General features: G+C 38.6%; 1 protein-coding gene across 1 annotated transcript; it reads left to right on the top strand.

Moving 5' to 3' along the window:
• Window positions 1–27,557: 27,557 nt before the first annotated feature.
• Window positions 27,558–100,903, top strand: DNAJC15 (DnaJ heat shock protein family (Hsp40) member C15). Its single transcript, XM_059377506.1, has 6 exons — window positions 27,558–27,726; window positions 55,480–55,531; window positions 58,512–58,585; window positions 66,667–66,743; window positions 76,349–76,419; window positions 100,677–100,903. The coding sequence occupies exons 1-6, from the start codon at window positions 27,622–27,624 to the stop codon at window positions 100,745–100,747; spliced, it is 450 nt and encodes a 149-aa protein (XP_059233489.1). The 5' UTR covers window positions 27,558–27,621; the 3' UTR covers window positions 100,748–100,903.
• The last annotated feature ends 25,845 nt before the right edge of the window (window positions 100,904–126,748 follow it).

Raw genomic sequence — 126,748 nt, 5'->3', positions numbered from 1 at the left:
TTCTTGAATGTCTGATCGATTACTTAGCAAGGCTGCCTGGAGAATCTTTTCTGCCTATCCCTTAGCTTGCCCAAGGATTTGCATATCTAACAAGTTGCCTGGAGATAACCAATGCTGCTGGTCTTGGGACCACCCTTTGAACTTTGAGAGGGACCCTGTGGGCAATGTGGAAGGCACAGAAGGTTTTTCAATGAGGCAGTTATGTAATAAGATGTTTGAGAATCTTCTGCCAGCAATGTGAAAAGGAGACTGAAAAATGAAGGGACTGAAATCCCAGGGAGAAATTAAGAGCCTGGTTGTTATAATCTAGGAAGGAAATACAAATCTGAATGAAGGGGATAGCAAGTGAAACAGGAAGCAGGGAGCAAAATCAAGGCATTCCGAATGAAAGGTTAACATGGTTAGATAAAAAACTAGATACACAGGTGCCTGGCTGGCTCAGTCAGAGGAACAGGCAACTCTTGATCTTGGGGTTGTGAGTTCGAGCCTCACATTGGGTGTAGAGATTACTTTAAAAAAATAATAATAATAATCTTGGGGCTCCTGGGTGGCTCAGTGGGTTAAGCCTCTGCCTCATGATCTCAGGGTCCTAGAATCAAGTCCCGCATCAGGCTCTATGCTCAGCAGAGAGCCTGCTTCCTTCTCTCTCTCTCTGCCTGCCTCTCTGCCTACTTGTGATCTCTCTCTGTCAAATAAATAAATAAAATCTTTAAATAAAAGAATAATAATAATAATAATAATCTTTAAAAAAAATACTTAACTAAAAACAACTACATGCAAAAAGGAACCGAGCTCCAGAGGTAACAAAGACAGATGGGAGACAGCTTTTACAGTATCCTTAAACTCAGTTCTGCCACATACCTGCCCCATGACCAAGGACAAGTTAATGATTTTCCCAAAGGTTCATTTTCCTGATCTACACCATGTGGAATGAAGCTACAATACTTAGCTTATGGGATACTGCAAAGAATAAAGAGATAGTCCACACCAGTGCTTCTCAAATGGAGTTGGAGTTGATTTTGCTTCCAGCAGACTTTTGGCAGTGCCTGGAAACACCTTTTATTGTGAAGCCCAAGGTCAGGATGTGTCTCATGGTGTCTAGAGGGTAGAGGCCAGGAATGCTGCTAAATACCCTGTGATGGACAGGACAGCCTCCCAGAGGAGAGAATCATCCTGCCCAAGATGTCAATAGCACTGAGGTTGAAAAATCCTAATTTCCATAATTTGCTTAGCTTAGAGTCCCAGTAATTTAATGGTACTGATTGATGGTAACTATAAGGTCTTAGCTTTGTGTGGTTGGAAGGCAGAAGTGTTGATCTTAGCCAGGAGGAGAGACAGGTTTTTGGCAAAAGTGAAAGACTTTGATTTGGAAACTGTTGGGTTGCAGGTGCCTGCAGGGTAAGAAAGGGTAAGAAAGGCAGTTGGCCAGCCCACCAAAAAGTGGATCTAGCTAGTTTCTCTGGAGGCCAGAATGCATCAGAATGTCATCTGGGGAAAATACCACTGGAACTTTTGTTTCAGAGGAAAAAAACAATTGTCTTGGTGATTGGATTCAATAGAGAGTTTGAATAAGGGAAATCCAGTTCTTCTAAAGGAGCTAGTAATAGTAATGCTGACCTCTGGAATACACTTAGTTGACTGTTACTTATTTTGCAACCCAACCATGGAGCACACCAAAGTTTCAAACATGAGATAGAAATAGAGGATAATAGGCCAAATCTAAACTGCTTGATCTGTTCATTTCATTTTGCTACCCTCTCAGAGTGTTAAAAAAAAATGTGACTATGGTTTATTACTACAACGGACGTCTGTAGGCTCCTTTAGGATACTTGAGAGTGGGTCATCTACTTGTGTATCACGTATGCTTTTATGTGTGTGTGTGTGTTTGTGTGAACATATGGACTGACCTTTTACTCGGGCTGCTCAGAGTCACGTGCCTCTGCAGCAATGGCTGGGGGAGTGAAGCATGGTGAGTGGAGAAGGTTCTGAATCTACCACTGCCTCAGCCAGAGTACTTGAGCCCTTATCTTTTCCATGTACCAGATTGCTGCCTGATTTTGTTTGCACAAGAGTTCCGTGGCTTAAAGTTTGACAAACCATTGTACTAGACAATTACCTGTATGTTTCCCTTTTTGGCGGGAGGCGGGGGTTGGATCATTCTTGGTTGTAGCCTGTCCAAAGCATCCTGGGATGTCCAGCAGCATCCTTAGCCTTACTGGATGTCAGCATTACCTGTATGTCTCAAGGGCTATGGGGGAATCTCTGAAATCCAGTGAGACTGCTAAATTGCCTGAAGTTTGGCTGATTAGAGATTCCTTTAGGAAATGGTTTTCTTTTAAAATGTAACTGCCTCCAGGAAATAATCATTTATTTATTCCTTCCTTTAGGTAAAGAAGTTTAATCTAAGCAAAAGACATTTTGGTTGGAGGAAAGGAAACCTGAGTGGAAAGAAAAGGAGGATTCAAAAGGCTGTACACAGGAAAATGTTGTAAAATGAGATATTGATAGGAAATAGCAATTTGGGACTACAATGAGCCCAACACACTAGGATAAGATTAAAGATAAGATGAAATGAAAAAGAAACGCCACCAGTTTCGGCTAATGCTAACATATCCAAGTACGTCCTTTATCTTCCAAGGAAATAAGTGAAAACAGGGCGCCTGGTGGCTCAGTGGGTTAAGCCTCTGCCTTCAGTTCAGGTCATGGTCTCAGGGTCCTGGGACTGAGCCCCACATCAGGCTCTTTGCTCAGCAGGGAGCCTGCTTCCCCGTCTTTCTCTGCCTGCCTCTCTGCCTCCCTGCGATTTTTCTCAAATTTATTTTATCAAATAAATAAATAAATCTTTAAAAAAATGAAAACATATATCTGATTTTAAGATTAGTTGCCTTCTATTACTCTTACATTATTGTGAATAAATATATAGAGACGTAGCATCTCAGCTGTTTCTTGATATAAAGTGTCTCAATGAAAATATTAGTTTCTGAAAATTCGAAAAATGTCATGCTTCCTTAAGTATGAGTCTGCAGTGTAAGGTTAAATTAATCCAAGACATTGAGGAGAGCAGTTATTTTAAAGCTTTGATTTCTCTCTTCATCAAAGGAACTATGTAAACCCCACCTGCTACTAAGCATCTCCTCATTTTAAGCATATGTGGGGTGGTGGCTGACTTGTGTTATGACAATTTCATATTCTTTAGAAATTCTTTAAACTTATGCCATAAAATCATGGAATGGTACAATTATAAGTCACCTTAAGTTCGTGTAATAGATGTTAATTGAATGATAAGCATAGACTGCTCACTCTGTCAGACCCAGGAGCTACAGTGGGGGACAGAACCTTGTTATGCTAACTCCATGTTTAAGGTCATTTAGCCACCTCATTTTAGATGGGAGGAAATGGAGACTTAGAGAAGTCAAGTGCTTGCTAGTATTGTGGGACAATTTAGTGGGAGAACTCAGAATTTGAATTTAGGTCTTCTGAGTCTATGTCTAGCTTTCCACATTTTGGAAGATGATTGTAACAATATATATCTTTTGACAAAATTCAGAATTGGGAATGCTTTTCATTTGTTATAATCTTCCCCATGAGCAGCTATGTATTCTTTTCCAAAAACAGATATGTCAAAGTCTCTAAACCTATTAGAATCAACATTAATAAAAACCATTGTGCTCCAACATTCATCCCTATAATTACATGGTCAGATAATCCTTACAGTGACAGTGCTTTACCCAATTTGTCAAATTTTCACAAGTAGCAAACCTACTAAATTTGGGTTAGAATTCCTTTTTCTTCAACAGTGTTAAAATAGTGAGCTTTGTAGTGTAGCATGAAGAATTCTACTTAGGAATGGAAAGAGGTACATTTGTTTGCTCTCTTTTTCTGATGATAATGAGTCCTGTCACTTGGGGAAAAAAGGGGGAAAGTGCTTTCAATAATATTTACTATCTTCTGAAAGGTGGTTGCATTGCTTTGTTTGTAAACTCTGATCTGAGGCAAGGGTAGCGGCTTCCATCCCTGGGTTCTGACACTATATAGTGACTGTCACAAGACCTCTGCCGGCTGCAGGGATGAAAGGAATTTCCCTTGACTGGGGAAAGTCCTGAAGACCCTGTCAGTGGCGTGGGAGAGAAATTCCCCTGAAGGGTTTCTTTAGTTGTGATGACTGAATCAAACAGAAACTTTGCATAGCCCTGCTCATTTTTAAACCCCACCACTATGCTTTTTCCAAAAAGAGTTCCCCACTCCTAGGGAACTCCTAATTGTCCTGATGTTTAAACTCTAAGCCAACTCCTGTAAGTATTCACATCCTTTATAAATATGGCCAGGTATATATAAAAGAAAGTGCAGTGAGGGACAGAAGACCTGAACTTGATACTTGGCCGAGCCATTTAAGAATTTTGTGACCTCAGACAAATACTGAAACTCTCTGAGCTTTGGCTGCTGCATTTGTAAAATGGAAATATTAATCATAATAAGACCAGCTGTCCAATCTACCTTCAGGGATTTGTGATGGCCAAATTAGATAACATATGTGAAAGTGGTTCCTAAATTGTACCTTGATGCCATATAAATGGAAGGTTGTATTGTGGGGTTTTTTTGAGCTGTCAGTGCAAGTGCTTTATATATGTTTTCTAGTAATACTTAAATTTGTCCTCAAAGAGTTCTTAACTTCAGTTCCAGCCGCTCTTGACTTTCAATTGCTAAAACACTACAGAGCTATATCCTCAGTGTGCTTTATCTTGAAATCCCTTTCAGAATAGAAATAAAGCAGTATGCAGTTTTACCTACCAATATATAAATGCCTGGTATAAGTGTACAGTCCCCACTGAAGTGGAACTCGGTTGGCATAACAGGAAGGTACTGAGTACTCCCTAGACATTTCATGACACTGTTCCATCCCTAATATCTTCAGGAAGCCAACAAGCGTTCCATTTCTGTAGATAAAACCTAGGGTTCTTCTGTTTGACTTGACTTGTAAAAAGGAGTCATATTAGAAATTCCCATGGTCTTGTAGGCTTCCAGGAGGGAGATTTGGGCTTGGGACTCCCCACAGGCACATGACAGAGGTTAGAGTTCAAGACTCTCTTGAATAGTCTTCAGGAGCCAGCCAACTATATGGCTCTTCTCCCTGGGGTTCCAGTAAAACAATCTCTGACAAAGGGAGGGTGATGAAAATGATTACAGTAATGAAGTTACACGCAGTCTGAAGAAAGGCAATGATTCCCATGATATCCCCCACAGGTTTGTCATGCAAGCTTCAGGCTTTGTCAGATCGGCCTGGGTTTAGATCTTGACTCTACCACTTAAAACTGAGAGACTTTGGGTAAACTACTGAACATTCCAGGGCTTCGGTTTCTTCAACTATAAAATGCAAATGAGTTATAGACCTACTGAACATTGTTGTTGTATATATAAAGTAAGCATAAAGTGCTTAGTACCATGTATCCAACATAGTATACTCAATAAATATACTGATCAATACTATTTAAATTTTTTTTATTTGTTCAGGATTTTATTTGAGAGAGTAAGAGAGAGAATGAGAGGGGAGAGGGTCAGAAGGAGAAGCAGACACCCCGCTAAGAAGGGATCGCGATGCAGGACTTGATCTTGGGACTCTAGGATCATGACCTGAGCCAAAAGCTGTCACTCAATCAACTGAGCCACCCAGGTGCCCAATACTATTTAAATTCTCAAAAAATAAAGTGAGCTGAGTGAAATACTTGAACAAACACTTTGCATTAAAAAAAAAAAGAAGAAGAAGAAGAAGAAAAGATATCCAAGTGGTTAGTAAATATATGGAAAGGAGTTCCACTTCATCTGTCATTGGAGAAATGCAAATTAAAATAATGCTGAGATACCTTCATACACTCAACAGAATTACTAAAATGAAAGAAAAAAAGTACCATGAGTAAGGATGTGAAACCAAAATTTTCATGCCCCACTAGTGGACTTGTGAATCAGTATCTTTTTGGAAAATTGGCAAAATCTTCTGAGGCTGAATATTTTCTTATCTAGCCATCACCATTGGTGAACATGTGTTCACCAAGTCCTGTATAAGAATTTCATGGGCACCTGGGTGGCTCGGTTGGTTGGGCGACCGCCTTTGGCTCGGGTCATGGTCCCGGAGTCCCGGGGTCGAGTCCCACATCGGGCTCCCGGCTCCATGGGGAGTCTGCTTCTCCCTCTGACCTTCTCGCCTCTCATGCTCTCTCTCACTGTCTCTCAAATAAATAAATAAAAATATAAAAAAAAAAGAATTTCATATAAGCATGATTCATAAGAGTATAAAACTAGAAACAAATTAATATACCTATCAGAAACAAATGGATTGTAAATCAAACCATCATGTTATGCACTTTAAACTGATCCATTGATGGGGCACCTGAATGGCCCAGTTGGTTAAGCATCTGCCTTCGGCTTAGGGCATGATCCCAGCATCCTGGGATCGAGTCTTGAATCAGGCTCCTTGCTCAGTGGAGAGTATGCTTCTCCTCTGCCCCTCTCCCCAACTCATGCTCTCTCTCTCTCTCTTTCTGTTCTCTCTCTCTCTCTCAATTAAATAAAATCTTTAAAAAAATTGATCCAGTGTTGAATGCCAAGTACATCTTAAAACTAGGGGAAAAAACAAGGAAAAGAAATAATAATAGATGGTAGAGTATTCTAACAATGTAATCCTACATATGAGGAGTTCTGTATTTGTCATTCTCTAAGTGCTAAATGGCTATTTATCTTCCTTCCTCAGGCTCTTTTCAGGCTTGTATTTCTATCTAGCCCCTCTCATGTAACGTATTAAACTATAGGTTCAGCTGCAATAGTAGAGACTCAAAATAACTGTGGTTTAAACAGCTTAGAAATTTGCTATTAGGTACAAATCCTAGCATATTCAGGCCAGGGCTAGTGTAGTGATGGTGTTACTCTATTCCAGTATCAAGGGTACAGGCTTCTACTGTGTTGCTCTGCCTTCTCTAGCATGTTTCTCTTATCTGCAACTAAAGCATAAATAATCCAGCCAGTGAGGAGAGAGTAAAAAAAACTGCAGGATAAGTTTACCTTTAAGTACACAACCTAGAGATCACACTCATGACTTCTGCTCACATTTTGCTGGCCAAATTTAGTTGCATAGCCACCCCTAGTTACAATAAAGGCCAAGAAACATAGCCCTACTTCAGTCATTTAACACACACATATTGAGTACATACTATAAGCCAGGCACTAAGGATATAGTAGTGAATAAACTCATCAAAAATCCCTCTGCCACACACTTTCATTCTGGATGGACAACTAAGAAAACAAATAAGTAAGATACGTAGTTTATTATTGTTAATTACAGAAGTAGTCAGATTTCAAGACAGCCTCCAGTGATTCTTGCTTCCTACCCCAAATCTGGGATGAAGTGTACTACAGAAGTTAACAAGTAATATAAATGATAGTACCTGGAAGTGTGGCATAGTCTAACAAAAACTGTATATATGGGCTTGGCTTTAAAACTGGTCAGAGGGCAGAAGCAGGAAGGACTCTGGGGAGAATGTCAGCGCAAGCTGAGGAGCACTGTGAGGGATCTTTATAGTGTGGTGGTAGACAGCAACCCTGTGATCTGTGGTAATGCAGGAAGTAGGAAATGTGCTTAAAGAAGTGAGTGAGCCAGCTGAGAAGATGTCCAGGCAGAATGTGGAAGATCCTGCCTCTTTCGTTCTTGCTGCTTATAGTAAAGTGTGGGAAGAGGGTTACGAACCTAAAAGGAGCTAGGGATTGCTGGTTTTGGAAGTTCCCAACCTCTCTAAATGTCAAATTATGCTAATTTGGCTTAGTTTGGCTTGCTAAGAAATGGCTCCAGGAAGAGTTCCAATCAGGGCACCAACCTGAAAGCCTGATCTAAAATGGAACATAAGAGAGTGCCTATTAATTTGTTTGTTAAGACATTAGAATGATCTAAGGAAACAAATATCTCCAGGAACCATTCAATCAAAGAATAAAACTTTCAGAAGCTTAGGAATGTTGGCCTTCAATAGTCTAGCAGAAGCCCAAAGTAGACAGAAGCCAAGATGTGTTTTTTGTCCAATGGGATAAACCAAAATGAAATTTGTAAAGAACACTCGGACTTTATTTATTTATTTATTTAGAAGTAATCTCTGTACCCAAAGTGGGCCTTGATCTTACCACCCTGAGATCAAGAGTCACAGGCTCTACTGACTGAGCCAGCCAGGCACTCCTCTTCCCTTAAGACTTTTGGAGAGAATTGTACTTTCAGAAGTGCCACCAGTTTGGAATGAAAGAAATAGATACATGATGAAATGAAGTCTCACACTGACAGGGACCAGGCTGGGAAAACTACCAACTGCACACTTGGGCTACCTTTCATGGAAAAGAGAAGATCACATAAAGAGAACTGAAAGCCCACAGTGTGTAACCAAATGCCAAATTATTCCCATGCCTTGAGTCCTAATCAAGGAAGTACAAGCCTATACCTTGCTGAATTTCAGAATCATTATAGCCCAGTGACACCTATGTTCTTCCCATTTCCTCCTTTGAACAAACCTATACTGGTTTTGAACAAATCATATACTTTGGACAAACCTATACTATCCTATGCGCATCCTATAATTTTATGTGGGCGATATTGGTGGTCAGTAACTTGACCCTTTACTTCATAAGTCTTCAGGTCAAGAGAACCATACTGGAGGAGCTATGCCTAAGTAACTACATGTGTGGACTTGACTGCCCCAGACTTGATTTAGATAACAAGATTCTAGATTTTGAGCTGATGCTGTAATGAACAGAGTTTGCATGTGAATCCCGTGGGGGCCAGTGGGCATACTGTCTAAGGCAGCCTCCAGTGGTTCTTGTGTTCTGCAATTCTTGCCCTTAAGTAGTTCCCTCCAACTCTGAATAGGATGGTGTGGTGTAAGCTCCAGCTTCTGTCAAGATGACTATAACTCCAGCTGACATCTTGGTGCAACCTGAGCAAGAATCATGTAGCTAAGCTGTTCCTGCATTTCTGCCTCACAGAAACTGCTCAAGAAAATAAATATTTAATATTGTTTTAAGCCACTATATTTTGGGGTAATATGTGATGCAGCAAAGAATAACTAATACAAGTATGAGGAGAAAAATTAAAGTGGAAAGAGAATGGAAAGTAAAATAGGTATGAAATTTTAAATAGGGTGGCCAGAGAATGTCTTCTTGTGACCTCTTAGTAGGGATCTCAGGGATGAGAGGGCACAGGAAGAACATTTCAGGTAGAAGCATGTTGATACTCAGAATATTTAACAATCAGTATAACACAGGCAGTGACCAGTCACAGCATATGCCCAAACCAATAAAATCTAATGCAAGTCATAAACATCCCCTAGGGCCCCATGTTGAAACCCAGCTGAATTTCAGCCTTGAGCAATTGGGATGGAGTCAAATGCCCTGAGGTAAGAAAATGTCGGTTGGATAAACAACAAGAAGGTTGATGTGAGCAGAAGGAGAGAGTAGTAGGAAATGAGGACAGAAGCATAACTTGGGGGCCAGACCATACAGGGTTCTTTAAGTCATAGTAAAGCTTTTGGCTTTTACTCTGCACAAAATAGGAAGCATTTGGAGGATTTGGTGCAGGGAAGTAACGTGATGTAACATATTTTAACAAGATCACTGGGACTGGTATTTTGAGAATAGACTGAAGAAAAGCAAGAGTAGAAGCAGGAAGGAAAGGTGAGAGGCAATTGCAATAATCCAGATGAGAAATGATGGTGGCGTGAACCATATATATGTGCGTGTGCGCACACACACACACACACACACACACACACGAGGTGATGAGAAATGCCCATATTCTTGATATATTTTAAAAGTCTAATGAACAGGGGCACCTGGGTGGCTCAGTGGGTTAAGCCGCTGCCTTCGGCTCAGGTCATGATCTCAGGGTCCTGGGATTGAGTCCCGCATCGGGCTCTCTGCTCAGCAGGGAGCCTGCTTCCTCCTCTCTCTCTCTCTGCCTGCCTCTCTGCCTACTTGTGATCTCTCTCTGTCAAATAAATAATAAAATATTTTTTAAAAAAAGTCTAATGAACAGGATTTAAAGTGAAGAATGAACAGAAACAAATTGGATGTAACTTGCAGAGAAAGAGTCAAGGATGATTTGAAGGTTTTACACTTAGTTGCTGGAAGATGGAGTTACCATCAACCAAGTTGGGGAAGGCTGTGATGGGAGTGTTTCTGGTATTGGTGGTGAGGAAGGGTATTGTCATGAGCTCACTTTGGGACATGTTGAGTTTTTAAGAGCCTACTAGACATCCAAGTAGAGTAAGTTGTTAAAGTAGAACTGTGGGCTCAAGGATGATGTCCAAAATGAATATATAAATTTGGAACTCATTGGCTTATAGAGTATATTTAAAGCCAAGTGGTTGAATGAGATTACCTAGGAAGGGAGTTTAAACAGAAAAGAAAATTTGGATGTCCTTTTCCTAGCTTTAAATGATAGAAGCAATTTTATCACTACAGAAGAAGAGAAGCAATAATATTGAAGGAGAACTAGAATTCTCTCCCTGCTTACTCCAGGTCCAGGCTGGTTAGTTAGTTGGAATGCATAGGTGTTCAGGGATGGATATTAGTGAGCCAGGCCAATATTCCAATGGTGTGGGGTCAACACTGAGAGTACAGGAACAAACAGACACATCTGAACATACAAAACTCAAGTCCAATCAGGAACACAGCCACAGACAAGGTAGAATAGCTATTGACTAACTAGCAGCTGGTGAAGCAGCTCTTTATATTCTAGCTCAGTGGTTCTCAATGTCAGCTATCTTTGGAACCACTTGGGCAGCTTTAGAATCACTGAGGCTTGGGTCACACCCCAGAATTCTGATTTACTCAATCTAGGGTACAACAGGACATGGGAAGTTTTACATGCTTGCCAGGGATTCCAGTGTACAGCCAAGGTTGAGAATCAACATTGTAGATGAAGCACTACAGTTCATAAGCCAGCATTACCAGCTCTTTTAAGAGAGCTCTTAGTTTCCTTTTTGTCCAGACAGACATTAGAGAGAAGATACTAAAGTATAACAAAATGATAGCTTAGAAGGCTGAAAAGCAAAGTATAAAAGAAAGTCTTGAACTTATATTTTACATTGCTTCTAGTAGGTCATTTCTCAGAACATTAGGTCTAGACCAAATAAATGCTGGCTGCAAGCAGAACAACAATTTCGGTTTCTTTTTTCATAGTTTGTGATAGAGTTGGTGTTGTATAGCATAGAGCAGAATCATCAGCTGGATAGGATAATGAAATATGTACACAGAATGTACTGAAACAGAGGCTGTGGCAGTTGATACAATACCTGACACTTTTTAGGAGAATGAGGAAAAAGTAAGGATATAAAAATTGTTTATTGATGTAAGAAATTTCTAAATGTTTAGACAGTGCTTTCAAAATTCCTTCTGAACACACATCCAGTAAATCTGTTTGTCAGAGTATGGTTCTACTGGACCCCATGCAGGTGACCCTGAAGAGGTCACACTGCTCTTGGGTCTGGAGTACAGGAACATCACCTCAATGAGATGAGTTTTGTAGCACAGTGTTGTGAAAAATTAAAGTATTTTGAAGAGCAAGCCCACATCCCACTTAGTCCCTTTTGCTTTCAATAAATTTTCATGGTTATAAAGTAGGAAGAACAAGTAAAATTCAAGGAAAGTAGTACAATTTGCACTCTGTCAGTATTAGATAGAGGTTCTTTGCTACTCGGTGTGGGTTAAAACAATCCAGTAGAGGTTGTCTCAAAACCTCGCAAATTTACATAGAATCTGCCACAAAAACAAAGTTGAGGGGTGCCTGGGTGGCTCAGAGGGTTAAACCTCTGCCTTCTGCTCAGGTCATGATCCCAGGGTCCTAGGATCAAACCCCACATTGGGCTCTCTGCTTGGCAGGGAGCGTGTTTCCCCTCTCTCGCTGCCTGCCTCTCTGCCTACTTGTGATCTCTCTCTCTCTGTGTCGAATAAATATATAAAATCTTTAAAAACAAAAAGCAAAGTTGAGACCCAAACAAACAAACAAACAAAAAAAACAACAATGTTTTCTATTTCCTTGTTGTGTTTGTCAGCAATGCTTTTTCTGACACAAATGGCCTCGGATCATCATGCTGTTAGTCCCTTGTGGGGTGTATTTAATCCAAGATAAAACATACTCCCGGGCTACGGAATGCCAAGATGAATTTTCAACCCACTGGGAAAATAAATGAAGCAATCAAACGTATTCTGTTATAAATAGTAATAAGTGGATTAGTTCTCAGGTACCATCAACAATCTATGCTTCAAACCAGATGTTTACTTCTGGCTAAGCTGTGTTCTAGACAGATGACTGACAGAGGTATTTTAGGGATTTTAAATAAGAAGGTTGCCCATGTTGTCTCTTCTTCTTAAAAGCTACATGACCTTGAGAGAATTACACAACTCCTCTGAACCAGTTTCCCTCTCTGGAAAATCTTTCCTATCCCATTTGCTTTTATATGGTTTCAGGGCCAAATGTGATCATGCCCCACTGGAAATGATAAAGGTGGTTTATCGGATTTGTTTTCCTAGTTGTTATTTCACAAGTTAACAATGGCAAACCCGATCATCCGGGTCTGCAAATAGAAATCGTAAGCATGTATTAGTGGGATAGTAACATTTTTATAGATAATATAGGTATTCTCTGCAGGAGGGTTTAGAAGTTAAAAAGAAATTTTACATTTATTATCTCATTATTTATCCTGACATAACCTGTGAAGAATGTTAGTTTCTCGATCTTAAATTTAAAGCAAGCAACTCAGAATTATTGCATAATAATTCACACACACACACACACACACACACACACACATTTACACTTACTGGAGGTGTACTACTGTGTGTCAGACGTTGATAGGCATTTTCACCTGTGTTGGGTCAATTCCAAAAGCAGGCTTCAGATCTAATTCATCTAATTCTCTACGACTCTCTCCACTGCTCACTCTGCTTTTTTGTATTGGCCATTTTAAAAGAGATGCTATCCAATAAGGAAATAAAAATTAAAAGAGAGTATCATAGTCCATTTGGGCTGCTACAACAAACACCACAGACTGGGTCGGTGGCTTATAAACAGAAATGTATCGCTCCAGTTCTAGAGGCTGGAAGTCTAAGATCAGGGTGACAGTATGGTCAAGTGAGGCCCCCCCTCTTTGGGTAACAGACTTCTTGTTTTGTATTCTTACATGGCAAAAGATGCTAAGAAAACTCTATCTACCTCTTTTATAAAAGCACCAGTCCCATTCATGAAGCTTCTACCTACATGACCTACCTGCCTGCCAAAGGCCCTATCTAGTAATAGCGTCACCTTTGTGGTGAGGATTTCAACCCTAACACACATATTCTGACCATACCAGATATCATACGCAAGACTCCCATAGGTACGTGGATGAAAGCAATGTGCATAGAAAAATAACAAATATTTTTTATGTATACATAGAAATACATTATTATATTGCTCTTTCAGTTGCTCTTTTAAAATATCCAGAAAATCAGATGCATAAGATGCTGGTGTTAATAGCAAGCAAGCAATTTGGTTTGTCTTAGTTTCCTAGGGCTGTCATCTCAAAGTATCACAAACTGGGCGGCTTGAAGCAACAGAAAGTTAAGGTCTTACAGTTCCAGAGGCTGGAAGCTCAAAATTAAGGTGTCGACCAGAATTGGTTCCTGCTGGAGGTTCTGAGGGAGACTCTGTTGCACACTTGTCTCTTAGCTTCTGGTGTTTGTCAGAAATCCTCAGTCTATAACTGTATTACCCCAACCTCTGCCTCTGCCATCACATGGCCTTTTTTCTTGTGTCCCTGTACCTCCCAATCTCTCTCTCATCATACGGTCATCCGTCATTGTATTGAGGGACTACCCTAATCCGGCATGCCCTCATTTTAACTTTGATTCCATCTGCAAAAATCACACTTGCAAATGAGGACACATTCATAGGGATGGAGTTAAATCTTCAATACTATCTTTTTGGGGGGCACAATTCAACCTTCGACAGGGTTTTTAAAACTTATTTTTGCTGAAACATTTGAGGATAAGTTGTAGACACATAGCCCCATTATTCCTAAAAACTAAGGCATGCATTTCCTAAAAATGGAGACACTCTTCTACATAATCTTATTATCCCCATAAAAATCAAGATATTAACATCAATACCTGCTGCCATCTAGGCCACAAAATTCCATTCACATTTTGCCACTGTGTCAAAAAAAGTCCTTCCTAACAAAAACAAACAAAGAGAAAACTTCTTTCCTTTTCCCCCCTTTCTTCTTGATCCAGGATCTAGAACAATTTTGTTGTTGTGCCTCTGATCTCTTTCAAGCTGGAACTGGTCCCAATTTTGTCTCGTCTCTACCTTGACATTTTTTGAAGAGTATAGCCTAGTAATTCTGCAGTATTCTTTGCAAAGGTTTGTCTGGTATTTCCTCAAGATTCAAATAAAGCTATGCATGTCAGCAGAAATACCACCACAGGGATAGTCTGTTTTTCCCAGTACATCATATTGGGAAACATACAATGGCAGTCTGTCCCATTATTGGCCATGCTGTTATCACTTGGTGAAAATAGTACGGGCTGGATTTCTCCACTGTATAGTTAATGAATAATTAATAAGCAATTGATATGTAATTCATGGGAAGTTACTTTGAGGCTATGTAAATATACCATTCCTCATCAGACTTTTACACACTGGCTTTAGCATACACTGATATTTTTTGCCTGAATCATTTGTGATTGCAAGAGAATAATTTCTAACTCTATCATCTCTTCAACATTTATTAGCTAACATTCTGCTTTTAGGAAGAGATTTCCCCTTTTCCCTTATGTATCCAATTATATGAATAAGGACTCATGGATATCTATTTGATTCAGTAGGTTTTAATCCATTATTATCATTATTTAGATTGTCACATTTGGCTAATGAGAATCCCTTCATCCTGACCCCTGATCCTTTTGACATGGCCTATCATTTTTTGAGCACTCCTTACTTTCTGTTGCAAGGCCTCTTGTACTTTCCCTGCTTCAAACACAGAATTATCCAAGAAACCCTATTTACACTTAGTGGGGAATGATATTTAGAAACCATTTGAGTGCAAGGTATACTCATCGATACTGGGGTATCATCGTTTCTAGGCTCTTTCCAAAGACATGTGTAGGAAATACACACACACGTAAACATTTCTATATTTCCCACATAGATATTTACTAACCCATTGATGATATGGGGAAAAGAATTCTAAAGATAGCTTGCCTAAGATTATTGTCTCTCATTTATTCACTCAAACACCAACTGGGTACTGCTGTGAAGGGATTTTGCAGATATAATTAAAGTCCCAAATCATTTGGCCTTGAAAAAAGATGGTTTGGGTAGGTGAGTCCTTTAAAAGCAGAATTTTCTCCAGCTGGAAGCAGAAGGAAAGTCAAAGATGGGAAGCACAAGAAGGTTTGACATGCTTTTGCTGGCTTGAGATGAAGGGACAGTATATTGAAGAATACAGGTGGCCTCAGGTAGTGGAGGATGGCCCTGACAGCCAGAAAGAAACAGGGACCTCAGTCCTTGTGACCCCAAGAAACATAACTCTGTCAACAACCTGACTAAAACAGATGCTTTCCCAGAGATTCCAGATAAAATCCCAGCCTGACCAACACCTTGATTTTGGTTTTCTGAGACCTTGAGTAGAGAACCCAACTGAGCCCCCTTGGATTTCTGACCTACAGAACTCTGAGCTAATAAATGAGTATTGTTTTAATCCACTAAATTTGTGGTAATTTTATAGTAGCAATAGAAAACTTATACAGATGGGCAATGATATAAATATAAAACTGAATTTACACTGATTCTAACTGAATACCACTGGGTTTTTCTAATCTTTCCTTTTTCATATCTGAACCTTCAAAAATTAATAATCAATTCTTCTTATCTTCAAGATATTTAGTTATTTGCTTAATCATCTTGTATATAACCAACTTCTTTGCCTGTGGACCAACCATTTCACCTGTGAGTCATCTCCTGACCTTGACCCCACAGTACAGGGGTTGTACTGGTTGAATTCCCACCACCTGTGACCCCATTATACACACTAAATCCAGACTTTACCATCCATGGGAGCCATGCTAGCTAAGTTATGACACTTGGCCTGTGCTCTGCTCCTTCACTCTAGAGATTTCTGTTTAAGTATATTCATTTTTTAGGATCATTTTAGAGACAGTTCTTCTCTCTTAAAAAATGGTGGTTAGGGGGGCATGTGTGTGTCTCAGTGGGTTCAGCGTCTGACTTCAACTCAGGTCATGATCTCAGGGGTCCCTGTATCCAGCCCCACATAGGGTTCCCCACTCAGCGGGAAGTCTTCTTGTTCCTCTGCCCCTTCCCCCGCCTGTGCGTGCACATGCACTCTCTTTCTCTCTCAAATAAGTAGATGAAATATTTTTTTAAAATGGTGGTTATGTACCACTTCCTATTCTAACAACTTTATTGCTGCCATAAACATGAAACAGCACTTTACTGAGTATCACAGTACTCACTGCTGTGTTAGATGTTGTGATGCACTTCTAAATGAGAAATATGATGCCTGCTTCCAGACTACCATTTTATAATATAATAAGTGTGGAAGAATTACAACCCTGAATTGATTACTGAACTTTTACTTTGGCTAACATTGTTTTTCAAAAAAAAAAAAAAAATAGACTCTCTCATCCAATTTTGAGTTTTTGTTTTTAAACAGTCCATGTATTTATTAGTATAAAGGAAAAAACATGCCTGTGTTTCTCCTTTGCTACTCAAGCTGAACCCTTCAGACACTCCTGGTCACAAATGTGTGTGTGTGTGTGTGTGTGTTGGGGAGTGTGGGTTTCCCCACACCAGGCAATTCTGCAACACCAGTTGTGTGTTCTATTCAATTCAATTCTGACAGAACCTAAAGACAGCATTAGATCTCAGATGTTAAGGGCTCAGACCCACAGGACTATAACCTCAGTCTCACCTCCTATGCCAGTTGCAAGTCCAGGTTGTTATCCATGTTTCTGTCTGACTGACTAGAAATTGGGGGTTTCCAAGACTGTCTCCTCAGGTTTGATTAATTTATTAAGAATGACTCACAGAACTCAAAGAAACATTTAGCTTTTGTTTACCAGTTGACAATAAAGGATATTACAGAGGATGCAGATGAACCTCCAGAGTCCAGAAGGTCCAGAAGAGTGCCAGACACAGGAGTTTCTATACCTTTAAAACTGGGGTGAACCACCCTCTTGCTTTCACCAACCCAGAAGCTCATCAAATCTCACAGTTCCAGAGTTTTTATAGATTTTAGTGTGCAGCCCCCCAGCCCCTGTCATTCCCAGAGGTTGATGGGTGGGGTTGAAAGTTCCAACTTTCTAATTACTTGGTTTTTTGTGATTAGCTCCATCGTGAAGCTATCTAGGGACCCCACCCTAAGCCATTCATTAGCATAAACTTAGGCTGCTCAGAAGATGTCCCTTATGAATAATAAGGGACAATCCTATTGGTCAAGAAATTCCGAGGTATTCAGATTTGTGCCAGTAGCCAGAAACAAAGATCAACTATATTTCTTATTATACTACAATTAGGAACGCATCTTCCATACATTTCTTCTCTTTTGGAACAGAGAGAGAAAAGGGAAGGGCTAGATTTGGAAAAACATAAAACATCATAAATTTTAATTATAATAGGCAGGTAATAGAAAGAACTTGTTTTGCTATCTGGTAGAAAAAGCCCTCCTCTCTCAACTATAAATCTGGCTGAGAGACAAGGACAAAATAATTATATATGCACCTCAGTCTTTCAATAAAGGCAGAAAGAGCTTTCCATTTCAAATTTGTTTTGTTTTGTACCACATGTGGGTTAATTAGATAAAACCATGTCATGTGCCAGATTCAATCAGCCTGAAAATAATCAGAAAACTGGGTTTGGCATTGTTTATGCTGTTCTGGCTCAGATCGACAAAAGCACAAAATGTAAATTGGCTCCAGAAAATAACATATGTGCGCTGGTGCCAGGTTTTCTTTCATGGGATTTTCTCTAGCTGGCACCGGAACAGCAGATGCTGCTCTGGGTGACCATTAGACAAACCTACACCATGTAGATCCCCATTTTCTGTGAGTGGACACCTCCATGAAGGGCACTTGTCTTCCTGCCTTTGACATTGGCCCAAACCAGCTTTCCAGCTATTGGCAGACAGTCAACTGAAAATGCACATTGAAGTTTAAAAATGAAAATGCGTTTTTGTTTGGCCAGTAACTTCCTTTGGGTTTATTTCTTTGTTTCTAAAATCTCCTATAAGATTAGAAATACAGTCCTGACACCACTCCCCTATTTCTTTGCTGTAGATAGTTCAGTTAATATTACTAAGGGGAAAATGGCAGAACATTTTCTTGTCTTCCTACTTAAGTTCCAAGGGAGGGATAAACATTTTAGCAATTATCCAAGCAATCATGGAATTGAGGTGGTTTTGGAGTATAGGTGAGGTTTGGTGGGGTGAAGTCTGGAACCAACGACCAAGAAAGAATTCTTGACATGTCTTTGGTGCAAAATGGTGGTTTATTAAAGCACAGGGACAGGACCCACAGCAGAAAGACATGCTGCCCTGGGTTTTGAGGAGTGGCTGATTATATACTTGGGAGTTGGAGAAGTAAGGAAAAGGGAGGTTTCAAAAGAACTTTCATTTGCTAAGATACCTACAAGATACCCACATGATACCTACAAGTTACCAGAGGCCTTGCCATTGCCAAGTTAAGGTTGTTTTCACCTCTAGCAAAGTATTAACATTTGGGTAGTTGAGAGATTCCTGGAAGAATGTCATACATACGCCACCCAAGAGTAGGGGGTCCGGGGAGGTTACCGGTGTTAACTTATGTTTTGTCTTCAGCCAGCCTTCTGTTCCCTCATCAGAATGACATCCATTGGATGAAAGAATCCAAACTAGCTAGCTTTTCCTTCCCTTTGTGCTATGTAAACTATCTGATATCAATGCAGAGGGGAAAAGGAATTGCTCTCCTTACTTTTTAAAAAATAATATTTTTTAGAATATTCTAGAATATTTTTTTAGACTATTCTTGAATGTGTGATGGTGGTGATCATTTCTCCCAGTATGGATGAAACTACTTTGCTCGGGTCACCAGTGAGTACCTGGGATAGGGAAACTAAAGGGATTCCATGAAGAGTTGCTTTCTTGTTCCTTTTCCTGGTTCTATTTTTGCTGGGACCTGCACGCTTGCCCTACACATGCTTATAATATGTCCTTTTTTAAGGATCAAGGAGTTAATGATTTCTTTGGAATCTTCCAACACAGTAGATAACATCTAATGTGAGATCATCATGTATGTTTTCCAGACCACTAACTCCAGACACCTTGACCCCAAGACAACCCCCTAGCTCTGTTATGGAAAATAAAAATCGGACTGGTGAGAAACCAAGTGACACACGGAAAAGTAGGAGAACTTGGGTTTATTTTATGCAGGTGGACCCTGAGCAGCTCACATTGGAAATTCTGGGCCCCGGGTAGCAGGGTCACAGAACTTTTATAGGGAAGTGCTCAGGGGTCAAGCTACAAGGGCTGTGCTGACCCCTAGTAGGTGGGTTTAAGTTGAAGGTGGGGGTTGCTTTAGGTGGGAACAGTGGATAGTGCAGTGGCCTGAAGCTTGTTTACAGAAGCAGAAATGGCTGGTTATCTCTTGCTCAAGTAGGACTCCTGGTTATCTCTTGGTATTGCTAGTAACTTTCCATCTTCTGGGGCTTGAGGGCTCAGGTCTGTCTGTGTTATTTTCCTCTTCAGCTTCAGGGCATAAATGACTTATGGAGGATACGGGGACCCTTGTTTTTGTTTAAACCGGTTCTTGGATGCCTGAGAGGACATGTACACCAGACCACAATCCTCAATAAAAACCCAGACCCCAAGCAAAGGGGACATTCACCCTCCCCTTAGAGGCTTCCAGATGCTCGGTCCAAATCTGCATTCTCTGTGTCTTCAGTAAACTCTGCTCTCACTTCCTTCTGTTTCATGTTTGATTTCTATCCTGCGTGAAGCTGTTGGGTTGTCAATGTTGGGTCCCCCAATAATGGGTCCATGGTCAAAGGAGCAAGACCGATACAAAGCAAAGGTCAAGCAAAGCTTTATTTCGCACCAAGCATCAAGAATCAAACCGACCATTAAACAGACCAGTCGGGGCCACCCCTTACAGAGAGGGTGACCCCTCCTGCCTCACAGACTAACTTTTATAGAGCAAAGGCCATGTGGTTGGGCCTGGCCACACACAGGTGGCGAATGAGATTGTAACACTCAGAGAAAGCTGCACAGTCATGCTAGGTCATACACGGGTGGCCAATTGAATTACAATTCATCCCATAGTAGCTATTTGAACTAGCCTATCACCTTAGTCAGAATTGGCGGCCAAAAGGCGGGGCCCACACTCCTTGGTAGCTAGGGAGACAGTATGCGCACTTTACTGACTGGACGACTCCACCTGACTGGACATCTCCACCTGACTGGACTTATCCCTGCATTCTGGCCATTATCTCCACCTGACCTGACCCACCCTTGTATTTGGGCTTTGTTACCTGGGACTAGTTTCCTGGACTTGCTTTTAAGTAAGTTCCTCTGTTGGGGGGGGCGGGGAGGGTAAGTTTAAGTTTTACTGCATAAACAACAAAATGGATGTTCAACCAAGGTGGGCAGCTCTGGCTAAATAGGCCGGTACAAAACCGAATACCCTTTTGTGGTCCTGCCAGCCCGCTTGTGGGTCTCCAGGCCTGTCTCGAGTATGGCATACTTACTTGTCAAATTCAATGGGCACATTTTATCCTCATCTTACTTGGTTGTTCTGTAGGTATCTGGCGTTTTTCTCTATTTCATCCTTTTTGAAATTTCTTTTTTTTCATGACCCCACTCTCTCCTGACTTCTACCACTTTTATCTCTGGCTTCTTATTTGTAGTTCCCTTTTATTTCCCCTTTCTTCTGTCCACTTTTGAGTCTCAGTGTGCAGAGGCTAATCTTCTTTCTTTTTTTTTTTTTTTTTTTGTTCTGTGTTTTTCTTAGTTCTGTAGTTACCAATGGCAGAAAGCTATGATTCTTGGATTCTTCCCTTTTCCTTAACCCTTCTATCTGCTCAACTCCATGTCTTCTTGACACTATCTCTTCACCCCTTAGATTTCTCCTCTTGAAATCGTAAGACTACTTTGGTTGCAAATACAGAAAATGCCACCAAACCTGGTTTAAAAATAGGGTGACAGTTTCTTCAACAAGTCACTGGGTGATGGACATTAAGGAGAGTTCATGATGTTGATGAGGGAACAGAAGGCTAGCTGAAGACAAAACATAAGCTGACGCCAGTAATCTCCCCTGACACCCTACTCTTGGGTGAGACATGAGTAACATTCTTTCAGGAATCTCCCAGCTATCTTAGTGTTAATACCTTCAGAGACGGGAAAACAACCTTAACTTGACAATGTCAAGGCCTCTGGTATTTTGTAGGTATCCTAGAGGTATCATATCTTGTAGGTTGGTCCTCTTTAGCATATGAAAGTTCTTTTGAAACCTCCCTTTTCCTTTCTTCCCCCAACTCCCAAGTATATAATCAGCCACTCTTCAAGACCCTGGGGCAGCATCTCTTTCTGCTGTAGGCCCTATGCCTGTGCTTTAATAAACCACCATTTTGCACCAAAAATATGCCAAGGCTCCCTGCTAGGCAGGAAGCCTGCTTCTCCTTCTCCCACTTTGCTTGTGTTCCCTCTCTCTCTCTTCCTGTCAAATAAAGAAATAAAAATCTTTAAAAAAAATCATTTTTTGGTTGTCAGCTCTGGACCTCACCCCAACAAACCTCACCAATATTCCAAAACCACATCAGTATAATGAGCACTGGGTATTATATAAGACTGATGAGTCATTCAGCTCTTCCTCTGAAACTAATCATACATTATGTTAATAAATTGAATTTAAATTTAAAAAAAAGTTTTTTTTGTAACAGAAATTTGCATAAGAACTGGATATTAGATGACACTGTAGGGACAAGAGTGGAGTGCCCTAAGATGGACCACTTTGGTATAAACATTATTTTGAGTTAAAAGTTATCAAAACCTGGCATGCTTCTCTGTTCATGCCCAGCTAACTAGAGAAAAAGTTCCTTCCCCAGAAGCACCCCAAATGTAACCCCAATTTTCTGTAACCCCAATGTCCAAGAAGGGCTATGTGCCCATCCATGAAATGAATCACCATGGTTAGAATGATGAGATACCTTGGTTCGCTTAGCTTAAGCAGAGCCCGTCCTTAGAGTAGGGGGCAGAGTTAATCCTTGGGTCCTCTTTGGGTAGGGCTATGAGGAATTGAATGTAGGGAGGAAACTACACTCCTCCTTGCCATGTCCCTGCCACTGTCCTAGTTTAGCACCCAACATTTCTTACTCAGACTACTGAAATAACTTTCTTGCTGATTTTCCTCCTTTAGTTTTGGCCCATCAAGCCCACATTACTAGCAGAATGATCCTAGCATGCAGATCTGATCATGTCACTGCTACATTCAACATTTTTTTTTTTTTTGATGTCTTGGCTTTACCTATAAGATCAATTCCAAATACCTTTTCTTATTAAGTAAAGCTCTTTAATATCCGGCCCTTTTCTGGTTATCTGTCCACTCTCATCTGTCTATATTCTCTTCTCTATACTTTAAACTTTAGCAAAACTGAATTACTTGTAGTACTGTTCATATGCAGTGCTTTCTCATACCTAGTTCCCTTAAGCCTGCCTCAATCTTATCAAGCCAGCCAATCTGTATTCATCCTTCCACAGTCAGCTTGAATGCTATCTTCTCTAACTCCTTTCCTTTCTTTTCAGACCCATCCTTTTTTATGCCCACTGCACTTGCCACACAGCAGAGCCCTCTTTTCTGATCATACCGGCATAGTGGTTGATGGGTTAACTGAAAAACTAATTAAATTGGGGATTATAACAATAATGATACATACTTTAAACATTTATAATCTTTTTTTAAAAGATTTTATTTATTTGACAGAGAGAGATACAGCAAGAGAGGGAACACAAGTAGAGAGAGTGGGAGGGAGAAGCAGGCCCCCTGCTGAGCAGGGAGCCTGATGCAGGGCTTGATCCCAGGATGCTGGGATCATGATCTGAGCTGAATGCAGATGCCTGACTGAGCCTCCCAGACTCCCCTAAACATTATATTTTTAAGGTTTTATTTATTTATTTAATTGAGAAAGAGAGAGAGAGAAGGGATGGGCAGAGGTGGAGGGAGAAAGAATCTGAAGCAGGATCTGCACTGAGAGCCCAATGTAGGGCTCAGTCCTACGACTGAGATCATGACCTGAGCAGAAACCAAGAGTCAGACGTTTAACTGACTGAGCCATCCAGGTGCCCCTAAACATTATTTTTTTAAGTATCACATACAAATCTATCACCATTTCTTTTTTTTTTTTAAATATTTTATTTATTTATTTGACAGACAGAGATCACAAGTAGGTGGAGAGGCAGGCGGAGAGAGAGGAAGAAGCAGGCTCCCTGCTGAGCAGAGAGCCTGATGCGGGGCTCGATCCCAGGACCCTGAGATCATGACCTGGGCCGAAGGCAGAGGCTTTAACCCACTGAGCCACCCAGGCTCTATCACTATTTCTTAGTAAGGAGTGTTGTTTGCTTGCTTGCTTGTTTATTTATATATTTATTAATTTAGCAAGATCTATACCCAATGAGAGGCTTGAACTCACAAACCTGAGGTCAAGAGTCATATGCTCTACCAAATGAGCCAGCCAAGCACCCATTACTATGGAGCTCTTTTAGACTTTTTCTAGTAGCATCCTTCCTCCCTCTCCCTGTGATTTTTAATACCACAACAAACATACACTATATCTATTCATGCACTCTATGTATGTCTACAGGATCAAGGCCTTTCATTTGAATGTGGGTCCTCTGCCTCAGATTTTTTCCACATCAATAATCTATCTTATATGATGCCTAATTTCAGTTTGTTTAAATTGGAGGGGAACAAAGCATTTTAAAAACAAACTGAATGTAATGACTCAATTGTTATTTTATTCCCATGCCTACCACTTGACAGCTTCTTATACTCTGTGTATGTGTGTGTGTGTGTGTATAAAACTTGCTGTTATTAAGTCTTTCCGAAGCTTTTAATTTAGTTTTCATAAAAATAACTTCTTCTCTCCCCCACAATTACACTTAATCACTAAATAATGTCTAATCACATTTTATCATTTCAAAGACAAGACAACCACTTGAGGAGCCAACACCACTGTTGGCAGGGAGCAGCAATAAGAGAATATACAGGGGATGCCTGGGTGGCTCCATTGGTTAAGCAGCTGCCTTTGGCTCAGGTCATGATCCCAAGCTCCTGGGATCAAGACCCACATTCAGCTCCTTGTTCGGCAGGGTGCCTGCTTCTCCTTCTCCCTCTCCCTCTGCTGTACTCTCTTATGCTTGCTCTCTCTCGTGCTCTCTCTCTCTAACAAATAAAATAAATAAATAAAATCTTAAAAATATATATATGTGTGTGTGTATATATATATATATATATATATATATATATATATATACAGGAAACAAGTGAAATAAGTAATATACAGAAAATAGTAATTAACACTATCAGAGAATTTATAAGGTATACAGCACTGTTTTAAGAGCTTTACAAAAGTCAACTTGTTTACTTCTCACAAACAGGGCTCCATCATTTTCCTGATGAGGAGACTGAGGCACATAGAGGCCAAAACAATTTTTTTTTCTTTTTGCCAAAAGTCTTTTTAAATAGCAGATGTTTAAAACATCTTTTACTGAGATGTTTCTAAGATATATTACCAACATCTGCCTCTCTTTCACGAAGTCTATTGAACATAATGTAACTTGTTTCTAAAATGGTGTAATTAATAAAAATAAGCTGATGAAAATTTAATGTGGCTTCCATTATGATTTCACTAAAGCGTTCCTCTTCATTCTCAGGGAAACCAAAGGAGTGAGTTTAGCTAAATCAGGATGAGCTCTGTGTGAGGAGAGGCAAGACTTAATTGCTCTTGTTTCCAACCTTTATTAGGAGGGGGGGGGTGACCTTAGCAAAGAACCAAAAGCTGAGAACTGACAGTCTTTATGGAAGGTTTTTCTTTAAAACTGACTCCTGCTGGGGCGCCTGGGTGGCTCAGTGGGTTAAGCCGCTGCCTTCGGCTCAGGTCATGATCTCAGGGTCCTGCGATCGAGTCCCGCATCGGGCTCTCTGCTCGGCAGGGAGCCTGCTTCCTTCTCTCTCTCTCTGCCTGCCTCTCAGTGTACTTGTAATTTCTCTCTGTCAAATAAATAAATAAATAATCTTAAAAAAAAAAAAAAAACCTGACTCCTGCTGTAGGAGCAGATGCTCCATGCTCCAGTCAGCAGTAGAGCTGGGGCAAGTCAGCAATCTGCTTTCACTAGATTGGGTTTTGAGCTGAGGCACAATCCTGCTGAGCCCACCTCCCCAGAATATTACCATTCTCTCTCCTGCCCCATTCTCCTTTCTCTTTTCCTGACTTGTGCTATGGAAACTTCCTTTTAGTTCTGGGGTGGGGGAGCAGCTTCCAGAAGAGGAGCTGGGGCTGACTTAGGTCTTGATCTAACTGCTTGTTTGCTCTAGGCTGGTAGCAGGTGACTGAGAGGACCCAGCTGCTAGGGCACACTAGAACCCTCCCATAGTGTGGAATGCAAAGAATCAGTAATCTTACTTACTTGACCCTGTAGGCCCAATGCATAGTATAGTGTGCAAGACCTAAGAGATGCTAAATAAATACTTACCTAACAAATAAATGGATGAATGAATGAATGAATGAATGACCTGTGAGCCCCAACCAATTCATTTGCTTAATTCATCAGCATTCTTGATAATTGTGGATCGGTCTAAGGAAAATTAATTTTTGTAGTAAGATTGAAGTGAGAGAGCTGGGTTCTTGTCTCATGGAGTCAAAGAATGAATCTCATGGACAAAGGAGAGTGAGTAAACCTGTAGAGTTTTATTGAGTGAGGACACAGAAAAAGTCTCAGGAGTGAGAGGGGTTCCATTAGGGTTGCCATTGAGGGCTTTTAGGTTGGTCTTTTATAAAAAGTTAACCAGGGAACTTAAACCTTTTTGACTTCTCTACTGGGAGCACCATTAATTAAGGACTAGTGATAACATCTTCAATAGCTTACTTCTTTTTAGGGTCTGCTTATTTTCTCTTGACCACAGGAGACTGTCAAAAATCAGATTTTCCTTTGGACATCTAGGGCAGGGTGGTGTGGTGTGTTCCCTTATTTCTGGTTTCCTCATACCTCCATATTTTTGGGATTTCTGTGAATCTGATCCCAGAGCCCCTTATCTATCTCTCCATTCCTAGCCCTGCCTGTCCCTTACTCAAGATCATGTCTCTGAAGATCTTGGCATGATTTTTTTTTTTAAGTCCAGTTTTACATACCACCTTTGTCATTTCTTTGCATTTGTTTCCAGCTGAAATTTTCAGCCCTCCTCCTCTTCCATCTAAAAATGTCTCACCCATTCCTTATTCACCATCTCAGCAGCTAAGCCTCCACTGACCCTTCTCTGAAACCTGGTTAAGAGTGAACATTCCCTCCCATAAATGCCAATAGGCCGGTGGTGGTAACTGAGTGTATGGTAATCGCATTGTACAAACTGCTTCCATATCCTTCTCTCCCCTCCGCTTTTGTTCATTTTATCCTTGTAACTTTCTGAGTCATTATGTTAGACAAATATTATTCCCCTTCCACAGATAAGGAGATTTGGAGAGGTAAATGGGTATTTCAGGGACACAAGCCTAGACAATTATAGAACATACGGTAGAACTCACATCTTTTACAATGGATACAAAGGGCAAAGGCACTGCCTTGTTGGCTCAGGAGTTGGAAAACACCTCACCAGCTTCATTTGTTGGTTAAGTTTTGCTCCAAAATGTTTTATTTAAAAATTAATTTTAAAATGGTTCTTTCTATGTCCAAGTCAACACAAAACCATTTGTGGGGAGTGAGGTTTATTTACTTGCTTGTAAGTTTCTTCTTTGTTTCATCTTAAATATAGCCATTCATGTGGAGAGAAGGGGTAGAATAAGGAAATTGCCACTACTATCGCTCTCGTGGGTGGGAGATTGCGGCATTAAAGAGAAGTATGATCAGTAGCTGGGGTGGGAGGAATGGTCTGGTGTGCGTCAGGGACCTTCAAGAACTGCAATTGGAGTCTCCGGGTCTCCCCTTGATAGCCCTTTGATGAGACCAAAATCTGACCATAGTGCTTAAATCCTGGTCCTTGGTTGGGAAGAGGGCTGGGGAGGAGACAGGCTCCACCACACAATGCACACCAGGCCCAATGTTGACTTTGGGCCTGCGGATCAGAAACAAACGAAAAACTCCTCCACGTCCCAGGGGTCTCAGCTCCGAGTCTGACCCTCGGCTTCGTGGGGACAAAGTGGCCCGAGCCTGGGGGAGAACGAGATCTCCTGGTGACATGCCCTCCGCCCGCGAGGCAGGGGCGGTGCCAGCGAAACCCGCGAGTGAACCGCCCTAACTAGTTTGTCCCTGCGGCCGTTCCGTAGCCGACGCCTCGGCGCCCCGAGTCTCCCTGCGTCGTATTGCCATGGCTGCCCGAGGCGGCGTCGCCCCTGCCGGCGAGGGTCTGCGCTACGCCGAGTACTCGCCGCCGGCGACCAAACGGCCGGAGACGGACGTGGACCAGGGACTGGTGAGTCCCGCCAGCTGCTCCCGCCTCTCCGCGGGCCTGCCTGCTGGCACCCCCGGATTCCCGAGGGCGCTGCCTCACTCCTCTGTACCCTCTCACCCCCGAACCGCGGTGGTCCCGGTATTCGCATTTTTGTCCCACCTCCTCCTTCGTCCCGCGGAGTCGTGCTCTGTGCCCGACGCACAGAGTCGCTGTTCCCTCCAGGAGCTCACAGTGTTGTCGGGGGTCCGAGCGGGAAGACAAACAGTTGCACCTGCTGTGTGATAAGTACTCCAGGGGGGATTCTCAGAGGAGGAGAGCCCAGTCCAGTGTTGCGGGGTAGGGAGTGAGGTCAGAGGAGGCGTCCTGGAGAAAGGGACGATTAAAAACGGAACTATGGAAAACGAGTGGCTGTGAAGTCAGCGCAAGGAAGAGGAAAACGTGTTTGACTTACCGGTAGTAGTAGTTACAGAGTCGTAGGCCAGAGGACCAGGGGCTAGTTGGAAATCGCCAGGTGGTTTTTTCAGGTTGAGCTGCTGAGTTGGGAAAAGCGTTCGACAGAAACATAATGAGAGCCTCATATATGTCTTTAAGTTTTCTGTAGTGATATTTGAAATCTAAAAAGGAGATGAATTTCATTTTAAGTGTATTTTTATTTAATCCAATGTATCCACAATAATATTTGACATGTAATCAATATAAAATTACTGAGATATTGTACATCCTCCCCCCCCCCTCCATTTTGCACCAAGTCTTTGAAATCCAGTATGTGTTTTATAATAACAGCACATCTCACTTGGGACTAGCCACATTTCAGGTGTTCAGCCACGTATAGCTAGTGGCTACATTATTAATCATTTTAGTTCCCAAAGATTAATGGGGATTAGAACATATGAAGCATCTGGTAAAGCACCTGGAGTTGGGATATCCTGAGGGCAGTGGTACCATTTTGATGAGTTTTAAGCGGAGAACTGATAGATTGGGTTGTTAAACCAAGCTCTCTCAGGCTTTGTATAAGAATGGATTAGTTGGAGAAAGTCTAGAGACAGGGCTGTTTTAATTCTTTTTCACACGGCATTCCATACTTTGCCTTTAGATGCATAGCACTTATTGTCCATACCAGTTGCTGACTACTCATACACTGTATTGTGACATCTTTTATGTTGACCTGTCATTTCCCAATATTTTTCTAATTTCCTAAGAGCGGGGACTGCAGATTTACTTCAAGGAAGCACCCAATTTATGAGCACTCAATTATCATTACTTGATTAATGGGTAGATTTCTGCAGCCATCAGAAGGGCTTATGTGGGCAGGTTTCAGAAAGCAATATGCTTTCATTCAACAGACATTTCTTGAATACTGCTAGGTGCCCTGTATTATCCTAAGACCTTGGAATAGATAAGAAAACAAAACAGATTGGGTTAAAGCCAATGCCTTCAGCTCAGGTCATGATCCCAGGGTCCTGGGATCCAGCCCTGCATCAGGCTCTCTGCTCAGCAGGGAGCCTGCTTCCCCCTGTCTCTGCCTGCCTCTCTGCCTACTTGTGATCTCTCTCTGTCAAATAAATAAATAAAATCTTAAAAAAAAAAAAACAGATAAAAGTTTGAAGTAGCAGGCTCTAAGCTTCTGCTTGTCTGATTCCTTCTTTACCACAACCTTGTGAGGCAAGTCCTTTTTAATTCTCTCTCTCTTTTTTTTAATTTAGTTTTTTCAGTGTTCCAAGATTCATTGTTTATGCACTACACCCAGTGTTCCATGCGATACGTGCCCTCCTTAATACCCACCTCACTTAAGAGATGAGGAGACTCAGGGATGCTTGGGTGGCTCAGGTTAAAAGTCTGCCTTCCATTCAAGTCACCCTCCCAGGGTCCTGGGATCCAGTCCAGTGTGGGGCTCCCTGCTCAGCCAGGAGCCTGCTTCTCTCTCTCTCCTCCCTACTCCTGTTCTCTTTCTCTCAAATAAATAAATAAAACTTTACAAAAAGAAAGAGACTTAAAGTGGTAAGTAACCTACCCAGAATCATTCTCCTATATACCATTTCCACTTACTGACTTAGAAATAAGGCTTTCTGAGTAGAGTGTTCAGTCTGTGATGTAGACTGGATAAATTATTAGGTTAGGTAGAAGGAATCTCTTTATGGGGAGTTGTAAAAATCTCCATACTGGACTGATTTGCAAGGCAGCTGGGAGCTTCTGTGGTATTTTGAAGATAGAAGTAATGTTGGTGATCTTTTACATCTGTAGGTACTTCATTTGGAAGAAGATACGTGTAGAATTTAAGATATCAGTTAGGAGACATCTTTAGTAGTCCAGTCACGTGAAGGCTAAGATGTAGGCCAGTGATTCTAGTGATTCCTGTCCAACCTAGTGTCCCCAGTGCCCCCTTTTTTATAACCCCATTCTTCAAAGTCTCCTGTAATATCCTAAAATGCTACTGACAGGCAATGAAATCTGTTCTTAAAATAACTTAAAAATCAGTGTAATGCTCTAATTGAGACATAAAGGTGAGGTATTTTATTAGAAAAAAAACATGTTTACTATTTAAGCATGTAAATGGTCAGACGTGATGATTACATTAGGAGACATAATGAAGTAATCAGTTGCTGGCATATTGCACCAGTGCAAAGAACCACTGTGAGTGTAACAGCTACAAATACAGACCACTTTTCCAATGTATTATACTGGCGTTTCAGATACCATAAGGGCCATTGTCATTGGCAAACTGATTTTTCCCAAATTGTTAACAATTTTTGGTAGAATTTTAAATTAAATAAAGTGGAATCTTCCCTCAATTTACATAAGATTTGTACTTAAGAAAAATTTAGTCTTTTTAAAACAGTGTGAAATGATACATTTTATATATACTGTATTACATAAAGTTCTAGACTAAGATGATAACAAATAAGCTTTTTACCTACTTCAGTGTACAGTAGAATCTTTTAAAACCCTGAGGGATGCAGGTAGTTCTTTGTTGTAAAGGTTGTTTCATACATTTTAGAACTTCTAGGATGAATAGTTCCCCATCCACCAAATACTTGCCCTCCTATCCAAATTATTATTGCAACCAAAAGGTCCTCACAAATTTTCAAAATGTCCCTAAGGGCCTATTCTGCTTCTGTTGGAATCATTGGTCCAGGTAATTATGAGTGATGAGTTAGAAGTTAAGAGAACTGGTAATAATAATTTGGGGGGAGCTCAGAAGTACTGAAAATGATGGAAGGCTGACAAAGGGTAAGTGTTAGGAAAAAATAAATGACCCAGGAGTGGGACATTTTGGCAATCTTACTGAAAATAGTAGAAAATAAAATGTCAAGGAGTTGAAGAAAAGATTTTTCTCATCATTTTTTTTAAGATGCAATTTATTTTGAAGTTTTTGAAATACAGCATCTGTAGTTGTAGATGTTAAATAACTCTTAGGTAAACTTTCTCTTAAGGACTAAATATTCATGTGCATTAACCAGTTTAGGAGATTAAAAAGATAAAAATGTAGATAAAAGTACTTGGGTAGTACCTTGAATAAAATAGTATCTTACAATTAATTGTGTAATAGTCAGAGGTCATGGTCAGATTTTGCTTTAGCAAATCTGATTCTCATGGAAAAGTAGAGAAGAAGCTTTAACTTTAGGAAGAGAATATTATCAATTTTTAAAGCATTTTGAAAAAAAAAAAACAGTTTGTATGAAATGATAACCTTTAGTTTTCAGTACTTTCCCCAAAAGTGTAACTCCTTGTGTTTGTAGGATAGTGTAAAATACAAGAAAATTTGCTATATATACATTTCAGTGATAGGCCAACTTGATAACATGAAAATTAAAAACCCACCAAACTTGTAAATTATTAAGTACTTATTTATTACTGAAACAAAAGAAAGCACTTCTATTTTTCATTTAAAATGTTTACCTTGAAGCTTCCTTTTAAGAAATCACATGGATTACAGATTGTATATCTTTTTTTTTTTTTTTTTAAGAGCGACAGGGGTGCTGGGTGGCTCAGCTGGTTGAGTTTCTGTCTTTAGCTCAGGTCATGATCCCAGGACCCTGGGATCAAGCCCCACATTTTCATGGTCATGGCTCCCTGCCCTGCTCAGTGGGGAGTCTGCTTCTCCCTCTGCCTGCCACTCTCCCTGCTTCTGCTCTCTTTCCCTCTCTCTCTGAATGAATGAATAAATAAATAAATAAATAAATAAATGAATAAATAAAATCCTCAAAAAAAAAAAAAAAGTGACAGCAGACATGAGCTGGGGGGAGAGTGGAAGAGGGGTTGGAGAGAATATTAAACAGGCTCCACAGCCCAAGGTAGGGCCATCTCAAGACCTGGAATCATGACCAGCCAAAACAGAGTTGAATGCTCAACTGACTGAGACACTCAGGTGCCCCGGACAAGAACTTTCATATGCTTCTGTCATTGGTACTGTATTTGACTCATGGGAGTCACTTAGTTATTCACTAAATGAACAGCTATTAGCTTCTGTTACTATTGAGTGACTTTGAATGTTTGATTCTAACATATTGATAAAGGTATTTTTTTTCTGTAGGACTTCTCCTTAATGTTAGCTTCTAAAGGAGAACAAGAGTCTTTCTTACTCACTATTCTATTCCTGGAACTTAGCACAAGTCTGGTGCATGCTCAATAAATATTTGTATATGTATATGGTAAATGCTAAATAAATATTTGGGGTATGAGTGAATATTCTCCATCTTTCCTTTCTCCATCACAACTATCTTCTTGAGGCAGAATAATGTTTTTCCTTATTAATTTCCCACTGGTACAACCATTGTCTATCTTGAACTTAAATATTATAGTCTTGAGATAGAAGTTTTGGCATTTTATAATGCTTTCAGCAATTTATATTCATTGAGATGATAATTACTGCTTATTTATTGTTTTGGAAGAATTAAATGCCTTAGGGAATTTGTAAACAACTTTGATTCTACCCCCCACCCTCCCACCTCCCCCCTCACCCACCCGCTACCAGCCGCCGAGCAATAGCTGTGATGGAATGGGCTGTTTTCCCAGTTTACAGAAATTCTTTGATTCGTAGTAGTGGAACATTTAATTTTTCTGGTTTGTTTTTTCTGGTGGATATATTTTTTAAAGATTTTATTTACTTATTTGTAGAGAGGGAGAGAGATTGAGTGTGTACAAGGGCTGGGGAGGAACAGAGGGAGAGGAAGAAGCAGCCTCCCCACTGAGCAGGGAGCCCAGCATGGGGCTGATTCCAGGACCCTGGGATCGTGACCTGAGCTGAAGGCAGACACTTAACCAACTGAGCCACCCAGGCGCCCTGGTTTTTTTCTGGTGGATATTTGAAACTAGATGGCAGTAACAAGAGATACCAGACTTGGCCCATTTGTTGATTTGCTGGTGTTATTTAAATAGTGCTTCTCCTTTTTGAAATATGTCTTTTATTTATTTTTAAAGATTTATAATTTATTTTAGAGAGAGAGAAAGAGAGAGCAAGCGGGAACAGGAGGGGCAGAGGGAGAGACAGAGTGAATCCAAAGCAGACTCTGTGCTGAGCTCAGTGCCCAGTGTGGGGCTCAGTCTCACAACCCTGAGATCACAACCTGAGAGGGTGCTTAAACCTTCCACCACCCAGGTACCATTGAAATATGTCTTTTAAATTAAAATTAGAGGGGCTCCTGGGTGGCTTAATGGGTTAAGCCTCTGCCTTCGCTCAGATCATGATCTCAGGGTCCTGGGATCGAGCCCCACATAGGGCTCTCTGCTCAGTAGGGAGCCTGCTTCCCTCTCTCTCTGCCTGCCTCTCTGCCTACTTGTGATCTCTATCCGTGAAATAAAAAATTTTTTTAAATCTTAAAAAAATTAAGATTAGATATTTGTTATAGGCAGAGATCATGTTTTAAGGATCCTCTTTCTCTCAGCTCTCAACATAGTACCAGTACCAGTCACATAGTTACTGCTCCATAAATTTTTGTTAAATGGTTAAATTAGTGGTTCAATGAAACAACTGGTTAGGAAAAAAAATAGAGGATTTGAGAAATGTTTTATAGAAGTATAAGATGATAGCCCTAAGGAATAAAAAGAGTAAGATAAATGAGACTGTCTCTCTCTCTTTTTTTTTTTTTTTACTTTTTTAGTAGTAAAGGCTAAAATATAAGCATCTAATACATTTTATATACCATCAGAGTACACACTGGACTTTTGATGGTTTTTGTCATTTTATTGCTTATTACCTCCAAAAACACAGTCTCTAAATCTCTTTTTAAAGTTTGTCAGTGCATTCAGTTTAATAAAAAAATTTTTGAATACCAAATACATGAAGGCTATATACTAGATGTCTCTGGGGCAGGTATGGATAAATCACAATTGCCCCTGACCCTCAAGGACAGAGGTAAACAAATTTTTTTGGTAGAGGGCTAAATAGTATTTTAGGCTTTGCAGGCCATGTGGTTGGTCTCTGCTAAACTAGGGAACTCTGCCATTGTCAAGCAAAAGCAGCCATAGATAATGCATAAATGTAGCTGTGTTTCAATAAAACTTTATTTACAAAAGTAGTTGGAGGGCCAGATTTGGGTGTGGCCTGTAAGTTTGCCAGGCACCACTCTAGAAGGTAAATTGGATCAAATTTAAATACCTAATTCAAGACCAGCTCTATTAAGCACTGTTGTTTATTTGTTCATTCATTCATTCAACACTTATTTATTGAGTTTCAGTTTAAAGCTCCTAGAAAAAAACATGGGCACTAATTGCTTTGATATTGGCCTTAGATATGTCTAAGATATGTCATTTTTTAGATATGTCTCTCGGGGAAAGGAGGCAAAAGCCAAACTTCCTAAATGTGAGATCTGGAGTCCTATTAGGTAAGGTACTGAGGCTAAGTGCTGTAGTTAAGTACAAAGACAAGTTAAACATGGGTTTTGTCCTCAAGGGACTTGAAAAATATTTGATTTTTTAAGAGAAGCTAGAGAGAGAGAAAAGTAAATGTAGTTTACTATCAAGAGGGAAAAAATAAGGAAAAATACATTGGGATTACAGTTGTGGATACACCTGAATGGCAGGTTTAGGAGCGAGGACCATGTCTATAGGCAGTTGAAGTTTTGTAGGAGCTGGGCTTCATGAATATTAAGCCTAAAGAAATGTTTAACACAGGGGTAGAGGATAGAGAAGCAGAAGAGGGCAGGATCAGTGAAGACTGTATTAGAATGGGCAGTCCTCTGGATTCTAGAGGCCATAATGGCAACAGTAATAGCAGTGGTAGCCAAATTTTTTTTTTTTTTACCAGGCATTAGGCTAATTCCTTAAATGCATGAACTCATTTAGTCCATGTAATAACCCTGTGAGATGTAGGTACTATTATAACCCCCCACTTATAGATCTAAATTGAGGCATAAAGCAATGAAATAATTTGCCCAGGGTCCCACAGTTGATGTGTGGATGAACCCCAAAGGTATTCTGCTTTCTGGCCTCTGCTTTTAGTCAAAATATAATTCTATCTTCTTTCCCCTTCAAACTTCCTAATTGTGTCAGGGAAGGTCTAACTAGGAAAACAGACACATCTAAATTATGTAAAACGAAGGAAATGTAGCACAGAGAGTTGGCTTTATAGGTGAAGGAGTTGCTGTGAAGCCAGGCCGGATTGCGAGGCAGTGCAGAGGTTGAGAACAGGAAAAAGCTGTTAGCCTTCTCAAGGCTGTGGGGTCAAAAGGAAAGAGGTAGTGTTTTCATAACCATCCTTGGTAACTGGACCACGGCGGTCTATCCAGTGGGGAGCTGCACCCATGGAGACACAGAGAGGAAAGAGGAGAGGTACCTTGGCCTTTCCCCTTTACCACCCTCCTGTCTCCCACGACTGCATCCCATGGGTGGGACCCCGCTGGAGCCAGGTGACACAGGAGCCTGCAGGACTTAGCTGTCCTGCCAGTGGAGCGGAGTAGGGGGAAGCTGGGGAATGGATCAGTGAATACAAACAGCTCTGGGATGAACACTCTCACGTTGGTTATTTTCAGCTGTGACGTGATTTGAATTCCACAGAGGTTGAGAAATTTGTAAGCATAGTCTCCTAAAAACACTGTTACAGAACACAATTTTATAAATGGTGTGTAGTCCCTTAGTCCACAGGAGTCTCATTCACTCATAGCGTAAGGCAGAGAGTATTCTTTGAGGAACTCCATTTTCACTGTCTTATGCTCTCTGAATATTATTTAAATGCTATTAGGAATCAAATAAGCATTATTCGCTCTCATGAAAATCTGATCACCATGGGTAACATTTTTTCCTTTTAAAATTGAATAGGCTTTTTTTCAAATACAGATTTAGATTTATAGAAAAGCGAAAAGATAGCACACAAAATCCCGGTGTACCTCACTCAGTTTCCCATGTTAACATCGTGTGTTAGTATGGTCTGTTATCATTAACAAACCGATATTGCTTAATAACATTACTAACCAAAGTCTGTACATTTTTCAGATTCTTCATTTTTTACCTATTGTCCTTTTAATGTCCCAGGATCCCATCCACGGTACCACATTACATTGAGCTTTTGTGTCCCTTTGGGTTCCTCTTGGCTATGAGAGTTTCTCAGACTCACCTTGTTTTTGATGACCCTGACAGATTTGAGGAATGCTGGTCAAATATTTTGTAGAATTTATCCATATGAAAGGCACATACTATAAACATGATCTCTCACTATATAAGTTAGCCTTGATCTAATCTGATGAAGTAGTATTTTTCTGGTTTCTCCATGGTAAAGTTAACTTCTTTTCCATTCTATATAGTACTTTTTGAAAGGAAGTCACTATGTGTGGTGCATATTTAAGGAGTGGGGAGTTAAGCTTCCCCTCCTTGAGGGTAGAGTTCTTTATGAAATCACTTGGAATTTTTCTGCACAAGAGATCTTTCTCTTCTCCCCCACTTATTTACTCAGTCATTTATTTACATCAATCAAGATTTGTGGATATTTATACTTTGGGGGGTTATAATCCAGTATTGTTTATCTTGTAGCTCAAATGGTTCCACCTTTGGCCTTGGTGGCTCTTTCAGTTGGCTCCTGTGCACTTTCGACATACCCCATTACTATGGGTTTTTTTTTGAGCACTTCCTTACTTTTGGCACTATAAGGTAAGGTGCTCTAGGCTCATCTTGTATATTTTTGTCCCTGTCCTAGAATCAACCATCTCTCTAAGAAGCGTTTTGTGTATGAAATCTTACCTCCCGGGAAACTTCATTCTGGGTCACAACTCTGGATCCTAATAGTTTCATTTTTTTCCTCTTACCCAACTTATCCCCATTTTCCTTATCTTCTCCTTATATCGCTGATGAAGTATGATAGTAAAAGAGTTCCTTGTCTGAGGTAGGTGGCTACCCTTTCAGTCCACCAGAAAATGTAGTATTTCTCCTGCAGCTTCAGCCATGCTCTTTTTTGTTTTGTTGGTTTGGCTTTATTTTTATTTTTCAACTTCTTCTATTAGGGACTGCTAATAGAGGATGCCAGTGCACTGTGAAATCAAAGAGAGAGATAGAGAGAGATTCATCAGTCTTTTTGTATTTATCATTATATTCCAGGCTTATAGAATTTTACTGAGTCAGTGAGCAGAAGTGCCTATCTCCAGGTATAAAGTAAAATATTGCATATTCTCTAAAAGATTTATTATGATCTTCCAGGGAATAATTTCCATTTCACTTTGGCATACCTGGAATTTAACAACAGTTGTCACCACTGCCTCAACGGAAAAAAATAATTTTGTATAGCAGATATACAGAACTGAAGGGATAAGAACTAAAACAGAGATGAAATCAGTTATGAATATACTATAAATAGCCCTTTTTCCCTTAAATACTTCCTATCTGCAATTACGCTAAAGTTTTACTCATCAAGTACTTTATAACTATATAGTACTTACTTTTTTTTAATTAACATATAATGTATTATTTGTTTCAGGGATACAGGTCTGTGATTCATCAGTCTTTTTTTTTTTAAAGATTTTATTTATTTATATGACAGAGAGAGAGATCACAAGTAGACACAGAGGCAGGCAGAGAGAGAAGGGGAAGCAGGCTCCCTGCTGAGCAGAGAGCCCGATGTGGGGCTTGATCCCAGGATCCTGAGATCATGACCTGAGCTGAAGGCAGAGGTTTAACCCACTAAACCACCCAGGCGCCCTGTGATTCATCAGTCTTACACAGTTCACAGTTACTCACCACAGCACATACCCTTCGCAATGTCCATCACCCATAGTACTTAATATTTCTAGGTATATTTTATGGGGTTTTGTGAAGAGTTTTAAATAGAAGTTTTAAAAAGTACTGTGAATTGATACCTAATTTGTATATTTCCTTTAAGTAATTTGGGGTAACTTGTTTCTGCCTTTACTTCCATTCTAGAAAACTTGTGCTATTCTACTTTTAAAAAATATTTAGACTATCATGTAGTTTAGAACAGTTGGAATATCATGTAGGAATATCATGACTCATTCATTCTCTTTTCTAAGTGTCAGCAGATCTGTTTCTGATGCTAACGTTATTGTCTGCATTGGTATCCTCGGGCTTTTTGACACTGAGATTTTGTAGAATATCACTTTAGGTCCTTGTACTCCAAATACACTTTTGGCCAGTACAAGTTTTTTTTCAAGTTTGTTTGCCCCAAAACACTGCTTCTTAATCTTTTTTGAGTATGTTATTTTATAAAGTGAAAAAAATTCATACCTATCTCCTGCTTCCATAATATTAGTAATGTTTTCTATTTTTATTTGTTGAATATATAAAAATAAGATAAAACAGATAGGTATGAAGGTACTGAGTTCATAATGTGCATGCACATAACTGAGGAAGTAAACTAGCACTTAGTCAATGTCTGCTAATTACTAGATGCTGTAATTACATTTTCCCATTTCTTAGAACTCTGAGAAGGTGGATGTTACTTTTCACCATTTTATATATAAGAAAACTGAGGACCAAAGTGGTCAAGGCCATATAGCTGGTAAGTGGCAGGACTAAGATATTAAACCAATTTTGACTTAAAAAGTCCTTGACTTTTTCACTGAATGATATTGCTGCTCCATCATTTAGATATTGGAACCTGATGAAATCCAACTCCGAGAAATGATTTATAGTCCTGGTATTTGTGGTAATTTTCAGTCTTCAGATACTTCAAGATACGTTTAAAAATTCTTAAACCTTGAAGCCAAGTTAATTTTATTTTACCTTAACTCAGAAAGGAAGAAAAGAATACTGTGTAATGAAATTTAAGCTGTCAGCATAACCACTCTTAAGAAATTGTTGCCTAAAGTGAAAAGCTTATTGTAAGGGAGTAAAAGTTTTCAGAAAATGGCATGATTTCCCAAGCAAGAAGAATAAGCAAAACCACAGTGTTGCAGGTAAGGTATACATCAGATGTAAGCCGAAAGAGTTTAGGGAGTACTTGCCAGGGACTCTAAAGTCAGTGTAATAATAGGAGTACATGATAAAGACGAGGCTAGCTAGAGGTGCAGCAAGATCATTTTTATGATCAGGGTGCAAAATTAAGTGTAGCGATAAAAAGGGAGATGCCAAAGATCAGTGCATTTGTTTTTATTGAAGAGTGCCAGGAGGAGTTTGTTTTCAAAGTTTATTTGGAAATAGATAGGTCAGAGGGTTTCTGGCTTAAGAAATTAAGTTATTAAACCCTTCTGACCAAGTAGGATTTTCGCAAGATTTTTCTTTCCTAGTAACCTTTATTTTTTCCTCTGACTTTGAAAGAAACAACCGTATAATAATATATTATAGTAATTGTAATACCTACCATTTATTAAATGCTTATCACATCCCAAATACTAAGTGATACATGTGAATGTTCTAATTTATAAAAATTCATACTTATCTATAATTATTATCCTCATTTTACAGATGAGAAGGTTAAGTAATTTGTCAGAGGTCATGGAGCTGACAAGTAAAGATTCAAAAGTCAGACCATATTTCTTTGATTTAAAAATCTGTGATCCTAGGACTTTGTTTAAATGATAAAATGTAGGTACTAAGAATATATAACTACGGTTAAATTTTGGTTTATCTCATTCTGTTTCCTTTTTCTTCTGTGTATATGCTGTGCATTCTGTTTTATAATCATTTATTATATCATCTATAACCATTCCTCAGTATATTATTTGTCAGTGCATATTTCAGGTATGCCCTAATTTATTTAATTATCCCCCTATTGGTGGGTATTCAGATTATTTCCAGTTTTTATATTGCAAATAGTGCAGTGATGAATATTCTCATATGTAAGTTTTTATGCACCTCTCTGATTATTTTCTTAAGGATAATTTTTTAAAATTATACTTACTGAGCCTAATGACTTGAATATATTGAAGGCTGTTGATTCCAATGATGAAATTACCCTCAAGACAGATTGTCCCAATTTGAATTCCTAGCATCCGTTCATGAGATTTTTTTTACTGACTCACTCTCTCAACAACTTGTAAGACTTGGAGTTGTTGGCTAAAATGTGTGCTTCTCATTAGTGGCCTTTGTACTGGAAGAATGACAAGTTTGCCACATGTCCCTATCTAGAAGAAAAGTTTAAGGATATAAGAGTGATTTCACTTACATACTTATTAAAGTGGTCAGTGTAATCTATTTCCATACTTAACAAACTGGGTGATTTTATATTAAATGTAAGAGTATTGAAAATACAATTTCTTGGGGGTGGGTGAGGGAAGATCAAATTTTGTGAAAAAGTAGGGAGTTATAAGAAACAAAGGCATCAAGGACTGGTGCTAGGATCTAGTTTGGCATTTGATAATTAAATGATAATATGTTTTCTAGGTAATTAAACTAATAAATAGGATAAGACATGACAAGGTTTTTGTGAATGGTCATTAAAGTCAGATAGGGATGTTTCATCAAATATGAGTTTACAATGGAAAGATTGACAGGTTTTTATAATTTGAAGAGTATGGGACTAATTTTAAATTGTTGGTTGAAGACATAGGGTTCCCTAGGGAATTAAAATACTTACATTTTAGTTCTAATGCAGACACTGATAACCCCGCTATAACTTGGGCAAGGCATGTCACTTTTCAGGACTTCAGTGTCTTCCTCTGGAAAATGTGGGTTTTTTCTATGCTAGATGTTTTCTGTCTTTTGTTTCACCTCTATAATTGTGACTTTGACTTACTGTATTGCAGTAAGAAATGCCGGCAAAACATTGGACACCCTGTGGAAGCTGTTGAAAATAAAACAAATATATCTTTTTGTATAAAAGTATAGTGTCTCTGTATCTAGAATAATGTGAGTATTTCTGCTTGCATCTTTTAAAACAGTCAATAGAAATTTTCCAGGTAGAGACAACAAATAAATATATTGAGGGGAGACGTAGGTGTGGAGTGTGGAGGTGTGGGGAGGGGAAAGCTCATTTTTAAAAAATGCTAAAAAGTTTAGACCTTAATTTAGGGATAGTTTAGAACTCTTAATTCAGGAAGTCACGGGAAAAGAAATAATTTAATAAAAGTACAGTAATAAAATGGTAAAGGATATCCATTGGGTGAAAAAGTCCCTTTCTTCCAAATTTTAGAAACAGAATTAAGGATACCCCTTAAACTTGAAAGAGAAATTTAGGGCAGTGAAGAAAGTTAAAGAAACCAACTCTTAGACCTAAATGAACCTTGAGTGCCTAAAAGACACAGCTTTTGAGAGCAGGTGTATCTGAAGCTTCAGATCAAAGAGCAAGTCTCAAAAGTTCCATTTATAGATTTGACATGTTTAGCATTGGGAAACACAAAGCAAGGATGCAGAGCCTACACTGGATCTTACTTCTTAACAAATCTTTTCCAAATGTGATAGTTGTTTTTCAGTACCATTCTGAGTTAATTTTCTGATTAGAATTTTGCTTTGAAGATCTTACCTGCTTCTGGTTGGTCTGCTTAATCTTGAGATGATTCCATATTGTTAAATAGATGGAAGTTGACTTTATATAAGTTGTCTGTTTGAATTTGTTTAAATATTTCACAGGTAACGAATCTAATCTAGATTTAACATTTTATAGGTATTTAACATAGTTTATAGATGATCCCTGTTCTCCAACACAGAGACATATTCACTCATGGTAACCTAAGTTCACAGTGAATTAAGAGCAAAACCTTAATCAGAATTCAGGTTCCCCATCTTCTAATCTTTATTTGTCCCAGTACCTTTCCATTTTCCTCCTTGGCCTAACCTTGACTCTGTCCTTCAGGTTTATCTGGACTCTTCTCAGAAGCCATCTATTACCCAGAAGCAGAGTACTCAGCCACCTGGCCATCTGTCTGTTTAACCATCTATCCCCATAGGCATCCCTCCTGTCACTCATTTGACCCATACTCTGTTTTGGGACTTAAGATGAATAAAGCCTACTTCTTGCTCTCTAGAGGCTTATAATTTAGTAGGGGAGAAAGATCATGAAGTTTTAGTCTGGGATCACAACAGAAATAAACTGGGAAGTAGAGAGGTGGTGCTATTGGAATAGGGGAGATTCCAGTGGCATTGATTTCTTTCTTATTTGGGTGTTTACTTGATATTGCTGCCTGTCTAGAGTAGTTCAATTTTTCCTTTTGCTGTTTAGTAGCTGAAAAGCCATATATCAAACACCCTTCTGTGTTAGGGATAGGGATTGATCATATCTTTTAGTGAAGGGTGGTGAAACAGAAGGGCAGGGACAAATAGAGTCAGTGAGAGTAGTGGGGATATGACTCAGGTACCTCCGCTCCCTTCCTCACAGCCAGCATCTTCAGAGGAGAGAGAGTATTTTGAGAAAAGGTGCCATGGTCCAGATAGAGGGTAGGACCAGCTCTCAGGGAAAATGTGTAAGAGTAGGTTCAGGTGTCTTATTGGTGCCCCCTGGTCAAGTATCTGCTGAAGTCATCTTTCAGCCTCTCCATTCCATTGCTCCCTACTACATTGACTAAATTATATTGAAGATATAAAAATGAAGTCTTCCCATCTCAAGTTAAAGTAAACATTTTTACAAATTTTTAGATAATTCCAATTACTATGTTACTATAATTTTATATGCTTAGGGTTTTTGGTCAGTGCATCCTTGTTCCAAAATTGACTGATGAACCTTGTTAACACCAGCAAAGTCTGTGCACTACATTATTCTCTGCACACTGTTATCTCAATATAATTGTATAAAGCAGTGGATCTTAACCTCAATGCTCCTGCACGTTAATATAGCAAGATGAGAAAAGGGATGGCATTTATAGCCATGTGCCTTTGCAAAGAAACTGGAGTATGTTTTTATCTGGTTTAAAATTTGAACTTAAGGATGGTAATGTCCTATGTGTCAACTTTTGAGAATCATTGACAAATAGTATTAGCATACTTTTATTATTTCAGGAAGCATTTCTGGCTAAAAATTTAGTAAGTTCTCAAAGGAATTAGATACATTTATAGATAAAATAATTAAAGCAAGCTAGCAAAATTTGAAGACATACATGTTTTGTTTTAAAATTTTGAATCAGTTTGTAACTTTTGTGACATCATCTTACTGTTCTATTTATTTACCCCTAGTGCAGTGCCTGGTCCTGTAGTAGGCAATCAGATTAAATGTTTGAATATTGGATTAATTAGTGAACAATGAACAAATTAAGGGCATATAACTAAAAGCTTTATTTTCTGATCCTGGAACACTGCAGAAATCTATATTAGTCAGGATTTTTCAGAAAACTGAACCAAGTAGTTTGTATTATTTATTTGTTTATTTTGCTGATTTGGCTTACGTAATTGTGTGGACTGGCAAGTCTAAAATTTGTAGGGCAGGAGTGCCTGGGTGGCTCAACCAGTTAAGCACCTGCCTTTGGCTCAGGTCATGATCCTGGGATCCTGGGACTGAGCCTCACATGGCATCAGGCTCTCTGCTCAGCAGGGAGTCTGCTTTTCTTTCTCTCTCTGCCCTCCCTTCCCTGCTCATCCTCTCTTTCTCTCTCAAATAAATAAGTCTTTTTTTTTTTTTTAGATTTTATTTATTTATTTTACAGAGAGAGATCACAAGTAGGCAGAGAGGCAGGCAGAGAGAGAGAGAGGAGGAAGCAGGCTCCCTGCTGAGCAGAGAGCCCGATGCGGGGCTCGATCCCCGGACCCTGGGATCATGACCCAAGCAGAAGGCAGCAGCTTAACCCACTGAGCCATCCAGGTGCCCTCAAATAAATAAGTCTTAAAAAAAAAAAAATTGTAGGGCAGGCCTGAGGGCTGGAAACTTAGACAGTAGCTTATTCTTGAGGTTGAATTTCTACTTCCTGAGGGAAACTCAGTTTTGTTCTTAGGGCCTTTCAACTGATTGTACAAGGCCCACAATATTATCAAAGATAAACTCCTTTAAAAGCAACTGATAGTAAACACTAACCACGTGTTCGAAATAATCCACAAAGCAACACCTCCATCAGTGTTGCATTGATGACCTAACCAAATGGACATGGAAATGAACCATCTTTGAGTTTAAGGACTTGTAATCAAATATACAGTCTTGTTGGGCAAACCTGTGATAAGCCCAGGAGCTCTTCGTGCTTTCTGAGGCATCCACAGCTCCGTTGATATGGGGGCGGGACTTCAACCAGCCACACTTAATATCAACAAAGAAAGCTGCTTATTTTATTAGGAGAAAGTGGAGACAAGGTGGATTACAAGAAAGTGGATCACTGAAGAAACAGTACTTAAAAGACTATTCTTGGGGTGCCTGGGTGGTTCAGTGGGTTAAGTCTCTGCCCTCAGCTCAGGTCATGATCTCAGGGTCCTGGGATTGAGTCCCACCTCAGGCTCTCTGCTCAGCAGGAAGCCTGCTTCCCCCTCTCTCTCTGCCTGCTGCTCTGCCTACTTGTGTTCTCTCTCTGTGTCAAATAAATAAATAAAATCTTAAAAAAAAATTATTCTTAAGAAATCATTATGTGGGGGCACCTGGGTGGTTCAGTCCGTTAAGTATCTGCCTTCAGCTCAGGTTATAGTCCCAGGGTCCTGGGATTGAGTCCTCCGTAAGGCTTCCCACTTGGTTGGGAGTCTGCTTCTCCCTTTCTTTCTGACCTTCCTCCCTGCTTGTGCTCTCTCTTTCTCTCAAATGAATACTTTAAAAAAGAAAGAAAGAAAGAAAGAAAGAAAGAAAGAAAGAAAGAAAGAAAGAAAGAAAGAGAAAGAAAGAAATCATTATGTATAGCGAGGTTATAAGTTTGGGGAATTTTTATTAATTATTTTAGAAGTTAGAGAAATACTTCTCTAAAAATCGGGCCAAGCCTAAGAGTTTTGTTTTTTATTATGTTTGGCTTTTGGTTTTATTTTATTGTTTTGCCATTTTATTTACTCTCTAGTCTTGGTATAGAAATTAATGCTTGCCTGTAGTTAAAAATAAATCAAGTGACTTTAAAGTGGAGCAAATAAAGATGTAGTTCACTTTGTCTTTTCTTTTTTGCTTAATTTAAGGTTTTCAGGGGAATTCGTATTTGAGAGTTTCACATGTATTTGTTTTTGGCAATGGATGGTAAAGGCTAAGTAAATTAATGTGTACGGGTCCAATTTAGATATGAAAGTCTATGAAATTCATGCCAGCTTGAAGATTTTAGGGAATGATTATTGTAAAAATTCTCTTCCTAATGTCATTCATTTTATCATGTCTGAAGCTTTTTCTTGAGTATAAATTGTCTTTTCCTCTTTCTTTTGATCTGTATGTGCAATACCTTTCTTTCCCAAATTCTGCTGATTTGCCAACAGTCTTTCTTGTTTCCTCTCTTTTTCTTTTTCACTTACGCTATTTAAATTCAAAGAGCTTTCTTTGTAGAAATTGAACCAAATAATAAGGCAGCATAAAACACTGAGTTCAGCAGAAAGTGATTTGCTTGTGATTAACCCTTGAGAGTTGAGTCACTGCAAGATAACAAAGAAAGAATGTTTTTTGAAACAACCTGCTCATTCTTCTTCTCCATTCTTAGATGAGAACTTTTTTTTCTCCCCAGGTGTTATGAATTCACATACCGCTTTGCCTGGGCTTTATTTACCATTTTCATCATGGTATGTTTTTAGAAAAAAAAAGTCCAGAAGAGAGCTGATGACTTCCCTTTCTTCTGACCTCAGTCCTCTCACAGATTTTTCTCTCAGGCAACACCATTCTTCCAGTTGTTTAAGGCAATAACCTTGACATTCCTTTTAATACCCCAGCTTTATTGAATTATAATTTACAAGTAAAAATTGTATATATTGAAGGTATACAGTATAATTTGATATACATATACTTTGTGTATGATTACCACAACCAAGCTAATTAACACATATATCACCTCACATTGTGTGTGTGTATGTGTGTGGTGAGAACACTTAAGACATACTCTTGGCAAATTCAGGTGTAAAATTTACTCATAAGCGCAAGTTTAGCCACCATCACCCCATTTCTCTATGCCCAGCCCCTGGCAACCACCATTCTAATCTCCGCTCCAATGAGTTCATGAGTTCAGCTTTTTTAGATTCCACATAAATGTTAGATCATATATAGTATTTGTCTTGCTGTGTCTGGGTTATTTCACTTTGCATAATGTAGTTACTCCAGGTTCATCCATGTTGTCACAAATCCCAGAATTTGCTTGTTTTTTTTTTTTTATGGGTGAATAATATCCCATTGTGCGTATGTGTATACACAAACACACACATTTTCTTTATCCATTCATCTATCATTGAACACTGTTTCTTCTCCTCTCATTACTTCCAATCTCTCAACAAATCTTAAAGCCTTCAGAATGTATCCAGAAGCAGACTACTTTTCCCCATCTTCATCACTAATCCCTTTGGTGCAAGCTACTATTATTTTAATAGATTGTTTTAATAGACTCCTAAGTCATCTCCCTGTCTCTGGCTTTGACATGTTTATTCTTAACATGACATCTAGTGAATTTTAGAATTCTAAATAAGATAATGTTAGGCTTCTTCTCAAAACAGTCATGTCTTGTATCACTCAGAGTTAAAATCCTTATGTTGACCCCTAAGGCCTGACATGATCTGTCCCCATGTTACCTTCTAACCTCATTCCATAATCCTTCCCACTCTGTCAATTTCTGCTCTGTGCACATTGGCCTTCTGGGTATTCCTTAAACACACCAGGCTTACTTATGGTATGTCCCTTCCCTTGGGGCCTTCATACTTATTCCTGCCCAGTGATCTTTCCTTAGACACTGGCATGGCTTCTCCACTTTCTTCCGGTTTTTTTTTTTTACCCCTAAAAATCACCTTTTCAGTGAAGCTTTCCCTGCTTACTCTATCTAAATTTGTTGCTCTCGGTATACAAGTACACACCCACTTCTTTACCTGCTTAATATTCTCTACAGCACATAACACTTTCTATTGTATATTTTTCTGATTTATATTGTTTAATGTCTGTTTCTTGTGCTAAAGTGTAGCTTCAGAAGGATAAGGATTTTGTCTGATAAATCATCAGAATTTAGAATTGGGACTGGCATATAATATAGTAGGCACTCACTGAGTATTTTTTGAAATCAGTCAACCAGTCAAAGATGAGAGATATCCTCCAAATAGCTACTTGAAAAGTACCTAACTCTTTCAATTGGAAGTTTCTTTATTTTCTTTCTTAAAACAATTCAGTCTTTTCATGTTTTCCTACATGGACCTGTGAATTATCTTGATATTTGTAATGAAATTTAACTGACACACAGCTCTTTATTTCATTTTCTTGGTCATCTGTGAGATTGTTAGATATATTTACCTGGTCTAGGATGTTTAGAGACTTGATTATTTGTTTGTGTCTTAGTGAAATTTGATGACCACTGTCCATTTCTTTTCCCATTTCAAATATAATTCCATTCACTAGTAGACACACAATGCAGTATATAAATCATACAGATTCTAAAAGCCATTTGTATAGTGGGGAAGCTTCTTAAGGTCATTTTCATCTCATTATACAAAATTTTTAAAAGCTACTTTGTTACTTTGGGTACTTTGTTAGGTATTGGAAATCCAAAGAGATAAATAGTCCCTACTTCCAGAAAGCTCCCATTTTAGGAAGTGAAATAGACAGGTAAAACCATTATTAAATTGTGTACCATGTGTTATAATAGATCTGTTAAATACTGTGGGGGCACTAAAGAGGTTTGCTTGGGTAAGGAGATGGATGGGGAAGGCTTCCCTGGGAGATAACCTTGAAACCATTTGCTGAGGAGTATGTAGGAATTTTCCAGGAGGACTGAGCAAAGCGGATGGAGTAAGAGTAAAGACATGGGAGTAAAGAAGGAGTAGCAGAGATCTGCCACGTTTACACAGTGTGCTGGTCATTTTTCATAACCTTGTCTCATAAATTATTTTGAGCATATTATGACATAGGTATTCACATTTCCATTGTATAGATGAAGAAATGGGTTCAGACAAATCAGCTTAGGGTGATACAACCAGTAAATGTTGATTTGGATTTTGAGCCTGATTAACTTCAAAGCCCATACTTTCAGGGGTGAAAGGTATGGATAATCAGGGTGGAAGACCGAGGTAGTTCATGCTTGCCACATGGATGAAAAACATGAAGTCTTATAAAAGAATACAAATTTAGAATACTAAAGGCAAAGAGAAATGGGGAATGGTATGAGTTAAAGATGAAGAGGAGATGATATTGAGCAGATTCGAAGGCCAACAGACATCAGAAGCCATAATATTCTTCTGATACCTTTTAGTGTGGACATAAGACTTTTTTCTTCAGTCAGACTTAGCAGTGTAAGAAAAGGAATCTCTGTGGTACCTCACCAACTATTTTGAAACCATTCAATGATTTCATTGAGAGTTTATCATTCATTGGTTTCTGCAGTGCTATTATGCATATGCCTGGACATTTTAATATCTAAAGTATTCATGCTTCCTGTATGGTCAAAGGTAACACAGTGAAAACTGTTTTTTGACATTTTTCACAGATAAAATCTAAAGTTGTCCTGAATTTTTAAGAATTAAATATCATTGGGGCACCTGGGTGGCTCAGTGGATTAAAGCCTCTGCCTTCAGCTCAGGTGGCGATCCCCGGGGTCCTGGGATCGAGCCCTGCATCAGGCTCTCTGCTCACCAGGGAGACTGCCTCCTCCTCTCTCTCTCTCCGCCTGCCTCTCTGCCTACTTGTGATCTCTGTCTGTCAAATAAATAAATAAATAAAAATCTTAAAAAAAAAAATAAAAACAACAAAAACCCTTGTATGGCATCCACATTTACCATCTTCTCTTTCTGTGTGTATATGTCAACTATGCCAGTTTTAGCTAGGTGAGAGTAAAGGCATATACACGTCTTTCTTTTTTAAATACCACTGCCTGATTATTTTTATTTTCAGCACATATTATAGTTTTCCTAAGTCAAAGAAATAGCATTTCTCTAGTTTCTGTAAAATCACAGAAGTACCATGATGCTAATCCAATCACATGAGCAATTTTAGACATTTAACCTGGTTATTGCCTCGTTGTTAGAAAATGACTTTCCTTGTGGTACTAACACTATGCCTGACTCACCCTTGTGCTTTTAAATTGTCTTTGCAGTGTTGTTTTTGTCATTCTGTTACTGGCAATTTAGCTTTACAGAGTCATTATTTAAAAAACATTCAAAATAAAAATTGAAGAATACCACGAGCTTGACACTGGATCAGATACGATGTTGCATATGTAAAAGAAATAAATTAGATCCTGTTAGCCTGAGGATAGAATACTGAAGTTTAAGTAAATGTGAAATAACATAGTAATAAAGCTTATGTGAAATTTTTTCAACAGTTGTAAATTAGAGAAGATGTTGATGGAATTCTCTGATACTTACCCAGTTGTGCCAAATAACCATGGGCAATTTAAAAATTGCCCATTATTTTACTTTTAAAAATTATTTTACTTTTAAAAATTAAAGCCAAATAAAGGTATGGTTAAGAATTCTGTGTGAGCTACTTGCTGAGATTTCAGATTTGCTCTCCTGTACTTCCTGTTTTCTGTATTTGTAATTATCTTAGATAGTTTCTTTTCCCCATTGGGGTTGTTCACATATGTGGAGGGCTGGGGAATTTATTGCTCTTTTAGAGCTTTCTCAATTTGTGTCTGAAAAAAAAAAATATCAATGACTTTTTAGTGAATGGAAAATGGTTAGGTAGTAGATAAATATGTTTTTCTGGGAAATTGATCATATTCTTATTCTGGACCAGTTAAGGTTAAAGTTTTAACTTAATGGCTTATAGCTAATAGTTTTAGTATTTCCACTGAAAACTTTATGAAAAAGACCTTTGTTCGTTTATTTATTTATTTGTTTATTTATTTGACAGACAGAGATCACAAGTAGGCAGAGAGGTAGGCAGAGAGAGAGAGGAGGAAGCAGGCTCCCCGCGGAGCAGAGAGCCTGATGTGGGGCTCGATCCCATCAGGACCTGAGCCGAAGGCAGAGACTTTAACCCACTGAGCCACACAGGTGCCCCAGAGAAAGACCTTTGTTCTTATGTCAGAGTACAAAATCTGATTGTGTAAGTAAGATAACATGGTATTTTTCTGAAAATCTCAAGTTGAGTTCATCTTTCAAATAATATGTTTTTGTTATCAATTATCTATGCTTAAAAGTATAAATTATTTTAATATCATTAATTGCAAATACCGTTAAAGAGGTAAATTAGATATAACACCTTCCAATAAGGAATTTTAATCCCATTAAGGAGAATGAGTTTTGATGAGCTGTACAATAGTTTATCCATTCACTGTGGATAAATAAGACTTGATTCCACAGTTTTTGGTCATATATTGAATATTTTTATTTGCTCCAGTGATCTACCTAATCTGGGTTTGGTTTTGTTGTTGTTTTTAAAGGTTGCAAGGCCTTTCACGTTTATCTTTCTGTAACGTTAGTCTTTAGAAATAGAGGTTAACTCTGGCATCAACATTATTTTTCTTGTATTACTATTTTGTTATATTATTAATATTTTTCTTGTTAAATGAATGAAAAATGAAATTACATGGCAGGTTTCTGATGTGCTCTAGGAGCTCAAATATATCTGATATACTCTTTTTTACTTTAGTGAGCTTCTTTATTTATATATATTTTTTACAGAGAGTCTCATACTGGGACTTGTAAACTGAAAATCTTCAGAGAAACCCTTGGATCCCTTCAAACTATATAAAAATTTTGCTGTGTTTATGTATTTGTGATTTTCCGGGGTGATCCATAGATATCATTAGATTTTAAAGGACACTTGATATTGGGAAAAACTGAAGGAAATAACACATTTAACTATTAATTAGTGTAATTTTGTAATAAGGCTAAAATTAAAAGGTCTTTGGGAGATTCATAAAAACACTAGAGGCTTACCATGGTCAGTGTCCTACATAGGACTCATTTGATATAGGCCTTTGCCTTGTTCATAGTATAGTGACTGCTGTATGTAATGTGTGTATTAGTGAGAGTCTGGTGGTAATGGGTGGTTTTTTTGAAGATAGTTTAATGGAGGGATTATTAGCACAGGTGGGTATGCTTTAAGGTAACCAGAAATGAATGATGAATCCCCCAGAACCTGGCAAAGGTTAGAAACTTATCCACCCAGGGAAAGGGACAAGAGGATGAGAATTATGTTCCAGAACCCAATGAGAGTTGTGGGCTTGGAAGAGGAGCCCTTTTTTTTTTTTTAAGATTTATTTATTTATTTATTTGACAGAGATCACAAGCAGACAGAGAGGGAGGCAGACAGGGAGAGAGGAGGAAGCAGGCTCCCTGCTGAGCAGAGATCCTGATGCGGGGCTGGATCCCAGGACCTGGGATCATGACCTGAGCCGAAGGCAGAGGCTTTAACCCACTGAGCCACCCAGGCACCCCTGGAAGAGAAGCCCTTTAACAGGAGCTATGGCCAAAGAGGAGGCATAACAGGGAGTAAATTGTACCATTACTTCGATATCCTTCTACCTTTTGCTTTTCTGCTAATGCTTCCTGTTGGGAAGGACTGTGTCTTATGCACAGTATTCAGTCCCAGTTGGCCACATAAAAGTGGGCCTTGGGCTCAGAATTCTTCCCTACCAAGAGATAAGGACCTCATATAGCCTCTGCTGGATTTCCCACCTCTGTGGCATTATCTTTCCAGGTTTCGGGCTTATTGAGTGTTTCTTTGCTCCGCTTAAGCATAATCAATGGCTTCACATATGCCCTCAGATATTTCAGTGTTTCAGACTCTAGAGACAGTGTGGAGTAGGGAGGGAGAAGGTCCTTCCATCATACCACCAGAGAGGTGGGTGCTTATAGGCCCATTTCCTCTAGTCAGCTAACTACTGGGGGCACCCACTAGTCATAAGGGACTAATGCATAAAACTAGAACTGATCTTTATCTTTTTTAAGTAAAGCATTATCCAGTGCTTGACTTTACAGTGTTTTCCTTGGCAACTTTGATACCAAGATGCAGTAGGCAGAAGTGTCTGGAGTCCTGCCTGCTATTGGTAACCTATGCTTGGTGTTCATTTTGATACTTCCTCTCCTTGGCAAAAACCCACCCAGAAACTAGAGGGCAAGTGAGGACTTGGATAATGTGGTCTTTAGAAATAAGGGAAGACAGAAGTACAAAGAAAGTCTAAACAGAGTTTAGGTTTATGTATTAAAGTGAAAAATGAAAAAATAATTTTTTTAAAAAGTGAAAAATGACCAAATGCCTAGTGCTTTAATGTTTCTGATATAAATACCTTTAAATTAAAATCTCTTTGGAATTGTAGAGACAGCTATTTGTGTTTTGAGTAATTGAAGTCATAAAAATGACACAATATTAATCTATAAACATGAAATTAGAATAACTCAACTTTTCAAGACTTTGTATTTTTTAAATATGCATTTTTTGAAATGTGAAAATTGGGATTATTTAATCTAGAAAAGATCAATTCATTTTCGAGGGCCTACCTCAAATATTACTTCCATGAATCTTCCTCTAGACAAATTTCAGTGTTTCCATAACACCATTCATACTTCTGTCATACCACTTATATTCAGTAATAGCTAGTTATTTTTATTGATAATATTAAAAGCAGTTCCCACTTACTATTTACTATGTGCCAACCCACTATATTAAGTTCTTTATATACATTATTATATTTTATCCTTACAATAATCCTCAGAAGTATAGATACTGTTGCTTAGTGCTTAGGACCCCTCAGTAGGCAGCACAAGTTCCACAAAGGCTAGAGATCTTTATATGCTGGTATTAATATTTCAGCGCCATTTTGTTGTTGTTGTTAGTATCCCCTAGTTACTCTTTCAGTTGATTACTTTTTATATGTTTTAACCATTTAGCTTTTTTTCTATGAAGCTCCTGATGTTTTGCCCATTTTTCTATTGGATTGTCCCTCTACTTATTATTGATGTGGGGGAATTCTATATATGTCTTTGGATATGTGCTCATTGTAATTTGTTACAAATGACTTCTCCCATTCTGTGGCATATTTAGGCTGAAGTGTTGTCAAGAACAAGTCCTATCTGGGTAGGCAAAGATAAAATATTTCTAGTCAGGGGAAAGAATAAACAAGGTTTAAGGAAGGAAAATAATTCACAATGAAATAGTTGAGTAGTTTGTTTTGACTGAAGTTCATTGAAGTGAACCAGTGGAAGATAAGACTGAAAATTTCAAACTATATAGCATCAGAGAAGCTCTAGAAAATGGCAAAAATACACCTCAAGAGAATATCTTCTTTTAAATCAGTACTCACTTCCCTTCTGTTCAGGACAACCTGTTTAGACAACCTTAAAGGAACTTCGGGAACTATTTTGCCTCTCTCTATAGCTGGCACTAGGCTTCCATTCCTCTGCCAGGGGAAAAAAATATCTTTTCCTAAAGTGTGCCAGTATACTGCCTTGTGAAAGTTGTATCTTAGAACTAGAACTAAGAACTATAGATAAACTTCATATTGTCTATGAAGAGCTCTAGATTTCTAAGAGAGAGCTACTGGATATTAAAGCACCTCATACAGCTGCTCTTCGTTTCCTGGTGTTTCTCATGATAAAATCTTCCCCAGAAGATTTGGAGCTTTGATTTCCTGAGACTTCTATTCCCTCATGGAACTTGTAGACTTGTAGATGTTTGCAGGAATTTTTGGTTTTATCATCCCTCTGGTCTCAGCCTCCATCTTACTACTTATGCACCAATGTGAAATGAATCCATTCTGATCCCTACTGAGACTATTCTGGATTTGTTTTTGATGGTCTTTCCTGGATCTTGTGGATTTACCTCTCTCACCATTAATCAGGCAGAAATATTTCTGTGGTGTCTGTACTTAATTCTGTATCATCAAAATTTGATTTGGTTGCAAGTGCCTGGAAATAATAGTGGCTTATGAAGCTAGAATTCTATTATTATCTCACATAAATAAAGGCAGTCCAGGGGTGCTGTGGCAGCTCCGTGATACAGCCTTATTATCTCACATAAATAAAGGCAGTCCAGGGGTGCTGTGGCAGCTCCGTGATACAGCCTTCTTTCATCCATTGTTTTTCCTTCTTTATCCAAGATCTGCTCCAGGAAGAATGTATACATTTCCAGCAAGCAGGAATGGAAAAGTTTTCGAGGGACATTTCCCCTGTCCCCGAAGGGCTTCTCAGAAGTTGCACATACCACCACCCTTCTTATTATCTTAAAAGCCAACACTTAAGAGAGGCTTAGAAATAAGTCCAGCTAAAAATAGGAACTCCTGATCCTAGAGAACAAAGGGAGAATGGATGTTGGGGGGAAACATTGATCTCTGCTACATAAACCTTTTCTGTTGTGACTGAAATATTTTTCTGAGATGGTAAAGGAGAAAAGCCTAGAATAATATGAAGTATATAACCAATTTAAAGTAGATTTTTATCAGAATGAGCTCATAATTTTATATTCTGAATTCTTGACTGATTGAAACATTTTTACATTGGTCTAGAAAGGTAGAAATTAACTTTTAAGTTATTCATTATTTTTTAAAAGATTTTTAAAATTATTTATTTATTTGACAGACAGAGATCACAAGTAGGCAGAGAGAGGAGGAAGCAGGCTTCCTGCTGAGCAGAGAGCCCGATGTGGGGCTCGATCCCAGGACCCTGGGATCATGACCTGCGCCAAAGGCAGAGGCTTTTAACCCACTGAGCCACCCAGGCACCCCAAAGTTATTCATAATTTTTACTAACTGTTGTCAGGTTGACTTATTTACTAAACATAGATCTAATGTTTTGTCAAAATTTTAAATATAGCAAATGCCATTGAGCATTGTAAATATTAAGGAAATATGTGCTTTTTATCTTTGTAGAAGATAAATATATTTAACCGACTATTAAGAATAATTTACAGGAGTGTCTGGGTGGCTCAGTCAACTGAGCATCCAACTCTTGGTTTTGGCTCAGGTAAGGATCTTGGGGTTATGGGATCGGGTCCCATGTTGGGCTCTGTGCTCAGTATGGTGTCTGCTTGTCCTTCTCCCTCTGTTTCCCCACCCCCCAAAATAAATGAATACATAAATATGTAAATAAATAAAATCTTAAAAACAAGTAATCTAGAAAGGTAGAAATTAACTTTTAAGTTATTCATTATTTTTTAAAAGATTTTTATTTTACCAATAGGTGACATACAAACTCTTGGGTAGAATGAATTCAAATATATGGAAATTAAATGATATCTAGAATGATTTTAGTTTACTGAAAATTAGCTGATATAGAATGCAATAGGTAGAATCCCATAGACACTGCAGATGAAAAAAATTCTCTTCTTCACAGCAGAGGTTGAGGAAAATGTATTTAACATAGTTATTTTCATTATTTAAAATAATTATTTTCACTATTTAAAATGGCTTACTTTAAAAAAGCTAGTGTGTAAGACCGTAAGTGATATAATCATTTTTTCCTTCATAGGCAAGAAGTTTGATCGCTGTAGGACTGGGTGTTGCGGCTCTTGCATTTGCAGGTAAGATAAATAAAGAAAACTTATCAATAAATGTTGCAGGAGAAATATTTTCAAATAGTTTCTCTAGTGATTCATGAGGAGACCCTCTGTATTCTGAGGTTTGGGTTTTAAGACCTACATTCTCATTTTTCCTCCATGTATAGTCACTGAACATTTGTCAATGTAGCAAAAACTAGGTAAATCATGTAGTAAAGAAAATTAACAGAGTAGAAGTTAGGAAAACTAGCCCTAATAGTAGTTGACCTTCCTGGCATTTTTTTTTTTTTTTAGTTTGAGCTATAGTATACTTTAAAGAAATTCTTTAATAATAAGTAGTGTAAGTGATATAGGGTTCCTTTAATCTCCCATGTTGAATTTTTTTTTTCCTTATAGGATTAGATTACACATTTCCTGAGCTGTTGCATGTTCTGATGAGCATAGTTCCCTGTAATGTATTAGTAACTTCATTTTTAACACATTGCTGTAATTTCTTTGATAAACTCAGGAGAATTTCTTTTACTGCCCAGATCACCAAAGAATAGGTATAAATATTTAAAGCAAAAATTGCTTTATCTTCCAGGCATTAACTTATAGTTTTAAATTGCATAGCTATTTCCTAATCATATGTTATCTGAGAACATCTCCTTGTTGATAAAGATTTACATTTTTTGTTTTAGCATTTGTATCTCAAGTTCCATGGATTTGATTTTGCTTCTTGGATCTTCTTCTTAAGTGAAGCTATATACCATTGTGGCATATATCCAGTAAAAAAATGATACATAAAAAATTGTTGTTTCATTTTATATGGTACTTAATTTCACACAACTCTCTTTTAAAGCACCTTAACAATAAACGCTTTAAAATCAAGAAGATCAGTGGTTCAGATTCTCTTGGTCTTTATGATATCAGGGTCTTGTGTCTTGGCATTATAACTATACTGATGTTTCATGAGGAGACTCTAATGTCCAGAAAGGAATTCTGACAAACTTGCCCATAAACATGAAACAATTGTAGTGCTAACTGTTACAGTATTAACTATTATTGACATAGTTATTTTAAAATTCAAATGTAAGATTTTTATTTGAAATTAAAGAAAGATGCTGTACTTTTGCCAGGTTCTTCTTTCTAAAATGAGAAAAACTGGCATGTGTATTGTATATATACCAACCACACTGTTGCCAAGTTCTTATTACTAACTTGAATATTAAGTAGCAGGCAGATCTCTTCCAGAGCCAAATATAACTGAATAATAGAATTTAGGAGAAAGTACACTTAAACTTGTTGGAACTAGATCTTCTGGTTTATGATTCAAGTAAACCTCCAGATGTCACTTGTTGAAGGCCTTACTTGCTGTTTTCATTGAGACTGCCTGAGTGTATGTGCTTTTAAAGGAATTCCGAAGTTATTTAAAAGGTATGCTTTGTACTATTATAGAATCAGATGGAAGTTCAAGATGGGATCAGGAGGGAGACAAACCATAACAGAGTCTTAATCTCACAAAACAAACTTAGGGTTGCTGGGGGGAGAGGGGTTGGGAGAGGGTGGTGGGGGGGTTATGGACATTGGGGAGGGTATGTGCTATGGTGAGTGTTTTGAAGTGTGTAAACCTGGCAATTCACAGACCTGTACCCCTGGGGATAAAAATACATTATATGTTTATAAAAAAAATTAAAAAATTAAAAAAAAAATCTCTAGGATAAGAGATTTAAAGGAGTTAGGCTTTCACTTATTTTAGTTATTTAATTTCACTTGTTTAATTTATTTAATGTTATCCTTGATCTCAAGAATTTTTTTTATCTTCTGCTTGGGTTGACTACTTCCCATTTTCCATTTCTAGCATCCTATTTTTCATTTTTAAATGTTGTTTGCACAGGAATAGCAGTATGGCTAGACGGTAACTTTTTCTAAAAGATGTATATAATTATACTCTCCCAGTGGAAATCTTGATTTGCAAAGAAGGTTATGGCTGGATAAAGTCCAGAGTGTCATAATGCGTTTTCTAGCAAGACTTTTGGGAAGAAAGACAATACTGTTAGTAAATCTATATGCTGATTAGGGTACAAAAGGTAAATTGGCCGGGTAATATTTTATTTTTGTATTAGACCCTTGAAACAGTTTGGAGCCTGTTTTGCTATTGAAGACCCAGAGGAGTTTTAATTAATAGGATACTAAGAAAAGAAAGGGTTAGGGTGAATATTTTTTACATAACTGCTTTTTTACTTTAGAGGTAACACCATTAAAATTATTCCTGTGTTGTACAAATCATAAGTAATTTTTTATTTCTGTATATTTCAAAGTGATTATCACTGAGAAAACCAGTACAAATAACCAGATGTGTGAATATACATACGTGAAAGGACTTTATCTATAGTTTGTGGCAGAAAGAGTACTAGGATATTATTTTTTTGTTACCTAGTATATTGCATATGTGTAAGATACATAAACATTGACATTTTCTAATCTTATAATCATGAATTAGAACTTGATAAATTTAGGAACTATTTTAATTATGTTAAAATGAAGTGCTTCCTCTATTTAATAAATTAGAATTTGAAAATAATAGGACTTTCCAACCAGAGAAAGTAAATTATCGTATGGTTTCACTTACTTGTGGAGCATAAGGAATAACATGGAGGACATTAGGAGAAGGAAAGGAAAAGTGAATTGGGGTAAATTGGAGGGGGAGATGAACCATGAGAGACTGTGGACTCTGAGAAACAAACTGAGGTTTTGGAGGGAGGAGGGTAGGGTGGTAGGTATTAAGGAGGGCATGAATTACATAGAGCACTGGGTATAGTGGATAAACAATGAATCTTGGAACATTGAAAAAATAAAATAAAATTTAATAAAAGAAAAATTAGGACTTTCTGGTAGATTTTGAAATGATTGTTTGAAATAACATATAAGGAAGAAGCTATCAGTAAATATTGTGGTTAGTACCTTGTGGGTATTGTGTTTGATTACAGAAAATATATTTGCTTTTATTCCTGTTATTATTTAGGTCGCTATGTATTTCAGATCTGGAAGCCTCTAGAACAAGTAATCACAGAAACAGCAAAGAAGATTTCCACTCCTGTGAGTTTAAGATGGCTTTAGTTAGAAGGCTCATTTTGACTTTTGTTTATATGCCATATTTGATAGTAATTCAGAAAATGTCTTGGATTTCCCAACATTTGTAGTTTTCTTCATTTTATCCTTGGACAGTTTGTTTAATTTATTGATTTTTTTAGTTTCTTGGTCACATTATTTTTATTTCTAACCTCATTCCTGTTTTGACATTTAATTACTATATTCCTTTTAGTAATATCACACCAACTTTGAGGTAATTTATTGTTTTTGTTTAATTAATACTAATTTATTCTTGCAGTGATTTTCTGTACTAATCCCTGTGGTAGAAGCTGGGTATAGTTAATGAACAAAACAGATATGGTCCCTCCCCTGATGGAGCTTATTACCCAGGAGTTTATTTCATCCTAAAATTTCAAATGGGTCCCCTTGTACCACCACCTGGTCATCTAAAACACAAAATTAGAAGATTCCAGTTCTGAAATCTGTATGATTTCTACATTCATCTACAGGCATTATTGTTACTCTCTGAGCTGAATATAAGTGAAGAATGAGTGATAGTAGGTGCCTGAAAAGCTACAGTGTAGTGAACTGGTTTGTAACCACTGGACATAATGCAAAGAAAACTCACTGAAGCGTTACAGCGTAAACATTGACTTCTGGGCAATAGAAGTGGATCAACTTGGGATAGATCAACTTGGCTTGCAGCAATCTGAGAATGAATGGCTTGTTTTAGCAAAGTCATTACAGGCTTGTGAGGCTTAGTTAGTCATGAACAATGACCACACTTTGAAAGGATGACATACTGACAAGTAATTAAACTCAGGTTCAGAAGAAGTGCAAGTGATTTTGCAGACCTAGAAATGCATGTCTGTGATTAGAGGGAACATGTTTTTTGGGGGGGGTTCCTTCTGTTTTCCTATTTATATTTTATTTGGCTGCAGTATTAATAGGCATTTAGCATTCATTCAGTAAATATTCATTGAACTCCTACTACATGCCAGACGTTATTGTGGGGAGTGGGCTATGGTCAGGGACCATACAAAGACATTGCCCTTAGGAGCATACATTTTAGTGGACACAGGCAATTTACAAGTAAATAAGTAAAATGCATGATATGTAGAAGTGTTGACTGCTTTTAAGAAAGCAGGGTAAGAGGTTAAAGAATAACAGCAGTGAGGAGTCTATGTTAGATGGATCAGGGAAGACCTTTATGAGAAGATGAGGGACTTGGCCAGATGAGGGACTTGAATCTTTCCAAGCAATGAGAACCCTGCAGAGGTCCTGAGGTGGAAATGAGCTTTGCCGTAAGAATAACTCCAAAGGAGTATGCAAAGATAATAGTGGTAGAATAGGGCCTAGATCATTTAAAGTCCCATAGATTATAGATAAAAACTGAAAATTTTACTTACAATGTAATGGAAGGAAAGCTTTTGGAAGGTTTTAACCATGGAGGCAATGTGATTTGCATTTTAGATTATCACTGCCTGCGGTGGAGTGTAGGCAAGAATGAGCCAGAGTAAAAGCTATCAGTCCAGTTAAGAGGGTATTGAGATAGTGCAGGTAATAGATAATGGTGGCTTGAAATCCAGGAATGGAAATAGTAGCATAGTTCTTTAATGGATTGTTATTTATTTTTTTTCCATATGTTTATAAATAACGAATGGAGAAAATTTCAGAAATTATTTCTCTTCTGTTAAGGTGATCTTCAATAGATATATTTATATAGTAAATAAAAGATTTACAAGTTTTGTAGAACTACATCATTTAACATATAGGAAGAGAGAGCAAGAAAATGAGGAAATTTTCCCTGCTCTGTGAAGGCCCATGGATAAGGTGGAATAATTTAAGAAATTGTCATGGGTATATTGAACTTGGTACCTGCATTTCTTAAGGAGAGAGAAATGATGTATTCTTCTTATCCTTCACCTTTGTGGGCCTGAGGTAAGGAACACTTATATAAATCTGCCCCCCCTCCCTGCCCAACAAAGTACTGTTCCTACAATTTGCAGTGAAAATATTTCGTAGAATATCTTTATCATCATCACTGCCATCATAATTATACCTCTGTGAAGATAAGAGTGTCTTAAACAGTTCTTTAAATATTAATAATTCTAGGGAAACTGAGAAATATATACATACTTTCTCTTGGTAGTAATGATTTCAAATTGTCAAACTTCACAAAACACGGCGTTTACAGTGTTTTGATGTTGTAAGTATGATTCATTATGAAACCAAATAGAGTTGCTAAAAAATGCAAATTCTAATCATGGGCCACTAAATCTCTGTGTCTCAAAAGAAAGCCTTCAAGGTTCAAGTTTCTGTGAAGTTTGCTTTCTCTGTGCTTTAACATCATCTTGTTCTTAAATTTCATCTTTGTTTTTTCATACCTTTTTCCCTCCATTTTTCTGGAATACTGCCTGGAATAATTTTTTTCATATGGGATGCATGGATGGTAAATGTCTTAAGTTCTCTGCTAACAACTTGTTTCTTTTGCTCTCACCATTAATCATCAGCTTTGGAATCTGATGGAGCCAGTATGAGAGGTATAGAAATCTCTGCTCAGGGGGCTCCTGGCTGGCTCAGTCAGTGGAGCTTGCAGCAACTCTCAATCTTGGGTCTTGAGTTTGAGCCCCACATTGGGGGTAGAGATTACTTAAAAAAAAAAAAAGAAAACAAACAAAAAAAAAACTCTGCTAAGATTGAATGAACCTCAGTGGCCATGTACATGCTTTCTTAGCCACATTTTCTGGTACACTCAAGGCTCTCAGCCAGAATGTCTGATGTTCTTATTCTTACTCCTTTGAAAGCTGCGTGTTTTAGTTTTCTTTTGTTGTGTTTTATGCTTTTAGGGGTTTTTTGGTGATTTTTGGTTGTTTTTTTTAACTCTGGAAGTTTTGGGGGGTTCTCTTTATTATTGATGTTCTGAAATTTCACAGGTCTTCTTAGTCAGATTAAGTGAAAATTGCCTGTCTTTTATTTTAGAAGATTCTCTTAGACTGTTTTTAAATTTTTCCTTCCATTGTCTCTCTTCTCTGTTCCTGGAGCTCTTATTAGAGACACATTGAACCTCTAAGTATGTCCTTTATGTCTCTGAACATTTTCTATTTTCCATCTTTTTTTTTTTTTAAAGATTTTATTTATTTATTTGACAGAGAGAGATCACAAGTAGGCAGAGAGGCAGGCAGAGAGAGAGAGGAGGAAACAGGCTCCCTGCTGAGCAGAGAGCCCGAAGCGGGACTCGATCCCAGGACCCTGAGATCATGACCTGAGCCGAAGGCAGCGGCTTAACCCACTGAGCCACCCAGGCGCCCTATTTTCCATCTTCTTATCTTTTTCTTTTGCATTCCACAGTATTTCCACAGCTTATTTTCCAGATCATCATAATGGTTTTTAGCAGTGACCAATCTCTTATTTAGTCCATCTGCTAAATTTTTTATATCAGTACTATTTTAATATCTGAAAATTTTCTTGTTTCTTTTTCATAGCAACTTACACTTTTATGGATATAAGATACTAATTCAAATTTTGACAAATCCTATTCTTGTTGCTGGATTTATCTCTTTCCTCCAAAAGCCAGTTGTTATTTGTTCATCTTTGTTCTGCTTTTCCCCCATGATCCTGGATTTGTTCAAATGTCTGGTAATCCTTGGTTTTCGGTTTATGTTTGTGAGAACTAAGTTGATTAATATAAGTGGGCTTCCCCAGCAGTTTGGTAGACTCACTTCAATAATTTTATTGAATGAGAAGGTTGATAGTGGGCCATGAATAGGTAGATGGGATATATCAATAGCGTGTCTTCCCAAGCAGGGAGCCAAGAGGCAGGCTTGGGACCTCCAGAGAGAGGTTGAGGAGACATTGAGTACTATGTATATCTTATTCATTGGCGTAACTGTGTCCCTCTCTGGCCTTGTGGGTTCTGATATGTGATCTGCTAGTACTCTACTTTGCTTCTCTTGGGACCTACCCCCCACAATGAGATACATCCCAGGACATGCAGTTGTCTTTCTTATCCTATGGGCAAAATGACAGGTGGTAGGCCCGTTAAGCTCTGTGTTACTGAGGTTAGAAATTGTCATTTCTGCTGTTGTAGTTTAATTAATTATCCTGATGTTATTGTATGGTTGATTCTAAAGGTATAGTTTTCTTTTTAATTTCCTGAAAAGGGTTTTTTTCTTTCCTCTGGTGTTTAAGGCTGTAGTGATTTTTCCATATGTGCAAGTCTTACCTGTTTACAGCCTTTCAGTATTTATCTTTAAAGTTTTTTGGTTTGCTACTTGTATCATCTCTTGTTTTCTAGGGCTATAATGGACTTCCTTTTAAAAACATCTCTCTTAAAAACAAAACAAAACAAAACAAAATCCCTCTCTTCTCATTTCAGAGGTACTTTAGAAAGCAAGAGAGTTTTTGTATGCAATCTTCTGTTTTGAACCAGTACTTTTTTGCTTGATTTTTAATATGTTAGTATGTTATTAACTCAGCTAATGTTTAACTACCCTGATATTTTTTCCCAAGGGGAAAAAAAACTAGGTCATTCATCTTCTTTTAAGGCTCTTTACTATTTGTGAAAATGTCCTTTTATTTGAATGTAATTTTTTAAAAATTTGACTTCCTTTGTCTTAAGGTTAAGTGAAATTCATGGAAACAGCACAATTAAAATCATCCCTTTGTGGCTCTCTAAGTGAAATAGATTATTGTAAATAATAGGAATTTATAGTTTATGGTAAATGTGTTTCTTCTCTTAGGATTATGGAATGATATAGTTCTTTGTTGTCTGGAGAGTTTTTGTATATCTAGCTCTTGGCTGAGTAAATTTTCTAATGAAGATTTTGTTTAACTTGATTCATTTCATATTTCTTTTGATAATATATAGCACTATAGTATTTAATGATAATTTTAGGTGGAAAATGATTTTGAGGTATGTTTATATATATCCTCAGTGAATAGAATAACACAAAATAATAATTTGTAAGGTTCAGGGTGTATTTCAAATAGACAGCAGCATAAAAGTAGTGGAATCATACTGCTTTTGTTCTTAGAAATTCTATTAGAAAGGTATAACAACAACAACAAAAAAGTTCTAATCATCCACTCTATTTGATGGAGTTGTTCTATAGTTGTTCCTTATAGATATGCACATGCTCACTTATTCTTCAGCAGGTCTGTGTTTTAGGGTATGAGCCTTATCCAAATGCTGGATTTTAAGTTCTGGGTCTCCTTTTCCACCTGGGCAAAACTGAAAGTAAACAACTGCACAGATATGATTCCTGCCATTAGGGTTAATGAGCATTGTGACTAGTGGGAGTGACACTTCCTGAAACATCAATTTATCATGTTTATTATGTTGAAATTTTGAAGCTCCCTAAGCTAAATAAATACTTACAGAAATGTTGGGGAGGAAGATAAACATCTAGGAAAAACTTTAGTCTGCTGAGAGAAAACTTAAAATCATCTGTTATTTCTCTGTTAAATCTCCTAGTCCTTTATATATTCCCCTCTGTGTGTGTGGAAGTGTATGTGTGTGCATGTGTATAATTTGTCCAGGTTACTATGTGTACTTAAATAATTTGATTCTCTTCCTCCTGTCACAGTTTGGAGAAGGGTATTGTTTTTAGTTTTCTTTCTAGATTACAAATTACTTGAAACTTGAAATAGTATGTCATATTCCTCCCAGCACTGGTACATTGATAGATTAGCATCTCTGCGATGAAGAACTAAACTTGACCTGTCTCATTTGAAATGTTCCTGGCTTTACTAGGTGCTGAAGTGCTTGTTACGTGAATTAATTGCCAGCGAATTCTTACCAAGTAGAAATTTTTCACAAGCTGTTCGAAGACAACAGCTTATATAAATGACCAGATCTGGCTCATTTTTTAAGTTCTACTAATTTCCTTGGTCTTTTATTTAGTTCTCCTTTTTAAAAAATTATATAGGTAGCCTGTGTTCATTTTTGAAAATTTAGAAAGTAAAAATAAACATAAGAAAAAAAATTATTCATGATGTCACCAACCAAAAATAACATTTTAGTGTATATACTTTCTGATGTTGTTTTATGTAAACATACACTTACTTATTTTTCCTTAGAAAAATAGAGGTTATTGTTTTAAAAACATGTATGCAGTACAATCACTGATGCATTTTTTTCCTTCTAAAAGTTGAGTTCATGCATCCTGTTTCTTTGTTAAGAACTCTTAAAGCATTGTCTGTACTACTGTCTCCCATTCCTTCCCCCTGTTCTCTCTTAAATCCACCCTAATCAGACTCTCACTCCCACTCCCTGCAGCTCTTGTCAAAGAGTTTGACCTCTTTGATAAATCCAACAGCCAGATGTCAGCTCAGTTCTGATGTAACCTATCAGAAGTGTTTGAAACTGTTTTTCCCTCCCTTACTTTTGGTGTCTGCACTGCTAGGCCTCCTCAGTCTGCTTACTGACTTAGCTCCATTTCTCTGCCTCTCAAACTTGCATTCTCTAGGGCTCAGTCTTTGGACTTTTTTCTCTTCTCTCACTCCATAGGTGATCTCATCCAGTGTCATGCCTTAGCAGCCATTCCACAGGGGGCCCACACTCAGGAAGCTTCAGATAGTTCTGCAGAAGATCTCATAAGAAGCCCTGGATTTAAATGTCAAAACGGCAACCCTCTTGGGTCCCCTCCCTCTCTGGGAGCTTTGTACTACCGCTCAATAAAGTTCCCCTTGCTGCCCACTGCTCTTCGTCTGGTCTACCTCTTCATTCTTTGAAGCAGCGTGACCAAGAACTGCGGGCACTAAAGGAATGGAAATCCTGCAACAGTAGTTCATTAGGAAGTGCTCTTATGATCCACAACTCCAGAAGGGAAGAGAGGGGAGAAAGGCAGAGGGACAATTTAGGCTGCAGTACAGTCATAACAAAGGCCTCAGTCAACCTAATACCAAGCTCTGAAGCTCCTCTGGCTCATTGTGGTTGTCCCAGATTGGGGCAAGGAGCCATGAGACTAAACGAGATCACCTGGTCAGTGAACTATAGATATGAAGTCGAAGGACTGAGCTCTAGAGAACTACAATGTTTATACCCCCATATCAACGAGTCATTACATAGAGACTGCTCTGGAAAAGGGACCTGGACTTGACTTTCTTCAACCAAGGCAATTCCTAAAAAGTCTGACAGCTGACAGCTGTCTGCCTGTGATAGCCCCAGCACCCAAAGTGTTAAGTCCTTCACTTCTAAAGGGGAAGCTGCACAGTGTATAGTGTGTTTAGTACATCATCGTCAATCCTTCTCTTTCTTGTATCCTTTATTTATAATCTACCAAGAAAACGTTGGGGTTGCTTTCAGTATACATCTAGAATCAGATCACTTTTAAACTAGCTCTGCTCTTACCATGTTCGCGCAAACCACTATCATCTTTTGACTAGATTATTGTTGTGTCCTCTTGGCTGGTCTCCTGCTTGCCTCTTGCACCTTTCTTTCTATTTCCCACATAACGTTTAGAGTAATCCTTTCAAAATATAGCCAGATGACATTACTCAGTGCTCTGAGAATAAACTCCTAAATTATTTCTGTTGCTTACAGCCTTGCTCCACCATTCTGGCCCAGTTGCCTCTCTGATTCTGCTGTCTTTCTTGCTCATGCCTTTCCAGCTACCTTTCAGTGACCTTGCAGTCCTTTGCTGGTCTCCCTTGGCCTGTCTGTCTACTCTCCTGATGTCCACCCCACTTGGTCAGTTCCTTTTTTTCCTTCTTTATCAGCCAGTCCAGGAGGTGAAAAAGATGTGTGTCCTATCAACAGTAGTGACTTAGCAAGGTTATCCAAAGAGAAAATTGCTGCAGAGCTTAGGAAAAGTTCAAGGCTTTTGCTTCTACTGATTTATTTTAATTCTGTTATATCTTAGTGTAGAAAAATTAATGTATTTTAAAGTGAAAAAATTGTTAATTTTTTTAAGTTCATTTTGGTCATAGTTTCTTGTAAAGGCTCATTGTTGAGTTCTCCTCCCTCCACAGATTCAAGTTGACTTCTGGTAAAATGCATTACTCTTACTGCAGCTATGATGGGATGAGGTCATGCCACCTCATACATGGAACTAATTATTTCACGCTCTTTCTTTCCTGTACAGAGCCTTTCATCCTACTATAAAGGAGGATTTGAACAGAAAATGAGTAGGCGAGAAGCTAGTCTTATTTTGGGTATAAGGTAGGTGTGCTGCGTAAGTATTATTTTGTTCTGTGGCCAAGCTTGTTTTGAAAAAAATGAGAAAACATTACAGTAAAGTTATCCTTATATTTTAAGTTATGAATAAGAGGCAGAGGAGAAAATACAAAAATTTTACATTTTAAAACCTCAAATCTAAAAATACATCCGCTAAAAATATCAGGCATGATGTAATATGTCTTTATTTATTTATTTATTTTTAAAGTATTTTTTATTTTTTATTTTATTTGACAGAGAGATTACAAGTTAGCAGAGAGGCAGGTGTGGAAGGGGTGGTGGAAAACAGGCTCCTCCCGGAGCAGAGAGCCTGACGCAGGGCTCGATCCCAGGATCCCGAGACCATGACCTGAGCCTAAGGCAGAGGCTCAACTCACTGAGCCACCCAGGAGCCCCATGATATGTCTTTATTAACAAGGAACTCTGAATACTAATTTCACAGCAATTAACAAAATATCCCTTATTGTGACACTGAATTTTTTTTTGGATTTTTTAGTTTCATAATTTGATATCTATCATTTTTCTGTTATAATATGGGATCTGTCTCACAATTCTTTTTCCATAATTTGACATATAGTATATTTTATTATAATTGTTTCACCTTAGTAATCTGTTTATTGTGTGACTTTGGACAGTGTAGGAGAAAGTTAATGTTGTGTGAATGCTCTGTGATATTTTCTTTTTTTTTTTTTTTTTTTTTTTTTTTTTTTTTTTTTTTTTTTTTTTAAAGATTTTATTTATTTATTTGACAGAGAGAGATCACAAGCAGGCAGAGAGGCAGGCAGAGAGAGAGGAGGAAGCAGGCTCCCTGCTGAGCAGAGAGCCCGACGTGGGACTCGATCCCAGCACCCTGAGATCATGACCTGAGCCGAAGGCAGCGGCTTAACCCACTGAGCCACCCAGGCGCCCTCTGTGATATTTTCTTAACTTATAGTGTTAAGTGATGTCCCTGCTATAGATTTGCCAGTTGCTAATATTCATTTGTTTACCTTATGATCCTTTAGAACTCACTTAAATTTTTGTGGGGTTGGTTACAGTATGTCATCTAACAGCAGATCTTCTGATAATTTAATCAAACAAGCAAAATAGGTCATAAAGCCCTATGTTGAGATAGTCTTTTAAATCTCTTGTAGATCAGCATTTTTTTTTTTAAAGATTTTATTTATTTATTTGACAGAGAGAAATCACAAGTAGCCGGAGAGGCAGGCGGAGAGAGAGAGAGGGAAGCAGGCTCCCTGCTAAGCAGAGAGCCCGATGCGGGACTCGATCCCAGGACCCTGAGATCATGACCTGAGCCGAAGGCAGCGGCTTAACGCACTGAGCCACCCAGGCGCCCCAAGATCAGCATGTTTTTAAGACCAAAACATTTAATTATTTCTTTTGACTTAGCAAGAAAGCCAAAGGGGTGGAAAGTAACGGAAACAGCTCTTTCAGCTTGGTGCTTTATTAAATAAGAGATGAATTATCTCACTGGGAATAGGTTTTAGGTAGGGGAAACCAAATTTGGAAGTTGGCTATATTGCTGATTATTATTTGCTTTACTATTATTCAGGATAGCATTTTTATTTTTCCTGAACTTTTATTGGACCCCCATACCATTCCATTCATAGTCTTGAAATGTGAATATGAAACTTACTTTAAAACTGAACATAAAGGTTTTTGAGAATATTAGTTAATATCATCCAAGCCAGTTCTGTTGAAACAGATAATTAGGACTTAAGATTTATGGTTATAAAGGTTTATCCTGTTGAACAAGAAGCTGTAGAATATTTTACAAGGATAATTTTCTGATTAAGATTAAGAGTATAGGGGCACCTGGGTGGCTCAGTGGGTTAAGCCTCTGCCTTCAGCTCAGGTCATGATCCCAGGGTCCTGGGATCAAGCCCCACATCGGGCTCTCTGCTCTGCAGGGAGCCTGCTTCCTCCTCTCTCTCTGCCTGCCTCTCTGCCTACTTGTGATCTCTGTCAGATAAATAAAGAAAAAAATCTTAAAAAAAAAAAAAAGATTAAGAGTATATACTCTAATAACAGGTGAGTATGAGTATGAATACTGGTTTTACCATTTACTAGCTATGTGACCTCAATGTCATTATTTGTAAAATAGAGATAATATCAGTTTCTATTGCCTAGAATTGTTGTGAGGATTAGTACATATATAATACATGCATTCTTTGAAAGATTTTATTTATTTATTTGACAGAGAGAGAAAGAGAGAGAGAGTAGGAACACAAGCAGGGGGAATGGGAGAGGGATAGCAGGCCCCCTGCCAAGCAGAGAGCCTGATGTGGGGCTCGATCCCAGGACCCCAGGATCATGACCTGAGCCGAAGGCAGACACTTAATGACTAAACCACCCAGGTGTCCCAGTACATAACATTCTTAATATAAACATGGCACTTAGTAACTACTCAACAAATACCAACTGAACCAAACAGATCCTTCTCCTGGTTCTGTCACTGAAGCACCGCATTGTATGAGCCTCGTCAAGTTATTTTTAGCTCTTCTGCCCTTCAGTTTCTTCAGTTTTTTTTTTTTTTAAAGATTATTTATTTATTTGACAGAGAGAGATCACAAGTAGAGAGACAGGCAGAGAGAGAGGAGGAAGCAGGCTCCCTGCTGAGCAGAGAGCCCCATGCAGGACTCGATCCCAGGACCCTGAGATCATGACCTGAGCCGAAGGCAGCGGCTTAACCCACTGAGCCACCCAGGCACCCCAGTTTCTTCAGTTTTGATAGAATTAATACGATTTAGCCTTGCTGAAATAACATAAAATGATAGGAGGATACCTTTTTATAAAAGTACCTACCAAACAACAGGTGCGAAATATATGTTGGTTCCTCTTTCTTCCTATCAATATCACCAATGCAGAAGCTAAATATTTACCCTTACTTAACACATTAAATAGAAAGGTAAGCCTTATTTGCTTTCTTCTAGCCCTTTCAATCAGGTAGTATTGTATTTTGAGAAAATTCTTTCAAATATGAATACATTGCCTGGCTCCATTCTCTTGCATTTCTTACTTCCTCTAATCTATCTAGTTCAGTGGTTGACAGACTTCATAGTACATAAAGCTTTATGGACTTTCATGTACAAAACCTCGTGTACTGTTCTTTATAAGCAATGTAAGTGATTATCAAGGATAATCTATCAGGTGTAATTATCAAGGATAATATTCAAATGTTGTCCCATATGCTAAATTAAAGTTTAACATCCAGAATAAGATACAACCTACCATGTAAACCGCCCCCCACCAAAACACACAGAATGCAGATTTGGATTTTACTGGACTTACAACTTAATTATGTAGTCCACTTTAAGAAATGTTTTTTAAAGCTCCTCTTTTTCTACTTTAACATTTTCTGTAATACAGTAATGCCTTTGAGTGTTAGTATTTACTAATATAGAGCCATTATTCTTTGAAGGAGTTTGCCTTTTTAATAGCCATTTTCTTTTGGAGGGTGCATAAAATGCATTAAGCCCTATTGTGTATTCAATACTAGATACTACCTTTTTTTAAGATTTTATTTGACAGAGAGAGAGACAGCAAGAGAGGGAACACAAGAAGGGGAGTGGGACAGCCTTCCCGCTGAGCAGGGAGCCCGATGTGGGGTTCGATCCCACATAGTTTCTGCTCTTTAGTTTAGTGTCTACCTAAGGAGACATATCAAATGTCTACAGAACAACTAGAAAACATAACTAATAAAGGAAAGCAATACTACAGAGCACCACAAAAGAGAATGATAAATGTATATTTACTACAAGAAACTAAAGATACTAGAATTTAAAAAAATAATGTATTTTTCATTTCTTAGTGGGCAGTAAAACAATAAAGTCTTCATAGCCCTGGTGTAGTGTTTAGTGACTTCTTTTTCAAACTTAGTAGTCTTTAAAATCAGACAGTGTCTTGATTGGTTTTCTGGGAAGTATCTGCAAACCAAAAAAGTAAGTTTGAAATGGTCCCCCAGAGGACTTTCATAAATAGCCAAAAGGAACAAACACCCTACTAGTCCTTACAGAAAAAGGCTTTTTTTATTATTTTTTTTGAACTAACTAAACTTTTTTATTATTAAAAAATGTTTTTTAATTTTAAATTTTTCCTTTCATTTTATTGAGATATAATTTATGTATAACATTGTGTATATTTATTTTTAAAGATTTTATTTATTTATTTGACAGACAGAGATCACAAGTAGGCAGAGAGGCAGGCAGAGAAAGAGAAGGAAGCAGGCTCCCTGCTGAGCAGAGAGCCCGATGCGGGGCTCGATCCCGGGACCCTGGGATCATGACCCAAGCAGAAGGCAGAGGCTTTAACCCATTGAGCCACCCAGATGCCTCTAACGTTTTATATTTAAGATGAATTACATAGTGATTTGATATATGTATAATATGTATAGATTACAAAATGATTACTACAAAAACTTTGGTTAACATCCTTCACCTCACAGTGTTACAGATTTGTTTTTTCTTATGATGAGAACTTTTAAGATCTACTCTTTCAGCAACTCTCAAACATGAAGTACAGCATTGTTAACTGTAGTCACTATGCTGTGCATTCCATCCCCAGGACTCACTCATAACCATAAGTTGGACCTTTTGACTACCTTCACCTATTTCCCCTGCCGTCCTACTCTTGCCTCTGGCAACCCCCAGTCTGTTCTCTGTTTCTGTGTTTTGCTTTTTCAGATTTCCCATGTATATGAGATCATACAGCATTTGTCTTTCTCTCTCTCCCTGACTTATTTCACTTAGCAAAATGCTCTCAAGGCCTGTTCATGTTGTCAGCAGATAGCAAGATTTTCTTCTTTTTTAGTTGATGGACACAGATTGTTTCCGTGTCTTGGGTATTGTAAATAATGCTGCAGGGATCATGAGGGTGCAGATATCTCTTGGAGACAGTGATTTTATTTCCTTCAGACACATACCTAGAAGTGGAATTGCCGGGTCATAAGGTAGTTCTATTTTTAATTTTTTCAGAACCTCCATACTGTTCTATAGTAGCTGTACCAGTTTACGTTTCCATGAACAGTGTGCGAAGGTTCCCTTTGCATCTTTCTAACACTTATTTATCTCATCTTTTTGATGGCATTCATTTTATAAGCTGCGATGTTGTATCATTGTGGCTTTGATTTGCATCTCCGTGATGATTAGTGATGCTGATCACCTCATGTACCTGTTTGACATTTTCTGTTTTTGTAAAAATGTTTAGTCAGGGGGCGGCGCCTGGGTAGCTCAGTGGGTTAAAGCCTCTGCCTTCGGCTCAGGTCATGATCCCGGGATTCTGGGATCGAGCCCTGCATCGGGCTCTCTGCTCTGTGGAGAGCCTGCTTCCTCCTCTGTCTCTCTCTGCCTGTTTCTCTGCCTGCTTGTGATCTCTGTCTGTCAAATAAATAAATAAAATCTTAAAAAAAAAAATGTCTAGTCAGATCCTCCACTCATTTGGAAATCAGACTACTTACCTATGTATCTAGTAGCTATGCTGTACTATTGAATTGTATGAGTTCTTATTTTGGCAATAACCTCTTATCAGATATATGATTTGCAGATATCTTCTCCTTATTTCATAGGTTAATTTTTTTCATTTTTTTTTATAGTTTTCCTTGCTGTGTAGAAATTTTTTAAAGTTTGATGTAGTCCCAGCTGTTTAGTTTTGTTTTCTTGCCTTTGCTTTTGGTTTCAAATTTTAAAAGTTACTGCAAAGACTGATGTCAAGGAGCTTACCCCCTGTATTTTCTTCTAGGAGTTTTATGGTTTCAGGTCTTTATCAAGGCTTTAATCCATTTTGAATTGATTTTCGTGTGTGGTGTGAGAGAAGGGTCCAGTTTCATTCCTTTGCATGTGGCTGTCCCGATTTCCCAGTACCATTTATTGAGGAGACTTTTATTTGTTTTATGTTTTTGTCTCCTTTGTTATATGTTAACTGACCATATATGCATGGATTTATTTCTGGGTTCTCTCTTCTGTTCCATTGATGTATGTATCTGTTTTTTTAATCTAATACCATGCTATTTTGATTATATTTTAGCTTTGTAATATAATTTGAATTTAAGAAGTATAATGCTTTGTCCTTTCCCAAGATTGCTTTGGCTATTTGGAGTCTTTGTGGTTCCATATAAATTTTAGGATTGTTCCATTTTTGTGAAAAATGCCTTTGGAATTTTGATAGAGATTTCATTGTATCTGTAGATAGCTTTGAATAGTATGGGCATTTTAACAAAATAAATTCTTCCAATCCGTGAATGTGGGATATCCTTCTATTTATCGGTGTTTTTAATTTCTTTCATCAATGTCCTACAGTTTTCAGTGTATAGGTCTTGAACTTCCTAGTCCAATTTATTTCTAGGTATTTTATTCTTTTTTTTAATGCAATTGTAAATCGAATTGTTTTCTTTCTCTTTCTGATAGTTTATTAGTGTATAGAGGGGCAACAGATTTTTGTATATTGATTTTGTATCCTCCAACGTTACCAAATTTGTTGATTAGTTCTAACAGTTTTAGGGTTTTCTTTATGTAATAATCATATCATATGCACTTTTCCTTCTTTGTTTCTGATTTGGATGCCCTTCATTTCTTCTTCTTGCCAAATTGCTCTGGCCATGACTGCCAGTACTATGTTGGAAAAAAGTGGTGAGAGCATACAACCTTGTGCTGTAACTGAGTTAAGAAGAAAAACTCTGAGCTTTCACCACTGAGTATGTTATTTGCTATGCATTTGTCATATGGCCTGTACCATGTTGAAGTATGTTCCCTCTATACTGAATTTGTTGAGATTTTTTTGTCATGAATGGGTATTGAATATTATCAGATGGTTTTTCTACATCTTTGGAAATGTCATATGATTTTTATCCTTCATTTTGTTTCACATTTATGGTGTTTCACATTGACTGATTTGTGAATGTTGTACAATCCTTTCATCCCTGGAATAAATCCTACTTGTTCATGATATATGATCCTTGAATGTTTTGTTGAATTTGACTTGCTAATATTTTGCTGAAGACTTAGGTATCTATGTTCATCAGGGAAATCGGCTTGTAATTTTCTTCTAGTGTCCTGTCTACATGTAGTATCAGGATAATGCTTGCCTCATAAAATGAGTTTGGAAGCATTTCCTCTTCTATTTTTTGGGAAAAGTTTAAGAAGAATTGGTATTCTTTAGATGTTTGGTATATTTCAGTGAAGCTGTCGGTCCTGGGCTTTTTTCTTTGTTGGAAGGTTTTTGATTAGTGATTCAATCTCACTGTTAATAATTGGTCTTTCCAGATTTTCTTTCTTCCATTCAGTCTTGGTAGTTTATGTTTGTAGAATTTATCTATTTCTTTTACGATGTCCATTTTGTCAGTGTAGAACTGTTGATAGTAGTCTCTTATGATCCTTTGTATTTCTGTGGTATCTTTATAAAGTCTTAATTCTTTAATTTCTGATTTTATTTGAGTCCTCTCTGCTTTTTTCTTGTGAGTCCAGCTAATGGTTTGTCTGTTTTGTTTATCTTTTTTTAAAAAGCACAGCTCTTAGTTTCATTAATACAATAAAAGATAATCTTTTATTGTCTTTTTAGTCTCTGTTTCATTTATTTTACTCTGGATCTTTGTTATTTCCTTCCTTCAGCTAACTTTGTTTTAGTTTAGCCTTCTTTTTTCTACTTCCCTGAGGCATAAAGTTGTTTATTTGAGTTCTTTCTTTTTTCTTAATGTAGGCATTTATTACTATAAACTTTCATCTTAGAACTCCTTTCACTGCATCCCATAAATTTGTTATTATATTTCCAGTTTCATTTCCATTTATCTCAGGATGTTTTTTCTCTTTTGATTTTGTCTTTGATTCAAGACTTTTTTTTACTCATAGAAGAATATTTTATATGCATATTCAGCAGTTGATAGTGTGTTTTAACATGCTTGGTGATCTGTTATTTCATCTCAAAAGATTAGAAGTGTAATTAACTGTCAAAGAATAGCTAGACTGGAACAATGGCAGAATCAAGGGTTCACAGCTGATAGCAAGGGGGGCAGTGCTAAAAAACAGACAGAGGAACTTAAATGGAAGGCATTGGAGGACTCTTTAAGGGTGACAAATCTCTTCAGACCTTAAGGATTTCTTTGCTCTTAATTTATACTCAGATTAATACTATTGAGTCATTCAAGAAATATTAGGTGATTTATACTATATTTCTAGAAGTGGGACATATGTAAAATATTTTCATAAACATGCTTTATCTTTATGATAATAACTAAAGACTAGTTATTTTTGAACACTTTCAATGCTAACTCTCTGCTAGGTTATGCTAATCTTCTTACTTGCATTATCTAATTTATTCTTAAAATAATCCTGGGAGGTAGTTTAGAATGTTCATTTTACTTATGAGAGAATTTTCGCTCAGAGTTTAAGTGAACAGGACAGAGTTTTGCAGCTAATGAATGGTGGAATCAGGATGTTGAACCTATGTCTGACGATCTCTTAAAGAATCTGCTTTTATAGCCAGTACAATGTGGTTCATCCATACAAATTAAATTACTTTGAGGTTTGCAACAACCACTCCGTACTTTACGTCAACTGCTATTATCCCAGTTTGAGGCCCAAAGGTGTAACTTAGATAAAATAATATAGCTATTAATTAGCAATACCAGAATTCTGTTGTTGGTAAGTGTTAATTTTGTTTCCTTGCCTGGAAAATGTACTAGTGAGAAACATTTCCAATACTGGATAAATTCGTTTTTATTGAAATAATTTTAAGTTGATTTAACTTTCTCAATTTTTGTCTCTAGCAAGGGCTTCTCCCATACATTTCTTACAAGTTAAATAAACTACGAGTCATGAAGAGTTTTGAGATGCTCTGTTGAAATATAATAATTAATAAAAACTAACTGTTTTGGAACCCTTGCTACATTCCAGGCACTGTTCTAGCACTTTGAAGGTTTTAATTAATTTAATCCCTACAGTCTCTCTATGAGGAATATGTTGTTCCTAGCCGTGTTTTATAATGAGGAGATGGGAGTACAGAGAGGTTAAGAATTTGACCAAGTTTAGCCCATCCTAAGTAGCAATGGAAATGAAATCTGGCTGTCTAGTATCTCTGGAGTCTGGATACCTGTCTGTAACACTTTTTAAGCTGCCTTCCCCCAGGTAACTTGAGGCATATGTTTTCAAACTCAGTCTGGTCTAGAGAAAATGCCCCTCCTACCTTGTATGCTGTTTTATTTATTTATTTTAGAGAGAGAGAGGGAGAGAGAATCTTAAGCAGATTCCACACAAAGCCTAGAGACCAACTCGGGGCTGGATCTCATGATCCTGGGATCACAACCTGAGCCGAAATCAAGAGTGGGTTATTTAACCAACTGCCCCACCCAGGCACCTCATTGTGTTTTATTTTTTAAATTGATTGAAAAAAGAGACTGACATTACAAAGGAAGAAAAATATATGCATCAATCAACAGTTTATTTTGATGGTTAGTAGACTTAAGTGACAAGCTGTAATTTCATATTTATCCACAAGATGGTGAAATTCTCATTAGTTTTTAATTCCTTGAAACCCATATAAACTGTTAATTTATAATCTGCATTTGAACTATTTATTATAAGCACTTTAATTTCTTTTTACAGCCCATCTGCTGGCAAGGCCAAGATTAGAACAGCTCATAGGAGAATTATGATTTTGAATCACCCAGATAAAGGTAAGTAAAATTCCTATTATTCATAAAATGTGCATCTGAATCTGTTCTGAATTCCTTTCAGTTTACTTAAACTCATTTTAAGTGATACATATAAGTGATATATATATAAAAATATATGTATATATGTATATAGTTGAAATGGAAGTTTATATGCCACATGTACTGTGATTTTCTTATAAATAGATAAGCTTTTGGATTGAAGTTAAGTAGCCAGCAGAAGTGGTGGATTCATATTAGTGCTTTCAAGAACTTAGTTACTGATTTTTATATATGTGTACCTAGCCTCTGTGTGAGGCTCCTAGCATTTTGACTGGGAAAGAGAAAACATGAGTTGTGAACTCTTGTGTAAACTGATATGGGCATCGTGAATTATGTTTGTTTAACCTTAAACATAAAAGCATAAGATTTAGAGGATATCTTCTAAATCTCTGTACTATGTCATAGATAATTCTAAATTTCTCAATTTTATTCTGGAAGGCTCTGAGGCTGAGCCATTTGTTTTTAACTGGCCAGGTTTTTAATGTAAATTTATCTTACAGAAAGACAATTATTATAACTTTAACTACACTACAGCTGCTTGAGAGAGAAAGCCCATATGTTCATTACTGTTTCTTCTCTAAAATAACAGATGGTAGAAAGTTGCACTGTATTTCAGAAGTCAAGGGTGTGGTAAGGGGAAGAGAGTAAAGGGTTTTGGATTCTTATTTACAGACTTTCAGTTTTCTAATATTTTGAAAAAAATTAAAAACAAATTTTAGATTTTTGCACATCATAACTGACACCAAAGCAGGACATTCTTTTTCAGTTTTCTCACTTAATTATGTACTATAAAAATTCTTTTCACTAAACATCATCTTTGGCTTTTTATTTGCTGTTCTTTAGTATGAATAAACAAGAGATTAAACTTTGAAAAGAGATTTTGCTTAAAATTTCTAAATAGCCTCAACAGTTACTCAACTATCCACTCAACTAATTTACTTCGCATTGTGGGCTTTCAGAGTGATTGACTCAGAAAGAAATGTGTTTAAAGTGCCTGCTTGAAGCCCTCTGTCTCCTACTAAACATCCTTTGTCCTTTCCAGGTCAAGTGTATGCCCTTCTCTGATTGATTGCAGTAGGATCAGGCACTCATGTCTTTCAGTTGATTGACAAGTTGTTGATTGTGCCTACTGGGAAGGAAGCAAGTTCTAAAATGTATCTAAGAGAAATTGTATTTTTAGATACCCTTAGTAAAGAAAGAAAATGTGTGTCCTGCGAGCCAGTAGTATTTACAGAATTACTTGATTTACTCTGAGGTTATATATTTATCAGAAGTGGGATTGATTGCCTGTAGTATGCTTATTGTTACCCGTTCTGGCCCTGTATAGGTAGCAGGATGTAAGGGAATGAACCTGGAAGCCAGAGGCTGATGTTTTTCTCTGGCTTCTGCCTTCTAACTACCAGTATGACCGTGAATACTCCCTTAACCTCTCCAAATGTCAATTTTATCTTATACAAGATGAAGAGATTTATTTTTAAAGTCCTTTTTGTTAAGTAATATAGTATCTTTATATGCCTATTCAATTAATGAAGAACCTGTATCCTGTATTTCTATTCAGATCACATTTTTCACTCCAGAAAGATGCTTTTAATCATTTTGGATTATTGTACCCTCTAGTAATGTATTAAAAACTGGACATTTTGTTCATATAATTGGTCATTCACCCACAATTTTAAAAACATTTGGAGTTTCAGAGTTCATAGATTCCCAACACCCACGCATAAGCTCACAGTTAAGAACTCTTACTCTAGTAAAAAGTAGGATAAATTTAAGGAATATTGGCATTACTGGAGGGAAGGTATTCATGGATGATGGAGTTGGGAGATGATAATGCATAAATCCTGAAAATGGCCTCTTGAGAAGGAAGGTGGTTTGTTTTGTTTTCTTTTCTTTTCAATGAGAAGTTATCAGATTTTAAGCAAGAATGTCTCATTATCCTTGGATAGAGAAAGCTAGAAGTATTTGGGGAAATATGAGAATAGGCAACTTTTAATTTTGTCTACTCTTTTTCCTAATTCCTTATCGTATTTGCTTTGGCCAGGTCAGCACTGACCGAGTATTATATAGGTAGTTTCAAAAACTTAAATCCTCTACTCCATGCTTCTGAAATTCATGAATGTACCCCCACTTCATCCCCAAGTCAGTTTTCTTCTGGTTTTGCTGCCAGCTAGTAAAACAAAGTTAGAACTTCAGATGTGTGATCAACTATAATTTATCACACCTTTCATTATCAGTTTTTGCAAAGAAGGTGACATGAGAAAATTAGGTGTGGGGATGGCTGAAAATAAATTTTTTGTAACTAGTTTTAAATGAGCATTCACATGTGTTTTGGTAAAAAGTATATTTTGCTATTCAGTTTAGTGAGATAAAATCTCAGTTGATCTAATGCTTTCAGGTTAATATCTTTTAGGTTATGCTTTTTTAAATTGCTGAAGAGAGAGGTTAATTATTAGGAAATAAGCAGTTCATATTATACTTAATATAAAGGAAGACAGACTAGGTAAATTTGAAAAACTGTAGAACCTCAGTGATCTCTTATAAACTCTCTAATTCAGTGCTACTCAAAAGTATAGTTTGCTTGTTCACATGGGCCAATTTGTTACTGGTATGCCACGAGTTAAGAACGGAAGTCAAAAGAAACCCTTATGGCCGTTTGACATTGTAGTAACATCCAAATGTGTGATACCTTTGTAATTTGTAATTACAAATTTACCACAGAATGGAAATTTCTTTACAAGTGCGTCTTTACTATAGTTTGAGAGACACTGATCTGAACAATGCTGCCTACTAAGTCAAGACTTAGTCAAGTTTCTGCTATATCATGGGGACAATGTCTGATTAGTTATTCTTAAAGATTTTTAGTGTTGGAGAGCTTCCTGCTTTATAGGAAGCCTATAGGTAGGCAGCTCTAAGTACTGGAAAGTTCTTCCTTATATTTAACTGAAATCTGCCTGCCTATAGCAGATATTCTCATTCCTTTTTCATTTATGCCCCCTTTCAATGAACATACAGTACTGTCACTCTTCTTTAATAATATTTAAATAGGGCGCCTGGATGGCTCAGTTGGTTAAGGGTCCTGGGATTGAGTTTCACATTGGGCTCCCTGCTCAGCGGGGAATCTGCTTCTCCCTCTCCGCTGCTTTTGTTCTCTCTTCTCTCTCATGTGCTCTCAAATAAATAAATAAAATCTTTTAAAAAATAGGATTTAAATAAAAATTAAATATTGGGGGCGCCTGGGTGGCTCAGTGGGTTAAGCCGCTGCCTTTGGCTCAGGTCATGATCTCAGGGTCTTGGGATCGAGTCCCGCATTGGGCTCTCTGCTCTGCAGGGAGCCTGCTTCCCACTCTCTCTGTCTCTGCCTGCCTCTCTACCTACTTGTGATCTCTCTCTGTCAAATAAATAAATAAAATCTTTTTTAAAAAAAATTAAATATTGGGATTAAAAACAAATCAAAGTGAAGGGATTTTCACTAATTACTCTCATTGTAGAAGAAGCTAAATTTGACAGAAAGTCCTGGTATTACGATTTATTATGATATAGTACATTTAAAAGGTGTATTGTAAACATTTACAAAAAGAAAGACATGATCACCAAGAGTCCAAATGAATTCACTAAGAAAAAGTCATGCCTAATTAGCTTGGTTTCCTTTTTTTGATAGCTGTAACTAGACTATAAACTTCTTTCAAAGGTCTCATCTTTTCTTCCCCTTAACATTTTAATTAGACTTAACATTTTGTATTTAATAACTGTTTTGATAAAAGTATAGTTTTGTTTTATCCATATTCATTTTCTTTGATAAATGGTGTGATCTTTAAAAGGTAAAGAACATGGCTTATTCATTTTTATAATCTCTATTGCTGACACTTAAACTTTTAATTTTTTTCATGAATGAATGATTAAGCAAGTGAATAAAAAGATGGTATACAAAAAAAACGTACAGGTAAAATAGAATTGAGATTGATAACTAATACATAATGATCATATGAGAAATTTTAAAGATTTATTACACTGATGTGAAACAACCTATAATTATTCTTTCATTCATTCAGAAAGTATTTACTCAACTTCTCTAATGTGCCAGATACTGTGGTAAATCTTAGGGCTTTAACTGTAAAACAGGACAACTACATCCTTGTCTTCATAGAGCCTGTATGCTGATGGAGGGACAGACAAAAAACAAGTAAACCTATTTCACATTGTAGTAAAGGATGCAGCAGGCAGAGATATAGAATATGAGAAAGAGGCAGCTTAACAAAGTTACTGGGAAGACCTCTGTGAAGAGAGACTTAAAGGATAGAAAGAAGCTATCTCTGTGAAGAATGGTTGAAAGGTCGGGGAACTAGCATATGCAAAGACTCTAAGGGAAGAAAGAAAATAATGAGCTTAAGGACTTGAAAGAAAACTAGCTTGCTAGAGATATAATATGTAAGGGGAGAGATAGCCTGAAATGAGGTGGTGTTCACATTTTGAAACCTCAGGTATGCTTTCTGATAATGAAACACACATATGTGCTGTGTAGTACTTGAACTTGATTCTAAAGTCAGTGGGAAGTTTCCGTTAGCTCTTAAGCAGTAGAGTGATGTAATTTAATTTACTTTTTAAGAAATCACTTTTCTCCTCAATCTTTCCTTACTTCTTTTTACTTTTAAATATACTTCATATTGATGTATATAGTCAGAAAAGTGGACAAATCATTAAGTATATATCTACGTAAATTTTAACAAACACCTGTATAACCAGCCTCCAGGTCAAGAACTAGGACATCATCACCCTCTGAATCCCCTTCATGAGCCCTCCAGTCTGCTTCTTCCCTAGAACAAACATTGTCTTGATTTATAATATCATAAGTTAGTTGTGCCTCTTTTGAATGTGTGTAGTCATTTGCATCTGGCTGCTTTCAGTCAATATTTATCCTTGTGAGAATCATCTATATTGTAATGTGGAGCAGTAATGTCTTCATTCTCATTGATATAGAGAGCCTTAGCAAAGTAATCCTAATCTTTTGGTACCAGTTGAGACCTGATTTGTGACCCATTATGTGATCTATTCTGGAAAATGTTCCATGTGCACTTGAGGAGAATGTGTATTCTGTTGCTTTAGGATGGAATATTCCGAATATATCTGTGATATCCGTCTGGTCCAGTGTGTCGTTCAAAGCCCTTATTTCCTTGTTGACTTTCCGCTTAGATGATTTGTTCATTTCAGTGAGGAGGCTGTTAAAGTCCTCTACTATTATTGTATTATTATCAGTGTATTCTTTGATTTTGTTATTAACTGGCTTATGTAATTGGCTGCTCCCATGTTAGGGGCATAAATATTTAAAATTGTTAGATCTTCTTATTGGGTAGACCCTTTAATTATGATAGAGTGTCCTCCCTGCCTCCTTCTTACTACAGTCATTGGTTTAAAATCTAATTTGTCTGATATAAGGATTGCTACCCCAGATATCTTTTGATGTCAATTAGCATGATAAATGGTTTTCCACCCCTTCACTTTAAATATGGGGGTGTCTTGGTGACCTAAAATGAGTTTCTTGCAGATAGCATATTGATGGATCTTGCTTTTTTATCCAGTCTGATACCCTGTATCTTTTGATTAGGGCATTTATCCCATTTACATTGGGAGTAATCATTGAGAGAAAGGAATTTAGTGCCATTGTATTACATGAAAAGTGACTGTTAACTGTATATGGTCTCTGTTTCTTTCTGGTCTATGCTACTTTGGGGCTCTTTCTGCTTAGAGGATCCCTTTGACCTTATAAAACAATTTAATTGGTGGTGGGTTGAAAAGTGAAAGGAAGATGAGGAAGTTGAGTTAGCTTATATAAACAGCTTTCTTTAGAAGTATTGTAAGGAAGATGAGGACAGAAATGGAATGGTAGCTGGAAAGTAGGGATGTGGCATTAAGGGAAAGAATTTCTTTTGTTTTCTTTGTTTTTTACTTGTAAAATACGCTTTTTGGAAGCTTGTTGAACGGTTTTAAGCAGGTTTTTATGTCAGTGGAAATGATCAACTAGAGAGATCAATGATTTAGAAGAGATTAAATTTAAATTCAACAGGGATAAAGGTAATGTTCTTTTAGGTCCCCTAAATCAATTGTGTAAATACAGGACAGAGACTTGGCAATGTTTCAGATGTAAAGGAGCCATGGGGATATATTTGGTCTCAAAGCCTATAAGACTCAGCAGTGTAAAAGTCACTAAAATATGGCAGTGAATTCTTAAGCTGCCTTAAAGGACGCAGGGTATCAGTATTATGAGATTGAATGTTACTGTAGCCTTCTGTGCTTGTCATTCATTCACTCATTCATTTACCTGATACTTATTTTCCTGCTGTACAGAGCTTGGGTAGTTAGACCTTATGTAAAATTTTGTGTCCCTTTCTAGATCCCAAATTTTGAAGGATCCCGACAAATTAAGTAGTATTCAAAGGAAAGCAAACAGATGGTGAAGGGCCGAAAGCAATGTCATGTGAATGGTCATTCATTCATTCAGCACACATTTATTGAGTATATAGTAAAAGCCAGACATATACTAGACACTGAAAAGAGAGCCAGTCTTGCCTTCACAGATCTTATATTCCACTGGGAGAGACAGTAGATAGATAATTTGTTAGGTTAAAATTGTCTACAAATTCTTTACAGCACCTCACATCAAGAGATGGTCTGTTTCCTTACCCTTTATATTTAGGCTAGCCTTGTGACTTGATTTGACCAATAGGATATAGTAGAGCTCAAGAAGTATTGCAGCTTCAGCTGTTACCCTCTTAGAAACTGGAGACCACCATACGGTGAAAACCAAGCTCAGCTCCTGAAGGATGAAAGGCAAGTGAGAGTGGCCTAGCTGTGCAGTCAAGGTCCCAGTCCATCATTTTGCCCGGGGTATCCTATCCACGTTATAACCATCCAGTTATAGCAGACCTGACCCAACCCAGAAGAACCACCCAGCTTAATCCATTGAATAGTGAGAATAAAAAAAACCACTGTTTTTAACCACTAAGTCTTGGGATAGTTTGTTATGCAAAAAAGACTAATAAAGAAAATGTCCCATGATGGTACGTGCTTTTAAGAAAAATGAAGTAGGGGGAATAGAGATTGGCAGCTAGAGAGAGGCAGCTGCCTCTTGTAACTGCAGTATTACTTAGAGCATCTTAGAAATTCTCTGTGAGGAGATAATATTTGAGCAGAGACCTGAAAGAGTAAGTTATACAAAAATATGAAGAAAGAGTATTTTAGGCAGAAAGAATATCAAATACAAAGAGCATACTGTATGTTATGAAATTGTAAGGAGATTGCCCAGAGTATAATGAGCAAAGGAAGGAATGACAGGACGTATGATTAGATAGGATATCCAGGGTTAAATGATGGAGTAGCTTGCAAGCTATACTAAGAATTTTGGCTTTTATTTTTAAGTGTGACAGGCATGATGTTATTTGATTTATAATAATTAGACTACTTAGGTATGGAAAAAATAGGGGAGTCCAGAGTAGAAGCAAGGAAGTTAGTAGAGAATACTGTAACCCAAGAAAGAATGATACTGGTTTAGAGGATTTTTGTGATGAAAGAGGTAAAGAACAGTCTACTTGATGATACAGTTTGAAAGTGAAGCCAGCGAGGGGCACCTGGGTAGCTGAGTGGGTTAAGCCTCTGCCTTCAGCTCAGGTCATGGTCTCGGGGGTCCTGGGATCAAGCCCCGCATCAGGCTCTCTGCTCATCAGGGACCCTGCTTCCCCCTCTCTCTGCCTGCCGCTCTGCCTACTTGTGATTTCTCTCTGTCAAATAAATAAATAAAATCTTAAAAAAAAAAAAAAAAAAGTAAAAAGTGAAACCAACGAAGTTGATGGATTGGGGATAAGAAAAAAGTAAGGAAGAATGGCTTAGGTTTTTGGCCAAAGCAGTAAAGAACAAGAAACCTCACTATAATGAGAATCTTGCAGGGCTTCTTTGTAACATCTAATATTTAAAATGTTGCACATATGTGTGGAGTCTCTCTTCTATGCCTTTGTGAGGACAGAAGTATGTTTACTGAGACGAGACCATGAGCAGTGTGAATATTGGACCTCGATGTGGAAGACTGTTCTTATAGTTGGAGTTATATTAGTTCCCCTTCAAAAGATATCAGTCAGCTAGTTATTATGGAGTACCTTCTGGGAGCCAGGCCCTGTTCTAGGCACTGCAGCCACAGCAGTGGAAGAAGAGATGTTCAGACAGAGCAGTGAAGTAAACTTGAGATTGAGAACTGCTGGAGGACAATTTGTTAGGGATATCATAGGAAGTGTTCATTTATTGGGTAATGAGGTGTAGAACCCTTTAAGACTCTTCCAACTCTATGTTTCAGTGATTCTCGACGCCTGATAAACTGAATCAAGATTCAAAGTTTTCTTCAAATTCTCCTGTCTCTACATGATTGTTTTTTTAAACCTCTATGTTGATATATAATTCATGTACCATGTGATTCATCCTTTAAAGTGTACAATTCAGACGTTTCTGATATATTTACAGATATGTGCAGCCGTCACCACTGTTGATTAGACTATTTTCATTACCTCACAAAGGAACCCCATATCCTTTAGCCAAAGCCTCCTTTCCCTATCCCCTCCCCTTCTCCCTTCTCCTAATCCCCAGTTCTATTTCACTTACCCGCATGTTTGTCCTTCTCCCAGTACCACACTATCTTTGGTGACTTTTGCTTTTTTTTCCTCTCTCTCTCTTTTTTAAATTTTATTTCTTTTCAGTGTTCCAGAACTCATTGTTTATGCACCACACCCAGTGCTCCAGGCAGTACGTGCCCTCCGTAATACCCACCACCAAGCTCACCCAACCCCCCACTCCCCTCCCCTCCAAAACCCCCAGTTTGTTTCTCTGAGTCCACAGTCTGTCATGGTTCATCTCCCCCTCCAATTTCCCCAACCCACTTCTCTTCATCTCCCAACATACTCTGTGTTATTCCTTATGCTCCACAAGTAAGTGAAACCATATAATTGATTCTCTCTGCTTGACTTATTTCACTCGGCATAATCTCCTCCAGTCCCATCCATGTTGATACAAAAGTTAGGTATTCATCCTTTCTCATGGAGGCATAATACTCCATTGTATGTATGGACCATATCTTCTTTATCTATTCATCCATTGAAGGGCATCTTGGTTCTTTCTACAGTTTGGCAACTGTGGCCATTGTTGCTATAAACATTGGGGTACAGATGGCCCTTCTTTTCACTACATCTGTATCTTTGGGGTAAATACCCAGTAGTGCAATTGCAGGGTCATAGGGAAGCTCTGTTTTTAATTTCTTAAGGAATCTCCACACTGTTCTCCAAATTGGCTGCACCAACTTGCATTCCCACCAATAGTGTAAGAGGTTTCCCCTTTCTCCACATCCTCTCCAACACTTGTTTACTGTCTTGTTGATTTTGGCCATTCTAACTGGTGTAAGGTAGTATCTCAATGTGGTTTTGATTTGAAACTCCCTGATGGCTAATGATGATGAACATTTTTTGATCTATTGGCCATTTGTATGTCTTCTTTGGAGAAGTGTCCGTTCACAGTCTTCTGCCCATTTTTTGATGTGATTATCTGTTTTGTGTGTGTTGAATTTGAGGAGTTCTTTATAGATCTTAGATATTAGCCCTTTGTCTGTAGTGTCATTTGTGAATATCTTCTCCTATTCCGTGGGTTGCCTTTTCGTTTTGTTGACTGTTTCCTTTGCTGTGCAGGAGCTTTTGATCTTGATGAAGTCCCAAAAGTTCATTTTCACTTTTGTTTCCTTTGCCTTTGGAGACATATATGAAAAAAATTGCTGTGGCTAATGTCGAAGAGGTTACTACCTATGTCCTCCTTAGGATTTTGATAGATTCCTGCCTCACGTTGAGGTATTTTATCCATTTCGAGTTTATCTTTGTGTATGGTGTAAGAGAATGGTCGAGTTTCATTCTTCTACACATTGCTGTCCAATTTTCCCAGCACCATTTATTGAAGAGACTGTTTTTTTCCCCTGTATATTTTTTCCTGCTTTGTCAAAGATTATTTGACCATAGAGTTGAGGGTCCATATCTGGGCTCTCTACTCTGTTCCACTGGTCTCGGTGTCTGTTTTTATGCTAGTACCATGCTGTCTTGGTGATCACAGCTTCATAGCAAAGCTTGAAATCAGGCAATGTGATGCCCCCAGTTTTGTTTTTCTTTTTCAGCATTTCCTTAGAAATTTGGGGTCTCTTCTAGTTCCATACACATTTTAGGATTGTTTGTTCCAGTTCTTTGAAAAATGCTAGTGGAATTTTGATCAGGATGGCATTGAAAGTATAGATAGCTCTAGGCAGTATAGACATTTTAACAATGTTTATTCTTCCAATCCATGAACATGGAATGGTCTTCCATCTTTTTGTGTCTTCTTCAATTTCTTTCATAAGTGTTCTGTAATTACTTGAGTACAGATCCTTTACCTCTTTGATTGGGTTTATTCCCAGGTATCTTATGGTTCTTGGTGCTATAGTAAATGGAATTGATTCTCTGATTTCTCTTTCTGTATTTTCATTATTAGTCTATAAGAAAGCAACTGATTTCTGTACATTGACTTTGTATCCTGCCACATTACTGAATTGCTCTATGAGTTCTAGTAGTTTGGGGATGGAGTCTTTTGGGTTTCCCATACAAAGTATCATCTCATCTGTGAAGAGAGAGAGTTTGACTTCTTCATTGCCAGTTTGAATACCTTTTATTTCCTTTTGTTGTCTAATTGCTGTTACAAGGACTTCTAGTACTATATTGAACAAGAGTGGCGATAGTGGGCATCCTTGTTGTGTTCCTGATCTCAAAGGGAAGGCTGTCAGCTTTTCCCCATTGAGGGTGATATTCTCTGTGGGTTTTTCATTGATAGATTTTATGAAGTTGAGGAATGTTCCTTCTATCCCTATACTTTGAATCGTTTTAATCAGGACCAGATGCTGTATCTTGTCAAATGCTTTTTCTGCATCAATTGGGAGGACCATGTGGTTCTTCTCTCTTCTCTTATTGATTTGTTCTGTCACATTGATTGATTTGCAAATGTTGAACCACACTTACATCCCGTAGATAAATACCACCTGGTCATGGTGGATAATCTTTTTAATGTACTGTTGTATCCTATTAGCTAGGATCTTGTTGAGAATCTTAGCATCCATATTCATCAGGGATATTGGTCTGAAATTCTCCTTTTGGTGGGTTCTTTGTCTGGTTTGGGTATCAGAGTAATTAAAGAGTCTGGAAGTTTTCCTTCTGTTTCTTTTTTTTGAAACAGCTTCAGAAGAATAGGTATTATTTCTTCTTTGAGTGTTTGGTAGAATTCTCTAGGGAATCTTTGTAATAAGTTTTAATTTTGTGCAGTACAAGTCCTCTGACTGTATTCTTCTTTTTAGGATTGTTTCAGCTATTCTGGGTCCCCTGGAATTCCATATGAATTTTAGAATCAGGTTGTCAATTTTTGCAAAGAAGTTAGCTGGATTCTGATAGAGATTGTGTTGAATCTGTAAGTCAGTTTAGGGAATAATGCATCTTAACATGTTAGGCCATTGATTCATGGACATGGGATTTTTCCCATTCATTTAGATAATTTCATTTCTTTCAACACTAATTTTATAGTTCTAAGTGTATAAGTTTTGCACTTTATAAGTTTATTCCTAAGTGTATTATTCTCTTTGATGCTAGTATGAAAAGAATTATTTTCTTAATTTCATTTTTATATTATTCATTGAAAATGTATAGGAATATCACTGATTTTTAAATATTGGTCTTATCACCCGCAACCTTGCTGAACTTGTTTATTAGTTCCAGTGCTTTTTTAGTGGTTTCAGGAGACTATTGTGTCACTTGTGAATAGAGGTAGTTTTACTTCTTCCTTTCCCTTTATTTCTTTTTCTTACCTAATTGCCCTGCGTAGTCTCCAGTACAATATTGAAAAGTTGTGAGAACAGATAGTCTTATCTTGTTTCTGATACTAGGGAAAAGCATCCAGTCTTTACCCCATTAGTATGATATAACTGGGGGTTTTTTATGGATGCCCTTTATCAGGTTAGGAAGGTCCCTTCTACTTTTGTTTTTTACTCTGTAGATGTAATGGATCACATTAATTGATTTTTGGTTGTTAAGCCAACCTCACATCCCTGGGATGAATTTCAGTTGGTCTGGTGTATAATTTTTTTAAAATGTGGCTAGATTCAGTTTGCTTGTATTTTGTTGAGGTTTTTTGTTTTTTTTTTTTTTTTAAATCCATACTCGAGAAATATTTGTCTGTAGTTTTATTGTGATGTCTGTGGTTTTAGTGTCAAGATAATGTGGACCTTATAAAATGAGTTAGGAAGTGTTTCTTCCTCTTCTGTAAACCACCTAGGCTCAGCCTTTGCTTTATGCGAAGTTTTTTGATTACTGATTCAGTCTCTGAAGTTGTCAAAGCTCTCTTCAATTGTCTGTTCCTTATTGAGTTAAGTTTCAGTAATTTGTATCTTCCAAGGAATTTCTTCACTTTATCTAAATTGCCTAATTTGTTGAAATGCAGTTGTTCTTAGTATTCTTTCATAGTCTTTTTTATTTCTTTAAGGTTGATAGTGGCATTGGTTTCTAATTCTAGTAATTTGACTGTGTTGTTTTTCTTGGCCAAACAAGCTTAAGGTTTGTATTGCTGATCAACAAGTTAAAGGATTCTTTCCAAAAAATCAGCTTTGGGGATTGTTAATTTCTCTCTCTCTCTTTCTTTTTTTTCTTTTGTTATCTCTTTTATTTCCATTTTAACTTTACCTCTTTCCTTCCTTTTACTTGCCTTAGGTTTATTCTTTTTTAGTGTTTTAAGGTTGAAGTTAGGTCATTGATTTAAGATCTCTCTGTTAACGTGGGCACTTACAGCTGTAATTGCCATGTTGTAGACACTGGTTTCATTGTACACCATGAGTTTTAATATATTGTGTCTTCATTATCATTTACCTTAAAATACTTTCTGATTTACCTTTTGATTTCTTTTTTGACTTGTTAATTTTACAAGAGTATGTTTAATTCCCACAAATCTATTTCTTAATTATGTCCTTGTTTTTATTTCTAATTTTATACCATTGTGTTTGGAAAACATGATGTATTATTTCTATCCTTTTAATTTATTTAGGTCTCTTTAATAGCCTAGCACATGGCCTCTCCCGGAGAATGTTTCATGTGCACTTGAGAAGAATGTATATTCTGGTTTTTTTTGGTGAAGTGTTCTATAGATTAACGGACATTATATAGATGTCTGTTAGATCTAGTTGGTTTAAATGTTGTGCAGTTTTTGTTTTCTTGTTGATCTTCTGTCCATTAATTGAAAGTGGAGCATTAATTTTTGTTGTTGAATTGTCTTTTTTCTCTGTTTATGTCTTTTAGTTTTTGTTTTTGTGCTCTGTTGTTTGATGCATATATGTTTATAATTGCCAAATCTTTTTTTTTTTTTTTAAGATTTTATTTATCTATTTGACAGAGATCACAAGTAGGCAGAGAGGCAGGCAGAGAGATTGGAAGGGAAGCAGGCCCCCTGCTGAGCAGAGAGCCCGATGTGGAGCTTGATCCCAGGACCCTAGAATCACAAACCAAGCCGAAGGCAGAGGCTTCAATCCACTGAGCCACCCAGGTGCCCCTATAATCGCCAAATCTTAATGAATTGGCCCTTTTATCATTATTAAATGTCCCTTTTAAAGTCTCATTTACATTTTTTGTTTCAAAGCCTATTTTGAGTATATGCACTCTAGTTTCTCTGTGATTGATTTTTTTTTTCATGATACATCTTTTTGCATCCTTTTTGCATCCTTTGACTTTCAGTCTGTTTGTCTTTTAATCTGAAGTGTGTCTCTGGCAGATAGCATGAAGTTGGGTCTAGTTTTTTAAATCAAATCTGATAACTTTTGATTGATTACATTATTTAATCCATTCACATATATTATTATTAACATAGTTGCATTTACATCTGATTTACTTTTTGTTTCTATATCTCATGTCTTTTTCACTTCTTTATTAATCCCTTTTACTACGTTTACATTGAGTGAATGTTTTCTAAGTAGCTTTTTAATATCATTAATTAGTTTTTCATGGTTTTTGAGATTTTTTAAAAGTGATTGGGGTGCCTGGGTGGCTTAATAGGTTAAGTGTCTGCCTTTAGCTCAGGTCATGATCCCAGGCTTCTGGGATCAAGCTCTAAGTCAGACTGACTGCTCATTGGGGTCTCTGCTTCTTCCTCTCCCTCTACCCCACCCATTATGTACTCTCTTTGTGTCTCAAATAAATAAATTCTTTAAAAAATTTTTTTTTAGTTTTATTTATTTATTTGACAGAGAGAGAGAGATCACAAGTAGGCAGAGGCAGGTAGAGGGGGATGGAGAAGCAGGCTCTCTGCTTGGGGTTCAATCCCAGGACCCTGAGATCATGACCTGAGCCAAAGGCAGAGGCTCAACACACTGAGCCACGCAGGCACCCCTCTTTAAAAAAATTTTTTAAGAGTTTATTTGAGCAAAAAATCTATTTGAATTGGGTATTGCCAAACTGAAATTGGTTAACCACTCCACTGACAGGAGCTAGGGGAAATGTTTTTATAGAGAAGAGGCAGGAGCAAAACAAATTATTTGATTGGCTGCAGCTTAAGCATTTGCTTTATTTAGAAAAGCCTAGTTGACTTTGATTAGTTGTCCTCAGGTTTCAATTTCTTAATGTTAAGGGATTTACAGCCTTAGGTTTTGATTTGGTTATATAGGCTACTAAAGCATTAAAGCCACTTCAGTCTAATGACTTCTTTATTTAATCAATTTAACACTACTTTATAGATTTTCTCCTTGTCTTTGACTTTCTGCATTTTTACTATGATTTAGATTTACTATGTTTTTAGATTTACTGTGTCTTTAGATTTCTTTTTATTTATCCTACTTGGAATGTGTTGACCTCATTAGATGTGTAGGTTCTTGTTTTTCAGTAAACTATGGAAGTTTTTAACTATTTTTTTCTTCAAAGTTTTCTTTGATTTTCTTTCTCTCCTCTTCTTCTAGTACTCCCATTACATGTATATTTGTGAGTTTAATGATGTCCCACATCTTTCTAAGGCTCTGTTCTTTTTTCTTACTTTTTTCTTTTAGATCTTTGGCTTCCTTAATCTCGATTGTTCTATCTTCAAGTTCACTAATTCTTTCTTATGCCTGTTCAGATCTACTCTTCAGCACCTCTAGTGGTTTTTTAAAAAATTTTGTTCTGTAGATCTGTAACGACTATTTTGGAATCTTTTTTCCCATAAATGCATCTGATCACTTTCACAGTAGTTTCTGTTGCTGCTTTTTTCATTACATATGCATGGCTCATACTGTCATACTTTGCTTTATTATTGCATGCCTTGCATATTTTGTTGGAAACTGAACATTTTATATTATGTGTCATAGCAGCTCTGGGTACTTGTCCACCCCAGGGAGGGCTTATTATTTTTATTTGTTTAGTATCAGTCAGTATTATTTTAATGAAATCGATACCCCCACCTTGAAATATTCAGCTTCTTACAAGTTTCCCAAGGAGGTATAGCTTTGGGTATGCCATCATTTACCATGGGATGACAGTGGTACTAGTAGGGCACTCTTCCTCTCTTTTCTTGATCACACCCAACTGTAAACTAACCTAATTTCTGACCAGTTACTCAGTCATTCTCAACAATGCCCTGAGATATAAATTTCTCTACAAACTAATACTATCAAATAGTTGCTCCTTTGATGGAACAGTTTCTGAGGTCAGTGTTTGATATTTGTTCTGACCCCAGAGGGGCTCCTCTCTGCCTGTTTGTTCCCTGGTTCTGTCCTATGAACTGGCCTATAATCTATGCTATATGTTAACTAGATTCATGAATCTTCTTTCATTTGTTTTTTTGTCCCTGTGTGCACCCTCCATGCTATGTTGCAAATGAATTCTGTTCCTTTGGAAAGAAATTAGGGGCTCTCTGTTTTATGGCCTGTGTACTTCACAGGCAAAATCTCTGCTGGGACTCTGGAGCAGAGGGTGGAAACTATGGCAGTCTTCTCTCCAAGTGAAACCCCCACTGTTGGATCCAAGCATGCAATGCAGGGAGCAGTAGTCTTCTTGGCTTGCCTCTTCTGTGTGAGACTACCATGCCTGATGGACTAGGAAAAGGGCTCTTGAGACCCAGTATTCTGAGGGAGCCACAATTAAGGTATAACTTCTGTATCACTTCCTTAGGACTTAGCCTCAGTGTCAGGCAGCTAGTAGCAGGAAGGGAAATATGGAGAGCCTCTGAAAGTCCTTTGTGCAGGAGCTGGGGAGAAAGGGAGCCCTGTTTTTTGGCTGCAGCAGTCCAGTGCCTGAGCTAGGAGGAGAGAAGGAAGAAGCTGTTTTGGTTCAAATACCAGTTTCCTGCCTTTCTTACTGAATTTTTCATAGGTTTTCTTGAATGGATGTTTCTTCTTCACTTTTACTTTTAAGACCATTTTCAGAGGTTTTAAGTGATTGGGGTTTTTTACATAATTTTCACCAGTTCCAGTGGGGAGCAGATCAGTGGAACTCCTCATGTCAGAAGTCAAACTGTCTGCCTCCACATGATTTTACCATCTTTCTTTTAAGAAATGTGGGTGGCCTTTAAGAACCCTTCAGACAGTAGATGATAATGATAATACTTTTTACTTCTGTCTTACAGATTTGGTATGTAGATATTCATAAGTTATCATCAAAGTTAAATAATATATAAAAACCCATGAAAAGATCTAAGAAAGACCCAAGGATATAAGGCAACTTGTATCTTCTTATTCCTCAGATTGGTGTGCTTGTTATGAAACTCACATTAGTAACAATTATTATACTTGATTAGATATAATTATTATCATCAAATTATAGCTATTATTATTAGTTACATTTAATTATTAATAATTGTACCTACCTTTGAAATTCTTGTTATTTATAGAATATTTGCTTATTTTCTCTTGTGCTGGTTAGATTTCTTACTCAGATGTATTGCAGAATTTATTTATTTTTTAAAGCACCTACTTGTAACACTCTTGTTTACCTGTTTTCTGAGTCTTTGGAGTAGTTTTACTTCTGTGAAGCTGGTACATGATGCATGAAAATAATGGAATAGTGACTCATCACTTTTCCTACTCCTCCACAAAGAATATCTCAAGTCCCATCTGTATACTCAGAACTGTGTTGATAATACATAAATATCTAAGGCAAGAATGCTCTTCAAGGTATTTATTATCTAATGGGTAAACAGACATATTTAAATGATAAATCACAGTCATGATTTCAATCTTCTCCAGGAAGAAGGGAACCTGGGATGAGATTATATAAAAAAGTAGACTAATGCCTAGTCACTGTCCTCATCATCGTGGTCTTGATCATAGGTTTGTTGAGCCCCAGTGATTTGGGGAAAGTATAAATTTATAGTGTCATTGAACTGCAGGAAGTCAACATATCTTAGTAAATTTTTTTTTAAGATTTTATTTACTTATTTATTTGACAGAGAGAGAGAAAGCACCAGCAGGGAGAGCAGACGCAGAGGGAGAGGGAGAAGGAGGCTCTTTGCAAAGCAGGGAGCCAGATGCAGGACTCAATCCCAGGACCCTGGGATCATGACCTGAGCCAAAGGCAGACACTTAACCATCTGAGCCACCCAGGCTCCCTTATAGTAAATTTTTTAATAAACTTTAAAAAATTGAAATATATATATTTATAATGGTACACAGATCATAAATATACAACTCAATGAATTGTCACAAAGTGAACCAATTTATGTAGCTATCACCCAGATTAAGAAAACCAGACAAAACCTCTCCTCATGAGGCGCCTAGGTGGCTCAGTGGATTGGACCTCTGCCTTGGGCTCTGGTCATGATCTCGGGGTCCTGGGATCAAGCCCTGCATTGGGCTTTCTGATTAGCAGGGAGCCTCCTCCCCCCCCCCCCCCGCACCGCCCCACACCTGTCTCTCTGCCTAGTTGTGATCTCTGTCAAATAAATAAATAAAATATTTAATAAAAAAAAAAAACCTCTCCTCTCTTGTCATTCCCCACTCCCTAAAAGTGATCACTGTCCTAGCTTTTATTGCCATAGATCAGCTTTGCCTGTTTTCTGAACTTTGTGTGGGTAGAATTATATAGTATGCAATCTTCTGTATTTGTCTTCTTTCATTTATTATCTTTGTGAGATTCATTTATGTAGCAGTGAATGCAGTAGTAATGATTCCCTCATTTTTATTGCTGTATAATATTCCATGGTATGACTATCCTGCATTTATTCATTTTTTTCTGTTGTGTCATCTCCTTTTCTTATTGACTTCTGAGAAAATCATATATTTTGGTATTCTAGACATGAGTCTTTGTGTTGTAGGTATCTCCTCTCTGTGTCTTGCTTTTGCCTCTTAATGGTATCCATTCATTGTACAGAAATTTTAAATTTTAATATATTCCAGTTTATCCAATTTTTCCTTTACACTTAGTGTGTTTTATTTTGCCTAGGAAAATTTTGCCTGTCTCAAGGTCATGAAGATAACTTCTGAAACCTTTATTATCTTGCATAATTATACTTATAATAAACTAGAATCAATTTTTGTATATCATGTGAGATATTAATATAGATATCCAAGTGGTCCAGCATTATTTACTGAAAAGAATGTTCTTTCACTTGGTGATCTACAGTATTACTTTGTTATAAGTCAAGTAACTTGATACTTATGGAGACCTTTTTGTATTTTCTCTCTTCTTCTGATTGCTAAATTCTTTGTCTTTATGCCAATACCATACTATTTTAATTTGTGTAGCTTCATAACAAATCTTTATTTTTGGTAGTGTAAATCCTACTTAAGATTTTTTTACTATGTTTGGCCCTTTGCACTTTAATATAAAGTAGGAATTATCGTATTGATTTGCATGTGAACATGTGCAAGTGCACACATACACATTCATACACAAACCTTCTGTGGTTATGATCGGGATTGCCATGAATCTGTAGATCCATTTCAGGAGAATTGACATCTTTACAATATTGAATTTTCCAATCCAGGAGCAAAACATATCATTCTGTTTATGTATGGGATCCTTAATTTGTTTCAATAAGACTTTTCCGTGTTCTGGGTTGTAGTCATATACTTAATTTGTTTAATTTATCCTTAAGCGTCAATTTTTTAAATGCTACTATAGATTGTGGTGTTTCAAAAGTTTATATTGTATAGTCATTTTTTTCTAAGACATAACTATTGAGTTTGTATATTTGCTGTTGTGTATCCAACAACTTGTTAAATTCATTTAATTCTATGATTTTTGTCTTTAGATCCTTTTGGATTTTCTACATACTCAGTCATGTCATTTGTGAAGAATGACAGTTTCATTCTAATCATTTTTTTTTAATTGGGAAAGGAGGGGAGCATTTATTAAAATGGCTAGACCCTTGAATATAATGTTAAATAGAAATTATGATAGTAGGTATCTTTTTTCTTGTTGCTGATCTCAGAGCCAAAGGTCTCATCATTTTACTAAGTATGTTTGCTATATATATATTTTTATGTTTGCTATATTTTTTGATGACTTCTATTACATAAAAGAACTTCCCTTCTGTTCCTAGTTTACTAAAAGTTTTTGTTATGAATATGCATTGAGTTTTCTACATCTATTGAGATGATTATAGGATATTTATTCTTTTTTCTATTAATGTGGTGAATTACATTAATTCATTTTCTAATGTTGAAGCCAGTCTTAGATTCTCAGTCATGATATTTAGCCTGATTTGATAAGCTAATATTTTGTTTGTTTTTGCATTGATGTTCATCTTATGATACTTCTCTCAGGGTTTGTTATCAAAGAGATGCTAGCTTCATAAAAAGAGTTGAAATGTGGGGTGGGGGAGGTTTTTTTTCTTTTAGTTTTTGGAAAAATTCACTGATGAAACCATCCTGACCAGGCTTTTTGTTTGTGGGAAGATTTTGATTATAGATCCATTTTCTCAAAAAGAGAGTATCCTTTTGGTATTCTATTTCTTCTTGTATCCGTTTTGATATATTACATTTTTCCTGGAGTTTATTTCCTTTTTTTTTTAAGATTTTTTTTATTTATTTGACAGAGATCTCAAGTAGGCAGAGAGGCAGGCAGAGAGAGAGAAAGGAGGAAGCGGGCTCCCTGCTGAGGAGAGAGCTCCATGCGGGGCTCGATCCCAGGACCCTGGGATCATGACCTGAGCCAAAGGCAGAGGCTTTAACCCACTGAGCCACCCAGGTGCCCCATTTCCTGGAGTTTATTTCATTTAAATTTCAAATGCTTTGCTATGAATCTGATCAGTTTTTTCAGAGAACTAAACTTTAACTCTGTTAATTCTCTTGAATGCTAATTTCTGTTACATTTTCCTTGGTGCATGGGTTATTTACAAATATAGTGCTTAATTTCCAAGCATTAGGATCCCAATCTATGTTGGACTAGCAACTTTTAAAAAATACAATAAAAATTAATTTATTAGAAAATCAAAATAAAAAGATATATAAGAGCAGCCCCAGGTTTATTTTTTATTATTAGGTTCTACAGAGATGCACTACTTTATCAAATGGCTATATTTTTAAACACTTATTCTCAATATCTAAACCTATCTAGTTGTGGTCCATTAACACCTGTGAACCAGCACTAGTCCATGGGACACACTTCATGTTGCACTGCTTGTTGTGATTTTAGTCTTCAGAGTTTGTTGAGACTTGCTCTATAACCTTCCACATGGTCAACTTCAGTAAATGTTCCTCATGCAGTTTAAAAGAAGGCATAATCTATACTTGCAGAGTGGAGTGTTTTATGTATGTTACTTAGATTGTTTCTTTATCATGTTTTTTAACTTAACTATATTGAGACATAATTTATATGCAATAAAATATATCTATTTAAATGCACTGTTTGATGGATTTTGACAAATGTAGACACCCAAGTAACCACTAACACAATTAATACAGAACATTTTAAAACTCAATGCCAGTCCCTAACCTTAACTCAGGCAATCACCATTCTACGTTCTGCAGCTATGGGTTTGATTAGATAGATTTGGGGTTTTTTTTCTGTTTTGTTTTTGTTTTTGTTTTTTTGTTTTTTGTTTTTTTTAATGGGGAAGGAGGCCCAGAAGGAGAGGGAGAGACAGAACCTAGTACAGAGGCCGATGTGGGTCTTAATCTCACATTCCTGAGATTATGACCCGAGCTGAAATCAAGAGTCAGATGCTTAACTGACTGAGCCACCTAGGCACCCCTAGAGATGTCTTTTCTAACATTTCATATAAGCAGAATTGTATAGTATGTTCTATTTTGTGTCTGATTTCTGTGAAGGATATAAATAGTGCAGAATGTTGCGCTCATTACAATGCATTTTCCTTATCTCTAAGATCTTGACCCTCAAGACCTGGCTGACTTGGTAGAACTCCAGTGCTTTCCTACTAACGTGTTTTTTCAGCTCTTATAGTTGGTGTCAGTGGGATGGTTGGTCTAAAACAATAGTTCATGGTAGCCAAAGGCAGAAGAGCTCTGGCAGTATTTAGTGAAGGTACAGTGGTATAGAGATCAGGTGTGAGGGTGAGTGTTCTAACTAAATGGAATTCAGATGACTTTCCCAAGAAATCTGAGCAGGATTGAAAGATCCAAAAGTAGATTGTGTCCATTAAATATAGGCTATATATCATTATATCAGTCAAGATTCAGTGCCAGAAACTGGATGTTCTAAACAGGAGAGCGTTAAATACAATGAGTTAGTGTTTACAGATTGTTGGAAGGTTTGAAGGTGTAAATTCTAGACTTGGCCTACAAAAATGACTCCCAAAATAATGCTAGAGCTGCTCTGTCAGGGAAACTGCTACGTTGTGGACTGCCACTAGCGCTGCACAAGAAGCACGGTTGCTGCCACTGCCATACCATGATCTCACTGATAGCAGCAAGAACAAAGAGGACCATCAAGAAAGCCTTGCTATCGCTTGAGCCTTCCAGATCTTGCAAGATTGCCCTTCACTGAGAGATCCGAATTAGAATCACACACTACTTGTAAAGAATATAGGAGTTGGGGCGCCTGGGTGGCTCAGTGGGTTAAGCCGCTGCCTTCAGCTCGGGTCATGATCTCGGGGTCCTGGGATCGAGTCCCACATCGGGCTCTCTGCTCAGCAGGGAGCCTGCTTCCTTCTCTCACTCTCTATCTGCCTGCCTCTCTGCCTACTTGTGATGTCTGTCTGTCAAATAAATAAAAAAAAATCTTAAAAAAAAAAAATAAAAAGAATATAGGAGTTGTAGTTTTCCAAGTTTTAGGAAGACAGAATGAGGGTAAAATGAGAGCTGACCAAAGTTCCTACCATGCACATAAATTGGAAGTGCAGTGTGCCTCTGACTTACAGATGGTGAGTGGTAATCCAACCATATTCTAAATTGTCAGTTCTTTTTCTGTAACTCTGCCATCAGTAATGTAGTGTTTAATGCAACTTTTTTTTAAAAAAGATTTTATTTATTTATTTGACAGAGATCACAAGTAGGCAGAGAGGCAGGCCGAGCGAGAGAGAGGAGGAAGCAGGCTCCCTGCTGAGCAGAGATCCCGATGTGGGGCTTGATCCCAGGACCCTGAGATCATGACCTGAGCCAAAGGCAGAGGCTTTAACCCACTGAGCCACCCAGGCGCCCCTTTAATGCATCTTTTAATTTAAGTGTCTCTGTTTTTTTCTAGCTGCTAAATGAGCATATTATGGTCTATGATTTAAATATCCAGAGTGCATATCAATCAATTACAGGTTATATTTGAGTTCAATTAATATTTTAATATTTGTTGAAGACATACAAAATGACAAAAAGACATACAAAACTCTAAACATTCAAACATCTTACCAAGATTGACACTACCTAATTCAAGATTATTTTCAAAGATAATCATGAAATCAATTTATTTCATAACCAAGTGCATAAGGAAACTTTCATCAACTTCATTTGTAATTCTTGCTATATAGTCAAGGACACTCCATAATATATCCCATAACTGTTCATAGCAATTGAGATCTTGATATGGAAATGTCAGTAGGATCCTCAAGGGCAAAAAGCTATATATAGCTTCCTCTAGTGTTGCCCTTTCTACAACAGCACTGTGTTTGTTGATCTGTTTTCCCTGCTTTCTTCTTCCTGTATAAGTTGGTGTTATGATACTAATAAAAGGTTTGGTTATGGTCTGGACAGTTTATACACCAGTGCTATCTAGATATGTTTTGGTTTGTTGTAAGCTACTGAGGTTTTCTGAGGTTTTCACAAGCCATAGATGGTTTGTACTCAGGGGGAGAATGAAAAAATAAAAACAAACACAAAGAGACTGGTGAACCGTAATATGATTGTTAGCTCAAGCATTAAGCAGTGAAAATATTCAGGACTAGAAGTTAGAAGGCATATAATGCTTAAATAGCTTTAATGTGACTTTTTGGGGCTAGTATTTTTGTATGTCAGATTCTGTTTGTGATTCATGATGATTCTGAATTTAAAATTCAGCTCAGTTTCCTTCCATCTTGCTGTTTGCATTAGAAAGAATTCATTGCAAAGAATTCTAAAAAAAGAACTGATGTAATTTTATTTTAGGGCACAGTGAATCTAAGACTGTATTCTAATTAGGATCATTTTAGAGAATAGGGAGCATTTCCTTTAATGTTATTTTTATTATTTTCATTTATTAGTTCATTCACCTGTATGAATAAGTATGATTTTTAGAACTGGATAGTACATAAGTTGCATTTTCTAATATTTTGTGTGTGTGTGTGTAAATGTAAGGCTTGATATGACTCTGAAAGTTCCCTTGAATTGCTTTACCTCCTTCAGAAAGATACCTTCCTTCATAGTTGAATATTCTTCCCTTTATAGAAAAAAAGTTTTGGAGTGAGACCATTATTTTATATACCTAACCATCCACTTAACCTCTGATCAAGTATTTGAATGGCAACGTCTGACCAGTGAAATATTTGAGTGTTTTTCAAATTATTCCTGATCATAGCTTTCTTTCATTATTTTTTTCAGAGGTTATCTTTGATTGTTGGGAATCTGTAGTGCTTTGCTAAACAAATTTAATTTATGCTATTGTGATTTCTACTTAGCTTATAAAATAATTTTGTCAAGAAGATGAATATGTGGGAAAGTATCAGAGAATTCTAATTAAGAGTGTTTTTCTTTATTTGAGACTTTAGAAAATATCAATAATGAAGTATGTTTTAATCCATTTATTTTTTCTTTGTCCTTTCAGGTGGATCTCCTTACTTAGCAACCAAAATAAATGAAGCAAAAGACTTATTAGAAGCAACCACCAAACACTGATCGATACTTAAGAATCATTCTGAAGGAAAAGAAGAGAGAATATAAAAAAAGTCCAAATTAATCTAAACCACGGTGTTCATAATTTTCATACATGTACTGACCACAATCATTTATTCCACTATTAAGGTATATAATAATAAAAGATTAATAATCTATCTTTATTATCTTTCTTTCTTTCTTTCTTTCTTTTTAAGATTTTATTTATTTATTTATTTGACAGAGAGAGATCACAAGTAGACGGAGAGGCAGGCAGAGAGAGGAGGAAGCAGGCTCCCTGCTGAGCAGAGAGCCCGATGCGGGACTCGATCCCAGGACCCTGAGATCATGACCTGAGCTGAAGGCAGTGGCTTAACCCACTGAGCCACCCAGGCGCCCTATTATCTTTCTTTTTAAGGATTTTATTTATTTGAGAGAGAGAGCACAAGCAGGGGGAACAGCAGTGGGAGAGGGAGAGCTGAGCAGGGAGCCTGATGTGGGGCGTGATCCCAGGACCCTGAAATCGTGACATGAGCTGAAGGCAGATGTTTAACTTATTGAGTCACCCAGATGCCCCTATCTTTTTATTATCTTTTAAAGGAACACCTTAAAATTCTAGGATTGATCTTTCTTTTTTTCCTTTCCTTTCTCTGTGATAGTCATACATTTGAAGTTTTTTTGCTTTAGTCCTAAGTTCTCTTGGCTCCCCACCCTCACCCAGTTATCATCATCAGTAATGTGGGAATTATGAGCAATAAGTAGAAATTTTCTTACTGCTGATACTAATATTCACAATATCCCTTGTTTCCTTAGAGGACTTTACTACTCTGCCTATGTAAGGGTTTGAGATCAAACACTGACTGCCATCCCATGAGAAAAAGATTGAAAACTCAATCAAATTTACTAAATGGTGTTTTGTAAAATAGTGGTTAGGACTTGTTAAAGATCTGTGCTCTCTTTGAGACCCTATAACTGAAGCATGGGAACTTGGAGAGCTACTAAAATGATTAAAGATTTGCAAAATGAGCCCAGTGAGGAAAAGTTGAAAAAGTGGTAGGAGAAGTCCGAGGAATTTGTCTTTAATTACAGCCTTCCAGTACTGTGTATTTATTCAGTTATTCGTTCTGCAGATATTTATTGACCACCTATAATGTGTAAGGCTCTGTAGTGGGTCCTCTGAGAGTTATAGTTGTGAACCAACCATGGATCATGACCCCAAAGAAGTTACATTTAGAGAAAAGGTAAATCACACTATTAGAGAAGTACAGGTGATATGCTAACAAAGTGCAAAGAAGAAAAGAATATTTTAAACTGAGAGCATAAAGGAGGAGCTTCATAGAATAAGTCCATGAAAGCTGGGCTTTAGAGATAAATCATATGATTAGTGAGTCAGTGTTGTTTCTCCTGAGATCACTCACAATTAGCAGAAATAGGACTTATTAGTGTGATTAGAGTACAGGGTTTCTCAGAAACAATGGACAGACACATAATCTTGAAGGACCAGCCCTTTAATTTACACTGCATGAAATTATTATCTCCAATAGCCCACAGTCATCATCACTTTACTGTCCCAAAGTTGAGAAAACAGACTCAGATACAGAGTAACAACATCATTTTCTTTTCTTTTCTTTCCTTTTTTTCTTAAAAACATTTTAGTTATTGATTTGACAGAGAGAGACACAGCAAAAGAGGAAACACAAGCAGGGGGAGTGGGCGAGGAGGGAGAAGCAGGCTTCCTGCCAAGCATAGAGCCCAATGTGGGGCTTGATCCCAGGACTCTGGGATCAGGACCTGAGCCAAAGGCAGACACGTAACGACTGAGCCACCCAGGTGACTTAGTCCCAGCTGCATCATTTTCCAGTACTCCTTTATAAATCCTGGGTCATCCCAGGTAAACTGAACCACTATATTTCAACTATCTTAAAATTACATTTTAAATACTGTGGAAGAGCCTCTTCAGGTTGCTGGCAAGTGAGTATCGGCTTTGGCTGGGAGGTTGACCAGGGCCATCAGCCAGGAGGAGCCTCAGTTGCTCTCCACATAGGATTCTCCCCAGGGCTGTGGAGAGAAGCATCAGCACACTACAGCGGCTGTGTAATGAGAGAAGGTGAAGAAACAGGAAGTAGAAGCTGCAAACCCAAGCTGGCTCTGGTAGTGGTTCCCATAAGCACTGAGCCTGCCTAGACTCAAAGGCAGAGGGTACAGGGGATCGTGAAAGAACTAATAGCCATTTTTAACATGTAGCAGGGCAGGGTTTAGATTTTTTCCCCTGCTTACTCAAATCAGTTAAGGCATTGCTTTAAAAATTTTGTCAGAAGAATAGAATTCAAGTAAACTAGAGTAGTTTCAGATGACACAAGTACAACTCTAGGTAGATATTAATTCAGTAGTCATTCTGTAAATGGCATTATACTTGTGCAATTGGGTTTTTAAAAGCTACCCACCCTCACTCAACTCCTTAGTATCTGTAAAAAGCTTATTTGAATGGTTACCTATCCTCAGTAAAGATGGCTTTTAAATATTTGCTGTTATTGCATATTCTTCTTAATTAAGTTCTTTGTTGATATTGCAGTTTCTGTTTATTCTTACAACTTAGATGCAATCTGAAAATGCAGAAAAGACCTTTTAAAAATAAAACAGTTACTTCCCAGATCCAGAGAAAGTGTAAGTCAAATGGACTGTTAATTAAAGGGAGCACAGGATGCCATTTAGACCATAGTTGATGGCGCTGATCTCCAGCATAAAGCCAAAGGTGGAGAGTTGTTCAGTAAGGAAAAAGCTATGGTGATTGCAGAAGACATAGTTTTATTTAGTCTTCGGACCATCCCCTTTATTTGGTTTGAAATGCATTTCAGTGATTTGGTTAATATTAAATACTATGTCAGGCAGTACAGATATAAAATAAGTATATTCTTAAAATGCGTAATATGCTCAAGATAAGTAAAAAAACAGATTCTTACTTTTTTTTCCCTGATACTACTGAATTAAGAAATTCTGAATTTTATTACTGGGTACACTTGTGATTACCCAGCATGGTCATTAGACATAACATATTTTATCCAAGGACAGAAATCCTTTGGTTGTCATGGAGAATCTTGAATACAAAAAAGAGCCTTTAGTGATATATCTTCAACACGTTTGGCAATTAGCTTAAGGTAGTTTACTGACATTTGTGGGAGAAGATGAATCAAAAATACTGAAGTTTCTCTGACTCAATTCACTGAAGATGAGCTGTAGAGGCTGCAGTGCAAAGTTAAATATCTAGGTAGGCCAGCTTATTTTGCACATTGGGAACCATACCCTCCACAGGCACTCAGCTCCTCGCCCACAGTCACCTCCTTAAAGGCCTCTGGCTCCAGCGGGGATTTGATGGCAGTGAGGGACTGTCAGCAGTGTGCCTCCCTCCTATCAGAAGGGCAACCCAAAGAGCATATCCCATTAACACTACATCAGTATCATCTACTTGTCAAAAGCATTCCATGAATTATGGGCCGAATTTTATTTATGGTAGAGTTAGACACATTAGAAAATTAGAATTTTAATTTATTAGCTGGAAAAGTTGAGAAGCTCTCTGGACTCATTTTTTTTTAGGTAGAATCTAACTGATCTGGATCATTGCCCACCAGTGAAATTGCTGGGCATGGTAGACAAAGAAAATGTTCCTTCTAATGATTTTTATGAGCTGAGTAGCTATTGTTCCCAGTTGAGTGCTCTTTTCCTTTTTTTATTGTTGCTGAGCAAAAGAATTTATAAAAAGCTTTTTTTTTTTTATTAAAAACCCTGCTCAATTGAAATGCAAGTTCATTACATTAAGTACTATTCATCTCTCTTCCTGCCATAATAACCCTTTCCCCCTCTGCTCAATTCAGGAGTGCCTAGCAGCCCTGGTCAACATTTTAAGTCTGAACAGACTATAATATAGATGGAGATATGCAATCTCCAACATCAAGAGAGAGTTTTATTTCACGTGGGCAGAATACGATCACACAGGCTAGATGTTAGCTATAAATTTCACATAAGTACCTCAACTTAGAGGGGCAAGAAGCCCCTGGAAAGTTAAATCAACAGTGGGAAATTTAATTCAGTTTTGACAAGATGAAAATCACATTGAAAATACTAGTTCAATATTGACATCTAAGCTGTAGTGCTAAAGACTAAGAAATTAGAATCAGCTCGTTATCATAAGTCCAAGAGATTTTATTAATACTAGCTAATAGTTGTTGAGCACCTTGTGCCAAGCGTCCTGCCTACATTATCTCTTTTTTAATTTTCACAGTACTCCTAAGAAATAGGTACTATTTATATCCCCATTTTACAGATAAAGAAAGGTAAGGTCAGAGGAGTTTAGGAACTTTATCAAAATTATGTAATTAATAAGCGGTGGGACTAGGATCCAAATCAGTTTGGCTTGATTCTGAAGCACATACTCTACCTTCCCATTATATTGCACTGATTCTAGACATGTGGGAGTCATTGCAAAATGAAGGGGCTCACATGGCCCTGTACTCATTCATCGATAACCCTGAATGTCGGGCGATAGGTTGCAAAATGTTTATGGAAGGGTCATGTCGTTTGGCACTATGAATGAGGACTGCCTACTGTCTTGATTTCTGCCCTGGAAACTTGTGATGCCCATCCAGCTGCACTTGTGAACAAAGTTCACTTGGTAGAGTAGCAGCTGGGTTTCTCTGACTTGAGGGGGAATCGATGAAACTTAGAAGAGATTTTATGTGAAACTTTCATGGGCCAAAGCTTCCTAGGAAAACATCTAGAGCAAAGTTCAGAAGACGGCTTGTGAAACTGAAGCAGCAGGCATTGGGAGAGAAATGAAGAAATTGCTCGATATAATAAAGATGAGAATAAGAAGGCTGAACTTATTGAAAGGAACGGGGTAGTGAAAAAATTAAGGTTAACAAGAGAGACAACCGAACCAAGAAGAGACCACTCACAGCATTTGAAAGAGAATTGACAGAGCACAGTAGATTTCTTGAAAACTTTGCAATATTCCCAGTTGTAGACTGGCTTATTTGCTCATGCCATGCTTTTATGCCAAATTCCAGAATTACATTTTACACAGCTAAAGGCTTGTCTAGTAGAACCCATAGTTCTTAAGTTGCCAATCTAAGAATGTGTCTTAAGTTTACCACTTAATTTTCTGTGTTCTCAGCTGCTCTACTCAAATGGTGAAAAGGTTTCTAACTTCCAGAGATTTGTAACTCTGAATAACTCTAATAGTGATAATGGATTTGTGAGTTCTTTGAATGTCAGATACCCCTATATTCATGAATAAGTTCATTCCAAAGCCACAGCCTGGTCTTTCCATCTATCTTCTCTTAGATTCCCAGGCCCTTTGCTCTTTCCTCCTGTAAATGTGGACCATCAAGAATTCATGTTCAAAGTATTTACATCTCGGCTTCTATGCCTCTGGAGTGGGACGAAATTATCTAATAATGTTTGTCCTGTGGTGGTGGGAAGTCAGACGATATCTGCATCATCTGCATCTCTTAGGCTGTCCTGGGCTGTTGTAGCACAGCGTGGCAGAGAGAGCAGCATGTACAGAAATGCAGCCCTCCCTAATCAGCCCCACTCAGATCTGATGGTATGCTTTGTTCCTCAGCTTCTGGATACTTAAGTATTCAGTCTTTTACTTAAGTATTCTACTCTTTTACACTCTTACACTATATACTCATTTGGGCTTTTTTCCCCTTGCAAACATTTTTTTTAGCCCAATATGAAAAAATTATATACATACTTACATATATACATTTATACTACTGTGTTTGTTTTGCTTTAAAACTGTAAAGGGTAAACTAAGATACTTCTGTCTCGTTTTCCAACACGGTTAAAATTAAATCTGACTTGGTAAAATTGAATTTACACTAAATTTTTTCTGTCATACAACTCTTGAAGAAAATACACTAATCGTATGTGTTATGTAACTTCCTTTACATTATGATCGCTCTTGCAGGCACTGCTTTTATTTCTTTTATACCTCTGTTTCAGGAGATGCTGGGCCCGGCTGCCTCTCAGGACACAGTATTGATTGGTTCACTTTTAAGGGCTACTATCAGAAACTGGAACTGTAGACACGTGGATTTTCTTAGAAGCCCTTGGTGAAACTTGAGTTTTTACCCTTCATACCAAAATAAGCAAGGGGAAAAAATAGAAATGAGCCCAGTGATACTTTAAAATTGATTTGTGTATTTATCTTGTAACAGAGACCAAAGAAAGTACCTATTTCCTTGGTTTATTTCTTTCTTGCCTCAGGTGTATCCCTAGCAGCTTTTGGCCTGCTGCTGCTTAAAAAACTCTAAACAGAGGCATTGGTATTCGAAATGCTGATGCAACGAAACCGTTACCCTGGGTATTACTGAATATGTCTGCACAAATGCCTGGATTCCATACTTAGTGTAAATGACGGATAGGCTACTGTTCTGTCGCCAACTTCTCGCTGAGGGGAGTACAGATAGGCATGCCCTGTGTTTCTCCTCTCTCGCCCTTCATCATCTGGCCAGTCCCACACAGACGCCACGCGGCGTCAAGTGGTCACTTCGTAATTCTCTCCCAAGGCCAGTTGGACAGTGCACGCCACAGTCACCTGGCCTGGGAGGGTCTCGTGTTGTCATGAGACACCGTCCTGTGATGTGTTTGCAGACAGGAAGGGGAAAGAGGACTGACAGTATTGGGATAACATAACATGAAGGGTGTGTCTACCATAAAATACGAGCTTGAGTTTTGTTTTGTCAGAGAGGAATATATTTTCCACAGCAGTCTGGTGAATTAAGAACAATATACTGAGTCCTACAGGGAACGTGTTCTATTTGACTCTGTTGATAGGATTTATGTATGGAACATCAATTTTCTGTACAGACATAATTGAGTACATATTACCATGATATGAAAAACTGGAAGCATACATATGGTTGTGTAGGCTGTTAAATTTTAAGAAATGTAACAAAGAGGAAAATCAAACCTGAAAACGACGCAGCTGATGAAATTATTAACTTGAAGTTTTTGCTCAAGATATATGCGAAGTACACACATTCTCTGTAGAAATACAAAGACAAATAAATTATCTTAATGTGTTATCTTCTTCCTTTTGGGACTGAATTTTTTAACAGCAAGAATGCCTAACGGGCAGTTAGGATGGCTTGGTGACAGCGGGTTCAACAGCAGCTTCAGCCCTCAGGACTCCAAGTAGAGTATCTGGTGTCAGGAGGTCTGAGGGCCTTTTGTCCTCGTGCATTTTTTCCCCAAAGCCAGGCTGAAAGTTACTCCTGGGGACAGAAAAAGAACTTGGCTGACCAATCTGTCACCAGCCTGAAAGAAATGTATAGGAGTCCTACACGCGTAGTAAGTGGACATCAGCTGGAAGCCAGGCAGTCTGTGTTCAGAGCCTCCTTCGTGGCCCGTGGTGGAATTACCATGGCATAATGTGACTGTAGGAGACAATTTGATCAACCAAAAGAGGTTTGAAGATTTTTAGTGTTGGTGTTACAACAAAGGTTCTGAGGTTCTGACCCAGTGGAGAAATTCATAGCAGCTGACTATCTTAGGTTTTGTGTCCCCTTCCAAACCCCAACAGCAAGCATTTCTTGTTCCTAAGGCGGCCTAGCCTGAGGCCGAGATTCTGGTGTGTGTTTGCTCTCTGGGAGTTAGAAGTCCACCATATGGCAGCCGGAGTTTTCCTCTGTCCTAATAAGCCCATCTGCCTTTGTCCTCTTCTACTGCTGGCCTCTTTTTCACTTCAACACCAGCCACAACTTCATCAGGCTGGGAGACTCCCCAGCGTCAGGGCGCAGGGGCATGTTTCCTGCTTTGCCATCCGTGAGCTCTGGGCCCACAGCCCAGCACCCCAGCCCACCTCACTGTGTTTGCTCCCGGGAATACCATCCAGCTACCTGCCCATAGAGTGAGACAGTGAGACTAATGAGAAAGGATTGGAAAATAATGAAATAATGAGAACCACACGGAATGTTCTGGACACCTTCAAGAAAGGTTCAAGGAACCTTGAAGGAATCTTTGCAAGGAACGGCAACACTGATTTTTTCATCTGAGAACCATTCTGCATGTGTACAGACTTGGAATGTTTATACTTCTTCTTGTAGGGGCAGTGGGTTAAGCATCTGCCTTCAGCTCTGGTCATGAGCCCAGGGTCCTGGGATTGAGCCCTGCGTTGGGTTCCCTGCTCAGTGGAGAACTGCTTCTCCCTCTCACTCTGCCTGCTGCTCCCCTACTTGAGCTCTCTCTCTCTGTGTCAAATAAATAAATAAAATCTTCAAGAAAGAAAAGAAGGAAGGAAGGAAAGACGGAAGGAAAGAAAGAAGGAAACTTTCTCTTGTAAATGGGCGAAATGCCTCACCCACAGCCTAATAGCACAGACTTTGAAGTCAGTATTTCTTATTCCGGTTCCACGTATGAATCTCTGCTCCATTTTGTCAGTGGCTGGGAGATAATACTGCATTCTTTTCCGTTTTCTACCCGGAGCTCAGTGTATGAGTTAGCCAGTGTCGAGCACATACTCCATTGTGCCAAGAATGCTCAGTGCAGGCTCTGTGCGGCAAAGTTAGAACACGGATGGATTTGAAATTTTCCTTTGCAACCCAGCCAATCAGGTGTCCGACTATACCTTGAAGCCAATTAGTATTTTTCACAGAGCCAGGTGCAAAGCTGCCAGGTAACATCTGTAAGTGACTTGGATTGCTCTAATGGGATCTGCATATGTTCAGCCCTATATGAAGATGTTTTTCACTTGACACAGAGTCATCGTTGGTCTTGTTCTCCACCCACTCCATTAAGTAGACACACCTACACATGTTACCGATTTGATTTGCTTTCTGAGGAGGAGGGTGCCTGGATTTTCTCTTCCTGATGTTACTATTTGTGCAGATGCCTCTTGGAAAACTTCCCATCCCAAGTGCTTTCAGAGGGGAGGGGACAACAAATCTTATGTTATTATCAAGGCATTTTTCTCATAATCTTGCATGTCTAACCTAAATTAACCAGTAATGATTTATTTGAGTATCTTGTGTTTTCTTTTTTTAACAATAAGTTTAAAGATAGCACTATTCCTCAAAGGGACAACACACCTGAGTTCCTGTAACTTTGGGGACTGGACACGTGGGTTCTAATCCCCTAGCTCTGCAAGTCATCAACTCTCTGACTCTGGGCAGGATGCAGCCTTCTTTGAGCCACTTGAATTAGCGGTTTTCCAAGAGTCAAGCAGTCTGTTGAAGAAGCACTTGTTCCCAAGTCACACACACCTAAGTGTAAGTGTCTGAACCACTTTCTATTAGAGTGGTCTTGTGGAAGTTTTGTAGCCTCTCTGGGCTTCCTGACCCATAAAATGGGTATAATAATATGTACCTCAGAGGGTGATTTCAGGAGTTTAATAATTTCATAGACAAAGATGTGCCCGTTTACCAGTGCCTGTACATGATAGCTTCTCCACAAATGTTCATTTTTACTGCTTATCAATTTGGCTTTACTTTTTTTTCCTCTCTCAAGTACTGCACAAATATAACAGCAATTAAAGGATTTTTAAAACAATGAATAACATATACCAATAATGCCAATATCCTAACATCAACCATTTTCTTTTTTTCTGGGGCCCCTTCCTGTGCCTCTTAATATAGATCTTGGGAATTTATCTTGCAGAAAATGCCTATGGACAAATACACAGATCTCTAGATTGGAAATCAAGCTATAATATTTTACAATATTATCTCAAATTAAAATACTTTTACTAGGGTGCCTGGGTGGCTCAGTGGGTTAAGCCGCTGCCTTCGGCTCAGGTCATGATCTCAGGGTCCTGGGATCGAGTCCCACATCGGGTTCTCTGCTCAGCAGGGAGCCTGCTTCCCTATCTCTCTCTCTGCCTGCCTCTCTGCCTGTCTACTTGTGATCTCTCTCTGTGAAATAAATAAATAAAATCTTTAAAATACTTTTACTAGAATGAATACTTTTATCAATGCTAGTGACTAAATAAGAATATTTTCTCTTATTTATTTAACAGCTGAAAAATTGATCCAGGGCACCTGGGTGGCTCAGTGAGTTAAGCCTCTGCCTTTGGCTCAGGTCATGATCTCAGGCTCCTGGGATCGAGCCCCGAATCGGGCTCTTTGTTCGGCAGGGAGCCTGCTTCCTCCTCTCTCTCCGCTTGCCTCTCTGCCTACTTTTGATCTCTCTCTGTCAAATAAATAAATAAAAATCTAAAAGAGAAAAATGCATATATATATATATATATATATATATAAATTTTTAAAAATGTAAAAAAAAAAGAAAAATTGATCCAAGAGAATCTAGAGAAAGAACAGTCCTTTGGCCAGCTTTACGGCAAAGCAAGGTATGGCAACGGACAATTATTGGGTGCCTCATGTTTGTGCCAGACATTCTTTATACACATGATGTCTTTACTCCCCAAAACAACCCAGTTATCTAGGTATTTTTATGCCCATTTCATCCACAAAGTGGGGGGTTCAAGATCTTAAGCACCTTGCTCAGAATCCCAGTTAGGAAGGCGTGGAGTTGGATCTGCTCCCAGGTTGACTAACCTCAAAGTCCATCCTCTTTCCCTTTTCCTGCTGCCTCCCAGGGAGTGTTCTCAGCCATGTACAAAACTCCTTGCCCTTAAGATTTTTAGCCTAAGTTCCTAAAAACTTCACTCCTGCCTTAGAGTGGATGCTGGGGATTTTATTAAGTCTCCTCGGTCTGGTCATTCATTCCAACATGATCGCAGTCCAAGGACCTCCCTACCTCTGAAGACATTTGTCACTTGTCATGTTGCATTCAGGATGCCAGAGGAGGCATCCAGCAAAATGAACGGAGGCCCTTTTGTGACGAATAGACTTACAAAGCCGGAGTTGGAGCCGGAAAAGAACTTGCAGATCTGCAGGCCTCCTTCAGGCGCTGTCTGATGGATTTCCAGATCCATGGCATTTTCTAAGCATTTGATCACAGCAAAGAGGATAAACACTGTGAGTTAAAAGGGATAGCATCAGGCCTGGGGGCAAAAGAGAATGTTACCTCTTTCATGTCCCCTCCATTGGGAACCGGCAGGCTTCCAAGAACTCAGGCTTCAGAGGTGGACTGATGAGGGTTTAAATTCTGGCTCATACACTTGTGGCTTTAGACAAGTTACTTAACTACTCCTTTTTTTTTTTTTTTTTAAGATGTGAGTCTATATTTATTTTTAAGGAATTATTTCTTTTTAAAATAAAAATGGGGCACAAATTATTGCTTTGCTAGATACAGTAACCATTATATCACTCTTGTTTTATCAACTGGTTCTTACTTATTTATCTGTTTAAAAAATTTTAATTCCCGTAGAGTTAACAGTGTTGTATTAGTTTCAGGTGTACAATATATAGTGATTCAACAGTTCCATACATTATTCAGTGCTCATCGTAATAAGAAGTTACTTAATTCTATAAACCCTCAGTTTTCTTCTCTGAAAAATGGGAATTCTGTCACCACTTCACAGAATTGCTGTGAGGATGAAATAAAGTGATGTAAGTCAAATACCAGACATACTGTCCAGTGCATAGCCAATAGTCCCTCACTGTGGACATGACTGATTTCCTTTCACAAAGCCAGGGCCTCTCTACTTTGACTATTCCTTGAGATCACCTGTGTAGCTTTTACAACTCTTAATGTCCAGGCAGTGCTCCAGACTCTCAGAGTTTCTGGGGCGGGATCCAGGCCACGGGTTTTTCCAAAACCCCTCCGTATGTCCATGTCTAGCCAAGGTTGGGCATCCTGGGACCGGGTACAGTGTGAGTGACCCAGCAGGTGCACAGGGCTGAGCCTGTTTGCACAGACTCTGCAGGAGCACAGTGGACCAAGCATCAGGGACTGAGGGCCACAGGGCCATGTTGGGGGGACTCTCAGCTCTCCCTGGGAGCTCTGGGCAGAGCTGTCCCCAGGGTCCAGCTGAAGTTAATCACCCTGGGGCCACTCCTTCCCCGTCCCCCCACCCCTGGCAGAATTTTCAATCCAAGTGAAACCAGCTTAAAATGGAATTTGAGGGCATCTTTGGAAAGAACCAGGGCCAAAACAGAATGCTTGAGGGGAGATGGCACGTAAAGGGGAAGAAGAGGCAGCAGAAGGAGATAGTGAGAGCAAGCCTGTACTCGCATGTCCTGACCATGAAGGCTTTTAGTGTAAGGTGCCCAGAGTTACCCTCTCCTTGTCTTCCAGAGTCAAAGACCAATGGACTCATTACTTTGAATGAAGTCTCCCCATATCATTGTTGGGAAGCGCAGTGTGGTTAGTCCTGGGACCAGCAGTATCACTGGGAGCCAGTGAGAAATGCAGAATCTCAGACCCTCACCTGAACCAGAATCCTTAGGGTTCAGGCCAACCTGAACTTGAACCAGAATCCTTAGGGTTGGGACCTAGGACTATGCAATTAACGAGGTTCTCAAGTGAGTCTGATGCTCATTAAAGATTGAGAAGCACAACTATAGTGAAAACAGAACAAGTTTTAGAGGTGAGCAGTGTTTCTAAGTTTGAATCCTGCCTCTTTCACTTACTCTGTCATCTTAGAAAAGTTAACTTCTCTGAGGTCTGGTTTCCTCTTCTGAAAACTGGGGATACAAACATTTACCTTAATAACAGACTGCCAAGGGGATTGTGGATGGAATCCGGAGGGGTGGGTATGGACAGGATGGGAATGAAAAAATTTTCATTCTCAACAATCTTTAACTGAAATTTAGTATCCTGTTTAATTATGAATGCCCCCAACAAATTATGACTTTGTTGATAGTGGAAGTCACAGAAGTTTGCATATCACGTTACAGTTGCAGATATCTCTACATACATTTGTATTCATCTACTTCAAAATTATAGCTTCAGCCTTGCTGCTGGATCTCAATATTTAATGTTTAATAATGAGGCACTTACTCCATCATAAATGTTTTAAATCTTTATGAAGATTGTGTTTTAAACTAATTGGTTTTCTTTGTAATTTTATTTACTTACTTACTTATTTATTTATTTTATGTGTGCATTTGAAAACTTTATTCTGAAAAGGGGTTCAGTGCCCCGGGGCACAAAAAAGTTTAAGAAACCCCTCTCCTGCTTGCAAGTTGTAATGATTAAACAAGGGAAGCCAGTGTCTCTAATACTTAACAGAGATGTAAATAACAACACCCTGACTGTTCTCAACAACATCATGCTTTGTCCTACACCTGGACCATAGGATCCTCCAGTCTTTCCACATGCATTGTGTCTGGTCAACATTCCCTTGTAGGCATCTTTCTGGTTAATTCTGGTTTTATGGAATGAAAGTTATTCCTTACTGAGTGTCTGCTCTGTGTCAGAGAGGTGAAGTGAGCTCTCTAGAATCACACTAGCTAGTTGGGAAAGAAGACATTCAACCTTCACATTGCATTGTATATTCCTATATCTAGATGTAGATATAGATCTAGATAGATCTAGGTATAGATATAGATCTAGGGGACTAGATTAAGGGTTCCTGCATCCTCCTGGTTCAAAAAGACTATCATAGAGGTGGTATCATCTGGCTCACTGAACACCTACAATCTCTCAGTTCTTGTACATTCCACGAACATTTATAGAAGAACACTTAGGGAGAAGGTTCCTTGACATAGGTCTTGGCGATGACTTTTTGGATTTGATACCAAAAGCAAAAATAAACAAGTGCGACTATATAAACCAAAGAGCTTCTGGACAACAAAGGAAAACATTAACAAAATGAAAAGGCAGCCTACCAAACTGGAGAAAATATTTGCAAGGCGTATATCTGATAAGAGGTTAATGTCCCAAGTATATTAAAAAACTCATATAACTCAATAACAAAACAACAACAACAACAATGTGATAAAAAAAAAAAATGGCAGAGGATCTAAATAGACATTCTTCCAAAAAAGACATACAGCTAGCCAAGAGGTTCATCAAGGAAATGCAAATCACACCACATCAAACCCATAAAAACCACAATGAGCTATCACCTCACACCTGTTACAGTAAGTCTAACCTCAAAAGATAAGAGATAGCAAGTGTTGATGAGGATGTGGAAAAAGGAAATCCTTGTGCACTGTTGGTGGGAGTGTAAATCAATGCAACAAGGAAGGAACACAATGTGGAGGCTCATAAAAAAATTGAAAAGAGAACTACCACATAATCCAGCAATCCCATTTCTGGATATGTATCCAGAGGAAATGAAGTCAGGATATTGAAGAAATATCTGCACTCCCATGTTCGTGGCAGCTTTATTCACAATAACCAAGATACGTACAGAAACAACCATAACGTCTACAACAGATGAATAATTGAGAAGATCTGGTACAGATATGTGATGGAATATCATTTAACTACGAGGAAGAAGGAAATCCCGCCATTTATAACAGCATGGATGGACCTTGAGGCATTATGCTAAGTGAACTAAGTCAGACAAAGACAAATATTGTATGATCTTACACATGTAGAATCTGAAAAAGCCAAATCACGCAAACAAAGAGTAGAATGGTTGCCACAGGCTAGGGCATGGGATAAAGGTGTTGGTCAAAGGACATTAACTTGGGGCACCTGGGTGGCTCAGTAGGTTAAACCTCTGCCTTCAGCCCAGTTCATCATCCCAGGGTCCTGGGATCAAGCCCCACATTAGGGTCTCTGCTCAGCGGAGGAGCTGGCTTCCCCCTCTCTCTCTGCCTGCCTCTCCGCCTAATAGTGATCTATCTCTGTGTTAAATAAATAAAATCTTTTAAAAAGGGGGGGGGCATTAACTTTCAGTAATAAGATGCATAAGTTCAGGGGATCCAATGCACACACAGCACAGGTTCATAGTTAACAATACCGTATTATACACATCAAAGTTGCTGAGAGAGTAGATAGAGAGTAGATCTTAAATGTTCTTACCACACACAAAAAATGATAATTATATAATGTGATAGAAGTGTTAACTAAAGCCTATTGTAATTATTTTGCAATGATTATGTAAAGAGACCAAATTATCAGCTTGTATATCTTAAATGTGTACAACGCTTTATGTCAGTTATATCTCAGTAAAGGTGGAACAAAAATAAAATTTAAGGAAATAACTACAAAAAAATCCTGTTAAGTCCAATTGGCTCTATCCATTTGTGATTATGTACCCATGTGCTTTACTTTTTGTTTGGTTCTGTTTTATTACAGGGCTCCTGGCCTGAGGTTCAAGGGTTCTGGGCCTCTGAGAGATCTTTATTTCCATTAAAGATCCTTGGCAACAATGTTGTATCTTGACTCCTGGAAATTGCGCTGGTTTACTAGACACAGGCCATTTAGGGAGCACTGAGAAGTCTGGGGTTAGGGAGGAAGGAAATAACATTTATTGAGTGCTTGGCACTATGCATTTTACATTCATTTTAATCTCTAGTTATTAGCGCACACAAAGGTATTTACAAAAAAGAATTCTGTCCATTTGACAGACAAGAAAACTAACGTCTAGAGAGGGTAAATGACTTTCCCGCATCACCCAGCTAGTAGGAAGGATCAGAGCTGGCATCCAAACTGCAGTGTGTCTGCCTGATGCCCAAGACAGTCGAGGCCAGGCTCTTTAAAACCCAGGTGTACCTTCTCACAGAAGGCACTTCCTTCCACCAATGGGCCTCCCGCCCCCGCAGTCACGCCAACCCCTCCATGAGAGATTACTCTGTGCCCTGCTTGAAGCCCACAGGGACCACCAAATTGTCAAAGAAAGAAGACCTGGAGTCTCAGCAGACTTTGAAACATCCCACTTTGGTCTTTCTGCAGAGCTTGGGCTCACCCCGGACTCTCTGGGCCTCAGGCATGTTGGGCATCAAGCTCCACTTGACCTTGCTCTGGGTCGTGCTCTACTGCATCCCTGCCATCTTGCTCTGCTGATGAGAATGTTACATTGGGCAGAGTTGAGAGCTCTTCTGCAGCCCTGGGAGATTGCATCTATTTCTGCTTCCTTATCTGTGTGTTCTTTCATTCTATCAGACAAGGAAATTAAATAGGTCTGGCACCATTTGCTCTCCAGAAAGCTACTTTGGCTGCTAAATCTACCAAAAAGGGTGGATTTATTTGGGTGTTCCTTTCCGAAGTGAGTGAACAGGCCTCTTCAGAGCTGCCCACAATTAGCCAAAAGGCCTGAGCTGCCGTGCCAGGCCCACCTGTCAAAAGGATGGCAACCAAATAGGGCAGATGGGATCGGACCAAGGCCAACAGATAGCCTCTTAATTTGGCCTCAGAGTCCTTTCCCACTCTGCTCTGAGTGCCCCTGGAAAGAGGAAATCCATGGAAGGCAAGAACATGAGTCAGAAAAAACCACCCAGGAGCCTGTGCATTAAAAACTCACCTCCAAACCACAGCAGTAATTCTTTAGGGGGGGGGGGGCTGAAAACCAAAATTAAATATTGGTTTTGCTCATGGTTCCTGGAAGGCTCTCTCTTGCCTTGTCCTCTTTGTGAATAAATGTCTACCTCTCTATCCTTCAAAGGTCATCTCCTCTCGGGAGCTCTCCCCAGCACTGCCTCCTCTCCCTACCTCCCCAGACAGAGCCCGCCCATGCTTCTTTGTGCATATTGAAACAACCTCTTGGCATAGTTGTGAGTTCATATTATTGAATATTTTTAATTTTGACATGCTCTGAGAGGGAGCTTACGGTGGATTGCAAATGTACAATTATTTTTTTATTTTTTTATGAACATATATTTTTATCCCCAGGGGTCCAGGTCTGTGAATCACCAGGTTTACACACTTCACAGCACTCACCAAAGCACACACCCTCGCAAATGTACGATTAAAATGTAAAATAAACCACATACTTTAAAGTAGGTGAAAAATCAGGGCATGGGGGAAAAGGTTTAAAACTTAAAAAATAATAAAGAATGAGGTTTATGCATAGAATCCACATTCTGGGGTCTTCTACTCAGGCTTCAGATGGGCCCCAGCTTCAACCCTAAGCTTTATAGCGGCCCACCCAACCCTTTGAGTGGTTGTCAGCAATGTCCTCAGCAGCATCCTTGGAATGGACGTAGTACAGTTCATGGGGCTGTGCTAGGAAACATACTTGACTGTCCACCTATGGCATCACATCTGAGTGCCCTTCGAGGTAAGACATTCTGCACAGTGGCCCATTCAAGGAGATCTGGCTACACAGTCTTTGCTTGGCCTGGCTAGATTCACAGACAGGCTTTACTGAATCAGAGGAACTGCAGGGCTTGCTGGCCTCCCTGGAGATTTGGAGAAGGACAATGCAGCAGTCATGATGGATATCCATTCTTTTCATTACTGAGCATCAGAACCCCTTCCTAGCTTTGTGGAATTCCTGAGCTGACATGGATCCTCCCTACCATTATAGAAGCTGAAAAGGGCAGCTCCTTGCTCTGCCAGCCTCCTTTGCGACTGGGAGGTAGGCAGGTGACCCGGACAGCACCAACTTGCCCCGGAGTTACGATGACAACATAGGTCCTGGCAGGGGCTGCAGAAAGATGATCTTTTGAGGGTAGCACCGGCCCCCACCTTGACTGGTGGCACTCAGTGACTGATGTCACTGTAGTGGAGATTGTGAACTCCCCATTTGGCTGAAGTCACTGTCCTGGCTGCAGGACCCTGAACCTGGTTCCCATACCCTCCTGGTGATTCTGTGCACCTCTAAGTATCCTTGTAATGAGTTTATTTTCTGCTAAAATCAGCCTGAGTTAGTTCCTGTCTCTTGCAAGAAAAAGCCTGTGTGATTCATGCAGCTCTTCTCTCCTGACTCCTGCTACTGGCACATGGAGCAAAGGAAAGTCAAATGACTGTGAAAATCAGGGCTGTGTAAGAACATAAGGATACAACCCAGGTCTGCCCACAGAAAGGCCCTAGATGTGTGAATGAGAGAACTGAACACGTGAGGGGAGACTGTTCCAGCGCTGGCCCACCCCGAATCTCAAACCCGAGAATTGTGCTGACCAATATGGTAGCCAGTGGCCATATTGGCAGTTAAAATGTGAATTTAGTTAAAATTAAATATAATTATAAATTTGTTTTCTCAGGTGCGCTATCTCCATATCAAGTAATCAATAGCCACCTGAACCTAGTGGCTACCATTTTGCACAGCAAAGATACAGAATAGTTTCAACATTGCAGAAAGCTCCATTGAACCATGCCAGCCTACGACCTTGAGATTCCAGGGTTGAGTGGTAGGATTACTGCCTTGTTTGGCCACATCCATCTTTCTGGTGGCTGATGAACCTAGATGTACAAGGGCAATGGGCCAGCAGTTCTGTGTTTGTCCATCCTGGGGAACCACAAATCCATACCAGCGGGCAGGACCAGGAAACACTAGGTGTACTCTGTGAGAAATGGTGGAGCTATGGGGAACCCCCCGACTACCCTCCTGCTTCTTTGTCTTGTTTACATCCCATATGCTGCGTGTTGTGGCTGCCTCAGAGGGAAACAAACATAAAAGCAACTTTGAATCTAGTATCCCCATCATTCTCATGGTTCTAGGACCTGGACTGTGCTTTGCAACCCAGGGAGGGACAGAGGCTGCCTCAAGCAGAGACACATGTTAGTGGTGGGGGCTCTGTGCTTACCCAGGACTGGTGCAGTGCTTGGCTTACTGAAGTACCCAGCAAGCGTTCATTGGGTTGACACAGATCTAATGCAGACCCCCAGGGACCTGATGTAGGACAGTCAGGTAATTTTCACACCAAATACTTTTCACTCAGGGGGTAAGGAAAACAGTATAATAATGATGACATGATGGTGTATAAAATAAATGGGAGTTTAGGGTATAAGTTCATTATAATTGGAACTATGGAAAAATTAGGTTGCATGTGTGAAGATGTTTAGAGTTCTGGGATTTTTTTTTCTTTTAAAATTCCTTAAATATGATGTATATCAGGATGGTTATGAATATGGTCAGATAGATATGATCCCTTCTGTGAAATGAGAGCAGTAATAGTGCCTACTCATTGGGTTGGATGAGGAATAAATGAGATAATGCATGAAAAACATTTAGGACAGCCCTTGGCACATGATAAATGCTAAGTACAAGATGGCTATTACTGTGATTTTGCTCTAGAAATCTGCAGGATAATAAAAGATCAAGGATCCTTGGCATCCCTATCACACTACGGCTTTGGTTCCCTTTCCAGTGGGACAGGGCTGAGAAGGGGCGGAGCCTGGGCGTGGTTTCTGGATCCCATCAGCCCCAGCCCTCTGCCCACAGGGCAGCCCTGCTAAGTCTCCGTTGCCCGGTCTCTCCAGGAGGATGCTGCCAACCTCCTCACACCGCTTTACACTTCTTGGTTTAAGCCATGAAGGTTTGGAGGGATTTTTTTTTTTTTTTAATTACAAGTCTGTCATTTTTGCAAATGATTTTTGCTTTTTGCAACAATTCCACCCCCCAAAATACACTCTCCAGTTTTCTTTCCATTGGCCTGTCTCCTCCCTTCTGTCCACATCCTAAGGCTATTCATGAGGGCTCAGTCGACAACCTGGGAAGACCCACAGAGCCACTTCCTCCTCCCTCCCTCTTTCTGTCTCTATGCGTATTTGTGTCTTTCTCTATGCATCTGTTTCTGTCCCTCCTCCCTTGCCTGTCACCCTTCTGCTCTCTGTGTCCCTTGAATCTTCAAAACCCCTCTGGGGGCTGTGGTTTGGAATGCAGGTACTACTAATAAAAACCATGCCCCCCTCCCCAAGCTCTAACACACCCTCAGCAGACATATGTTGGAGGAGCAGGAAGGGGGCTGACCATCAGAAAATGGATTCCTAGGGTGCCTGCGTGGCTCAGTCATTAAGCATCTGCCTTCAGCTCTGGTCATGATCCAAGGGTTCCAGGGTCGAGCCCTTCATTCTGCTCCAGCCCTGCATTGCGCTCCCTGCTCAGTGGGAAGCCTGCTTCTCCCTCTGCCACTCTCCCTGCTTGTGTTCCCTCTCTCACTGTCTCTCTCTTTCTGTCAAATAAACAAATAAAATATTAAAAAAAGAAAGAGAGAAAGAAAGAAAGAAAGAAAGAAAGAAAGAAAGAAAGAAAGAAAGAAAATGGATTCCTCCTTCCTAGGCAGGAGATCAAAATTCACCCCTCTTCTTACCGCCCTCTCTCTGAACTAGAAATTACGGTTCCTGCCTGGAAAAACTTCTGGTTGAGGAAGTCCTGTTGCAAAACAAAGCTTTAAATATCAGATGTATTGAAATGAAATCTTTCGTGGCTGTTTAACTGGTTTAGTCTACTTGCAGACATACAGAATATCTAAAAATAAAATGTTTATAATTATAGCAGTGTGCTGTATCTTAACCCTTTCATAATGTATTTTTTGATATATTATCCCACTCTTTGTCTCTCAGGAAAAACTTTTCATAGTAGGAGAGGTGGTATTTTTTTTTTAATTTATGTATATGTTTTTGAGGGAGGGAGAGTGGAGGGAGGGGCAAAGGCAGACTCCCCACTGAGCCTGGCAGCCCAGCGCAGGCCACAGTCCCACCACCATGAGATCATGGCCTGAATGGAAACCAAGAGTCAGACAGACACTTAAGCAACTGAGCCACCAGGCACCCCAAGGTGGCATTATTATTATTGTCTCCATTTTTAAGAATGGGAACTGAGGTTCAGAGAGACACAGTGATTTGCCCGCTGTCACAAAGTTTCATTGTCCGGGGCCCCCCCCGGGGACCTTGAGACCCTCACTCCCACCCATGGCCTCAGTTCTTGGACTGTATGGTTCCCTCCAGAAATTCCAAACATCTCAGACCGAACTTGCCCCAGAGAGTTGGTGTGGCTTGTATGCACATGGTGTCTTCTATAAATCCTGGTCTAGGGCCGCAGGAGCTGGCTGGGGCTCCAGGCTGAGCGCCGCTCAGAGATCTAATCACGTTCTCGGTTTTAGTCATCGCAGTGAATCTTACAGCGGAGCTGCGAGAGCCAAAGCAGAAACCCCGGTGACAGAAGGAAGTCTCGGAGGGTTTGGTGGAATATATTACTCAAACACTTGGGTTTCTCTAAGAGCGATGAAACTTAATTTGTGGTATGATACTGGGATAAGTGGAATGTAATCTACAGCATTGTCCTAGCTCATCCAAATTGTATCTTCTTTTTCCATGTAAGTAATTGGGGGGAAAAAATTGCCCAGACCTTCTGGAGCATTATCTTATTTAGATCCGATTTTAACCAGAATGTGAAATATTTCATACTGAAGGCAAGTGCATAGTCGTTGCAAATGCAAGGCAAAGTTCAAGGTGAAGTAGCTCCCCGGTATGATGGCAAATGCAAATGTTTAAAGCTACTCAACAATTTTCCCCTTGCAGCTGCCCATTTTATCTCTTGCAAAACTAGTAATGATACAAGCAGTTGATTATGGTTTACAATAGCAATAAACCTCTCACAATTGGTTGTTTCCAAAATAAATAGCCATTCTGTTAAATGTTAAATAACAAGTCATAAACTGCTGAAAACAACCAATTTCTTGTGGATTATTGCCTGAATAAATTTCAGCGGGAAAGGCAGATCATTAAGCTGTGAACACCACAGATCAAAACTACCGAAATTTAAAAAAAAAAAAAAAATCAATCAATCAACTAATCCATGAAGAAGAACTCCTGTTTTACCAACCGAATCATACCACGTATCCTAACATATTCTTTGGATCCTCTCCTTTCGGTGGTCACGGTTAGCTCTATTCTTGCCCGAATCCTTACTCATTCTTTCAGAGATGGAAGAGTATCTAGCCTGGTGGTGAAATTGGCCCACTCCGAAGGCAGACAATTTCACACAGCTGCGTTCTATAGGCACCACCTGTAAAGTCTACAATATTCCAATTGATAAAACAGAGACCTGTCTACTAAGTTACACGTTTGAGTCAAAGCTCAGTGGCAAATGTATTCAAACCGCAGTTGTAACAGAAGCTGTTCTCGCAAGAAGAGCCAACTTCATGAGAGTGATTGACAGAAGATTCCTCGCCATAGCAACCGGGGTTATCTCTCTGGAATAACAACATTAACCTCCTTCATAGCCAGTTTTTCATCCTTAAGTATAAAAGGCAGTTGCATGCATCTTGCGTGATCCTTTATTTTTATTTTTGAGTGAACAGTTAGCATGTAGATAAAATAGGCGGGGGATCCAAATGAATTTCAAGTTTCTCCTAGAAAAATCACGTCAATGGGTCTTGTGGGTAGAACGGTTAAAGGGCAGGAAGAATGATGGCAGGGAGATTCCTGTTCCTCCATCATCTTTAAAATAGCCTACTGCATTGTACTGATTTGCTTTGGGCATTTGTGGGGCTAGGCTGGAGACTTTTTTTCAGATCGTATTCCTGCCTCATTCTTTGGCCTCATAACTCCTAATACATGTGCACATGCTCGTGCACACACACACACACACACACACACACCCCACATGCCCCTCCCTTAGCTGTGTTCAAGTACTGAATAATAAATGGTCTGTGGAAAATGGTGGGAAATGCATCTTCTATCTGGGAAAATATGCATATGCTATCACTTTTTTTAACGACATTGCTAAATGGATCCTAACCCCTTTTCATCTTACATCTGGAGTTCTGTGGAAGTCTTAGACGTCAGTGCATTAAAATGTCACTGAGGCACTAGGGCAGCATCTCGCTCAGCTCCCATGCCGTTACTCGGGGCCTCCTCCTACCACCCGACTCTGCAAGTGAAAAGCGAAGCACTCCAGCCACAAGGAACACTTGGACGGTGATGAGCAGAGACAGACCATAAACCTGGATGGGCCGCCGCCGAGTCTCGTTCTCCCCATCTCATATCCTGGCTCAGAATCATTTCCCAAGGGAGTACGCTTAATTGCAATTGCTACCTTGACAGGTTGAGCAATCTTTCTTGAGGCTTGTGTATCATTCAAAGTCACAATCTTGCAACCGGAGTCCCCAGTGGTAATCTCGGAGAATTTCCATCCTCTGCTGAGGGACGGGACTAGGTGGGAAAGGAAAAAAGGTGTCACCTGGGCTACAGTGGGAGGAATCCAGGAATATGGGATTGAAAACGAGCAGTACAGCAGGGGCTGAAATAGAGAGAAGGTAGCAGAATCCTTCCAGGCAAAGCTCTGACCTGATTTGGATTTAAGGAAACCAGTGAGCCAAAAAGGAATGGCAACAGATTTCCAAAAAATGATTCTGTGATACAACTTTGTACTAAGTTTGGAAGCAGGAAGAATTTTTTGAGAAACCCATTGTATTGGACCCAAACGCTGAAGATCTCAGATTCCCTTTTATGACCTCCTTACTTCCGATGGTGCTGCCCATTCCCTCAGCCCCCACTGACCGCGCTGTTGCCTTGGCCAAGCTCTGGAATTGCCCGGATGTCAAGCGGAGGCTGTAAGCCTCATAGCCTCACTGACGAGCTCATTCATTCCAAGGTGCTCTCCACCCTGAGAGTTAGATGTAATGCCACAGCCATGGGACATGGGACCTGGTTTCCTGAGTGGCTGCTGAGGGACCAGATGACACCCAGAAGAGCACGGTGTTGCCTCCCTGGAAGTGAACCTGGGTTCAGGTCACTGGAGATGGAGAACCTATTCTGTCTCTAACCTGGGGTACAGCTTCTGCTGGCAAACCTACAGCGGTTCCTTGGGCTGAGGGGACACAAACGCAGAGCAGCCTGTGTCTTCAGCCACCCACCAAGAAGCAGTGCTGGGGCAGCACCATCATATCACATTGCTACTTGTCTTCCCTGCCTTTCTGCCCATGTTCTTCTCATCCTCCCCACTCTAGGGTTTGACTTCGCAAATACAGTAGCTGTCCTCTGTCCTTGCCTCAGTCTCTGCAAGCAGGATGTGGCTGAGAAAATCACCGCTAAGAGTCCTACTCAGGGCTCTGGCAATGTTCTCTGAACAGCTTTTAGGCAAATAAATGGGCAGTGAAAAGTATAGCCCTTCCCTCTGAGTGAGTCCAAAGACCCTCCCTTTCGTTCGTTGAATGATTCGTGACCCACAGCCAGCTCTGGAAGCCACAAGTTTCCTACAGACCGAGGCAGGAGAAAGAGTTGGTTATTTGCTTTTAAGAAATAGCGTTATGGGCCTTTCTTATTCATCAACAAAGGTATTGAGCTGGGAGAAAAATTAAGCCTCTTTGCGTCCAAGGTGTTTGCAATTAGTTTCTTTTAAAACAGAAAGAAATGTATTTTAGTAATCCAAAGAACAGTAGCAACAGCCGCAAAACCCCATCACAAATTGCTGGTGTTAGCAGACTGAGGAGACTTAAGGCCTCCTTTTGAAATGCACAGAGGTGGCATCGCCTTTCCTGGTTGAGAGGAAAGAACACCGATGCTCCTGCTTTCCCACTCAATGCGCTCCTCACGAAGTCTTGCTAAACCCTGTGGTTCATGTAAATATTTCATTATTTACGGGTGTGTTGGTTTATTCATGTGCCTGCCCCAGCCATCCTGTGTCCTCTCTTTGTTTCTTGGAGTCTGTGTGTGACTGGTGGGTGGCAGCTGGTGTTAATGAGGCCAAAGTCTGGGTTCGATCCCTGCAGGGACCAGTTAACTTCACTCTGCTCCACTGCCCAGGACTGCACCCAGCCACTCTGGTTGGAGCCTGTGCATGTGACCTGGGCGAAGGGCACACCAACAGAAAGGAGGGAGTGGCAGAACATAAATGGCTCCACATGCTGACTCCACCTCTCCTGGAGAAACAGCAATGCCCCATAATTCCTCTACCCTCTGCAAAGGTCCACACTGGTTTGCTCTAAGATTACCTATTAGATCCTGGGAGGTGACATTTGGGAGATGACATCCTCTCGAAGGTGACTGTGCACGTGTTTTTGGAGCGTTCAATTTTCATTAAATGAGCAAGTATTTAATTTGGCAGTTACCTGCCACACAATAAGGACTGTTTGTTACACACTTCTTTTGCCTCAATTCCCTGGAACGTTTGTTTTTCACTTACTAGAGTACAGCAAAGGCTCTGGTGCGGGAGGCGGGGAGAGCAGTCTGTGGACATCAGAAAATAAAACTAGGTGGAGTTAGAGATTTTGTAATGGGTTTTGAAACTAGAGCTATAGCAGTTATAGTGTGGGGGTCAATAAACAATAAATAGAAAAGCTAGTAAAAAACCAGTGTGTTACCTGATGATAAGTGCTTAGGAGAAAATTAAAGCAGGAGCAGGAATGGAGGTGGCTGGGAAGGATTAGGTGTTTATAAAGATGGCGGTCAACAGTTACCTCACGGAGGAGTGACATTACGGCAAGGACCTGACAAGGGAGAGATAGCTGTGTGATTAAGAGGCGGGAGAACGTTCCAGTCAGAGGGAACAGCAAAGGTAGAGACCATGAGAGGGGAGCATGCACAACATGTTTGAAGAAGAGCGAAGGGGTCAGTGTGGCTGAAGCAGAGTGAGCAAAGGGGAAGCGATGGGAGAGGCAGCAAGAAGGAAGGGAGGCTGAAGTGTCAGGAAGGGTCTACAAGCACTTGTAAGGGTGTTGGCTTCTTTCTGAAGAAATCAGAAAACAGTTCGTCAAAGATAATACTATGGAGCTGGATCTTAAAGGCTGAGTCATGTTAATACATTCTCCCATGGAAAGAGGTGTTGCCAGACCTACCATGTAATTTGGGAGTTGACATTTGTGTGTATCAGGGTGTATTGTCAGACTTGAAGACTGACTGAAGTTAGCATCTACTCCCTGCCCTACGCCTCACTCACCCTGTCCCTAAGTGCATCCACGCTGCAAGCCTGGGTATCACGTGTGGTCCTGTGGCAGGAACCTACACTCTACTCTCACTGGCATGACTTTTCCCACCAGCTGGGCAAATGGGGGCTCAGAACAGATGGAGAAGAATAAAGGGCTGAGTCATTTCTTGCCCTGTAGAGTTAGAGTCATCAGTTCATACCTGACCAAGAATCATGAAAATTACCTCAAGAGGCAACTCAACGCCAAATGAGTGAGGAAGAAAGCAGACACTCCCTGAGTTCCAAGCAAGAGAGGGTGATCTCAGGGTGACTTGGGCGGGGGTTGTGTGTTGATGAGGGGTTATTGTGGAACACATAGAGGAGGAGGGGGAGATTTGAGTAGGTCGTGAAACATGGCTAAGAGGTGGATCCATGTG

Source organism: Mustela nigripes, chromosome 15, assembly GCF_022355385.1.
Source record: "Mustela nigripes isolate SB6536 chromosome 15, MUSNIG.SB6536, whole genome shotgun sequence".
In the NCBI taxonomy this organism is placed as follows: domain Eukaryota; kingdom Metazoa; phylum Chordata; class Mammalia; order Carnivora; family Mustelidae; genus Mustela; species Mustela nigripes.
This window is presented reverse-complemented; position numbering and strand designations above follow the sequence as displayed.

Excerpts from the sequence above, each read along its gene's own strand:
- DNAJC15 (XM_059377506.1), top strand. The coding sequence starts at position 27,622 with ATGGCTGCCCGAGGCGGCGTCGCCCCTGCCGGCGAGGGTCTGCGCTAC. Across the intron at positions 55,532-58,511 it reads TGCGGCTCTTGCATTTGCAG|GTCGCTATGTATTTCAGATC; the intron begins GTAAGATAAATA and ends GTTATTATTTAG. Across the intron at positions 66,744-76,348 it reads AGTCTTATTTTGGGTATAAG|CCCATCTGCTGGCAAGGCCA; the intron begins GTAGGTGTGCTG and ends TTCTTTTTACAG.